Source organism: Centroberyx gerrardi, chromosome 12, assembly GCF_048128805.1.
Source record: "Centroberyx gerrardi isolate f3 chromosome 12, fCenGer3.hap1.cur.20231027, whole genome shotgun sequence".
Classification (NCBI taxonomy): domain Eukaryota; kingdom Metazoa; phylum Chordata; class Actinopteri; order Beryciformes; family Berycidae; genus Centroberyx; species Centroberyx gerrardi.
In genome coordinates this window covers 2,881,337-3,025,515 of record NC_136008.1, presented here as the reverse complement: position 1 = coordinate 3,025,515, position 144,179 = coordinate 2,881,337, and the positions used below count along the sequence as shown (strand labels likewise).

Below are 144,179 nucleotides of genomic sequence, written 5' to 3'. Positions count from 1 at the left end.
TTATTTTGGCATTAGAAAGAGACAGGAAAGACGTGACAAAGGTCCTGGGCCGGATTCAAACCCAGCAGGATGTCAGGTTTACATGGTGTGCGCCTTAGACCAGTGGTTCTCAACGTTGGGGTCCGGGGACCACCAGGGGTCCTTGAGGGGGTTCCATGGGGTCCCCCAGTAAACTGATGAATCATTAAACTTCATCATTATTTCATTTACAAGAAGTAGAGAATGTAGAAGAATGACTATTTTGATCATAATTTCTCTGTTACCTCTCTACCTACAATACAGATAGTCATGGAATTCTGGACAAAATCTTATCTAACAATAAAAATATTCTCAGATATTCTCAGAAATCTTATCAAATGAGGGTCCGTGGCCCAAACGTGGACTAAATTAGGGGTCCTTGATATGAAAAAGGTTGAGAATCATTGCCTTAGACCACTGATCCACCAGGACATCCCGTTGTCATCTTATTATGTCACAATTTTGATGTTGACTAACCTGTCGTTATTGATCAGATGGTCAGAGCTGAGGTCTAAGCTATCAACAGTAGTATTTGTAGGAAGCTCTCACCAGCCACCAGCCAAAAGCTGGTAACTTTGGAGTGTTTCTGGTTAGTTAGGCTACTCTAACTAACCAGTCTATTCTATTCTCAAAATCTAGTCGGCCGGTCCTGAAAGTGGATCCTGGCTTTTGGGATTCATCATCCACGGCGGTTTGTAGACAAACATGTTGGTTTCCTGCTCTGCTTCAATCCTTGTTGTCAGTTAAGAGGATCAGGAAACAAACGAACCCTCGCTTTGTCAATCCACCAGCAGCCGGGAAACGATGCTGCCGAGGTGATTATCGGCCTGAAGCTTCATCACGCAAGTTAATGCTGGAAGACATGAGACTAGGCCACAACAATTACAGCGTCATGGAAAGATAGTGAGCTATCGTGCCATATTTAAATAATTCTCTTTACTTGAGAGCTGTGTTCAAGTTTTACTGACTGAAATACTTTGGTGAAACTTTTCAGACTTTCAGCTCGGCCAGATATGAGCCAGAGCAAATCCAATCAAAGCTGTCACGGTTTGTAAGTTGAGTAAAATTGATGCAACGAGCGCCGGCTGTGATGCAACCACAGAAAATAACAACTTGTAGCAGAGAGAGGCTAAACTCAGTCTTGTGTTCGGCTACCAAAGTCTAAATAGAAATTTATCTTGCCTCAAATATATCTCCCTGAACAGGCTTGTATTTGCAATTATTAAAGCTTTTTTTATTCTCTTTTTTCATCACTGCTAGACACCAGACATTTGTTATAGTCACATAAACATTCATTTTACGGTTCTTCTGGTATTGATTTGAATGTCGCTCTTCTCCACCTCTGTCCTCTTCTCTTAATTTAATTCCTGTTTCACACTGTTCAATTGCTTTTTTTTTTATTGATTTCATTTTGAGTATTCTGCTTTTATTTTGACCGTCAAAGCACTTAGTAAACTCTGTTTTTAAAGGTTCTATATAAATAAAGTTATTATTATCATCATTATATGTCCTTCATAATTTACCAAGCAGCCTTAAAGGAGAACACCAGTGTCATTTAGAGTTAAAGCCCATTTACTTCTGTTTACATCTAGTTTTCATTTACCCCAATCATTTTGCAATACATTCTGTATGTAGGTAGATTTTTCCCACGGCGCAGCTGAGGGCGTCACAAGGCACATTCAGGTCAGTCAGTCAGTCAGTCAGTCAGTCAATCAGTCATTCAGTCAGGCAGTCAGTCAGTCAGGCCGTCAGTCATTCAGTCAGTCAGGCAGTCAGTCAGTCAGGCCGTCAGTCATTCAGTCAGTCAGGCAGTCAGTCAGTCAGGCCGTCAGTCATTCAGTCAGTCAGTCAGTCAGTCAGTCAGTCAGTCAGTCAGGCAGTCATTCAGTCAGTCAGTCAGGCAGTCAGTCAGTCAGGCAGTCAGTCAGTCAGTCAGTCAGGCAGTCAGTCAGTCAGTCATTCAGTCAGTCAGTCAGGCAGTCAGTCAGTCAGTCAGTCAGTCAGGCAGTCAGTCAGTCAGTCAGTCAGGCAGTCAGTCAGTCATTCAGTCAGTCAGTCAGTCATTCAGGCAGTCAGTCAGTCAGTCAGTCAGGCAGTCAGTCAGTCAGTCAGTCAGTCAGGCAGGCAGTCAGGCAGTCAGTCAGTCAGTCAGTCAGGCAGTCAGTCAGTCAGTCAGTCAGTCAGTCAGTCAGGCAGTCAGTCAGTCAGTCATTCAGTCAGTCATTCAGTCAGTCATTCAGGCAGTCAGTCAGTCAGTCAGTCAGTCAGTCAGTCAGTCAGGCAGTCAGTCAGTCAGTCAGGTAACACTTAGTGAGATGTCTCTTCGTCAGATGGCCTCTAGAGGGCGTCTCTGACTAACAGATGGCCTCTCTCCTGTGGGATAAACGCCACATTCAGTCTCATACTGATAAAGCCATATTGGATCTCACACAGAGCCACTCTTCACCGTCAATTTACAGACATCCACATCTTCTTCTGTCCTGCAAACCTTAACAGTAGGTAACGTTACTACCTGTGGTCTGTGACGTTGGTGGAACAGGTAATTTAACCGATAAACACGTCACGCTAGCCGAGCATCGCTCCCACACTGAGCCACTCTCTGCTGTTAATTTACATACATCCACGTCTTCCGTTGCCCTATAAACTTTAACATTAGGTAACGTTATTACCTGTGGTATTTACAGTAAATGACGTTAGTGGAATTATTTATCTGATAACCGTGTCGTAATGCTTCAGTGCAGTGAATTGAATTGAACACACGCGCTGTGGGTCTGTACCCAAACCTAGCTTGAAATGAACTGTTTCCCAGGATGTGACAGTAAAGTGTTTTGATGGATCATTTGTTCCTGTGTGTCAGCTGACTGAGAGCCAGCAGAGCGGAGCGCTGAGATGAAAACACTCGACTCAGCTCAATGTGATGAGGAGAAAATAGAAAGTTTGGCTTCATGTTTCCTGTGATGGATTCTCTCGCTCTGTGGAAGTTTTTATTTCTTTTTATTTTCTTTTTTTTTTTAAACTTTGTTTATTGGGTTTTGCAAGAACATACAATTGTGTCATCAGAGCATTTATAAAAAGTAAAAAGGTATATATTCCCTCTATAAAAAGACATTATAAAAAAATAAAAAAAAACATATTGCTGAACACCAAAACAGCTTACAAAGACTGAGAAAACTAAAATAACACAACCACAAACAAACACAAATAATAAAAAAAAAAACATCAGTCAGCTAGTAAACTGTGTCAGTAATAGACACTAACAGTCAGTACAGCAGCATATCACCCACGCCACAACAAACACATTATTGATATCCCTCCAGACCACAAAAGTTGCATCAATCAGGAATGCGTGGGAAATTTATCCTCTGAACAAATTGGAAGAATGGACCCCATATTTTTATTATTTATTTATTTTATTTTTCACCTTTATTTATTCAGGGGGAGTTTCACTGAGAGCAATGCTCTCTTTTTCAGAAATGCCCTGATCACATTCACACCTGGAAGCTGACCAGTACAGCCAGTCTGATCTGCTGGCCACTGAGCAGCTCCACTGGAGCGGTCGGGGTTAAGGTCTTGCTCAAGGGCACCTCAGTGGTGGTAATGAGGGAGGGGCAAGCGCTGCTTTTCACTTTCCCCACCCAGATTTATCCTGCCGGTCCGGGGGATTGAACCGACGACCTTCCGGTCACAAGCTCGCTTCTCTAACCTTTAGGCCACCACTGCCCCAAATTATTAAATATTATTATATTTTCCCAAATTTATTGGAGGAGCCACTTCATGAAAGTCTGATTTTTTCCAATCTAAGAAAATAAAGGATGTCTCTTATCCAGTGGGTATAAGAAGGAGAAACAGTTGATTTCCAATTGGTCAAGATTAATCTTCTAGCCAGTAGGGTGACAAAGGCTAAGACGTCTTTTTTGGATGCAGGGAGGGAAGGCAATGAGGGGAAGACCCCAAACAATGCACTGAGAGCATTTGGTTCTACTTTTTCCCCAATTATCCCTGATAGGGTATTAAAAATCTCTGTCCAATAATTATGTAGGGATGGGCAAAGCCAGAACATGTGTATGAGGTTTGCAGGAGATTGCTGACACCTATCACAGGCTAGTGATACACCGCCATAGATCTTAGACAACCGAGCCTTAGTGTAGTAGGTACGGTGTACCACTTTACATTGAATAAGACCATGTCTTGCACAAATAGAAGATCTGTGTACACGTTCTAAAATCTCCGCCCAAACTTCCTCCGGTATTACCTCCCCTAGATCCTCCTCCCAAAGGGTCTTTATAGAGTTTAATGACTCTGGACTTAAAAGATTAATTTGGTTGTAGAAATTGAGCCTTTCAGAGTTGGGATTGGTGTCAGGAAACCATCTAAAATGGAATCATTAGGTAGGTTGGGAAACATGGGGAACGTTTTATGGGCAAAGCTACAGACCTGTAAATATCTGAAAAAAAGTTGCCTGGGAAGTGAAAATCTGTCAGAGAGTTGCTGAAAGGATGCAAAAACATTATCAATATACAGGTCTTTAAAAGAATTGATACCAAGATTTGACCACATCGAGAAAACACAGTCTGCTAGGGAAGGAGGAAAAAACATGGTTAGCAGCTAGTGGGGCATAGGTAGAAAATGATTGTAAACCAAAATAGCGCTTAAACTGAACCCAGATCCTAAGAGAGGTTTTAACAATCACATTCTTAGTATAGGGGGAAGTGGAAGAATGAAAAGGAGAGTGTACTAGCCTTCAGTGACACAGGTTTGGTGGAGTTTGCCTCTATAACCAGCCACGTCGGGGGGGGGATCAAAGACCTCATATTGAAGCCAGTATTTAAAAATCCTAATATTGGCAGCCCAATAATAAAACCTGAGATTTGGTAAAGCCATCCCTCCAAGTGGCCTAGGCCTTTGTAAGTATTGTTTACGCAGCCTAGGAACCTTCTTATTCCAGATAAACTCCAAGATCAGGCTATCCACTTTACGGAAGAAGGTCTGAGGGAGGAAACGTGGTATGCACTGGAACAAGTAGGAGAACCGTGGAAAAATATTCATTTTAACAGAATTGACTTGTGCAACTAAAGATAGATTGAGCACAGACCAGCATTCACAGTCTTCTCGGATTCGGGTCAACAAGGGGGCAAAGTTAGCTTTGTAGAGGTCTTCAAATTTGTGTGTAACATGAACTCCAAGATATGTAAAGCTATGCTGGGCAATTTTAAAGGGTAGGTTGTGTAGAGGATCATTCTTAGCAGCTACATTAATAGGAAATATCTCACTTTTGTTTAAGTTCAATTTATATCCAGATATTTGACCAAATGATTGAAGAGTGGCAAGGGCAGCAGGGACAGAGATAGGCAGGTTGGAAACGTACAAAAGGAGGTCATCTGCGTAAAGGGAGACCTTCAACTCTATACCATTTCTAAGTATGCCTGTAATATGGGGGTTAGATCGAAGTGCTATTGAAAGGGGTTCAATGGCGATTGCAAATAATAATGGACTCAACGGACAGCCCTGTCTTGTAGAGCGATAAAGGCGAAAATACTCAGATTTAATATTATTTGTCCTGTCTGAGGCTTGCAGAGAAGAATAGAGCAGCTTAACCCAAGAAATAAAACTTTTCCCAAAAACAAATCTCTCTAAAGTATAAAAAAGGTAATTCCACTCCACTCTATCAAATGCCTTCTCAGCATCTAAAGATATCAAAGCCTCATGGGTATTAGAGGTGGAGATATTGTAGATTGTATTGAACAGACGTCTACGGTTGGAGAAGGAATGCCTGTTTCGAATAAACCCTGTTTGGTCCGAAGAGATAATAGATGGCAGAATGGATTCCAGGCATAGCGCCAACAAGAAGTTTGTTTTTCAAACCAGACAAGAATGAATGGAGGAAAACAAGCGCTGATATCTGAACTATGCTGACTGTGCAGAAACACAGAGGAAGCTGGACTGCTGGGACTTAAAAACACCAGGATTACAGGCCGTGTCTGATTGAAAGTGATTTTGGACCTACACTACCGGCAAAAGTTTGGACCCACCTGATTGAATGTACTATGTTTTTCATTCTCATTTTTCATTTGTTTCTTAGACAAATATAAATAGTGAAGTTGATCCTATGTATGAATTTCTTTCCAAAGCCTTTGCCTTTCCATCAAGGCAAAGGGCGGCTGCTTTAAAGAATCTAAAATATAAGATAGTTTCATCTGTACTGTTCATCTCGTGTGACTGAATAAATACGAGCGAAAGGCTCTAAAGTTCATCCACTCTCCGGTGTTTTATCGGCACTCCCACCAGACAGCAGGATCCATACAATCTACACATCACAAGCTGCCAATGTTTTATAGTTTGTTGGATAAAAACTAAAAGTTTATAGTTACCAATCCAACACCAGCTACATTGTTCCTGCTATGTAGGCTACATGAAACCAAACGCTACTTCTCTGGGAATTTACTGCCAGTTCTCAACGTTATTGCCAGAAAGGAAGAAGGAAGCAATTTCCCAGAAACATGAGCCGCACTGATTGTTTGGAAGGATGAATGATGTAATCCATATAACTTTGAATTTATAAGGAACTGTAGAGGAACGTTTGATGGGTGGAGGGCGGCCCAGCGGTTAGAAAGAGCAGCATCCACCAACAGGAAGGTCACAGGTTCAATCCCCGCAAGAGCAAATGTGTTCTGTTGAAATGTCTCGCTTTGAGTTAAAGAGTCAGCTAAATGCAAAATGAGTTTCTTACTGAATGGGGAATGCTGTCAGGTGTTTTTACTTGAATTAAAGCTTACCTGATCCTCATGGTCCTGTGTGTGCTCAGAAACCCTGATCCTTGGTTGTATGAAACAGATTATTTTTTTGTACTTCTTTCTTTATTTGGGGAAGTCAAGAATTTACATAATTTTATGAGGAGTATCACATAGTAAGCTGCTTCCTCCCCCTTTTTGTCCCGTATAGAAACCAAAATATTCAGACACATGGAGGGTTTTTCCCTGTCTACATCTTCCCCCTCCAGTTCCTGTAATGTAGTTCTCCCCTTTCCCCTCTACAGCCTTCTTGTCCCTTTAAGTAACAACGACTTGTACCAAAATATTGCTGCTCTGGATAAGATAAGAACAAAATTCTATAAACATAACTATGTACATTATCTGAAACAGTGGGGTACTATAGGCCTATTGAAATCAGCCAGTTAACCAACCTAGTCTCATACAAAATCTGGTCTCTGTGGTATGAACTCAATCCAGTTTGAGAAACCACTGGTTGAGTCTTGCTGGAGAGGAGGTTAATCTTTCCATTACAAATATTTAATGTACTACATCCACAAGTGCCTGATTATCAATGTGAGATTACCATGAAGGGTGTGGGAAGGCCAGAAGGCAAAATAGGCTACTTCAACATTGCATTTGTTTACACACACATTAATATCCTGTTTATATTTGGGATATCCAGTTTATGAGTTATTGGCGGCAGGTTGACGCATGTAAATGCCATATCCCATTTACAATAACTGTGATAAGCCGATATGTGAAACCTGAATATGTTAACGGGCATTGTAGAACTGATTGTGTGCAAATAAAGTGTAAATCTGCACCAAGCAGCTATAAACAGAAAGCAGCTGATCAGCTTGTTGTGGTGTGGCTGTAGATCCATTCAGTAACGTTCTCAGTAAAAGTGAATAGTGTGATAAGGTGGATTTGGTTACTGTGACACAGTAAACTGTCTTGTCTTTAGCCCTAGTCTCTACTCCAAAACACTCTGAGTTGTAGCTTGAGAAGAGTCAGCTCAGTTAACCTGAACAAACTGTTAGCTAGCTAACTAGCCGGCAAACACTGATGTTAATGTGAACATGCTAACGCTAGCTGCTACTAGATACGTTAGCTAGTGTGCTAATCAGATGTGTTAACAACAAGACAGTGATGTTAGCTGACCAGATACTATGGTTAGCTAGCTAACAAGCTGACATTATCTAAACACTAAATCAATCAGATGGATCAGTGATGAAATGATCAGTTCACAGCAGATGCGGGGACTCAAGTCACATGACTTGGACTCAAGTCAGACTCGAGTCACAATTTGAATAGCTTGAGACTTGACTTGATGCATGAAGAGAAGACTTGAGACTTGACTTGACTCTGGTTCTGCTGACTTGGGACTTGACTCTGACTTGTACTTTGATGACTTGAAAAGGTTTCTAAAGTCTTGACTTGAGATCTTGTGTTTGTGTAAATGACTTAGATTGAAAGTGATGAGATTTGTTCCAGCAGACGACTGAATTTAAATTCTGTTTTCTGAATTTGTATGGAATGATTGAATTTATTGAAGTTGAAACTGATTATAGAAATCAAACTCATGATGTTCTTACCAAGTTTTTATCCTATTAAAACCATATTGCATTGAAAAGTCCTAGATATTTAGTTTTCTTTAAGATATTAAATTGATACTGGACTCTTGATTTGTTCTGACTTGACTTGCTGTTCTACATTTAGACTTGAGATTAATGACATGGACTTGACTTGGACTTGACTTGGTGATCTACATTTAGACTTTAGACTTGACTTGAGACATCCCAAGACTTGAGACTGACTTGGGACTTGTGCAAAGCTGACTTGGTCAAAAACAACACAGAAATTGTCTGTTAAATTCTGTTGAGGCGGACGAGCTGCGGCTACATTTAGAAACACAGCCAACAGATGTGAGGCTGAAATGCAACAAGAAATATCACAGGAAGCACAGGAGGAAGTCTGCACAGCGGTTTCACCATGACAACATTGATATTCTGGTTGTGACCCAAACTCAGACCGGTCTGGGATGAGACAGGCATCAAGACCTGATGAGACGCTTCACGTTGACATCCTGCCCAGACCTAGGGCTTGTCCTGCTAGGACTGACACCAGAAGGATTAGTTTAGAATACAGATTAAGTATGGGGCCCTGCAGTGGGTTTATTAATGCAGGGAGGAGATCCTAAGTCCTTATTTCATGCTCCACCACCCACCTCTTTCTTTCTTTAAATTATTCTCTCTCTCTCCTTTGTTTAAAATTTACTTTACTATTCTGTCTGACCCTTCAGCGTCTACCAGAATTGACTCTTGTCTCTTGAATTGTCTCTCTCTCTCTCTCTCTCTCTCTCTCTCTCTCTCTCTCTCTCTCTCTCTCTCTCTCTCTCTCTCTCTCTCTCTCTCTCTCTCTCTCCTACCTTTGAAGATGAATGTAGAATGAATGATGAATTACATTTACATTGTTGCTGCACTGTGAAAGTCTGTATTGTGTGTGATACTACAGCTGAGAATAAATATTAAGTTCAAAAAACAAAAAAAGAAACACAACCAACCAGCTATTACCCAAAAGCTGTGGACCTTCAACATGGCCGCCAGACGGTGCGTTGCGTCACCTGACAGTCCTCCATCCTGTAGATATGACTGTACTGAACAGTCTGATGCAGCAGAGACATGATGGAGACAGACTGCCTCTCACAGCAGGTGATGCTCCTGCACTGTGGAGACTTTAATGGGAGGAGAGCTTCATTTTCCAGCCAGTCACCTCCTGCCAGGAGCTGTTAGGACACACAGCAGGGGTCCAGGAGAGGGTCACACACACACACACACACACACACACACACACACACACACACACACAAACACACACATTTAGAGAGATGAACAGGCAGACTGTAGTTACTGTCAGACTGTCAGCATCACTCTGTCTCATTACCACCGCCAAGGAGGTTATGTTTTCGGTGCCGTTTGTTTGTTTGTCTGTTTGTCTGTTAGCAGGATTACAGAAAAACTACTGGCCCGATTTTCGTGAAACTCTGTGGAAGGGTGTAGCATGGGCCAAGGAAGAACCCATTACATTTTGGAGCGGATCCGGATCTGACTCACGAACAAGCAATAATAGCACGAACCTTGGCGGAGGTCTGCGCTCTCCGAGTGCCCTTCTAGTTTATTTATTAATTTTGTTGCATTATGGTCCATCCTGCACTTCAGTATTGAATAGAGTCTGCAAATACTTTCTCTGGTTTGTTTTGGTGTGTTTAGGCTCAGAGGGGCGGGACCTGCCAGAGGACGGCACAACAAACAAGTGTCAGAAAGACAATCACAGGAAGGTGTGTGGAAGAAAATGTATTGCTCACCTCACACTGTGTGAACTGTCTCCACCTGCCCAAAACAAAACTATATTCATTTTATGGGAAAAAAAAATACCAAATGGTATTTGCTCCACAAACATCATAACATCCTGTAAAGTGTTATTAGTTTTAAGTAAAAGGTTCAAGATAGAGAAAAAAAAAAATTACACCACATTTAATAGTGAGTTTTGCTTTCTTTTTTTTCCTGGTATTTTTATTTACAATTTTTTAACAACAAAAATAACAATAGAAACAAGACAATTATTGTTAAAATAAAAACATTTTGTCAGAGAAAGTCTCACCTTTTCAAACGATAGATATCTCATCTTTGAACGAACTCTCAGCTGCTGTTTTGACCTGGTCTGGTATTTGAGGAAGCTCTGTGACCTTTGACCTTCGCTCCCTCTCTGAACCTGGACTGTTCATGGAGACTGACCGACCCGCTGTCCGCCTCCTCCCTGCTCTTCTTCTTCTTCTTCTTCTTCTCATCTGGTTGTCAGGGAAGCGACCGGCGCAGCGTCAGACCCTGCAGACCCATGATGCATCAGTGTAGCTGTCACTCAACCATGTTTGACTGACAGGCGGCTCCGTGTGCTGAGCGGGTAAATCGTTCCCCGGTTGGAGATGGAGTTTATTTCCGTGTCTATCTATTTATACATGCATTTATTTATCAACTTTTTGCTGAAGTGGAAAACTGATAACCTTTAAACAGAATTAAAAAAAAACAGTATGTGGTTAAGTCTGCTGTTGTTTCCATGGCAGCAAGATAACGAGCCAACCAATTACAATGATTCAGTGTTAATGAGAGAAACGGTATCTAACGAGGAGGTTGGAGTTAAATTAGGTTTTAGTTATTTGTTTCGTGACAGTATTACACTGCTCACCTGTATAAAATCAGTCATAAGATGATGACTTTCCATGTTGAAAGCGTGTGTGTGTGTGTGTGTGTGTGTGGGGGGGGGTGTAGGCGGAGTTCTTAGGTTCATTATTCAATTTATTTTAATTACATTAACATTTACATTCATGTCATTTAGCGACTTATAGTGAGAGCAACAGTAGAATAAGTTTGAATTCCTACATCACCAACAAAGGTCAGAGCATTTTTTACAAGACAGGAGGAAGACCATGTTGAAGAAGAGGCTTCTGAAGGCTGAAGTCCCTAACTGGAAAATGTGAAGGTGAAAGACTGAAGGGGAGTCAGAGTGAAACCGAGTGCAGAGCTGTGATTTATTTTATCTGTGATAAAAAGGAAATAGCTCCTCGGCCTGTTCAGGCGTCACGAACTGGACAGATAAGAGTCTGTAGAAGAACTGAAAGTGCAATTTCAAAGCAGTAAGAGTCTCTTATAGTAACCGCAGACCAAGTGTGAACACTGAGCTCTGAGCTCTGTCACAAGTCTTGTGGTTGTTGTTTCATTGGATGAGTTCTGGAGACAAACATCCAAGCAAATCCTCAGTTTGTTTAGTGTTGTTTATGGAGAACTATTTGTATTTTACAATTGCCTTCATTCATTTTGCCCAAATATAACCTACTTATAGAAAATTTAACCTTGATATTGTGCTTTACTCAAGCAAGCAAGCTAGCTACAGCTATTTGGATGTGATGGGCTAGTTAGGCTAGCAAGCTAACATCACTAGTTTATCCAACCAGAGCTAAAGTTAGCAGCTTCCAGGTAACGCTACACACATTGTCCAAATGTGATTGGTTCTGGCACAGTGACCACCATGCTCATTTGCATAATATTACACATTTTCAACTTTTCTTGTCATGTTGCCAGCCCGGTTCGCATCGCCACCAATCCCATCATGCCGTGCACAAACAGTTACTCACTTCTCATAGATAATGAATGGAGGCAAACTGTTCGCCATGTCTGGTCTGCAGCTACGGTTAGAATTCAGCAGAACCGCAGTAAACATAACAAATGCAGTTGTGTACATGCACACACACACACATTCAGACACATACATCTGAATGCACACACACACACACACTCATTTGGCAGGAAAATCTGAATTAAAAGAATTTCACTTTGGTCTTGATAAAGCTGGTTAAAGAGGCACCTCCATAAAAAGGGACTTTTTCATAAGATGTTGAAATATAAATCTGCCTCGCAGCATCAGGTCAGATGTTACGGCCCGGCTCTGTCTCTCTAATGATCTTACAACCTTTCCCACAAACCACTTCTCTCCCTTTCCTTTTCCGTCTTGTTTCCTCTCCCTACTTAAGACACGCACATCCCTCCGAAGTCTAAACAAAGATGACATCACCGCACAGTGAAACGTGACTCGGAGCGGCCGGCGCTTCGCACGCCGCCGATGGAACCAGTGTAGCATGAAGCTGAGCTGCTGCGGCTCTCCCATCTGTCGCTGGAAATCCACAGCAGCAACCACAACCACGCTGCTGCTGCTGCGTCCGCCCGCCGGGACTGACCCAGCGGGGGGCGGAGGGGGGGGGGGGGGGTTAGTGTATAGGGGGATGTTGAAGGCAGGATGAGGAGGAGGAGGAGGAGGAGGAAGAGGAGGGGGGATATAACGCTCATCTATCCCCGCAGACAAACGTGCACGTCACGGTCAGAGTGAATTAATCCGGCCCTCGGTGCTGCATGCTGCCTGCCGGGGGATTGGGCGGACTTGGCTTGTGAGATGCTGTGTCACCACCCCACACACACACACACACACACACACACACACACACACACACACACACCACCAACCCCCACCCACCCCCACCACATGGTGACCTCCATCTCTCTCTATTGTAACGGTTTGGGTCTTACACACAAGTTTCTCGGGTGCCAGTCAGGTCTCAACGCTCACAATGCTCTGTATATTCAGCTCCAACCCACAGAAAAGAGGCATAAAGAACACAATTAACAAGCTCACATTATACATAAATAGACAACAAGCAAATAACATATGTAATATATCCCAATAACAAAATAACCACGCCGAAGCAGAGACACGCTTCAGTTCAGCAGATTCAGAACAAAACAAAACAATCCAACAAAAAAACACTCTTCTTTCAGTTCCAGTCCGTTCAAAAATAAAAAAATCATTTATTTCAGTTGAGTTCAGTTCAACCAAAAATATTCTTTTCCAAAAAGGAAAACTTGAAGGTTGATCTACTCACTCAAACAGCGTTCAGTCAGATAGTCATAAGGTCTCTTCACTATGTACAGTCTAGTCACTGTATACACTAACTTACAGTAAATTAAAATACTATACCAGTGGTTCTCAACATGGGGTCCGGGGACCACCAGGGGTCCTTGAGGGGGTTCCAGGAGGTCCCCAGCAAATTAATGAATTGTTAAACTTCAGCATTATTTCATTTACAAGAGAATGTAGAAGAATGACTGTTCTGATCATAGTTTCTCTGTTATCTCTCTGGACAAAATCATATCAACAATAAAAATATTCTCAGATTTGGGTCCAAGAGACAGAATCTCATCCAATGGGGGTCTGTGGCTCTAATGTGGACTAAAGCAGGTGTCCTTGATATGAAAAAGGTTGAAAATCACTGTACTATACTACTGTATGACTGGATGATGTGTTTTTCCTCTCTCCTGCTCCGTGTCTCTGCTTCATCGTTTCATCGCCGCGCAAATCATTTGAAAGTGTTTGACAGCAGAGATCTGCAGTCGAGTCAGACCGGTTCAGTTCTGTGACGTTATGGACTCGAGTCTCGAGTCTATTTTCACTCAGACTTGTCTTGGTCTCAGCCGCTTATTGGACACCGACTCGCTTTTTCCCACCTCTCTGAAAAGTTTAAAAGATTCATTTTTTTCCACCTGGCCACTTCAGTTTCTTTTCTCCCCAGCACTACAAACCATTGAAAGGATTTCACCTGTGTACTCAAACTTCTAACTTCAAATGTCCTCAAACGTCCTGAATATTTCAATATTTATCTTACATATTCAAGATGAGTACACAAGACAGATGTTTCGGCTCTGCTGCCTCGGCTTTGTGTCAAAAAAATACAAATCCAGGAGCAGAGAATACATGTCATCAGCATCCACCACCTGTCACCAATTAACTTCAATTAACATCTCATCTCTCTGACCGGATCTGACTGGACCTGGTCAAACATCTGACTAAAGTACATCCATCATCACATAAATCCAATATGTTACCAGCTTTAGATTACAATTTAGAAACAATTCTAGAAACTACACTGATAGGTTTACAGAAAATTACAGAAATTGAAAAATATACTGTATATGTCCTACATTCACATTCAGTCAAGGTTTTTACCCCGTTCCTACCAATCCCTTTGATCCACAATAGATCATCTCTACAACCACAGAAAAAAACATTCTCATAAATAGCAAGATAAATCTATTTCTTCATTTAAACCATTTAGTGTCATGTTATTTAGTTCAAAAACCCATCTTCTTTCTTTTCTCAGAATGTGGAAGTGCCCCAAATCAGATTTTTTTGCCCACATGTGACACAGATCTGATTTTTTCAGAGCAGCGTGAACACCAAAAAACACCTAAATCAGATTTGGGCCGCATTCATATCTGGAGCTAGATCTGATGCATATCTGATACACAGTAATGTGACCTGATCGATTGGATTCATGTGGTTTTTACCTCACACTCCACATCAGATCGCTGTCTGTCACTCTGTGTCGGCGCACTTCAGAAAAAGATGGAGGACGGCAACAACATGGAAGTCATCTTCATCAGCAAACGAAGCCTCATCTGACCTCCACTGCAAATATTCCTTAAAGCTCTGTGTAACTCTGATAGTACCTTGGGTTGTGTCTCTTCCTCCATGATAAAACCCCCAAAATCAGTGATTCTGTGATCTGTCATTTGGCAGAGATCTGTGATCTCTGCCAAATGTAAATCTATGGGTGTTCCTTCCTTCCTTTTACATGTTTTACCAAACTGTTTGAATCTCTGTTTTTGCCCATTCTGACACGCGCTGCTGCTGTTTGGGGTTGCGGGGGCTACTCTTGTGCTGATGCTGTGTTTGACCGGGCATGCAGATTTTATTTGGGAGTCGGAGGGTGCACCCCGACCGCTGGTGCACCCCGACCGCTGCCCTGCACGGTGATACGGGTTGGAAGGCTCTGTGGCAGCGCCGGTGGTCAGGTGTTTTTGAGAATTGGCAGAGGCTTTGTAGCACGCCTGATAGTCGACTCTGTAAACTTTCTGTGGGCTTCCCAACTGACTAATGTAAAAAATTATATGTACGCTGTGAGAACTTTTTTTTAGCTCCTTGCATTATGTCCCACCCTTGCCTGCACAGATAGAGTCTATTCAAGAAATGACTTAAAGAATTTTGACATTGCAGTATCAGTAGTAAATAAACCTGAGGGCAACAAACTGCGCACTTATTGCCTATTTAAAAGTGCTTTTGATACAGAGCCATATGTACAAAGTGTCTTATCAAGGCAGCACAGGTTACAAGTTGTACCTTTATCTATAGAAACTGGTCGGTACACAAACAGCCGATAGACAGTTCTGTATGTTATAATGCTTCTATTGAATCAGAAGCCCATGTACTCTCACACTGTGAACTCTATACAGACATTCGTTCTGAATTATTTTTTCAACTTTCAAACCATGTTGCAAATTTTAATGAGTACTATGATTTAAATAAATTGTGTGTAGTTTTAGCTGGTAAATATTGTATCCACGAATGTGCCAAAGCTTGCCACCTCATCCTCAACAGAAGACGTTCATTCATGAGTGTCTAAATTTTATAATGTAATACTAAGATTGTTTTATGTTCTTTGTGTTTGTGTGTGTGTAATATGACTTCTATTTTTTCATGTGTGTGTGTGTATGTATGCATATGTGTATCAATGTATTTGTACGAATGTGTGTGTGTATATTTGTGTGTATGTATATATTACTGAACAAAAATATAAACGCAACACTTTTGGTTTTGCTCCCATTTTTCATGAGTTGAAATAAAAGATCTAAGACTTTTTCTATGCACACAAAAGGCTTATTTCTCTCAAATTTTGTTCACAAATTTGTTTAAATCCGTGTTAGTGAGCACTTCTCCTTTGCCAAGATAATCCATCCACCTGACAGGTGTGGCATATCAAGATGCTGATTAAACAGCAGGATTATTGCACAGGTGTGTCTTGGGCCGGTCACAATAAAAGACCACTCTAAAATGTGCAGTTTTTATCACACAACACAACGCCACAGATGTCGCAAGTTTTGAGGGAGCGTGCAGTTGGCAAAAATTATCTATTATCTATCTGTTGCTCCGGTAGAGGAGACTGGAGAATTGTGTTTTGTTCCTCTCTCCATTCACTGCCGTTGTCTGGAGGAACAGTCTGAAAATCACTTCTAGCACATAAAGGAACAAAGCAGATTCTGACAATATATAAAAAAACTAGTCAAGCTGCTGAATTGTTTTTAAGTGAATCTCTTTCTTTATGTTTATTAAACCTTTCAGTTTGAACAAGTGGAACACTGAAATCCAGTCAGAGGAAACTGATGGAACAAAGAAAATAAAACGTTTACCAATAATTGTAAATAGGCGAATAAAGGTGGAAGACAGGACTTTGACAAAGCAGATTCTGCCAATAATTGCCTTTTTTACTCTCTTACAATATGATGCGCGTCGCTTCATGGTAGAGTTCATACTGATGTTGGATATGGATCACTTTTCAAATATGAAGACAAAAAAAAAAATCAGATCTGAGCAAGAAATCGTAATTGTGAACAGAACCTATGAAATCCCAACCATGTGAACTCCTCACTCCGAAAAAAACACCGAAGCTCGTGTCGCTCTTCTCTCCGAGTCTGAACTGATACCTGTAGATCTGACATTTTACAGAGTTTCACATCCCGTTGGCCTTGAAAGAGCGAGTCGACTAGATACGCAGAGCGAGGGGGAGAAAGCATTTTGTGCGAGGACAAAAGACGGAGGCAAGAAATCCATCAAGGTCTTTTATTGATCGCTGGGAGACAGAGGGAGAGCTTCGGTTCAGCCAAAGAGACGTCATCCTTATAAACAGAGTCTAAATACGTCCTCACTTCATCCTAACCCATTCAGAGGAGTACAACTGAAGTGAGCTATTTACCACTCGTCACCATTTTACTATATATAAACTCTAGTAGTCATTTTCTACTACCAGAAAAACAGCCTGGAAATTTCAGGAAATGAGCTCAATGTATTAAAATGAAAATAAGGAGCTCCAAGCATGAAAAGTGAGAGAAATGTGTTTCCTCAGCAGGAACGGATTAGGAGGAGACAAGACTAGAAACAGGAAGTAGTTTGACCTTAAACTCTGACGACCCGGGTTCAGGTCCCAGGTCATGTGAAGAAATTATCTACTATGAGGGAAGTTTTCATTTGTTGTCATTTTCAGTTTTTGTCATTTAACCCTGACCAAAACCTTTCCCTAACTCTAACCAAGTAGTTTAGTTTAGTTTAGTCTCAACTTAACTGTTAGCTAACATTTTCACATGACAAACATGTGACAGTGGCGTGTCCAGATCATACTACTGTCACATAATCCTTTCATGGCAGAAGAACATAATCTCCACGTCTATTTAGATTCATTTCAGTCACCCAGGTAATAAGAATAAGACGTCCGTCCACTTCACCGCTCGTCTGAGAGGCTGAGGATGAGCGGTGAACCGTCTTCAACTCTTCATTTTGTTTTTGATTTTTTTTTAATCTTATTTTCTTCTAACCTGATCTTCAGACCAGTCCATCTGGTTCCACTCCATTATTCAGCTGAGATTTCCTCCTCGTTAGCCGTTTTCTGTGTGGGGGGGGGGTTGACTTTCCCCGAACCAATCACTAGTGACCGATCACCAGTGACTGACGTCTCTGAGCCAATCACTAGTGACTGATGCATCTGGCCGCTCTGACGTCACTTCAGTCACATGATGCTGCAGCCAGTCAGACTCTATGGTTATCAGGACCCACCCGGGAATGTCGGTTGAGTTTGACAAAAATATAATTTTTGCACTACTAATCTGTTGGTTAAGGAGGTGATTTCAACAAATCTACTCTGCTGAAACGCCAATGAAAAACTGTTGCATGAACGGTTCAAACTTTAGTCCCGCCCACAAAGGCTCTGATTGGCTCGATTGTTTCTCCGAGCGAGAACAAGCCGTTGACGAGGGAAACACCAGACTCTCCGAATCGCTCCACAAAATCTGAAGAGTGGAGGGACGAGATTCAGTTTAGTTGAGACTAAACTAAACTAAACAACTTGGTTTAGGGTTAGGGAAAGGTTTCAGGACTAGAAATCTTCGCAATCTTCACATAATTTCTTTCTGTGACACAAAATGTCAGCTGATGTTCATTTCACATCTGTCGGCATGGGAGAACTCCTGCATCTGAACCTGTGTAGTGTAGTCACGTTTTTTTTACATGGCGCTTTATCACAAGCATAAGGGCTTCACTTCACATACCATCATATACATGCAGAACTGTATACCCCCTCCCCCCCCCCCCCCCCCCCCCCCCCCCACACACACACACACACACACACACACACACACAAAAGGATGTAAAACTCGGTCGCTGCAGCCAGCAGTCAGCAGGTTGAATCCGTGACCAGCAGCATGGAGACTCGCAGCTCGCTAAGCTTGAAACCTGGAAATGACAAAAGACAATTTGTTTTCACAGCTTGTGCATGGAAGCAGCAGAGCAGCAGTACCAGGTATCGACGCTTCACAGCACACAGTCACATCGGCACACCGGCACCAGAGAGTCACCAAAATAACCCTACCAAAGAATAGAGCATCGAGTTATTGAAGCAGCTTGCTGAGCGACATGAAGCCGAAGAGTTTCTGCTGTGAGTCATGAGGGGCGTTCAGGGTCGCGTGTTATACTGAGCGCTTTACATGTGACGGCAGCTGTGTTGAGGTCAGCAGAGGAAAGTCCAAAGGTCTTAAATTCTGTGATTTTGAAGAGTTCGTACCATCAAGGTTCCCTTCAGCAACGAACTTAAAGGAAAAATCCACTCTAAACAGCTATTTGCAATGTACTTTACATTTCTAGGTCAATTTAGTAGTTTGGTGTATTTCTCTTATTGCGTTTGATATGAGAAAATGTTTCAGGATGTAAAACATCAGCGGTAAACGTCAGGTTTTGGTGTCAGTCCCTCAGAATCAAAGAGCGAGGGCTTCTTTCTAGAGCCGCCATTTTGCACCGAGAGACGTTCAACAATCATACAGGGAGAAATCCATCGTAGAAGAGGAGAGAGACCAGTTTCTCCACCACAGGAGCAGGAGAGAGACCAGAATGCACTGCAGGAGCAGGAGAGAGACCAGAATGCACTGCAGCAGAGAGACAGGCTGGAGTTTGAGGATGAGGCTGCTATCATAGACACATTTAACCCACAGCTGAATAATCAGACTTTCAAGCTATTCATCTGCCCACACAATGATTTTTGATTGAAAGAAACAAGTTCACGCTCTTTCTCTGGGGGTTGTTGAAAGGCATTCTGGGAAAAGTAGAAGTGGACGAGACAGATTGAGGGAAAGTGAGTTCACCAAAAAAGTGAAATCCCACTTCATCCCAAAATAACTCCTGAAATGGACTGAACATCACAGATTGATGATATATAAGAGTGTAAAAGCTGCGGTTCAGTATCTGAAGACAATACTGGGCATCAACCAGGTGTGTGTGTGTGTGTGTGTGTGTGTGGGTGTGTGTGTGTGTGTGTTTGAGTAACCCTGCCTCCCCCCGGGGTGTTGCCGTAAATAAGAGTGTGTTCTTAGTCATCCAGCCTGGTTAAGTAAGGCTTTATATAATAAATCTTCGGTCTGTTCAGGAAGTTCCAGCTGAGCTGAAGGTCGGTCTCTCTGACCTGAAGGTCAGCGAGCCGCCGCCGTGTGACGCCGTGATGTCATACGTGTCGTGTGAAGGGCAGGAAATTAAATCTATCCACTGGAAAGCAATTTCCTCTTCTCCTTGAAATAGATGAGTTCACTCTATTCTAAAAAGGGTTCAGTCTTGAGTCATGGCCGCCCCTCAGTCAGTCAGTCAGGCTGCAGTATTGCCTCTTGACTTTTTTTTGCCACGGCACCATTTGTTGCCAGAGATGTAAAGAAAATACTGAAAAAAAAATCAAGAATCAACAGCCTTACCACCGCCTCCGAGCTCTGCCCCTACTTGAAGGTAACGTATATAAAGGATGGACTGAAAAGACTGAATGTTGGGATTCAGGGGGCCCCATGCTTGACTTTGCCTAGGGCCCCCAAATCACTAAGTCCGCCCCTGCTTTCAGATGTCATCAGTCAGTCGCAGATGGTTTTGCAACGATGAACTCGAAGAAGAAGAAGAAGAAGAAGAAGAAGAAGAAGGTCCTGCTGTTCTCCTTCAGAGGAGAAGACGTAAAAAAAGAAGAAGAACTTGGGTGCAGGAAACCTTGTTGTCTCCGTCCGTCGTCTTGTCCGAGCCGCTTCTGGCTGCGTCACATTCAACTGTTTTCTCATTGGTTGAGCTTTGAAAGGTCACCGACAAACTGGGTCAAAGTTGAAATTGATTGAACTTTGAGCGCGGAAAATCCGAGCGCTGTGTGACGCGCAAAACTGCCGCAAAGTGATTTTGCCGGTGGACGTGTGTGAGTGCAGATGTACCTTCTCTAATTGCTCCTAAGGGGAGATTTAGAAGAAAGAATTCAGATATCAGTGATCCTACATTAATACAATATTGACATATTTCTCCAGAGATAAAGAAAGTGATGTTAAGCAACAGATCTTTCCTGGTTGGATGTGGCTGGTAAGTTGTCCACCAGCCACTCTGGCAGGTAACCAGCCATCGTTTGGCGGTTTTTCTATTCACAAAATCTAGTTGGCTGTAAAAATAGTGAAAGTGACAGGTGAATTTGGGATTTACCAGCAACTGTGGATCACACACACACAAGTTCAGTTTCCTGCCCTGGTTGGCTGCGTCTCCAATATGTTAACTCTGCTTTTACTGATAAATAAAGTATATTACTTACTGTCAAGATCTGAATGTACTGTACATATATATATGTTCACGGTGCTGAAGTCCCAGTCAGCTGTAACATGGACAAAACAGCAGGGGAAAGCAACAGATCTGAAGAAGACAGGGTCGTTTTGCAGCTTTTTCTTGTCAAATAAATTATTAAAGATGAAAGATTAGTCGTCTGCGCGTGCTTTCCCTGGCATTTTGCTGGTATATCAAGAAAAAGGTCAAACCACATCAGCAAATGCCTTCATCAAGGTAATTAGTGTATTTACAGAGAAAGAGAGATTTCTAGGTTCACAGACTATTATTACAGCGGTGCCTTCATGCCCTGTATCTACCACCAGCTACACTGATAAAGGCGACACCGAGAAGCATCAGGACTGGTGTGGTTTGACATTTTTGGAGGGAAATCAAACGCAGAAGACTAATCTTCAAGCTTAAATCATAATTTATTTACCAAAAAAGCTGCACAACACTCGATGTTTCGACCGCTTCTTCTTCAGCCCTCAGATGTGATTCCAGCGTCTCTGCTTTAGCTCTCATATAGTTATATTTGTCCTGCAGGTGAGCACCGCTACGTACAACCATGTCAGGTGTATTTTAGTGTCTTTAATCTCTTACTCAGGTTTCTGCTTTAGACAGATAAAACACACATCTTAGCTTTTCACAAGTCGTTCCTTGGACGCTCCAGAAAAGCCTCGCCGCTCCAGAGAGGCTCTTAACTTCTGAGTGAACTTTGGAACGAAATGTCGAATCCCACTTGTCCCTCCTGTGTGGCGGAGGAAGGTCATCTGAGGCCAAACCCAGCAGGGAGAGAAGCTTTTCACACAGGTAATTAGCAAAACATCTCTGGAGGCTTTTCTCACCTGGAAGCCTCTCACAGAGACAGACCGTCCCCTCTGTCTGAGAGGGATGAAAGGCTTCTGAAATGCCAAAGGTGTCTGAGGTGAAGGCAGGTGACTCACTACTGCCATCTAGTGACAGCAGCGCTCCACACACAGGTCGGAGCTGCGCTGGAGCTGCAGCGTCAGCAGCTGCACCGTGTTTCATACAGCTGCATGCTGCATGCTGCGTGCTGCGTGCTGTGTGCTGCGTGCTGCGTGCTGTGTGCTGCGTGCTGCGTGCTGCGTACAGCTGCATGCTGCATGCTGTGTGCTGCGTGCTGCATGCTGCGTGCTGCGTACAGCTGCATGCTGCATGCTGTGTGCTGCGTGCTGCGTGCTGCGTACAGCTGCATGCTGCATGCTGTGTGCTGCATGCTGTGTGCTGTGTGCTGCGTGCTGCGAACAGCTGCATGCTGCATGCTGTGTGCTGCATGCTGTGTGCTGTGTGCTGCGTGCTGCGAACAGCTGCATGCTGCATGCTACGTACAGCTGCATGCTGCACGCTGCATGTTGCATGTTGCATGTTGCATGTTGCACGCTGCGTGCTGCATGCTGCGAACAGCTGCATGCTGCGAACAGCTGCATGCTGCGTGCTGCGTGCAGCGTATGCTGTGCAGATGTAATGGAATGGATGTGTAGCACAAAAATATACATTGCTTACATTGGATTTTACTGTAAGTAGGGTTTGACTGGTATGGGTTTTTGAAGCCGATACTGATACCTATATTGAACTGAAACTGAGACCATATTCTGTGCTGTATGTTTAAATCTGACTGACTCATGTCATAAAATTACAAGGATTCAGTGTTTCTCCCAGTGTTTCTCCAAAAGAATAAAGATCTGGGAGACTCCCAGATCTTTATTCTATGCAAGGTGGAAAAGCCTCTAAAACAGCATCGAACACATGGAACAATAAAACTCCATTAAAACCCATACTGATGAAACACTAAAACTCCATTAAAACCCATACTGATGAAACACTAAAACTCCATTAAAACCCATACTGATGAAACACTAAAACTCCATTAAAACCCATACTGATGAAACACTAAAACTCCATTAAAACCCATACTGATGAAACACTAAAACTCCATTAAAACCCATACTGATGAAACACTAAAACTCCATTAAAACCCATACTGATGAAACACTAGAACTCTCAATTAAAACCCATACTAATACTACAACTCTGTTAAAACCCATATTCATGAAACACTACAACTCTCCATTAAAGCCCGTACTGACGACGCCTACTTGACTTTCCAGTCAGAAGCTCTACTCTCACACAGCAGCGTTCCTCTCTCTCCCAGCTGATTAGCAGGGTGGAGGAGCTGGCACCGACAAAAAGAAAACCATTTCTATTGATTTCAATGGGGAACTTCAGTGTCAAGCGGTCTGTCTGCTGTCCTCGAGGCCCTGCCATCCTGCCATGAACATTCACAGAAGAAGAAATGTCTAGAAACAGATGACATCAGCTTCAATTTTATACAGAAACAGAGACACCTAACTCAGTTTACACACTTTTTAATTTGCAGAATAGAGTTTACCACCTTTTCAGCCTGATATTAATCTTATGATGTGTGATTCTGGTATCAAACTGAGGTAAATTGTATGAGGAAAGGATCTTTTAAGGGAAAAAAGTGCATGAAATAATGCTTTTCTGCAAATGTAACTGATTTTGCTGATGTTTACACACTGGAAGGTAAACACACCAGACTCACTTAACACTCTCTTTTATCTGCAGAATAGAGTTTACCACCTTTTCAGGCTGATATTAATCTTTATGATACGGGATGCTGGTATCAATCTGATGGAAGTCACATGAAGATAGAGTCTCTTAATGAAAAAGAAAATGCATGATACTATGTTTTTCTGAAAATGTAATAGATTTTGTTAAAGTTTATACACATAAACAGGGATATAGAGGAAGGGAAACACACCTAACTCAGTTCACTCTGCTTTATTTGCAGAATAGAGTTTTTAGGCTTACAAAAAAGTCACATGTGAAAACCGACATGTGAATTCAAAGCCCATGTGCTTTTTGGACACATGTTGGTTTTCAGACTGCATGTGAACACGTTTGTTTCACGTTGTTTTCTGACATCACATGACAGTTTTTACTTCAGATGTGTACATTTCGAATTCATAGGTGAACTTCCACGTGTGAACTTTTTTTTTTTCACGTTTTCCCCTGCCATTACATGTGACAGTATTAGTTTCACATGTGAAAACCTAATTCCACACGCAAAGAGACAACTCCCAGGTGCAAGTGTCGTCTTCACATGGGAAATGGGAGAACACATGAAAACCAACATGTGTCCCATGTGCTTTGAGTTCACATGTGGGGATTTCACATGTGGGGATTTCACATGTGACGTGGATGGAAGTCATTTGAGGATCTTAATGAAAAACAAAATGCATGAAATTATGCTTTTCTGAAAGTGTAACTGGGTTTATTGATATTAGCGGTTGTTTACCTCACGATGAGTTCAGTTCACCCTCGTTTCTCTTCAGCCTCCACGTCTCTGCAGGGAAAACAGCCGGCAGGCGCTGCGGCCGACAGGTTTAATACAGTCTTAAGCTCCAGTTACAAACTCACCATACTGTGGCAGGAGGCATCGGACCCGAGCCGCCCGCTGTGACCCCGGGATTAAGGATTACCCACCGCACACACACAACAGCAGGGATTACGCTTTTGTTCTGCTGTGTCCACTGCTGGGTCCGGGAGCGCCGCCAGGTCCGCACTCTGCTGATGCTGTGACACAGGTGCTGTTGTTGTTGTTGTTGTTGTTGGCTTTTTAAACGCTTCAGGAAGGCTGGAAACTGCTGCTATTGGTGAAGTTTGTGAAGAAGAAGTGAGAGTTAGAAAAGATTAAAAAAAGAAGAAGCAAAGAAGAAGAGAAGAAGAGGAGGACGGTCATTCCTGGGTTTGGTGGGAGGAAATCTGGCTTCTCAACCGGGGTTCAAACTCTGTGTTATTGGTGTCAGGGGAGGATTGGCCTCGCACCGCACTGGGCCAAAGGGGATGGATGAAGTGTGTGTGTGTGTGTGTGTAAGCATAGCCTGCAGGGCATTAGTTCCCATAGTTCACTTGTGGTCAACCAAGCCCATATGAGGTCAGAAATTCCTGTAACACCCTGAAATCAATATCGAGAATCCAACTCTGGACAATCGTAAATCATCTGTGTAAATTTTGGGGACGAGACAGGAAGACATACTGACTTACTGACTCACTTATTTCTGCCTCAAACGCATATAATATTAATAACTTTATTTATAGAGCACTTTTCAAAACAAGGTTGCAAATTGCTTTACAAGAAAAGGTCAAATCTGTACAGCAGCTAAAGATAAAACATAAAAAGTTAACAGCAGAAGCACAAGACAGACAGTCATCATAAGTAGGTTAAAAACAAAGAAATTCATTAAAAGCAATCCTGAATAAGTGAGTTTTTTAAGAGTGATTTAAAAGAGGACACCGGCATATTCTGTATTTTTGACTCGTTTTGTGTTTTTAGAAGTCTGACTGAAGCAGTTTGTGATTGGCTTTGTTCACGAGCTCAAACAGCCTTCACCTTTAAAACAACGGAGCCGTTCTCCTGCCTGCCTGAATCTCCTCTTAATACCTTTAAAGGCGTTTCTACTTCAAAATATGACTGTCATGTTTCATGTTTTTATTAAAGTTTGCCCTTCATATCTGAGGTTCAAGTTCACTGCAATAGTTCTCCTCACTCTCTTTCATACAGACTTTTCTCATGTAAATTTATAGCTTTTCTTTCAATACTTCTAATAAAACAGAGTTGCATTTCGGCTAATGCTGCGTCCGTAGTAGAGATGGACGATCTGTTCATCTCACGATACGTTTCGATACCCGATGTGAGGTTCAGGAATCAATACAACCAAGATACGATGTAATAAATAAAAGTTCAGTGACAACAAAGTCTGACTGTGCAGAATCCTGTTTATTTCTGAGACCCAGATCATTCTAGCGATGCCATTGGCTGCTAGAATGTAAACAACAATTTAAAAAATGTCATTACAAAGTGACAATAATATAATTTGGATGGAGAGCTTGTGAAACTGTGATGGTCAAGAGTCTCATTAGTGATTACTACAGCAGAATAACATGGAGCTGATATCACCATTCATGTTCCTGACAGCAGAATAACATGGAGCTGATATCACCATTCATGTTCCTGACAGCAGAATAACATGGAGCTGATATCACCATTCATGTTCCTGACAGCAGAATAACATGGAGCTGATATCACCATTCATGTTCCTGACAGCAGAATAACATGGAGCTGATATCACCATTCATGTTCCTGACAGCAGAATAACATGGAGCTGATATCATCATTCATGTTCCTGACAGCAGAATAACATGGAGCTGATATCACCATTCATGTTCCTGATAGCAGAATAACATGGGGCTGATATCACCATTCATGTTCCTGACCCTCCAGACGGATTGTCATATTTTCGATACATCGTCCCGTCCCTGTCCTGGTCCACAGTATATCGGTGTGCTCCGCTGCCCAGATCTGGATCCAGAGTGTTGAAGTGAAACCTACTCCCTTGTCACAGACTGTTATGATTTCGGCTCTGTGCGTCTGACAGCTGACCTCTGACCTCTGCCTGCTCTCTGCACTTTAACACTGCAAATATGCAAATGTCCATCTGTTAATCTGTTAATCTGCTGACCTGCTGCTGTCCTGCCTGTCTGTCATGTCTTTGGATTTAATGATTGTTTGCATCTTAAATTGCATCCTTTTAAACGTGGGATAAATAAAGTTGCATTGAATGGAATTGAAAATCTGAAATAAATATCATACCGATTAGGCATCACACTGTTATATTTGCACATTGCCACGTGCACTTTTACTCTTTTACCTCTAATCTTATGTATGTTATGTCTGTTTATTTGTTTTTATGTGGTATGTCTTTTATGAGGCACTTCGAAGACAATTTTCTGTCATGCTTGTGAAAGACAATAAACCTTTCTGAATCTGAATCTTATCATATGACAATAAACTAAACTTGAACTTGACCTTGAACTTGATCTGAATGTGAAAATGAGGTTTAATTCATCAGAGGGAGAGAATCAGTGTGTTGTTAGCTGCTCAGTGACATGTCTGGACGAGGAAGGAAGGACTGGTAGTTTTTCTTTCCTTTGAAAATAATCAGATATTATTACAGTTATTTTGATTTAATGGGGCGTGTTTTGTAATTGGGACCAAACTTTCAGACCAGCAGCACTGACCCAGTAAAGGCTGGGAAAGGCTGCTGGCTTATAAGGAAAAAAAGAAAACTATGTCCATCTTAACATTATGCATCACTAATCTGATTAAACTGAATTTGCCTAGTTGGGACCCAGTTTTCATATCGGGGCTTCACATGTGACCCAGATCCAGAGGCTGGCAAACACTGCTGCTTTACTCAACTGAATAAAACCCAGAATTAAGAAGGAATCAAGGAAAATGAATGGTGGAGAGAAAAAAAAAAGAAATTATTAGAAAAGGAAAAGGGAATCTGGTTCAATGATGAAATTCTTCCAGCCAAGGGGAAGAAAAAACCGAACCAAAGCATTTCTTGTGCTGCTGTGGCAGGATTCACTGCTGCCAGCCGCGGGTAGCCAGGCGCTGCGTTAAGTAAGTAAGTTTCATATAGGCGGGGGACTCTCCTCTGTCATCAGCATCCTCAGCCAATGGAGAAACCAGTGGAGGAGACACTTAACCGGCTCTCCAGTCCAGACCGGACCAGTGCGCAGCGCACCGCCCGGCTCCTCCGCTCCGTCCCCGGCGTCAGCGTCTACCGTGCGCGGCGGAAAGTGAGTTTCATAGTTATGGACTTTTTTTTTTTTTTTTTTTTTTAATTACTTCATTTTCATCTTGAGGACTGGGGATGTTTGAACCGGAGTGAAAGCCTGCTGTGTGGAGATCCAGTGGAAAATGCCCGGCGACTGGCAGCTGCAGCTTGAAGGGAATTTAGAGCTGAAAGTGAGTAAAGGCTGGAAGTCTGTGTGACATCCAGTATTATTATCAAACACTGAATATGCCACTTTTGGAAGCTGTAAAATTGAATTACTGGCTAGTATAGGAAATATTAGGAAATTGATTTTTAAAGTGGGTTTTGCATACAGGAGTGTGGATATGACAACTGAAATATAGAAGTAAAACTGGCTGTGACTCTGTGTATTTGTCTATAAAAACCAATATTATCGCAACTGTGAATAGTTTGTGTTTAGAAATTGTAAAATGGAATGGGATGACAATAGGAAATACATCCCCAAAGCGCCTTCTCCTGATATAGATAGATACCAGGAGACGCACGGAGTCGGTCGGACTGTCCATCTCCGCGCCTGTAGCCTACAACGTGCACGAGCATGAAAGTGCATGAGGTTTTGTTGGTTATTTTTTTTGGTATGGATTTCCATTTGCATCCTGAGGATTAGTATATATGCTGGATGTTTCAGCTTGATATGCTGGATATGGATATGAGCTGGGGGGGAAAAAAAGCTTGAGGACTGTCATCTGAAATTAATTTAAAGGGAAAAGTGACCGCAGGATATTTGCGTCAGTATTTTCGACCCTGTTGTAATATTTGACTGTAAAATCAAAAATAGATGAAATTGAACTGTAAACTGGAATGACAGGCTGCTTTAAGAAATCGAGGAACCTGACTTTAAAGCGGGTCTTGTCTCTGTCCAGCATCTGGCTTTATTTACTACTGCTGCTGCCGTCCGGCTCCGCTGTGACGTCACCTCTCCTGCTGTAGTAGTAGCTGCGGCCGCCTGGCGCGTGACCAGCCGGGCTGCCGGGCTCACGTGAGCACAGCGGAGGGCGCGTGCCATGATGTGATGTGATGTGATGTGACGTCAGGGAGTGAGAGGGTTTGTTTACTCCAGCTGCTGCTGCTGGGGGCGTGACCTCAGCAGGCCGGATGTGGTGTAAAGGCTGGAAACTCAGAATACTCTGGCAGAAGTAGGCTGTTACTCTGCTGAAATATAACTTGCATAGAAGTAAAAGTAGCCTACTGCTGTAAAAAATAATCTGCATTATTAAATAAAATTATTAAATTCCAGGCTGAATGGAGTTTTTGCTGATTTCCTGCATCCCCTCACTGTTTTACATCACTAGATCGTTTTCCAGCTTTTATAAAATTAGGAGATACTTGCTATTTTTCTTTCATCTTTGCTGTTTTGCAAAGTAGATATTTTGAAATAAATGCTGTCTAAATATTAAAGCAGCAGCAGCAGAAATATTAAGCCTTAATTGTGTAAAACGCTTTATTTTCCATTTAATTTTACAGCGTGCAGAAGAGTCTGGCTTTGGTTTGTCTGTTGGTTTGCATGGGTTGTGATTGACAGGAGGCGGGGCCTAACGTAACCACAGAGAACCTCAGCTATTGGTTGAAAGTTTTATTTTGGAGAGGAAAATGCGGAAATCAGTAAGTTGTTTATTTATGAGCAGAAAATGGAAGTCTCGGCAGTAGAGACGAAACCTTCTGACTCGCCATTTCGGTTCACTGCTTTAGTTTCCTGTTATTTTACAGCGGGAATCATGTTCAGAAATTAATGCAAAATATAACTTGTGAGACATTTTGTAATGAAATATTGAAAGTGAACGATCAAGGCAACAGTAAACATGTCGTGCCCCATAAATGATGTGGTCTCCCTCTGGGCCAATCAGTAACAAACATGTCACATTGTTTTGACCTGGAATGCAATGGTGAGATGCATCATTCTGACAAATCAGTAGTGACTGAGATGTTGCACGTGATTGACAAACAAACAACAAACAAACAAAAGAATGGACCGACACATAGCACATAGCAGACCTATCAACGTACATGGAATGGTGGAAACCTCTTGACATCCTGTTCTGGTTGTTTTTATTTTAGGTCACAATGTGAACGCAGCGTCTCTTCATCCCGTGGTTTCGACCGGCGCAGCGACCATGTTGGACGGAACGGAGCCGGCGCACTGCACCGTGTGCTGCTGCACGCTGGCCAACAAGATCCTGATGGTGCTCTTCATGGTGCTGCTGATTTTCGCCATCCTGTTCGGTAACGCGGTGACCCTGGCCGTGGTGCTGGGCACCAAGCACTTCCACACTCCGCAGGGGTACCTGAAGGCGTCGCTGGCCGTGGCCGACCTGGCCGTGGGGATCTTCGTGGTGCCGCTGTCCGTCTACGCCGAGGTGTCTCTCATGGTGACCGACTCGGCGCCGGAGTGGACCTCCTACAACTCGCAAGCGGCGAGTTTCCACCCGTGCAACGTCATCGGCCCCATCTTCGCCGGCTGCACTTTGGTGTCCATCACCACCATTTTCCTGCTGACCATCGAGAGGAGCATCGCCGTCCTGAGGCCGCTGCACAAAGACTCAGTGATCACACGGAAAAGGACGACGACGCTCATCATCTTCTCCTGGGTGGGGAGTTTCTTCCTGGCTGTTTCCCCGATGGTCTTCAGCAGCGAGATCGCTCTGGAGTACAACTCCTGCAGCCGGATGTGTAACTACGCCCTGGGGACCATCAGCGAGTTCCCCAGCCAGGCCTGGAACATCCTCCTGCTCTTCCCCGCCTTCGACTTCACGCTCCTCGGCAGCACTGTGGTCATAAACATCATTTCTCTGTCGACCATCAGGCAGCACTCGAGGCGCAGGAAACACCTGGCGGAGAGCGAGTGCCAGAGCGCCACCAAACCCACGTTCTCCGACATCAAGGCGGCCAAGACCATCGGGACGCTGACGCTGGCCTTCACCGCCTCCTTCACGCCCATCGCCGTCTTCGTGGTTGGGAACGTCTTGGGAAACGAATGGTGCAATTTCTCCTTTTTCGCCTTTTGGATTTTGGCCACCAACAGTTGCTGGAATGTGATTATTTACAGCGTGAGGGATCAGAAGTTCAGGCTCCGAGCTCACAAGCTGTTCATCCCCTCGCTGAGGAAGGACGCCTCCAAAACCTAAGACACGGCGGCGGTGTTTTACTGAACATCAGGGACCAAAGACTAGACTGCGTCGTCTAGAAGTTTGTTTGATGCGCGGACTCTTCTTCGTTTGGCACTTTCTCCGTGCACGCACATATCGTCAGTCTCTCTGTGAGACTCGTCTGCATGTCTTGTGGATCGCTGTTGTGAATTTACATTTTTTTTTACATCGATAAAAGCATGAAATGTTTTCATGTCACAAATATTGGATGTTAAATGTCCCTCTGTGGGCATTTTGTCTAGTTCTGTATGATGTTGCTGATTTAGGCCTATTTCAATTTGTGGAATGGTTGTTTACATTTGCGAGCCCTATACATGTTACTTGGGTGTGCTACAATAATTAAAAAATGTTATTGACAAAATGTGTTTTTTTGATTTCGAAATAAACTTATTTTCTAACATTGTATGTTTTCTTTGGTCACCACAGCTTTCAATAAGGGAGATATTTCCAGATATTTCCATATCTAGAAGAATGGACAAGACTCTGTCCTCATTTCTCTGAAACAATGAATAGAGATGCTGAGCTGAATATAGAAATCTATGTAAATGAAGACTTATCTACATTTTACCTATGGGTAAGTGAGCACAATTATCTAGTTTTTCAATAAACAACTCAAGTCAAAACCTCAAGTTGTACCATGAGGAACATTAAAGGTCCATATTCTCCACTTTCCAGAGTTTTATTTTGTGTCAGCATCTCTCTGAGCCTTACCAAGAACAGGCTGTTTCTGTCGCCGTGTCTTTAAGGCTCATTAATATTAACGATGCCTCTGTTCCGATTGGCTAACCGTTTCGAGAGTGAAACGTGAGACGCCGCGGCCCGGCGGCTACAGGTAGGGAAAACTCTCCGGTAATAAACGACGACGACCGCTCGACCGCTTTGAAAAAAACACTTTGTTAGTCTATTATTTCTTACAGAAATGATAATGAGCGAACCTTTGTGACGCCACAAAGTTACGGAAGTCCAAACGGCTCGTTTAGAGGCTCGCTTTTCTAATATGGATTGTGTGGATTTAGTTTTGATACTTTCACCATGTTTAGATAGACCATCCAACTCCTTTATCATCACAGAGGCAAGGGGAGTCCTGCTTTACACCATGTGGGACCTTTAATGTACCATATAGGAATAGGCTAATTTCACTTTTTTTTTTAGCGTAAGCGTTCTGTTTCCAAAACCTCAGCGGCTCCATGTCCAACTTCATCTCCAACATTTATTGACCCTTCAGACACAAACGGACAGAACAGAAACACCCAGTGTAGCTGAGCCTGTCTCCCATGGTGTTATATACGCCACACAATGCAAATACAACCATATGTACATGCATTATTGAACACAAAAGAAAAGACGCTGCCTCTCCTCAGGCTTCCCACTGTATGGAACTGGGTCACTCCACCATAGATGAAGGATTCTGGGTAATAGAAACAGTCAAACCCCCCCGAAAGAGGAGGAGACTTTGATGGAAGCCAGGTGGATTTCTAACCTGGGAACAATCCCCCCGATGGTCTTAATGAAGAGCTTGATCTAACATGTTTCCTTTGAAATAGTTTGTCTATGTTGCTTGCCTTTTTTTGGTATGTCTTTTTAGTAAATATGTATATAGTCACTTAATCTTTTCTACCATCTGTTGTTAGTCTTTCAGTGTCTTTATTTTGTTCATTCTGGCCATTTTTGGAAGCTATTTCCCCCGCTGTTTTCTAAGTGGATACAATGGAAACGTCCGGCAGGAAATAGACGTTCAGGAACATGACAGTCAGTTCAGTCCAGATCTCAACCCAGTAGAGACCTTTAGGATGAGGTCTAACAGGACGTTCACAGCATGAATGTGCAGCCGGAAAACGTGTGGAACGTTTCAGCACCTTGCTGAATCCAGACCTGGAAGAGTTCAGGCTGTTCTGGAGGAAGAGGTGAGTTCTACCTGGTCCTACCATCTGTCCTCACGGGTAATAAGCAGGTAGGTGACTTTCACCACCAGCAGCCACCATGCTGCCCCCCCCCTCCCGCTTTTGTTTAATGCTGATTCACTACAACCTCAAGCTGTTTCATTAGATGTATTTGTGTGGCCTTGATTTTTACTCCCCTCGGAGCAGGAGGAGGGGCGGGGCGACCGGCTGACAGTCACGTTTCACTGCAGATGGGTTTTATCCTCGAGGTGTATGGTGTGTGTGTGTGTGTGTGTGTGTAATAATACTATACTATACTATAATATACTATACTACTACTATAATACTCCTACAATATTCCTGTAGGGACTTATAGTGTCTCTGAGTTTATGGTGATCTTACTGTACTTTTATTTATTACTTTTCAGTTCAGTGTGAGTTGGCCTAGTCAACACTGATTACCTGCTGAATTAAAGATGAAGTAAAGATTGACTCATCGACGTCCCTGAGGGATTCGGTCGAAAAAGGTAAAAGCGGCTGTTTAATAATCTAATCAGCCGACAAAATCAATCTAATCAGGGCATCAGTCTGTCTAATGGAGATGTAATTGCGTCTCAAAGCAGCCGCACCTGCGCCTTTTAAATCAGGTCAGACTGATTTATAAAGAGCTTTTACCAAAACTGCTTCCTGACTAAATGCGTCACCGAAAAACCAAAGAGGTAAATTCAGATTTAATAAAAAAAAATCCTAAAACAAGAGAGCAAACACATCACAACTTTTAATGTATGAGATGACAGCTGTGTGTGTGTGTGTGTGTGTGTGTGTGTGTGTGTGTGTGTGTGTGTGTGTGTGTGTGTGTGTGTGTGTGTGTTTACATTAACATTTTATGCATCTAGCTGAGACTCTCATCCACAGTGACTTACAAACAGTGATGTAGTGGTAAATAAAAGGAGGATAAACTGACCTCCAGTCAGTAATCATCACAAGACAAACAGTAACCACTATATAAACAGTGTTCAAATTTATGTATTTATTTGTTTGCCTTTATTAGACAAATCACAGTAGAGAGAGACAGGAAAAGACTGGGAGAGCGAGGGGGGCAAACATTAAACGTCATGTGACAAACGTCCCGGGTCGGATTCAAACCCAGGAGGTCGCAGTCACACAGCCAGCTGAGCCAAAAATCAACCTCATTTTCAGAAAAACATCAATTCACGCTTTTTCCCCCCTTTGAAAGACCCTATCTTTATGTAAATTACATCCATTTGATACCACTTAATATGGTAAATATATGAATTCATGCCATAAAGCTTTATGTCAAGCTGAATAAACTCCACTGTACCCTCCACTATATTCCTGTTTACAGCTGTGGAGCAGGAGGGTGTTCAGTGTGTTGCTCAAAGGCGCTTTGACAGGACGCCTACTGACGCCTACTGACGCCTACTGACTGCTGCTGGGATCGAACCTGCGACATTTTGATTACGGGTCGGCCATTCTCATCAGCAGCACCCACCTTCCACCGCTAAAAAATACAACCTGAAGCTGTTTCATAAGATGTTTTTGTGTGAAGACGTGTGTGTGTGTGTCTCTCTCCATATCCACAGTAGCAGCATAATCAATTTAGCAGGCGACTTTGGTGAAGAGCCTCAAAGCTGGGTGACGATATGGATCCACAGAGCTTCAGTCAGAAAGCTGCACTCTGGTCTGTTAAATATGAGAAAAGAGAGAGCAGAACCAGATCTAACTAGTCTGTCTAGCTCTGAAGCTTCAGCAGACAGTCTTCTTTTGTGTCTCGGGGACATGCAACCAAAAGCTTCATGGAAAATAGTACGATTGGCCTACGTATCCAGAAATATTTTTGAAATGTCATGGAAATCTCTTCATTATGTTTTGTGAAACCAGTCAAGTGTTAAATGTCAAGCCCGGCTGCTGGTAAGTGCAGCTGCTCTCTGTGAGATATCTGTGTTCCTTATGAAGATTACAGTCAGCCGCAGCCGGACCTGATGTGATCAAATCAGACGCGCAACAAGAAAATGCAACAACTGAACACAGGCGCTGACATTTATTCATCATGGAAATTCTCCTATCTGTCACGGGATAGTTATGGAAAAGCCGTGCGACTGATTATAATGTCTATACCAGCCAGTCCTGGACCGCTGACTGGACTTTTACTTCTACAAACATTTATCGGAGGCAGAAATAATCTCATTGGTTGAGTTAAACCTCAGTGGGCGGAGCCAAAGAACCACAGTAGTAACATTAGACTAACCTGACGCGTCAGAGGGTTTGTTACACAGAACCACCTGGGAAGTCGTCCTTGGAAACTGTTTGGAAAAGGGCAGGAACTTTGAAAAAATACTTGGCAGGTGATTGGATGAACCATCTGTCTATCACGGCCTAACTTCAACCAATCAGATCAACGAACCATATGACGGAGAAGAGCGAAAACATCTTTTCCATCCAGAAAAGCCTTCAGTGCCGTTCTTTGCTCTTCTTTCAATGAAGAAATACTGTCCAGTTCAGAAGTAACTGATGTTATAGCAGCATCTACGAGCCTCTTTAGGAGTCGCCACTGTTGTGAACGAACAGTCGCTTCTCGCTGTCAGCACACCTAAACCACGCCCATAGCTGCCCTCATAGGACGCTGATTGGTCCGAACCACTGTGGTTCGGCCACAAATGCATAACTTGAAGCCTGGCAAGAAGGATTCTCGCGTGATCGTGATCTCGCGAATCCAGCTGCCTCGCAAGGTAAACATTAGACTGAAGCCCAGTGAAAAAGACGGGGGGTAAGAGAGGAGAAAGCTAATATTATGAAGTTAGCTAGTTAGCTAGCTGACCTTCAAGTTCAGACTAGCCATACTAGCCTATAGCTATCTAGGTAAGCTAGTTAGCTAGCTGCTTACCTTCAACATCATGATGCCATGGTCATGAAGGAATGAAAACAAGTTATTGCCATTTATTTTATTTTGATCAGAGTTCCTTCGTCGCCGTTCAGGTTTGCCAGTTAGCTAACTTTGCTTCTTTGGCTCCGCCCACTGAGCTTTAACTCAACCAAGCTGTTTCACAAAGCAAGGAGAATAAGACCGGATCATTGGCTGAGCAGATGAACAGAGACGGTGCCACATGGCTAGTGCTACTGAAGAGTGTTAGCCCGCTGCTAGCTGCCTTGGAGGAGGAAGAGCCTTCCAGTCGACACTCAGGGATTAAAAATCTTTTGTGCCGATGTGTGTCTCAGGAATCTGAATCTGAATCTGGAAAACAGAATTTGAAATCATTATTAAAACTTAATTTCAATTATAATCACATTTAAGGTCAAGCCATTGCATTCCATTGAGTTTTTGAATTCATTTATTCAACAAATCCATTTTTTTAAATTCAAACGGTTCAACATGAGCGTGACAAATTCAAATTTATGCATAATAATATACAATTCAAATAATGTATAATTCAAATGTAATCTCTGCAGGCTCTAATCTCTTTCCACAGGCGCTGGTCCTCAGCCTTCAGTTTCAGAAAAAGGGTAAAAAAAAAAAGATCTCTTGTACCTCTGAGCATCCTTATCTGGAAAGCAGCATTGATTTGGCAGTGTGAGCCTCTGCTGGGCGGCTGCTGTACTTTTTGAAAGGGACTGAGAAAGTCCTGCAGGGAAGAGCAATCAGCAGCTCAGAGCCACGGATATCTTTGTCCTGCCTTTCTCAACTTCCTGCTGTCAAAGTTCAGCAAACGGTTGTCGTGCTGACTTGGTTTTAGCAGAGAGGTTTAATCTGCATCTCATTAAAGGATAAATTTGGTGATTTTGTTTTGATATATAACTCCTCTCTTCCTCCCTGTAGTTGTTGGACCCACAGACAGTATTGTCTCCAGTCAGCTGTCAGGTGAAGCTCCGCTGCCTCTTGCTGCAACGAGTCCAAACTGTTTGTCAAAATATCTCCAAAAAAGCCGTTTGTGAAAACAATACGGAGAGCGACCGACCACAGACTGTAAAATAGATGGAGGAGTGGGTGTGACGGCACCCACAGGTTTCTGAAAGGCCGTTTTGAAGGCAAAAGATCGGGTTTACGATCGCCAGGGTCGACACAGAGCTGCAGCGCCGCTTGCTATTGGCCAGTAATCGACGACCTGTCGATCACTGGACAGGCGACCTGTCAATAGGAAAACAATCCCGTTTTATGACCGTTATATCCCGTTAATGACACAATGATTTTGAAAATCTCCATAAGGACACACATTAGAAGAAGTGAAATTAGCTGCTGAGACCAAAACCTCTAGTGGAAAAAATGTATTGACTTTATATTTTGAGTGAGAAGTTTGGTTCCCATTGACTTCATGGAGTTGGACGGTTTGGAGTCTTTTTGGAGCCGGACACTTCCTTATCGGCTTCAAAATTCACTCAGCGGATCATCTTCTACTGAACTCTACTGTTTACACTCTGACCTGACTGTGCTGCGGCAGAGAAAAACAGTTCTGTGATTTCCTGATTAGTGAAAGTGTTTTAATGGAGGAACCGAGTCATGAAATCAGAGCTAATTTAAATGTATGTACTTTGCAACTTTTCCATTTACCCTCAACTCTCCTGTGGAGCTACAAATGGCTTGTTTGGAGATATTTTGACAAACAGTTTGGACTCATTGTTAGCAGCAAGTGACAGCTGACTCCTGTAGTGCAGCACAGAAGAGCTATGTCTCTTTCCCAGGCACACACACACACACACACACACACACACACACACTCACAGCAGCAGCAGTGTGAGGCTCCTGTTCTCCCCGGGACGCTGCCAAAGCCTTTTTACGGGTCAATCAATATTCTGTATTTCTTATTCCTTTTCCTCCAAAGTGGTGTCTTGAGTCTCCTTGACTGAACCGGCCTGGAAAATATGTTAATAGAAACTCGATGCCAAAAGGGACCGATGCACTTTCAGACTAGGCCACTGTATGAATTGTGCTGCATCATTATGTGGAGTTTACCGCATAAATAAAACAGTGAATTTATTCAGTGACGGTGCAGACTGGTTTCAGCAGGATGAATGGATTCTGTCCTGAAACCTTTCCATCCCTCACACTCTGTGTTTCTGTGTTTTTGGTACTACGACCCTCTGGCTCAGTTTCACCGCCGCAAAACATCAACCAGGAATAAGGATTTCTTTATCCCTAAAGCCTTAGACCTTCCACATGTTAGTAGAGGAGGGAGGAACGCTGTGATGATGTCATGATGTCATTATTGATGATGATAATTTGTCTGAAACTCTGCGTCAACATCTGGCTCATCGCTGTGGTGTTTCTGCACTGCTCTTCCCACAGATCACCTGTCAATCAAACAGTGTGGGGGCGGAGCTTGGATTTTCTGTTGCTGCAGTTTGAGTTTCTCTCTTCTCTCTGTCTGTTCAGCCATGGTGGCTATCGCTGCTCATGCTAACTACCCAGTTCTTCTTCTTCTGTTGATTCCAAACAAACCGGAAACGTAAAACGCATCACTTCCTGTGCGGCTGTTTAGAACAGACAGTGGAAAAGCTTTCATCAACTGGATATAGGTTGGATCACTGTTGAGTTAGAGCAGAGAGAGAGGAACAAAATGGATATTTATTCATATGAAAATGTTGTAGATTATTACTTTAAAGAGAGGGACTGGAATATGCAACCCTGTTCCATTCTCTAAGATGTTTCTATTGTTTATAAATGATGGTTTTAGGTAGAATATACTGTATGAGTATATTGTAAATCAAGATTTAACTTGTATGTTGTCTGACTAAAGGATCAACAAGATCCGCCATGGAAACAAGTCCTGGATTGACTGGAAAAAACCAGTACTAGAAGAGCTTTTCAGAGAGTGGTAATCTGTCACTGGCTCTACAAACAGCAGAGGCAATGGTTTGAAACTACCCAGTTCTTCTTCTTCTTCTGTTAATTCCAAACAAACCGGAAACGTAAAACGCATCACTTCCTGTGCGGCTGTTTAGAACAGACAGTGGAGAAGCTTTATGAAGTGGATACAGGTTGGATCACTGTTGAGTTAGAGCAGAGAGAGAGGAGCAGAAGATGAAAATACTTTAATACTTGCTGTGAAACCAATCGCTCCTTGGGATAAATATGTAAAAAGGTTGAAACTTGAATTTAAACGCAGCCTCAGCCACAGTGACTCTGGATCAGTTTGGGACTCATTATCTCACTCAAGCCAATTTGGCAGTTTGATGCTCAGTGTATTTTGTAAAAGCTGCTTCCCTTCAGCTGCCTTTTCACACATGGAAGACTCTGGAACCTGGTTGTCAGGTTTGTATATTCCAGCATTTGGTCGGCCTTTCTAATGTCAAAGCTAACTGCTGCTGTTCAGATATACTGGATATTTACGCTGGGTTCATGTCATGTCAGATTTACCTGAAGTAGAAGCTGCCGACTGGGAAAAAAACCTTCATGTCCGCCTCCTAGTGGTGATTACAAGTAGGGGGAGTTGGAAATATCGAAGCTGTTGACGCCGATATCTTCCACTTGTGTGTGTCAACAGCAGTCCAAGAAAGTAAAAAATATTACTTACATTCAAACTAATATAATCAACTCTCCTAATGAAAAGCGACCAATACCTGCTGCAGTTTGTTTATGGTTGATTTTAAATTCACAGATGAAGTTCAGTTTGGATGTTTGTATGCGTCCCAACAAGTTAAACACATTTAAGTTTCCAAGTTGTGGCTTCTTCCTTCTTTCCCCTCAGCCTGAAGTTTCACTCTTGAAGAAATGATGCAATAAAATATTCTCTGCCGTCTGCACTTTCTTACGAACTCGTTTGTTGGAAGAAGAACTTTGTAAATAAATGCGACTCCGCTCGAAATGATGAGGGCAGGGAAATAACTGGGATGTGTGAGTCTGACTCCTCTCAGTAAAGACAAGACCGGCCAGAAGACGAGGCAACAATCACTTTTCAATTTAATTTTCAGTTTGCTGCAGTTTGCTTTGTGGTTGTTTTATGAAGCGAGAGAAGACATGAAAGCACCAATCCACTTCTTTCTCCATGATGTAAACCAGGTCCGTGCTGCATGTTTATGCTCAATTTAGAAATAATAGCGGCTGGAGGAGCTGCAGAAACGGCCGTCAGTCTGGAAACATGACTGGGTTTGTTTTTATTAAGCATTAAGTTTCAGCTACACGGCTTTCATCAGCGAAGCAACAAACAGACCGGCTTTGTATTTGGAAAATAAGCTGTCAGTTCATCCCTTCATTCAGCAATCATAAAAGAAAACAAAGGTATAAAACATATTGATAGGTAAATTTATTTCTTTTTATTTATTAGTTTATTTGATAGGGACAATGCAAATGTGTCAACTCTTGTTCCTGGTTAGGCTTTTCTTAGGAAGAGAAGAAAAACAAAAAAGCAAGAAAATATCAAAGTTACATACAATTATGAAGTATAATTTAAAGGAGAAGAAATAGAAAGAAACAACAAACAACAATACAATAATTGCTTATTGTATTGTTTTTTGTTGGTCTTTCTATCATGAATAATGAGATGATTAAAAATGCATTCAGCTCTGATTTGTATTAAAAACCTTAACGTCTTGGATTCATTTCATTTCAGTTGGTATGTTTCAGTTGGTATATATTCATTTTAGTTTTTTTGATTTTCAATTGGTGTATTCCACATTTGAGAACGCTTTACATTTTTTTATTTATTGAGGTTTAAAAAAGTTGAAACACACACAGTGACACAGTCGCTGCCTTGCTCATGGGCCGGGCAGCAGCTGCTCTCTCTCTTTCCCCACATCACTTCCTAGAAAGCTAAACAGAATAAATATTTCTTGGTTTTGTAGCTGTGAATTCTACGATACTTAAGATTTGATTTATTTCATGATTGAATGAATAAATAGCAGCTGATGTTGATGGCTGGTATTTATTTTTGTTTTGTTTGAACCAAGCTCTGGCATATTTACCACCTTCTTTTTGTCGTAACAGTTGAATAAACACAGATAAATAAATGGAGATAAATGAGGATTGGCAGCAGCAACGTGAGAGGAGAGGAGCGTCTCCCTGGCAACGGATTACATCCAATTTAGTGGATTTCCTTTCATTATTTCATCATGTTTCATCAGCGAGAGTCACTGTGTGTGTGAGTGTCTCTCTGTGTGTGTGTGTGTGTGTGTGTGTGTGTGTGTCTCTCTGTGTGTGTGTGTGTGTGTGTGTTCTGTTTCTTCATTCATACAACACAGGAGTAAACACTAGACACGAGGCCAAAACTGCAGTCAGAATTTGAATGGTGGAATCGAAAAAATCTCGTCTTTCAAAGTGTGACTTTTCCTTGACCCAAAACTTCTGTACAAACCAGCAAGGCTCAGATTTTAAAAGCACCAGGAAATAAAAGCTTCTTACCATATTTCCCCTTCAGCTGATGACCTGCTGGCCTTCTTTCTTCTTTCAGAAAGTCTAAGAATTTATTTATTTATTCCTCTGATCTTGACCAGGTTAGTTGAACAAGACTGTAATCTGTGATGTCATCGTGCAACATATTGACTACACATGAATACATTTTTGTTTTTACATAGTTTTATATAGCTGGTGTGAGTATAATGTTTTACTTGCTATGTATTTGTATACTGTTTTTATTTATGCTCATACTATTTCATGTAAAGTGTCTTTGAGTATCTTGAAAAGTGCTATACAAATAAATTACATCATTACTATCATTGTTATTATTATTATAAATGATTAAATTAATGAATTCATATGATTGCGTGCTCTGCAAACTTTCCTGTATAAATAAAGGTTGAAAGACTGATGGTAGCGCAGGTCGTCATCGGCAACACTAACAGCTTATCACTCATAAAACAGGCAGCTGTGAATCATTTAAATCAGGATTTTAGCGTGATTTAAAGGAGAATCCTGCTGTTTCTTAAAGATGACTCGATGGAGGCGACGGCGTAGAGCTGCAACAGATAGAGAGGAGAGTCAGTTTGAGATTCAGAGACTAAATATGAATCTTTAAAGGAGAATCCTGGTGTTTTTAAGTCCGTCCCAGCGGTCCAGCCTCCTCTGTGTTTCTGCACAGTCAGCATAGTTACAGATACCAGCGCTCGGACAGCAGTTCAAGCTGTAGGTTTGACACTGTACAGTTTGTGTTGATCAGAGGAGGAACGCTTCACTGGAGTCTCTCACTGTAAATATGGACAGTCCATATGTAGAGGGGAAAAAGAAGAAAACATCCAAGGCGCTCTCCTCTGTATAAAGTGAAAAAGCCTTTATTTTTCATGGGTATTACTTTTCATTAGCCATCCTAACAGCCTATTTATGCTCCATCAGTCTGTCCTTTCACCTCCTTTTTGTTCTGCCCACATAAAAGCTCTCCAGCATGTAAATGACATTAATTAAGAGCTGTTGCAGTCGGCATAATGAAGAAAGGTTTGTCCTTGTGGCTGCTGCAGCCGCAGCCACAACATCAACAACTGTAAAGAGATCACAGACAGACAGTCGCTTCATTATGCCAACTGCAATAACATGCTAATGTAATTTGCATGCTGGAGAGTTGGAGAGCCCATGTGGCTGCTTTCATGTGGGCAGAACAACAAGGAGGTTAAAGGAGTTCACCCAAAAATGAAATTTTAGTCGTACAGCTCAGCAGCAGTTCTCCAGGCTCGTGAGTTCAGTCCTTCAGGTTTAAAAAGGGAAAAAAATGTCCACAAATGTCTCCATACAGCTGCAGCATAATCCAAATCTTTTTACACCATGCAATCGCTCTTTGAGTGGAAAATAACTAAATTTGATCAATTATTTAATGCAAATTGAGTCTTCCTCCATTGTATTCAGCTTCTGCGTTCCCAAACTACTATAATAAGAAAAATAAAGGCTTTTTAACTTTATACAAAGAGTGCCTTGGATTTTTCTTCTTTTTTTTTCTTCTTTTTTCCTCTACTGAGAAGTTTATATTAAAAAAAAAAAAGATTAAATATTAAAAAAAAAAAAATGTAATTACAGCATGCATTGCAAAACAATTGGGCTCAATGTAAGCCGGTTGTAGACAGAAGTAAATGGGCTGTAACTCTAAATGACACTGGTCTTCTCCTGTGAGGACGATAAATGGGAATTAATGCCGGGGGCACTGGTGCAGAGGAAGAAGTTCTGCTGAATAAATAAGATGCATGAAATAAACTGAGTATCAGACGGACCATGCAGTGAGCGCCGCCTCATCCAACCAATCCACTGACATCTGTGTCGATGTTCTGTTTGTTAAACCGGTAAAATCCCCGCTCCGCTATCAGGTGAGCGTTTCAGAGGGTCCAATTATAATCTTCGCCTTCATAAGCTACTTATCGGCGGCTAAAACCCAGAACATGACAAACCTAGAAAACAAGATGGCTGAAAGCTAGTTTAAGTTGTCACAATTCTGGAGAAACAGATCCAAGTTGGCACAGTAAGAAAGGAAAGGAGAGTCAGAGGGTCAAAACACAGGAAACTGGCAACAGTCTCACTAAATTTATTATATTATGTGACAACAACAGGAATTGGACTGGACATTTTCATGTGTAGCAGTTAAATTTAATAAAACACTTTCCAGTGTTTTATTTTGTGTCTTGAGCTCCATTCAAAGCTGTGTGTGTGGTGTCATGAACCAAAAACACTCTCAATCCATTTTCATTTTCCAGCATCTCTCTGAGCCTTACCAAGAACAGGCCGTTTCTGTCTCCGTGTCTTTAAGGCTCATTAATATTAACGACCCCTCTGTTCCGATTGGCTAACCGTTTCGAGAGTGAAACGTGAGACGCCGCGGCCCGGCGGCTACAGGTAGGGAAAACTCTCCGGTAATAAACGATGACGACCGCTCGACCGCTTTGAAAAAAACACTTTGTTAGTCTATTATTTCTTACAGAAATGATAATGAGCGAACCTTTGTGACGCCACAAAGTTACGGAAGTCCAAACGGCTCGTTTAGAGGCTCGCTTTTCTAATATGGATTGTGTGGATTTAGTTTTGATGCTTTCACCATGTTTAGATACACATCCAACTCCTTTATCATCACAGAGGAGAGGGGAGACCTGCTTTACACCATGTGGGACCTTTAAGATTGAGGTTAGGGTTCAGTTTAGCAGTTAAAACAGTTTGCTTCAGGTTAGCTTCAGGTTTTGCTCATGGTTCAATAACTGAAAAATTGTTGTCATGAGTTGGGAGTTGAACCCGGGTCGTCGCCCGTCTTCTCTCACTTTTTCTGCTCGGAGCACATTGTTTGCATTTTAAGACATCGTGCTCGTTTCATGAAATTTCATGAGACCAGACTGGAAACTGGAGACTGCAAAGAGAAAACAATTCGACCAGACTCAGCCTTCACGGCTGTCCTACAGTCAGTTCTTATACAGTAATGTCAGCTCTGTACTGGCTGTATATATTTCTTGCTGTTCCTTTTTGTTCTTGCGGTGTTAAAAAACACTCAGAACCCGGTGCAACATTCTCTGGATCGGCATATATTTCTGTTTATTCTTTTTGTTCTATTCTTTTCTGTTTATTCTACTATCAGTTCACTCAGACTCCAACAGAGACTATGTCCATATTGTATAGAAAAGAAGACAAACCTATTTCCTAAATTTCAATGTATTTTTAATATACGACTCACTTTGTATATACTTCTTCTAAAAGAGACTTATTTCTAGACTTTCGGCTGTTATTTTATTCATACTTTGTTGTGTTTTATTTAATGTAACAATCAAGCCGAGAGCTTTGGCAGCCGCTCCGCCACAGAGGCTCTGCATGCAGAATAATGTTTATTCCAGTGGTGCTGCTTCTGTTCTGAAACTGTGTTTGTCTTATTAATATTAAATACGCACCAAACAAACTGTGTTAAATTATAGAGCGCAGGCTGGACTGAAAGCAGCTGATCTGCTCTCTGCCATCAGGCGACCGGGCTGAGGAGCCTCAGCTGATGAATCATTTCCAAAAACTCACTTTGATGAAATTATCTTATTAATTTTCTGTGATTGTCTCACTTTTTTATATTTCTATTTTCTGTTTCTTGCTTTTCTTACATCGCTTTTTGCTTTAGATAGATAGATAGATAGATCGATAGATAGATAGATAAGAACTTTATTGATCTCAGAGGGAAATTCAAATTGTTACAGCATAAAGACACTTAAGACTCCACACAGACAGAACAAAGCACAAATCCAAGTACATAAGACAAATTAGAAGAATAAAGAATAAATACAGATACAAAAAATAAACTATGTATGAACAACATATATGTGCAAATGTAGCCTATATCAGAGAATATCAGTTGATTAGATTTTGGTGGTGATCCAGATCTGGGATAGGCAGTTTTCTTTTTTTTTTTTCCACAGCGCAGCCTCAGGCATCACAAGGCAAATTCAGGTCAGTCAGTCAGTCAGTCAGTCAGTCAGTCAGTCAGTCAGTCAGTAGGTCAGTCAGTCAGTCAGTCAGTCAGTCAGTCAGACAGACAGACAGACAGACAGACAGACAGTCAGTCAGTCGGTCAGTCAGTCGGTCAGTCAGTCGGTCAGGCAGTCGGTCAGGCAGTAGGTCAGTCAGTCAGTCAGTCAGTCAGTCAGTCAGTAGGTCAGTCAGTCGGTCAGGCAGTAGGTCAGTCAGTCAGTCAGTCAGTCGGTCAGGCAGTAGGTCAGTCAGTCAGTCAGTCAGTAGGTCAGTCAGTCAGTCAGTCAGTCGGACAGACAGACAGTCAGTCAGTCAGCCAGTCAGTCAGTCAGACAGGTAACACTTAGTGAGATGATGCACTTCGTCAGATGGCCTCTAGAGGGCGTTTTTGACAGTGAGCTGCAGTGTTTCCATACAGAGGCACAAAATCAAAAGTTGGTCAGTGTATAGAAATGGATCTAAATGGATCTCTAATGCACCTGATGTCACTTCACATCCTGTCTGTAATGTGGAGATGTTCAGACAGCAGACCAGCAGACTGAACTCAGTCCACAGAGTCTCCTGCTGTGAAAACAACAGTGAAATTTAACATTTGCAGACAGTAACAGGATCTGCAGACAGTAACTCGTCTTTCTGCCCTACAGACTTTAACGGTAGGTGACGTCATCTTGTGGTATTTAAGTAACGTTAGTGGAATTAGGTCATTTAACTGTCACAGTGCTTCAGTGCAGAGACTTGAACACACGCTGTGGGTCTGTACAGGATCTGTGCTTGTTTTTTTGTCATAACTACTATGCTGCATGTACAGTATGTGCTAATGGGGAAAGTCAGACACTCAGGACTTCAAAGCTGGCCGTCAAACCCAGAAGACAAACGATAAACAAACACAAAGCGTTACGGAGGCTGCAGCTTTGAAGTCGGAGGATTGTTCGGCGCTGGCGGAGCTTTGAGCTCCGCTGGGAGACTTCTTCTTCTTTTATTTACTTTCTTCTGAAGTACTGTGTGACTATGTTTTGAACAGTGCTATACACATAAACATTTACACTATCACCACATACCATGCACACTGTAAAAACTACACTCCTGAAACTAAAGGTTCCTCCAAGATCCAAAGGGAGCCGTGCAGCACCTCGGGGAGAAAATAAAATATGTCCCTAAAGGGTCACATGAAGAACCCTGTACTGCATGTTAGAGGTTTCTAAAAGTCACCATCAGCATTCATAAACCTTTCATGAAGAGGGTCTTTAAGGAACCCCTTAGGGTTACCATGAGGTTCCTTTTAGTCCTTTTACTTTCTAAAAACCAGGAGTCCTTTGGGAATTGTTCTAAGATCCCAAGGAAACAAATGAGCACCTTAGGGTGAGGCTGCACTGACCCGTCTGTCTGTCCGTCTCTGTTCATTTCTTTTCCACTGACAGCTGTCTGTTGATGATGCTCAAAACTAGCGGCGAACACAGAGCCGACGGTCCGAGCGAAACAAAGATAAAGCAGAGAAAGCCTGGTGGAGCGTTGGGATGACTGCAGGTTTTCCAGCTCAGTTTCTTATTTAATTTATAGTGTAGAGTCTGTTTCTTCTTCCTGTTCCTCTGCCTCGCCGCCATGTTGACGCTCAGAACAAACCAACACACACAAATCCATCATCAATAATTCTGCAAGTCTGTTTTCTGATGGATCAGTTTGGCCGCAGCCTGAGAATCCCTGACTAGGGATTCGGCCCTTTCCAAATAGAGGATTTGTGTTGTCAGAGAGTTTCTGTGATTCCTCTGGTTGAACATTTGAGGAACACAGACTCCACTCCCACTCATCAGTGTATTGCTCACACAGGCAAGCTGCTGCAATGAGAGCTGAACTGCTCCTGCTCAGGCTTTCAATGTGTGACAGTAAATGGATAAATGGTAAATGGACTGCATTTATATAGCGCTTTTCTAGTCTACCGACCACTCAAAGCGCTTTACAACAATGCCTACGTTCACCCATTCACACACACATTCATACACCGATGGTGGCGAGCTACCACGCAGGGTGCTGACGCAACCATCGGGAGCAATTTGGGGTTCAGTATCTTGCCCAATCGAACCACCGACCTTCTGATTAGTGGACGCCCCGCTCTACCTCCTGAGCCACAGACGCCCCACAGTGACAGTGACATTCATGTCAAGGTGACCATGTCAAGGTGACCAGTGTGCCTTTTTATATGAATGCTCTGATTCTCTTCTATTCAACAAAACCAATAGTTTTGTGTCATGAAGGCTCCTGAAGAGTTTTGGCCTTTTTTTTTTTTTGTCGCCCCCAGATTTCAAAACAGCTGGTTCCATATGGGTCCACTCATTCATTCGATTAGAGAGTTTACAATGCAAGAGTAATGGATAACGACATTGGATTTGCATGTTGAAATTTGAGAAAAACAAGAAAGAATTGGTACAAGAGTATCTTAGCTCGGGTTAACGACTACAATTTCCAAAGTGCTTGAAGCCACGGCGCCGCTTTCGATCGAGCGGCCGGCTCTGCCTGATAAAAACGGTTTTGTGCTGCATTATAACCAACTGTACATCTTTTTACAGATTAGAGTGAATGCTTGAAAGAACGGGGAATCAGACTTATACGCTAAGATTAAAGTTGTTAGAGCTGGCAGGGCTTGTGGGTATAATTGTCGGTGGCATGGAAACATACTGTACGTGTCTGACAGTAAAAAAAGCAGATTTTTCAACACAGAGGATTAAATATTCACAGTCACTGATCACAGAACGCTTCACCTGTGGAAGATAATAAGCCGACTTGATTCAGATCGGCTGTTATCAACAACAGAATGGAGGAAACCACTGAACCACAGCCGGCTCTACAGGTTGACTCACAGCAGACGTAACGGACTGACTCATCAGTGGGATCAAATAGCGACCTTCATAAGAGAGGTGTAGGTGTAGGATTAGCAGCCACTCAGAGCATGGTAGTGGTTCATTTCCTACAATTGGAAACAAATCCACCTTATCACACTATTCACTTTTACTGAGAACGTTACCGAATGGATCTACAGCCACACCACAACAAGCTGACTCAGCTGCTCTCCGTCAGTCCATGATACAGATCAGCTGTTTCCATCAAATCCTGTTCCTGACTGAACCTCTGACTCAGGTTCGGTCCCAGGAGGCTGCTGGTCCTCGAGCCTCTGGAGACGAAATGGCAGATCTCGTCTTTCCCTTTCTCACTTCATTTGCCGCCTCTTATTGGCTCTGTCTCATTCTGAAGGAAGCTTCTTTCTTCCTCGATACCTAAAGGAACTTTCTTAATAAGGTTCCTTGTTCGACTGTAGCAGAGAGATAACAGCCAGTAGGATCAAACTGCTTTTTAAAAAACAGATTAAAAGAAATTATAAAATATATGCTGGCTAGCTTTGTGTACTTGTTGGCTGTGAAAAATAAGCCATAACAATTTAAAATCATAAAATCATTTCAGAAACAAATGACTGCACTAAAATTAAGTAATATGATTCCTTATTGACAATTTTCACATAAAAAAATTAATTGAAAATGTTATATGTAGGCCTGTTTTACTTTTTACAATCATAGTCCCCACGTTGAGAAACGTTTTTCTCAAAGTGGGGACTTCTGCCTGCTATTTTAGTGCATGTTGAGGAAGTTTGGTTCTTCTTCGTTGATGTTGCAAGCTGTTGTGGCATTTAAGGTTATTTTGGGGCATTTTTGCCTTAATTAGATAGTTGGCAGTAGAAAGCGACAGGATGACGTGTGATAAAGGTTCCAGACTGGACTCGGAGCCAGGAGGTCGTGGTTTACATGGTAATGAGCCAGCTGAGCCCATACATGGGTTTTTAATCACCTTGCCTTGTTAGAGTCTTTTAACCAGGATATCCATCCTGCCAACGCAAACTCAGCAGGGATCTGACTTTATGCAGATCCTCACCCCAGGAGGATCTGTACTGGACTCGCACAGCACAGTCCTCATGCAACTTTTATGTTTACATTTACATTTCAGGCATATGACCGATGCTCTTATGCGGCGTGCTGCTCTCGGTCTTCTCGTGCTGCGGCCTCACGCTCGGTCAGCGGCGTTCCCGCACGCAGGCGGCTCACTGCTGAGAACAGAAAGTGACACCGGCATGAAGCATTTAGTAGGTCACATTTTGGAGAGTCGCTCCTCTGCTTTGCATCCGAGCCCCTCTTACATTTTTAATTGAAAAACTGTCATGAAGGAAAAGAGTAGAGGATCTGCCAAACACCCACTTTAGGTCAGTTTCACAACACCATTTCCATGAAGATTTGCTTTTTTTTTTATTAACCTTTATTTATCCAGTGGTTTGCCAAGCATACATGCTGTTTTTCTACTACCAGTCTACTGTTTCTCTCCACTGAAGGTTGGGGGTTAAGTGCTTTGCTCAATGGCACCTCGGCAGTAGCTGCAGAGCGAAGGGAGAGGAAAACGCTCCTGAGCTTTTACCTCTTCCTCCCTGCCGCCCCCGCCACTGGGTCCATCATTACAAACGCAGGTTACACGGCCAAGCTTTGTTCAAACCCACAGAACTTTATTTTAAATTCTAGTCAAGATAAGTTTACCAAAGACGCCAAATATGTCATGCTACATACAGGGAAACGTGTATAAAATGATGCCCACTGTCCTTTCTCTTTTCTCTTTAGACACGATTTTTTAGTCCATCAGATATTTACAATGCTTTGTTTTGATTTGCATTCCTAAAAGCCCTACTCACCGCTTTAAAAACTATAATCACCCAATGTTCGACCTCGGTGAAGCTTCATCTTTTCATGTTCAGTACATGAGTTGTACTGAACACTTCATGATGTTAAGTGTCTTCCACGAGGCTCAGCAGGGAGAATATGGAGTTCCCACACTGAAAATGTGTGCATTCATGTTAGTATATTTTGTTAAAAGCTTAAACCAAATGACATATGTGCAATTTAGTGAACCAGGTTACGTAAACGGCAATGACTGCCTTCTGTGAAGAGGTAATTGTATAGCGCTCCACTCCGCTGACAGTAATTGGTCATGATAGAGTAGATATAGCCTAATTAGTGCTTTCTCTTTCAGTTCCAATCACTTCAAAACATTAAGTTGGTGTATCAGGTCATGTAAACACTGAGGCTCCCTAGGTTGGAGGAGGTAATTATAAGTCTCTGCACTGACAGTGATAATTCACAGCAGAGGGGCTGTAGCCTAATTAATGCCAAATGAAGTACCTGTCTGTTCGGGAGGAGGATGCGAGGGGAGCGAACGACCCGTCCTCACCTCCAACTCCGCTCAAACTTTCCTCTAAAGTTTAGTTCTCTCGGTTTCTTTCCATTTGAAGTGAGATGTTTATCTCATCTGCACAAATTCGCAATTTGGGTAAATCTTTTATCATGGTATTTTATCACAGTTTATTACTTTGCTTCTGTTTTATCAGTGGGAAAATAAATGACTCTTCCATCTTCCCCCTCTCCTTCGATCAATATCTTGTGGTAAACTCTCCTCCGATCTTATTCCTGTTCCCTGCACTTCATCATCCTGATAGGAACAAATCTCTCCTCACATCTCTCATCAGGTGCCGAGCTCTTCGGAGGCAGTAATCTGACAGGTTAGCAGGCTAATGAGAACCCAGTGTGTTTTGGAAGCAGCCGGTTGTCATCGGCACTGTATAATTTTGGGGTATCTGCAAGAAAATAGTGAACACTTCTGTGCTCCTGCATTTGGAAGTGCCTGGTGCCGGCATGCTAATGGACCAAAATATAAATAACAGAGAGCTGGTGGAGGGTTGGTGAGGTGTGGTTTATTTATTTCTTTATGGGAATTAGGAGATAACTAAGCAGCCAAATCATAATGTGCATAATCTCTACAATGCTGGTAAAGAATCCTGTATTTTACTTTGTATTGTTTTGCTTACTTCTACTGTTGTTAGGTCAAATGCCATGTGCCAGGCGTTAGTGTTGATATGTTTATATGCATGTTGTATATGTTTGATAATTGTTGTAGTGCTGTTTGTTTTTTTCCATGTTAAATAAAAAAAAATAAAAATAAAAGGAGAACTGTCGAACATTTAATTTTTTATCCTTTATTTATCCAGGGAATGTTTGTGAGCATATCAACTCTTTTCAACATCGCCCTGCTTCAGATTCATACAGTTCAACACACATTCACACTGAGCTGACCAGTATAACCAGTCTCCTGCTGTTGGCCACAGAGCAACTCCACTGGAGTAAGTGGGGGTTAGGCACCATGACAGCACTTGTTGATGGAAGTGAGAGTGCATCTCACTCACTTTCCCCATCCAGATCTGTCCAGCTGGTCTGGGATTTGAACCGGCGACCTTCTGGTCACAAGAGCTCCACCACCTCACTTTATACCTGAACGTTGCCTTGACAACAGAGTCTGAGTGAGCATCAAAACTTATCAGATGACAAGAGAAGAAGATGTATGTATCACAGACATGACAACCAAAGAAGAAAAATGGCTTACTGATACTGTTGTGGCTTACTTCATTTAAAGATATTCTTTTATTCTTTTGAGGCTAAACCATTAGACATGTGATTTATTTCAGTCAGTGTAGTAAATACAGTAGTGTGTCAGTCTCAGTACTGTGGTTGGTTTTACCAACTATTGCCATTAATGTTTCTTAACCTCCTACAGCCTGCTGCACTGTCCAGGTGCCAGTGTTACATTTCCAGTCCTGGCACAGTACAGTATGTTTTTCCATTACGTTTGGGTCACAGTTTGGTTCGATACAGGTACAGACATGTGGGCCGGTTGGGTTCCTAGACATATCTGGTACTGATCCATTTTAAAGGGGTACTGGCTGGGTTACCAGCTGGTTTTCTGCTGCTCACCAATACTGTACCAGAACCACAGTGGGCGCAGTACAGACACAGAACCGTACTGATACTGTACAATACACACAGTAGGACCGATACAGGAACATCATGATACTTGTGCAGTCTCTACCAGTTCTACCAGTCTCCACTTGTGTTGTCACGATACCAGAATTTTCACTTGGATGCAAATAGTTGAATACCAACCAGTTCGATACCAGTATGATACCAGTATGATACCAGTATGATACCAGTATGATACCAGGGCAAACAGGAAAAACTGTCAAGTAATGTCACTGATCAATGTCTCCAAGATGCTTTGCTCAATAACTTGTGTTTCCACATCGACTCGTCAGCTTTGGAGCAACTTCTGCATGGCAGTTTTGTCAGTTTGGTGTTCGTCTTTGTCGGATCTTAAAGTGAACCAGTTCCATGTTCGGCTCCTGACACCGGGTTTGTCCACCAGTTTAGATGGACTGGGATCCAGTTTGAGACCTGGTGGACCTGTTTGACGCTGTTGAATATTCTCAGCTGTCTGACTCCGGCTGCTGCAGTCCACTGCCAAGAGCCAGACTGAGGCTCTGTCTATTACAATCCTTCTTCTTCTTCTACTTTTCCAATCTGCATGTTTACGCCCTCTGGAGGTGACGTCGAAATGGAATTTCAGCTTTTCCACATTTGGTGAAAGTACCGAACATTGCTAAAATTTAATATTGAATTCAATCTTTCATAATGGTATCGAAGGACTATTGAAATTTGGGTTATCATGACAACACCAGAAGTCTTTCGTCTCAGATAATCCCTCTACCATATCAGCACATCTTCAGGATCAGAGTTGGTCCGCTGGTCAGAGGTTGAGAAACGACAGTTTGTATCTGTGGTTCTTGGTGCCGATCTTCAGTGGCAGAGCGGTTCAGAACGAGTCTGGACTCCTTTAAAGATCTGCTGCTGCATCGACTGCAGGCAAAACCCAAAGACAGGCCGGCTCTCTGTAGCCTTCAGATCCGGTGGATGAATTGGAATATATAGAGAAGTTTGGGGTGGGGAAGGGGATGGGGGGTGGTTGGGGGTGGTTGGGGGGGCGGGGTCGAGGGTGGGGTGACATCAGTAGGTCTTCTTCCAGGAGCGGAGGTACAGCTGGATGGGGAGGAGGGGGTTTCTGTTCTGCAGGCTGGGGTGGAAAATGTCAAAATCTGCCCTCCTCACTCTCTGGAGGAAGTCCTCCAACACCACCTGCAGCAGACGACACCACAGAAGAAGAACTCAGTTTGCATCAGGTTAGATCGAAAGAGCTTCCTTCCTCCTCTCTGTGCTCTGAAAATGTTCCTGTCATTCAGATTTCCTCGTCTCCCTGCCTCGTATTTCCTTATCTAGGACTTCTCTATCATACATAACCTTTTAGGGATGAAGGAATATTTTTTTCATCTATCTTATCTCTTCTAAGCTCATCCTGCTGCACCTGTGGATAACAGCATCAGACAGAAGTCTATAAACTGAAGTTGCTCCAGATGTAGTGGCAGATGGGTTTTTTCTGCATTCATGTCATATCGGATGAAACAGAAAAACAAGATGACATCTCGTTGGTACAACTTGGAAGTGTTTACAAGTTCCTTTAAAATCAGAAAAACACAAATTGATTTTTATGACCTTGAACTGCCATGTTTAGAACTTGCTGACACACTTTTGTCACGCCAAGTAAGAAATATCGGAGGTGACAAAGACTTCCCACGTCCCACTTGTAATCACCACTAGGAGGCTGACGTGAACGTTTTTCCCATATTTACGGTAAATCCAATATGACATGAACGCAGCATTGATGAGGTGGTCAGGGTCAGCTACAGAACAGCAGCCTTAAACTCCACCCATCTGCTGCTTTAAGTAGGTTAAAACAAAAAATAAATTTCAAACTCCTTTGGTCAAAAAACCCCAGACCAAAACCTGGTAAGCCAACATGCCTTATCAACATATTCTGACTCATTATAGAGGTGAGAGCATGTTAGCAAAGCACAGTGTAACACAGAGAAGTGTAGGAATGAAGTACTAGGCATGCACCGATATATCAGCAGACGGTATCGGCCGATATCAGCTTTAAAAAGCAATACCAGTATCGGTCCGATATGATTTTTACTGCAGATATTTGGCCAATTGTGGAACTGGCATTTTTGTGACCTTTTTTTCTAGGGGTGTGTCACTGGATACAACTGTCAAATTAGCAACAAAATAAAACTAACACTTTTGGTTAAAAAACACTTTATCTTAAAGCTGCAATAAGCAAAATGTTTTGACCACTAGAGGGCGGCAACACATTTGTAAATAACACACAGCAAAGCCACTGCACTACGGAGGCCTACTAAGGACAAACATTGCAAAGCACCGTGCATAAAGGCTAACAGCTAAGCTAACCGAACCTACAGAGAAGTCTCACTGGTTACCAGTCTCACTTTGACAGATCCGGAGTCTGACAACAAGCTTTAGAAAAGAGGAGAAAACAGCAACTCAGCTGCTGCTGTGTGGATGTTGGTTTATATCATAATGTCTCAATGAAATCTCCACATAGCACACATTAGCTTCAGGATTGGTTAGAAGGTCTGAAATCGCTTATTGCAGGTTTAAGATAGGTATGTCTGAAAAGCTTTAATGCATTTGTACTAAGATTCTTACAAAAATGCATATTGGTATCGGCCGATATGGGTGGGAAAATATCGGATATTGTACAAAAAACCCACACATTTCGGTGCATCCCTACCAATTAATCAATTCAGATTGGCTTATTGAAATTGATCGTCATTTACAGTCAGTGTGAGTCACTTGTGAACATGGTTGGATGCTGTTCTGATGTTTGTCGTTAGTTTGATAAAGAGCTGCTGGAGCCGGCTGGTGTGTTTCAGTCCCTCAGGCAGCGAGCGGAGATGAGCCAGCGCCGCGTTTCAGATGACATCGCACGCTGCAGCAAAACCCAAGACTCATCTGAATTAAATTTGCAGGAGAGCGAGAAAGCATGTGTGGCCATGTGGGGCTTCTCACATGGATGAGCACACCGAGCAGGACGAGTATGACACACACACACACACACACACACACACACACACACACACAGGCCCCACTGCGCCCCAGACACACAAGGCCACCGCAGCGTGAACATCATAATTCCTTTTAACATGTGGAGACATACAGCTTCTCAGCTCTGTATTTATAGCATCTAACACAACATCACGTTTATGGACTGTGGCCAGAGCAGGTGGACCTCGCTCGCTCTCTCTCTCTCTCTCTCTCTCATATGTATATACTTATATAACAGTTGTTTTTTTAATAAAACTAACAGATGAAGAGGCTTGATTCTAAATCCTCAGTGGTGGAAAAAGCACTGAAATCCTTTACTAAAGTAAAAGTATCAATACCATCATGGAAAAATACTCACAGTAAAAGTAGAAATTCTGCGTTCAAAAGTTTACTTAAATAAAAGTATAGAAGTATTAGCAGTAAAATGAACTTAAGTATCAAAAGTAAAAGCCGTCATTCTGTCAGAGTGTTAAATTATTGAAGCATTAACCTGTAAGAAGTATTTTAATGTTGTCGGTCTAACTGCTCCATATACTGTTGGGGAGTTTAAACTCTAACAATGCAACATGTTTTATGAGCTTATCGTATGTTTTGCATGTAAAACCTTATTCTGCAAAGTAACTAGTAACTCCAGCCGACAGATACTCAAGGAAATACTCAAGTAAAGTGCCAGTACCTCAAAATTGTACTGAAGTACAGTACTTGAGTAAATGTACTTTGTTACTTTCCGCCTCTGCAGATCCTAGGAAGATGTTTGCAGGGTGAAGAAATCAATTTAACTTAAAATGTAAGTGATAGGAAGATGTGTGTGGGTGGGACAGAAAGTCGGAGAATTGGTCGGCGCTGGCGGAGGTTTAATCTCTCTTGGTCCAAAATGAGATCTCAACCTTTTGATACCTACTCTTACAAAAGTATTGCTGACAAATGCTTTTGCTATTTTTGAGACCAAAGTCGTCTAACAGAAGAAGTTGTATCCAGTGTTTCCATTCTCTGAAGCTCGTGTTGTGGATACTTCAGTTCATCTGGTATCTTTATAATTGGGAGATGAGCTGTCGTCCAGATGAACATATCTGAACCTCGGAAGAGGCAGAAGTATAAACTGGCTTCAGACCACTGATCCACCTGGGACACCTGGGACACCTGGTCTGATGCGGGGGGACGTACCGTCTGGAGGAAGGCGGGGTTGGCAGCTGCTGGGACGGTCTTGCTAAACGATCGAGCCTGAAGGAGAGAGCAGGACAAACAGGAACCAGATGAAGAAAAGATGTCGATAACTGTTCTTCCTGAAACTAACGATCCTCTGTCAGGGCCGCTCTCACTGATCCTGAGTCTGAACTCCAGACTAAAACTGATCCGGTCTTTACTATCTGGGCTCCAGACTGTGGAACGCTCTGCCTGAGGAGATTAAGCTGCTGATTCACTATCATCTTTAAATCACTCATTAAAACAGTTTTAGACTTGCTTTTATGTAACGTTTTTGCCTACTTTTTTTTTTTTTTGGACAATTTCATATTTTAACCACCTTTCCTTTTGAACATGTTTCCCAGTTTTATCTCTTATATACAGTTTATTTGACCTTTTTAGTTTTGCTTTTTGTAAAGCATTTTGTAAATTTCTGTAAAACTTTTCAGTAAAACTGCCAAACTTTTGTATAAAACTTGAGTTTTATATAAATAAAATACATTATTATTATTGATTACAATGTCTTATAATAACATAGGAGCCATTAGAGACTCCAGTAACTGGCATATAACATCATGTTAAACTACTGTTATAATAAGAATACTTATAATATAATACACTTAATCTGTATAGAAGTTTTCATAAGCAAAGTTCAGAGTGCCTCACAGTCAGGAAAGATACACAGGAAATACATTAGGGAAAGTAAATACGTTAATATACATCCTCACAGTACACAGCCAGAGTAATATACATGTGTGCTTTAACTGTGAGGAACAGTCTTAATTTATACTACGGAGATTAAAATGAAACACAAATGTTGATGAATGTTAATACACCAGCTAAATGTAAAGAAGCCTCCAAAGACACAAAAGTCAGTGATGCATGCTGGTGTTTGGCCAGTGAATCTCGACCAATTAGCTCAACGCTCCAACTCCATTAGTGCTGCTGAAGGAAATGCAAATGAACAAATTCCTCATTAGACTGGGTGTAATATGGCAAACGATGTGCCTCAAATTCATAAAAAATTCCACTAGCCGGGGTGACAGCACCCTCAACTCGTGGTAGTATAATTTTTCTAATTAATTTCTTAAAATATCCGAATTCTATTATGAGGAAATTGCCTAAGTTTGGTACGTACGTGCTGCAGGTGAACGTGGGCCTGACTGGCGATGTCGTACACGACGTCTCGTACGTTCTGCTGCCGGCTGCTGCGGATGAAGTCCTCTTGGGAAGCTCCGTGCTGGTGACACACACACACACACACACACACACACACACACACACACACACACACACACACACACACACACACACACAGACACACACTTAATTTGTGATGTTTATGTTTCAATTCAAATCAAAACCTATCTCTCCAGTTCAGCTGTATTTCATTTCAGTTCCACTTAACGTTTCTGAGAGCCGAGTCTCCTCTTTAATCTCATGAAGAAGAACCTTTAACTGCCCCGGGACGCCTGATGGGACGCCAGCACTGCAGTGTGACATCTCGCCACGGGGCGCATCGCCTCCGCACTGACCCAGGACCAGCCCACACTACCAGACTACAGGGGTGAGGCTTCAGTCTCAGACACAAAATCCTTTGATTTTAGGGTTGAATTAAAGCGGTAATCTGTGAGAACTGTTTTTAATTCAGTCTCCATCTTTGTCCCTCAGCCTCACTGTGGTGTTTCTGCACTGCACTTCCCACAGATCACCTGTCAATCAAACAGTGTGGGCGGAGCTTGGATTTTCTGCTGATGCAGTTTGAGTTTCTCTTTTCTTTGTCTGTTCAGTCATGGTGGCTATCACTGCTCATGCTAACTACCCAGTTCTTCTTCTGCTGTTGATTCCAAACAAACCGGAAAGGTAAAACGCATCACTTCCTGTGCAGCTGTTTAGAACAGACAGTGGAAAAACTTTCATCAGCTGGATATAGGTTGGATCACTGTTGAGTTAGAGCAGAGAGAGAGGAACAAAATGGACATTTATTCATATGAAAATGTTGTAGATTATTACTTTAAAGAGAGGGACTGGAATATGCAACCCTGTTCCATTCTCTAAGATGTTTCTATTGTTTGTAAATGATGGTTTTAGGTAGAATATACTGTATGAGTATATTGTAAATCAAGATTTTACTTGTATGTTGTCTGACTAAAGGATCAACAAGATCCACCATGGAAACAAGTCCTGGATTTGTCCCTGTTATCCTTGACAACTGTTCCTCACATGCATACATGTTGCAGGTTTTAAATTTGTCAACTAAAGAAAAAAAAAAAAGGAAAACCAGTGCTAGAAGAGCTTTTCAGAGAGTGGTAATCTGTCACTGGCTGTACAAACAGCAGAGGCAATGGTTTGAAACTGTATGCAATGAGAATACAAATGAGTCCGGAGGTCTGGAGGAGTCTGATACCACTTGAGGACTTTGTGTAATGTTGTTAAATGTCATCGTTTGTTCTTTTAACCTTTTATTCTTTTGTAAAGCACTTTGTAACCTAGGTTTTGAAAGGTGCTATATAAATAAAATTGTACTTACTTACTTACTTACTTGTGAAGAAAACTTACAAACTTTCTGAAAGTTGTTTATTGAAAGGGATTTTTCACACACAGAACACATCATTCCTTATCAGACTGATTCAAGAAGACCAGCTCATGGGTAAAAATATATGTGGAAGGCTTTAAAGAAATATTTCACCAAATAATATTTTCATTTTTCAGTCCAGACCACTGTAATTGTAAAAGGGCATAATACTAATAGTAATTGCAAACAGGCAAGATTGTGTGTTGGAAAGTATGATTTCAGGTACAAAATGAAGTAAAATTGTCATGTGTTAGAAGTATGATTTTTAAAGTACAGATTCAATTGTTATTATACATCATACATTATTACTATTCTTGTACAGGTATTGCACTGAAAACTGAAATGTTCCACCCAAATGAAATATCATGTTTATGTTGGCAATACTTGGTCTTTGGAATTGAAGGTCACAATGAGGATCCAATGACAGGACTGGTGCGCTTTTCCATTTTAAAAAAACTGACAGAACTTTTTGTCCAATTCCAAAACCTTTCAATTCAATTTCTATCCTGATATATTCTATAGCACACATTTCAGACCTGTACAGGACTATGATGACAACAGTGAGGTGAAGCAGAGGCTGCTGACCTCACCACCAACCCTCTTCTGCTTTGGGCCACAACTAAGAATTCACTTTAACCCGAGGAACCAAAATAATTGGCTAATTATTCTTAATTCCACGTAACAACAGGACAAAATGCCTGGAGGTTCATTAAGCTTGCTACAGGGAAGTGATCAGGACACAAAAGAAGTCGGTAATAATGGAGGAGAAGAAGAGAAATCTCCAGAGACGGTTTTGTAGTGAAGACAGACATGTTCCCCTGCTGGGCATCAAATCACACCAGAACAAACCAGAGAACCTAACACTAACCCTAACCCTAACCCATCCAACCAACCAACCAACCAACCAACCTACAAACCAACCAACCAACCAACCAACCAACCTACAAACTAACCAACCAACCAACCAACCAACCAACAAACCAATCAACTAACCTACAATCCAACCACCACCTAACCAACCAAACAACCAACAAACAAACCAACCAACCAACCAGCCAACCAACCTACAAACCAACCACCACCTAACCAACCTTCTAACCAACCAACCAACCAACCAACCAACCAACCAACCAACCAACCAACCAACCTACAAACCAACCAACCAATTAACCAACCAACCTACAAACCAACCAACCAATTAACCAACCAACCTACAAACCAACCTACAAACCAACCAACCAACCAACCAATTAACCAAGCAACCTACAAACCAACCAACCAACCAACCAACCAACCAACCATCCAACCAACCAAACAACCTACAAACCAACCACCTAACCAACCAACTGACCCACCTACCTACAAACCAACCAACCTACAAACCAACCAACCTACAAACCAACCAACCAATTAACCAACCAACCTACAAACCAACCAACCAATTAACCAACCAACCTACAAACCAACCAACCAACCAACCAACCTACAAACCAACCAACCAATTAACCAACCAACCAATTAACCAACCAACCTACAAACCACCCAACCAACCTACAAACCAACCAACCAACCAACCAACCAATTAGCCAACCAACCTACAAACCAACCAACCAACCAATTAACCAACCAACCTACAAACCACCCAACCAACCTACAAACCAACCAACCAACCAACCAATTAACCAACCAACCTACAAACCAACCAACCAACCAACCAACCAACCAACCATCCAACCTACAAACCAACCAACCAACCATCGATCCATCCAACCTACAAACCAACCAACCAACCATCCAACCAACCAAACAACCTACAAACCAACCACCTAACCAACCAACTGACCCACCTACCTACAAACCAACCAACCTACAAACCAACCAACCTACAAACCAACCTACAAACCAACCAACCAATTAACCAACCAACCTACAAACCAACCAACCAACCTACAAACCAACCAACCAATTAACCAACCAACCAACCAACCAACCATCCAACCTACAAACCAACCAACCAACCATCGATCCATCCAACCTACAAACCAACCAACCAACCATCCAACCAACCTACAAACCAACCACCTAACCAACCAACTGACCCACCTACCTACAAGCCAACCAACCAACCAACCAACCATCCTTCCATCAGACTGTCTCCCTGTTAGTCTGCCTTCTGTCTCATTAAAGACAAAATATTAAGCTGACTGGACAGCCACTCTCCTTTAAACAAGGAATGAGAATGGTGCAAAGTCCTATCAGAATGAATGTGGACTGGTGAGAAGGTTAAAATAAAATCATTTTTTCCCCTTTGCTCTCATTTCTTTCATCAGTCAAGGCTCACAGGAATATCTGATCCATCTGTTGTGTGGATGCAGTGGCTCTGACCTGCACACCTTACTACTGGTTGTTATACAGGCATTTCAGCTTATTCTACTGTTGCAGTGGTTTGTAAGTTGCTAAACGGCTGTAATATAAACCTGCTGGCCCCTGAACTCCTCTGTCAGCAGATCAGCAGCGCCCCCTTCAGGCAGCACAGTGAGGTGATGTGAGGTGAGCGGCTCAGGAGCCTGGAGCCTCTTCATATCCCCATCCGGTCGCAGAAGATTTTAAGGGCAAAGCTCGCCTGCTTGATGTAGCGGCCAAATACATCTGCATGATACCACCCCCCCCCCCCCCCCCCCCCCATCCAGCAGTAGATTGTTATTCTCTATGCGGGACAGATGGCCCAGACAAAGGTTGCAAATTGTTTGCGGCTCTTATCCACAGCAGTGTGTGTGTGTGTGTGTGTGTGTTTGAGGCAGGAGGTTTCACCATCGGGGCTCTCTGGTTTGCCGTATGGTGTTGTGTAACCGTCCTCGCTGGTTTGCTGTGCTAGATCACGATTCCATTACTGGCTCAACAAGAATATCATCTGACACCATGTCAAAACTAAGCCATGAATCATCACAGTGTGTGTGTGTGTGCGCATATCTACTTAAGTTTGAAAAAACATAAAGCCTATGAAGTTGAAAACCAAATATTAGGCCACACACAATTAACTGGGAATGTCCCATAAATTGTCTTCAGTGTTTTGGCTCTGACCCAGTTCTGTATCCCTTCCAGCGGGTGAAACTGTATTGTCTGAACCAACTGGAAAAACAAGGCAACAGTGAACATTGTCCTCCATGAATGATGCAGACCCCCTCTGGGCCGATCAGCAACAGTGTCTCCTTGTGTTGGTCTGTAACTGTAGCGCCCCCCCCCCTGGGCCAATCATTGTGATATTGAAAATACTGGAGCACAGTGATGAGATGCATTGTTCTGCCAAGTTTCATCGTTTTTTTTCCTGAACTGGTAATGTGAAGGGTCCTTCATATTTTAGCACTAATTTGTTTCTGTACCTATTCCAGCGGTTCTGCAGCTGTATTGTCTAGGCCAGTAATAAAAAGAGGAAAAAAACACCCTGAAACTGAAAGGCCGGGGTTCAAACCAGGGTCAGACTGATAAATCGGCCCGAAAATACTTTTTTAATTTAAAAAAATCAGGTATCAGTCTTTGTTATCCAACTGTGATATGATGGAGGTTGACCTGACCACAGCTAATCAATACATTTTACTATTATTCATTAGCCTGGGTTTGAAACTGTTGAAGAGTTTTAGTGTCACATGATGCTCTAAATGTTGTTTCAGAAGCTTTTCCACCCTGAAAAGAAGTAATATTCTAGGTGAAAACACTGAATACTTATTTTTTTTGGCTGAGCAAGCAGGTGGCAGTAGCAGATAGCAACCAGCCCAACAGGTTGCTTTGTCTCTGAGTTGAAGAAGTTGGACAATTGGAAGACGATGGAGAGTTTTAGTATCTCATGATGGTCTAAATGCTGTTTCAGAGGCTTTTCCACCCTGACAAGCATAAAATTCTGGAGGAAATACAGAATACTTGTAATATCTTGGATTTTTTTGCATAAATACGATCAAATTCAAAGATACTGAATGTCAGCACATAATATCAGGCTTCCATACAAAAATATGTTAGTGTATTGGCCTTAAAAACCCATACTGGTTGAAAGCTAGTTCAGACCCTGAAGTGTCCTCGAGCAAGACACTGAATCCCAGCTCCAGACCCTGACCTCTGACCTCCCGCTCCTTCGGGGATCAATAGCGTATGACGAAACAGATCAATAAAGCATGCAGGATGAGCTCACCAGCATGCAGATGTCCATGGGCAGGTAGACCTTCCGCCTGCTGCTGTGGTACGGGATCGCTCTCAGACTCGTCACGATTCCCTGAGCTTTACCGATGTGACTCGCTGCGTGGTCTGCATGGACGTCCTTCAGTCCTGCACACACACACGCACACACACACACACACACACACACACAGATGAAAGATTTATTTATGTCCACATAAATACAAGCATACAAAGGACATAAACACTATTAATGCAGTCAGATATTGAGTCAGTCAGTTACATAAGTGCCTAATTGGCAGCCACATTGTTGCAGACACACAGGATGAAAACAGTGGCAGGTGGAAAGATAACAGACAGGATCCACTTCAAGGGTATAAAAAGCAACGCCTTCTCCATATTGAGCGGCTACCAATGATAGCAGATACTGAACAAAACCTCGCTAACTGCTTGGCCCTTCTCTTAGGGAGACCGGCCATCTGAAGGCCCCTCACTACTAGCTGCACATGACCCAGGCCGCCAAATATGAAAACTAAAAGTTTACACTTGTAGCCCAGCTGTGAAATGTTCTGCTCCAGCTGTTGATATTTCAGTATCTTGGTTAGAAAGGCTTCCTCTAGGCTGTAGTCAAAAGTACAGCTGACCTCTAGAACGAACAACGTGAACACCTCTCTAAGATCTTCAGACAACAACAACATCGGGGGAGTTAGCTGTAATATTAGAGAACACGTCTGAATTATCACTACACAGACTGAACATGCTCGGCTTCACAGTAGAAGACACACACACACACACACACACACACACACACACACACACGTTTGTATTACTTGTGTTGAAAGGACACGTTTTAATCGCTTTGGGGTTCTACTTAGTGCTGAAACGATTGGTCGATTAATCGATTAGTCGATCAACAGAAAATTAGTCGATTATAATTTTGATGATCGATTAATTGTTTTAGTCACTTATCAAGTAAAAACACCAAACATTTGCTGGTTGCAGCTTCACAAACGCTGAGATTTGCTGCTTTTCTCTGTTTCATATCATTATAAAATAAATACTTTGGGTTTTTTGGCTTCTGGTCAGACTGAGGAAGAAATCTGAAGAATCACTTTGGAATCTGGGAACTGTGATGGACATTTGTCAATATCTTTGACATTTTACAGAGTAAATGATTGTTGATTAATTGAAAAAATAATCGATAATGAAAATAATCGTTATTTGCAGCCCCGGTTCTACTGTTGGAGATTGCTTTGGCACTTTCAGTATTGTATTTAAGAGCATTGTATTGTATTGCATTGGACATTGACCGTTACCCTAACCTATAATCAATCCTAATTCTAATCTTAAACCTAAACCCGCACTTTAACTCTAAACTAGACCCTTGAAGAAGTGAGGACTATCAAAACATCCTCACTTTGGAGGCTTTTCCTCATCTTTCTATCCTTGTGAGGAACTTTGGTCCTCATAAGTATAGAGATACAAGAACACAATGCAAAAAAAGACAATAATTTTACAAATTGACATGCCAAGTTTTGAAAGGTTTTGAAAAACCTTCTAAAATACTATATTAAAAACAGCAAATGTAAAAGCTTTCATCAACTGAATATAGGTTGAGTCACTATTGTGTCGTATCAACCAGCGATAAAGAGAAGCAAAACAAACATTTATTTATATGAAATGATCACAGATTATTACTGTAATCTCCACAATGATATAAAACGGCTGCAAACCTATCCTCAGAGAGAATCTGTATTTCATTTCCAAACAGCCAAGATCCCAGTCTCATAAATAATGTACGGGGAAAAAATTGATCCTGGCTTTGTGGAAAATAATGTTTATTTCAGCGTTTCATTCGCTGGATACGGCTCCAAGTTTGAAGGCAAAGGCAAACTTTATTTATATAGCACATCCCATACACTCAACTCAATGTGCTTCAGATAAAACACAAAAAATACATGAATCTAGTAAAATGACATTAAAAAAAGAAAGAAAGAAAGACAGGTAAGTAAAGATAATAAATAAATAAAAATCGTACTCCAGCATCCTCTATTTCTATATGACTTATCAATCGCTGTCTTGGAAGAGGAAGAAGCCAAACTAAGTATTTTAATATTATTCATTAAGAAGTTTTTCTACAAGGGGAATATGATTAGGAATATTGATTATTGGCACAGCAGTTGCTTACTGCTACCAGTACCCCCACCTCTCTCTCTCTCTCACTCACACACTCACACACACACTTGTCCTTACCTAAACACTCCAGCAGGAGGTATATTAAGGAGGACTGGGTGTTTTCTGAATATGCCTCCAGCTCCTGCAGGTTCCTGTACGCTCGGTCCTCCAGATCCTTCTCCTGGAGGGACAGAGAGCAAAACACACTGAATACACACTGAATACACACTGAATACACACTGAATACACACTGCTAACCTGTACACACTGAATACACACTGAATACACACTGAATACACACTGAATACACACTGCTAACCTGTACACACTGGATACACACCGCTGTAACACTACTAACCTGTACACACTGGATACACACTACTGTAACACATCTACTGTTACGTGTTAGCTGCAGACCAGATGTGATTTCACGAGGCGAACAGTTTGTCTCCATTCAGTGTCTCTGAGAAGTGAATAACCGTGTTTGCACAGCATGATGGGATAGGTGGTGACATCAACCAGGCACAAGACACAATGAAAAACGTTGTAAAAATGTAATATTATTCAAATGAGCATGTCGGTCGTGAAGACCGACAGAAACAGTGTTCTGTAGGCATTTGGCATTCTACCTTTAGAAACAGCCAATTGTATGTATGTATTGTATGTATTCATATATCATGCTACTGTAGTATCAGCTTATTGTTTATGTGATCATGCTGCCTTGGGGCAGACATGGTGTACTGTAGGCACTTATCATGCTTCCCAAGTATCAGTGTGCTGTATATGGAGAAATGGCGCTCTTGGGGAAGAAATAGTGTTCTGTATGCATTGATCTGGCTAAGCTTGTGTCAAGTCTATTTTATACAGGTTATACAATGCTGCTCTTGGGACGGGAATAGTGTACTGTATACATATATCATGTCACCCTAGTTTTACTCTGTTGTACACTTAGTTTAGCTGCTAACTTTAGCTCTGATAGGCAAAAGAAAAGTAATGTTAGCTTGCTAGCGTGATTATCCTAACACATCCAAACAGCTGTAGCCACTAAGCTAGCTAGCTTGCTAGAGTAAAGCATAATATCAAGATTATGTTTTCCATATGCAAGCTTATGGATGATGCTTACAGTGGCGCTGAGTCTGCATGTACCTTTATATCTACTGTCTGGATGTGACGCTCTGACCCTTGTACTCCTTAATATTTGTCGCTTGTAGTATTTGTAATCTTGGGTCACTAAAGGTGCTGGGATGGACAGCTGTTCTGGGATGAGACCCAAATCCCATCCCAATATGAAGTGACAGCGATGTTAAACAGACGAGCGTGGCCAAAGCAACAATAACAAAACCTGTCAAATCTGCTGTTGCTTCCAACACATTTCAGTCACAGCTTGTGCCTCCTTTGACTGAACTGAGGCGTCTCCTCAAAAACCAAATCAAGAAGCTGGCAGCTGGCTCAGCTGAGCCGCCGCAGAATCAAAATTATGATAATTGTCTCAAGTGAATAGCAGAAGATTTACTTATTGTCATGGCAATACTGAGACTGAGTGTTCAAATGCAGGTCACATGGAGGTCCCATGCCTCAGGATCTGATTTTGTGGCACATGTCCATGCGGCCCAGATGGAAATTGATAAAATGCGACTTTATGCAGATTTTTGCTGTTCCCACTGATTACAAAACATCCAGTCTGAGTCACATGGGAGAGAAAAAACTGAATTGGGAAACTTTGAGCTGCTTCAGAGAGAACTTTTCTGAAGTCTGAGCTGCCGGTAATTGAGGCAAAAAAAGGTGAGAAATGTCCAACTGAAAGGAGTTGTCTCTTACTCTCTCTGTTATGATCCTCAGCAGCCATCTCTTCGTCAGGTAATGTTTCCTTACCGCCTGCAAAACAACATTCAAACTGTCAAACTCAATGTTCCTCCGAATATGACGAGCAGCCAGGCCTTCACACAGAAATACAGAAAAGGTCTGAATCCAAAATGAGATATCCAACATTTGAAAAAACTGATGCCAACTCTGACTAGATCATTTCACCTCATGACAAGTAAAGAACATCATATTATTAAAAGAATGACACATTGTAACACCTTTGCTTACTAAAGAGTTATGTTTTAGATGTTTTAGAGTTATTATTATTATTATTATTATTATTATTATTATTATTATTATATTTACATTTAAAATATTTTCCTCAACTTTTACTCGAGTTAACAAATGGTCAATGTTCGCAGGACCCAAATCTGTTATGAAACTGTACATTTGCATGAAGCAGATAGACGCCTTCCCTCCATGATCTATATTCAAATTAAATCAATACCTAAACCAATACCTTTACTGACTCTAGTGTGCATACTGCAGCAGATTAGTGGCCATAATCTGAGAGCACAACGAGAATTACGTAGGCTCACCGTTTCATGATAGTGACGACTTGTAAAACATTTGCCATTCTCTTGTCTCCCATATTTCTACTTTCCTCCCAATAATCAGACTAGCTGACAGTTAAGGTAGACTACAACTGTAATTCAATTAAAATAGTAAAAAAGGGTGATGGAAAATTGTTTAAGTCCAAAAGATATAAAACAATGGCAACTGCTTTACTATAAAACAACTTGATTTCCCCCACTGAGATATCATGTGTAGCCCTATAAATTTAAACATAAGAAAACCAGCGTAATGTCTAGTATATTGCTGATAATATTTTCAAACCTATTACAAATTAGAACATGACACTGTGGACCGTAGCGCTTGATGTAGAACATCCAAACATCCAGGCAGAGCTTGTTCGCTTCATTTTCCCCAGTGTGGAAACTGTATTTGCTTTTTACTTTATTATTTATTTGGAACACACCGACATCCCCCTCAGTAAACTACAGGCCTCTGTCTCCATCTTTTGCCCATTTTAAATATAGCAGTTTCCCCTCAGTAAGGCTACAGACAAGTTTATTACCACACCATGTACTGATATGACAGTTTGTTCAATTCAACAAGCGTCATCGATGTGATTACACAATGATAAACATGTGTCAGAGGTGTGACCAAGTCAGCTTTGCTCAAGTCCCAAGTCAGTCTCAAGTCTTGAGGCACAAGTCTCAAGTCAAGTCCCAAGTCTAAATGTAGAACACCAAGTCAAGTCCATGTCATTAATGTCAAGTCTCAAGTCTAAATGTAGAACAGCAAGTCAAGTCAGAACAAATCAAGAGTCCAGTATCAATTTAATATCTTAAAGAAAACTAAATATCTAGGACTTTTCAATGCAATATGGTTTTAATAGGATAAAAACTTGGTAAGAGCATCATGAGTTTGATTTCTAGAATCAGTTTCAACTTCAATAAATTCAATCATTCCATACAAATTCAGAAAACAGAATTTAAATTCAGTCGTCCGCTGGAACAAATCTCATCACTTTCAATCTAAGTCATTTACACAAACACAAGATCTCAAGTCAAGACTTTAGAAACCTTTTCAAGTCATCAAAGTACAAGTCAGAGTCAAGTCCCAAGTCACCAGAACCCAAGTCAAGTCAAGTCTCAAGTCTTCTCTTCATGCATCAAGTCAAGTCTCAATCAATTCAAATGGTGACTTGAGTCCCCACGTCTGACATTTGAGTATCATGAACATCCCTCTTCCTAAACCAGTATGCAGTGTTTTGGGACCAAACCGGTCACATGACATCATGTCCTGGTACTTGCCCTCCAGAGCTCGGCGCTGACCGGCTGCAGCGGCGGGTCGTCTCTGTAGATCTCCTCTATCGCCGCCTTCCAGAACTGCATCCGCATCAGACCAATGGTCTTCTGGGAAACGGAGTCCTTCACCTTGTGGAGAAAGAAAGACGAGGCAAAAGTTTGACAAGCTACTCTGAAAAAGGTTTGTGTCAGAAAGGTGAAGGTGTGTTACACCATTACTTAACTTTTCATGATATCGACTTTTAATAAATATTTGTTATTGTCTGTAAAGCTCTATTTTGAAAGGTGATACAAATAAAGATGATTATTATTAGTATTAGTGGTAGTAACAGTACTGGTAGTAGCAGTAGTATTAGTAGCAGTAGCAGGAGTAGTATTAGCAGTAGTATTAGTACTAGTAGTAGTCGCAGTAGCAGTAGTAGTAGTAGTAGCAATAGTAGTAGTAGCAGTAGCAGTAGTAGTAGTAGTAGCAATAGTAGTAGTAGTAGTAGTAGTAGTAGTAGTAGTAGTAGCAGTAGTAGTAGTAGTAGCAATAGTAGCAGTAGCAGGAGTAGTATTAGTAGTAGTAGTAGTAGTAGTAGTAGTAGTAGTAGTAGTAGTAGCAGTAGTAGTAGTAGTAGTAGTAGTAGCAGTAGTATTAGTAGCAGTAGTAGTAGTATTAGTAGCAGTAGTAGTAGTAGTAGTAGTAGTAGTAGCAGTAGTAGTAGTAACAGTAGTAGTATTAGTACTAGTAGTACTCAGTCCTCTCTGGCTGCAGGAATACCTGCCTGAGCCAGCTCCACATTGAAGGCTCTCAGGGCCAGAGAGGAGCGCCGGGACTCTTCAGGCAGGAGGAGGGAGCAGACAAAACCATCATAGTCTCTGGACCTGTGGAGAGAGAGAGGAGAGGAGAGAGAGAGGGAGGAGAGGGAGAGAGAGAGGGAGGAGAGAAAGAGGAGAGAGGGAGGAGAGAAAGAGGAGAGAGGGAGGAGAGAGAGGGAGGAGAGAGGAGAGAGATGAGAGAGGGAGGGAGGAGAGAGAGGAGAGAGAGAGGGAGGAGAGAGAGGAGAGAGGGAGAGAGAGAGGGAGGAGAGAGAGGAGAGAGAGAGGGAGGAGAGAGGGAGGGAGAAGAGAGAGGAGAGAGAGGGAGGAGAGAGAGGAGAGAGAGAGGGAGGAGAGAGGGAGGGAGAAGAGAGAGAGAGAGGGAGGAGAGAGGGAGGGACAAGAGAGAGGAGAGAGAGGGAGGAGAGAGGAAAGAGGGAGCTAAATTGAGTTTTGTTTGTCCAAGTTCTCCAGTTGTCTAAATTCACATTTCCTCCACCAGCAGAGTTGGACAGCGGTTTTGTTTTCGCCCCGCTCTGTCTGTCTGTTAGCAGGATTTCTCATTAAGATATCAATGGATTATTATTGGTCCAATCAAACAACATGGAGGCTCTGGAGAGCTCATTTCCTATTAAGACATATCCAACCTGCTAATGTTCCCAAAACTTGGTCCAGTGGTAGAAGAAGAAGAAGAATGGAAACTGAACAGATAGAGAGCTGTGGAGTTGAGACAATTAGATCAAATGATTCAAAGTGTGTATATGTGAACAGGCAGATCTCATGTCCCATTCAGGTCCAGTCAGGAAAATGTGGAACAAGTTGGTAATGTGGCATGGAAGAAATTTTGGTGAAAATCTAATATGTGGAACTGGAATTACATAGTGTTGGCGGGGGAATGAGCTCTACTGTTTGAAGACTAGGCGTGACTCTCTCTCCCTAACTAACTTTATTTTTCTGTGCGGTTTTCCTACAAAAACATACAGGATTACTGAAGGTCTTTCTCTTCGGGACGGGACGCATCCGGACTTCTAGCAGTAAAGTAAGCTAGCGGGTTACATCATTTTGTCGTAGCTTGACGGCTTGGTGAAATCTAGTTACTTAAGTTCAGCTGAGCAGAGAGTGAACCCCCACCTGACCAGATCCATGCAGTACTTCTCGTTGTGCTGGCCTTCCGCCGAGCTGGTCGCCGCCCTCAGGAACTGGACTTCAGCGGCTCTTTGGATGCAGACCGTGTTTGGTAAAATCTTCCTCTGAACATCACGAAACAGCGACTTTCTGCTGGCTAATAATCCATGTCTGACTCTGATACCAGATGCCATGTTGACAACATACCCTTCAACTTTCACCTTTCTTCTTCTTCTTCTTGTTTTTTGGGCGACTTGCTCCCCTGCCGGAGCGTTACCGCCACCAACTGTTACAAAATAAAATAGTGTCCTTAAATTCTGCTTTGAAGCCATGTTTGTTGAAAGAATTGTAAAATATTCGTATGTATGGTATTCCCATAATTGTGCTATTCCTTTACGTCCAATGACTTATTTTAGTCTTTCTATTGCGTATTTTTAGAGTATGTATGTATAAAGACGATGAACATAGAAGTAATTATTTAAGTTGTGTATGATGGACACTGGGGTGGATAATTGGACTATAAACAGTAAGTTCATCGATTAAGCTTAGCAAAGGGGTAGGACCAAATAAGTATTTTACTTCTTCCTACTCCATTTCGGACATGTAATATTTATTTATTTATGTTGTTTATTGAGAATTTGTTGTATATGTTTACTGTTAATTTTATTGGTTATTCTTGTTTTGTTTTCTTATATATACATATATATATATATATATTTATTTATTTATTTATTTATTTTTTTAACATGTTCGAAATAAATCTATTCTATTCTATTCTATTTTGAGCTGAATGCCGGCGTTCATGATAAAAAATAAACACGAAGAAGAACCACTTCCGCTGTCGTGGTGACATAATTTCCTGTCAACGGTGGAGGCGCCTCTGATATGGAGGTCCGCCATGTTATCTGCAGCTCGCTACTATTGGGGCGTTTGAACGAATCCATTCAAATTCTGTTGAAGTTTGCCAAAAACGTGGATTTTTACAGAGGTAATATACAAAGTTTATTAAGAATAGTTTAAAAGTCCGTTGACTTTTCTAAGGTTTTATTCAATGTTTTCAATCAAACTTATATCATGTGTTTGTATGATATGGAGATGATTACTGGTACGTTAATTTGAAAATCACAGATGGCTCGTCTAAACATTTAACGTTAGCTAACGTTAACTTATTTTAGTCTCGTTGCAGGTCCTGTAAGCACTTTGTAAAATATCTGCATTGATTAATATGATGTTAGGCTATAGTTAATATCTATATATCTATATCGTCTCTATATATCATACTGTATATATACTGTATGTAATTTGCCATAGATTGAATATGAAATTCTGCTTAAATTGAGTGTAATGCTTGATCCATTTAAACGGCTTAAATGTTCCAACATCCTCTGGACTGTTATCACTAGTGCGACTGCGTGTGTCACCACAGTCTTTTACATATAGGGCTGGGATAAAGCCTAGTCCTAGGCTAAGGACAAAATTCAATGGAGATATCCATTGTAAAACATCCATAGTCCAGGTTTTCTTGGATGTTTTTCCTTGTATGCTCTGAGGCTCTCAGGCTGCTGGAGTCAGCTGGTGTCAGGCTGTGTAGGACAGGAAGGCTGTTATGTCTTGATAAAATCTGCTGTTGTGTGTCTTGTGCTCTTTTCCATGTTTGTCCCATATCATTCTGTTATATGATTGATTTTTGATCAGTTAGTTCTAGTTAGGCTCCTTCTCTGTTGTGATAAAGGGCTGTAGAGATAATCCCTGTCCTGGAAACCAGCCCATAATGTTTGTGTGTCTGTGTTATCGCTCAAAGCCACTTTCAAGTGACCATGTAGACCGACTCAAAGTGACAAAACAAACTAAACTGTTTTCCAGATGCATCCGTCCGTCATCGAGGCCGGGAGCCGGTTACAAAGCACAGCAAGTAATTTACTGTTCAGCTGCCCTCTGTGTCCCAAACTGAAGACGTCCCGCGTCAAGACGGCCCAGAGACACCTGGACACACACATCACAAACGCCGTGCATTTCCAAGGTAAGACGATGAGCATTTCTATGGTTACCTGCAGAGGTGTGACCAAGTCAGCTTTGCTCGAGTCCCAAGTCAGTCTCAAGTTTTGAGGCACAAGTCTCAAGTCAAGTCCCGAGTCTAAATGTAGATTCCCAAGTCAATTCCATGTCATTAATGTCAAGTCTCAAGTCTTCTCTTCATGCATCAAGTCAAGTCTCAAGCAATTAAAATTGTGACTCGAGTCTGGCTCGAGTCCCCACCTCTGGTTACATGAAATGTAAAGGTGCACAGTCTGTTATTTGGCTTTTTTAAGGCATTTTTATGTAATTAAACTTCATAAAAAGGTAGAATTGTTGAAAATTGTGTAGTTGATCTAAAAAGTAACTTTTTATGTTTTCCAGCTGTAAAGTCATAACATTTAAAATTAAATTGGGTTTTTCTCTTGCAGACAAAATCATTTGTAGATGCAACCTGTCCTGCAGATATACGGGTCATTATCACTGCCCTTACTGCGCAAAAACAATTATGCGGAGAGAAGATATGACAATTCACGTGACAGCATGCCAAAACACATCTCACCCGGTGCCCCGCCCATCGGTGCCCCACCCATTGGTGCCCTGCCTATCGGTGCCCCGCCCATCGGTGCCCCCATCGGTGCCCCGCCCATCACCGCTCTCAACTCCCTGTGTTTCCAAAAAGATTTCAACGCCTGCTTCTACACTTAAGACGTTGCCAGAACCTCCCTCGGAGCCTCGCTCCCCCCTGGCTGTCCTGGAGGGTTGTAATGCATCAGCAGTGACTGTGGACCATACCTACACACTCCGTCCCTCTGCTTCACACCGGTCCGCTGCAGGTCCACCGGCGTCCTGCGAGCCGCCCCCAGCTCCACCTGCAGAGGCGTCCGCACCGCAGGCCTTCTCCCCCGAGGCGGCGGTCAGTACCGCTGCAGTGACCGCCGACGCTACAGAGGTCCCATCTTCACGTGTCAAATATCTAAAGTCGGTGACGTGTCCTCACTGCTCACTTTATCTTTACAAAAAGAACTTGGCTGTCCACATACAAAGGAAACACTCCAGGTCAAAAGGTGTTACAGCTGCACCGCATATTAAAAACGAATGTGTGGATGAGTCAATACAAAACACCGGGCAGAGACCATCTGACTCAGTGTGAGTCGGAGGACTGCCGGCCCAACAGAGCCTCCTGAGTCTCAGTCTGTGTGAGAGTGTCCGCTCACTGGGTTACTGCAGACAGACTGCATCTGCAGCTAGTGAGGAATTTCTTAAACCTGAGGTCCTTGAGGAAATGTGTCATTAAAGTTTCTTTGGAGAATCCAAGATGGCAGAAAAAAGAGGCAAATAGCAGCAGAGGCAGCCCATGTGTCATTCTCTGTGTTGGTGGAATTTGGAGGTTCAACCAAAAAAAACGTGTCTGTCTGTCCATGAGCTGAAAATACACCGCTTCTGTTGCTTTGGCAGAGTTATGGCCACATGACTGCAAAAAAAAAAAAAAATGTAAGGAACTCTTCTTGACTGTATCATCTACGGAATAGTCACTCTGTCCGTCTGTTATCGCTCTACCAGCAGATGTGTTGCTGCTTGAAAATATTCCTTGAACAGGTAAAAATAAATTGAATTCAATAGAGCATAATTGATGCACTGGTCATTTTTCTGCTATTTCAAGAATTTGTATTTATATTTTTTGTTTAAAGGTTAAATGTGTAATATTTCTGCTTTCCTGAAGCATAACATGACCAGTAAATATCAGCAGGTTCCTGAATGGTACAGACTGAAACAAAGTGAACAGATTTCTGCAGTCAGAGACACAGCAGCCTCCTGCCACAATGTTGAGATCATGTGCAAAATTAAAGATAGATACCGGTATCCTTATTACTTAATAGTACTAACTAGTAGTAGTAATGTGTAGTAATAACTCCATTGTTCCATAGTATGGAATTATGAGTAGGGGAAATTGTGGGTAAATATCATTTTGTTAAAAAGCAATACTTGCTTATTTTTAGAGGAATTGTGGAAACAGCATTATCAAATTTTACCAATTCAATTCCTCCAATTTGCTTGAAAAGTTTGTTGGGTCTGTGGAATCTGCAGAAGAGGATTAGGGCCAGGTCTGTCTGTGGGATGGACTGGCCGGTCTGGTCTGTCCAGGCCAGGGTCTAAAGTTACCTGACTTCCGCCCAGTGCATGCTGGGAAGGGCTCCAGACCCCCAGTGACCCTGGGAAGTGAGAGGATTGGGGCCACATGAAAAATGTATTTGAGTTCTTTGATTAATCTCAGAATTCTGAGAAAAGGTCTGACTTAATTCATAATTCTGATTTAAACTCCGAATTCAGACTTTATTGTCAGAATCTCAGAATTCTGACCGTAATCTCAAAATTCTGACTTCATTCTCAAAATTCTGACATTAATCTCAGAACCCAACTAATTTTTCACGTGCCCTCCTCTCTCTTCCCAGAGTCACTGGGGGGTCTGGAGCCTATCCCAGCATGCACTGGGCGGAAGTCAGGTAGACCCTGGCCCCCGACAGACCAGACCGGCCAGTCCAAAACACAGACAGATAGATACTGACAGTCAAACCCGTGGAGTCAGTAAACCTGTCTGTGGAATGTGGGAGGAATCCGGAGCGGAGGAACCACGGCAGAACATGCAGAACATGCAGAACATGCAGAACGGGCAGCCTGCTCGCAGAGAGAACCGACTCATCGAACCCGGGTCCGTCTGGCTGTGAGAGGCTGCAGCGCTAACGGCCACCGGGCCGCCGTCACCATGGCAACAAGCTCAGGGAAACGTCAGTTAGTGCGGCTCGTGCTGTGGTTGTGGTTTTGGCGGTCGGAGACCAGAAACACACGGTAAGACTGGTTTCTATATTACCGGTAGCTAGGTTAGCCGTTAGCCAAACCACACTTTGATTATAAGTTATGTCATTTGCGTCTGTGCCAGTGTTGTCTCTTTGGCATATGAATTACAGGGTTTAGTTAACTGGCTGATATACGAGAGTAACTTTTACTAATATTTAGTGTTAGTTAAAAAGGCTGATCGTGTCTTCAGGCCAGCATACCAAGCATGTTATTCATGGGAACTTGGCAGCAGTTACAGCATTCAAATTCTCAGCAGGGGTTCTTGAATGCAAAGGCCACAAATATGACTAACACACACACACACACACACATACAGCCATGCATACATACATACATACATACATGCAACTTAAAGCAGTACTCCACTTAGTTTTATCATGGGGGCTATTCGGCAGTTAACCACCATGAAAACCAGAATATATACTCACCAAGATCAGATGCAGCTGGACGAGTTTGTAGAGTTTGGATTTTACTTCCCATTCATTTGAATGAGGCCACGAAAATATCCTGACCCCAGTCATATCTCATATTCTGATATTTGTTGACGTGAAGAATAATCTGTGTGGCATAGTTAGTGGGGGAAAGATGACTATCTGCGTAAATCATACTGAACAGCAACCAACATGTTTTAAAGAAATCAAAAGAAATTTAGCCTAGTTTGGAAAAAGTATAGAAATTTGAAATTTAAACTGTGTTGGAACCCTATAACGAACACACACACACACACACACACGCAAGGAAATCGCACTGTGACTTGTCTAGGTTTTTTTTATTTCTTATTGCAACAATATTCAGTTCACTTTAGCTGTGCTGTGGCTGACCAGAACAAAGGTAAGGGTAGCAAACATTTATCCAGTTTCATTCTTTTTGCTTTGAATTAATGTCATCAAAATCAGGCATATAATATGTCCTGTCTTAACAATGTGCCAGAGAAACTACCAGTTTCTATAAAGAGGTTGTTAGTGTGGCCAAAAGGCGGGGGTACCTGCAGTTTTCATCATTTTCCACAGTTTCTATAACCAGTGTTCTATAAACAGTCACTCTTCTCTAACCAGCAACATCACTTTGCATTTCTCACATACTTTTAAATGTCACGGACAGTTTGGAAAATTCCATTTAACTGTTACACAACCAGGTAGTTGCAGAAACAATCTTTTCCAAGGGAGACCTTGCCAAGAAAGCAGCATCATCACAAATATATCAGTTGTGGACAAACAGCATCCAACGTGGTACATGAAAAAAATACCGCTGCTGTTGTGTGTTTGGAGGGAGATCTTGGCGTGGCGGTCCTGAGATCGCATAACAGCACTTTGTGACAAACCTGTCTGTTAAAAGCACTTTGTAAACACGTTTGTCTGGACTTGTCTTCCTCTCTGTAGAGTCTCTCTGGACGATGACCTGCTGCTGCCGTACGCCCGCGGCCACGGCCCCTCCCACTCCCACCGCCACGTCAGGGACTGCCAGCCCGTCGTCCACGGCAGCGTCACCTATGAGACCTGGCCTTCCAGCAACCATACTGGGCTGCCGGTGGCCGAGTCCTCCATCTTCATAACGGACGTCCCGGACAGCTCCCGATTGGTCTACGGTCAGTTTATTCCTCAAGTACAATAAGCACACAGGAGTTTGTCTAGGTGACATTGGAGACTCATTGACAACTAATACAGTAATACAACAGGACCTCACATACTCATTGCATGTTTACCATGCAATGTTAATATTTGGGCAGCACACCAAGTACATTTTGTTTTGAATTAATTTCGGGTGCCATAATGCATAAAGCTGGCGATTCCGCCGATGTCGTTTTCAAACAATCAAGTGCCGAAAGTGTGTTCGTGAACTACAATGACCATAATTCATTGCACCTACGATGCAGTGCATCTGTGCTCCTTGGAGTCGCAGTGTGTCTGTGCCGACACAAACTGACTGGAGAGACAGTTTGAAACAGCCTCGATGATCAGATGGAAGTATAATAGTCAGCTACTGTTGCAGTGCCATCAGCTTAAACTAGATGGAGACTCTAGTGCCTGAAAAAATATAAGTTACTGGGCTGAAACGTCATCAATAACTAACAAGTCGTCAATAACTAACCCCTCTTTCCCCCCTAATGCCACCTAAGTAAACTGACAACCTGTGGGAAACACTGCATACTCATATTTGCAATATCTCCATTTACTCAGTAGTGGGTTTGTGTAGATCCAGTTGTTGATGTTTGACATCAACTCTGCTGCTGCAACGGTTCAATTTCCCCTCTGGGAATATTTAACTTTCCTCTCATCCTGGTGCGTCTCCCTGTCCCAGGTCACATGACGGTGGTCCACGACCCTCTGAGGACGGTGTCGGTGTTGGAGCCGGGCGGGCCGGGCGGCTGTGGGAGAAAACAGCGGGCGCCGGTGGAGGAGACGGCCGAGGCCGCCGGGTGTCTGTACGCCCAGAATGCCGGCTTCTTCAACACCAAGAAAGGCCAGTGTCTGGGCAACGTGGTGAGCGACGGCAGGCTGGTGAGGGACAGCGGGGGGGTGCAGAACGCCCAGTTTGGCATCAGGAGGGACGGCACCCTGGTGTTTGGGTAAGAGGAACACTGACAAAAAATCATATTTGATCACAAAGAGGAAAAGATACCAGAAGCACTTCAGGTATCCTCAAACAACCGTCCAGACACTCATGTGAGTTTGTAAGTTGGCCCATTGGTCTCCTTACCCAACATGTGAGGCGAGGACTGGCACCAAAATCATCTCTGTGTCTCTGGTAGATCGCTCTGTCCGGTGCGCATGCTAACATTTAACATACAGTATGTTAAGTAATTGTAGGTGATTAGCACTGGACTTGGATTTTCACGTGTGGTCATAATATTTCCTTGTCTTTCTTTCATTTTGTGATTAACTTGACTTAACTTGTGATTGTGGTATGAACCGTGATACATGTGGACATATTTTTTTTATATATTTGCATTTCTAAATACTTAAAACTGGCGGCCACAGTGATCCATCAGAAAACAGACAGAATTGTTGGCAGACAGATTTTCACTCTCTTTCACCTGCCTCCTCTCAGTGAAAGTCATGTTTTTGATCTGAAGTAAACCACATTTGTAGTGGACTGACTTTGTTGGCACACACCAGTAACTTGTAACTGGTCATCAGCTCCCATTGTTTTCAAAAATACATTTAATTTTGGTGTAAAATTCTTTGCTGAGTCTTGCATTGTTTCCATCTGTTTTGCTGTCTTCTGTGTAGTGTATCAATGATATCAGAAGATAAATAAATACTTTTGCTGTACCTCTAGTTTCTTTATGCTAGCTAAAGCTAGCAAGCTCCGCTAATTGTACCGTTCAATAAAAGACTGCTATCTGACACAGATAATACCATATTACTGGTTTACCCTATATGACCCATAAACTGACGGATGAGTGTTTCAAAATGCTAAACTTGTTCAACTTGTCCAACTTGTTCATCTCAGAGACAGATCAACCTTCTGGGCTGGTTTCCAGCTCCTCTGGCCCAGCCAAAAACAGTAGTCTCGCAATGTCAGAGCCAAATCCACCATTTTACCCAAATCTCACTTTGGGTCAGGGAAATATCTACCCCCTTTTCTTGCATTAAACTTCCCAGTGGGGAGAAGAACATTCCAGTTGAGTTTGTTATTAAAATGCAGATGTCGGTTTTAGACTCTGTCATGCCTCAGGTTTGTGCTGACATCATATTACAGAGATGAAGCCTTTGTAGAAGCTGTTTACAGCAGTTAGATGTGTTAGCATGTCCGCTAACAGGCTACGGAAAAAAAGCGTCTTTGCTTGATTCTGATTGGTGTAAGAAATGAAATGAATATTGTGCTTTTTATATGAATATCACACTTTGTTCTTTGTTCTCAGAGTAGAGTGTCTTTTCTTCTCTTCGTACCATAATGATGTAATCAGTGCATGTATGCGTGTACGTGTACTATATATGGTTATGTGTGGTTTTGAGTGATTCTATAGGTGGATACGCAGTTAAAAGTTTTGAGCCAAGTAGGTTTGGCTATGGGCCAAGATTTATAGTTTTGTTTACTTTAACCTATATAAGTGGATCCTCAACTCCGTTCTTGGTCACTTCTTTGTTGCTTAGCTGGAAATTGGTCATCCGTTTCCTTTGCTTTCTCTGCCCCTTTTGTGTGAAATGGGTAGGGATATTTAACAAGGGAGTTGATGAAAATGCTGATATGTGAGTAGATGTAGTAGTGATGACATGCGATGAAAGTACATACCCAAATATATGCTTCCACAGTATGTGGGGATGAAGTATTTTTAAACTGTACTGTAGTTTTTTCAGAGCTAGTTTCTGCTGACTGGTTTAGTCACATGCGATGTGTACACACAGTTACAGTTGTGTACACTTCCTCTTTCTACTGTGCTGCAAACACTCTGTTCCCATGCTCACACTGTGTTCTTCCTCTATCTTATCTTTCTCTTTCCCTCACCACCCAGCTATTTGTCATAAGTCATCGAAAATTAAGCGCTGGTTGATTTCGTCCATTAGTTACAATGTGGACACAGTTTGTCTCTCTTCTGTCTACCATGCACTGTCTGTACCTCTTGTTTCCCTAAAGGGATCTAAAAACCGTCACATTATTATAATATTATCTGCCTGTTCCCTCAGATATCTGTCGCAGGAGGACGTTCTGGAGCGGTCCAACCCGTTCGTCCAGCTCATCAGTGGTGTGGTGTGGCTGCTGAGGGACGGCCAGATCTACATCAACCAGAGCATGGAGGCCGAGTGTGACAAGACAAACGAGATGGGTATATTATCCACAAGGAAAACACACAAGGGATTATAGGCTCAGTGACAAACATTTTGCTCACATTTACTTTTTTTTTTTTTGAGTTTTACATAGAAACACTGAATCCATAAAAGAGCACATTTGGACACGTGGACAAGACAAAGTACAAAGAAACTTTAAAGATTTAAAGGAATTAAAAGATCAACAGAATAGAATTTGAAAAAGGTACATATAAAAAACACAGGCCTACTTGGACCACTAGTGCTAATACACTGGATACATGTACTGCTTCTCAAATTTTGTCATGTGCAGGACAACAAAACAAAAAAGGCCAGGGATTCCCATTTGACACAGATTTTTTGTTTAGATTTTAACATAAGCCCTGCTGAGATCTTTTAATGTTGAACGTAAATCACTCGTTTCATGCTCTGACAGAGACGTTCCGCTACTTTGTGGATATACTGTCGGCCCGGACGGTGGTGGGACACGACGCAGAGGGGAACCTGATCCTGTTCCATATCGATGGACAGACCAAAGAGAGGGGGTGAGAGACAGACAGGAGAACACAAGCATTTTACATTTTAGGCATTTACCTGATGCCCTTATATTCAGATTAACTAACAGTGAACGAGCAGGTGAGCGTTCAGCACTTTGTCTACACATGGCTGTTGAGGGACGTATCGGCTGTCGCAGGGATTGGACCTGTGACCTACTCTTTATGGGAGGGTCTCCGTTTCAGGGTGGGAAGTTTCTATCAGCTGAATGCTCATGGTTTGCCTGAGGTTGGTAAGTTACTCTACCAGTCACTTTGGCAGGTAACCAGACTTCATTTGGAGCAACTATTCTCATGTAAATATGTAGTTGTAGTTGACCCTAACCCTAGTGAAAATGTTTGGTGAATTTTGAGATTCAACAGCTAGTGCTTCTTCAGAGGAGAGAGAGAGAGAGAGAGAGACAGAGGTGTGGGTGTGGGAAAACGATATGATAATTTATGCCATTAATCTGAAGTGGCTCAGATATCTGAACACTATGTTGCTGCAGTGGGAATTACCTATCTAGGGTTTGATGTTACACTACTGACATGGAATTCACACAATGGTGTGAAGAGTAGTGTGTGCAGTTTATTTAAAGCCCTCATCCCAAATGTATTTTTTCATATGAATAAAGACAAATTGTCACAGATTCTTGAAGTGTTTGACTTTATCATGTAAAATAAGCTTTGTGCAAATTTCATAACCAACACAGAACACATGCCAGTTTTATGTCACTGTTTACAAGTATTACCAGTGTAAACAAGCTTTTTACAACCTCAGAATCCATCCTCAGCCAAACTCGTGTTAGGTTGACACATATAGTAAGTCCTTAAATCAAAAATCTCAGACAATCATTTTGAGAACAGAAACATGTTGTCAAACCAGTAAATCAAAAAGCTAGTTTAAAGACAGTGTTTCAACAGAGGGCGCTATTTTGCAATTTCAGCTTTGGGCTTTAAAAGTGAAATGAAAGAGAATAAAGACAGATAGAGATTGTGGGGCCTTTAATAGATAAGAAGATTTAGAGAGATGGATAGATGGAAAGCTTCACAGGAAGAGAGAGCAGCATCGTGAGATAATGGCGTGATGCTGTTGGAGGTAAAGATGGGAAGATAAAAGAGATGTAGGTGCAAGAGAAAGATGTATAGAAATGGAATGGGGGGAGAGAAAAACAACAGTGATCGCAAAAGTGATGAATAGTGATGTGGTGAAAGGGGGAAGTGCCATTTTAGCTTCTGAAAGGGGAAGTGGGTGAGCTGCACTGACACTATTAGGCTCACCCCACCTTCACCAATCAATTCTATTGATCTGACTCTCCTTACACCCCAATGCAGTGACCCTACAGACCTGGAGGTGAATGTGTTTGTGTTAGGCAGGGGCCACAATCATCCATCAGAAAATATAATTATTGACTAATAGATTTCTGTCCACTGGGCTATTTTGGAAAATCAACATGGCGGCGAGGCAGAAGAACAGGAAGCTTTGCTCATAACGGAGCTACTTGATAGAAAAATGAAGAAACAGACTCTACAGTATAAATTCAATAAGAAACTGAGCTGGAAAACCTCCAGTCAGCCCAACGTTACCAGGCTTTCTCTGTTTTATCTTTGTTTTGGTCGTCGTCTCTGTGTTCACGTCCAGATATTATTTAGATTTGTTTAACTGGTTTACTGTTTTTTCCACTCCTCTTGTTTTGTCTGTCTGAACAGTATGAATCTTTGGGAGGTGGCAGAGTTCCTGAAGAAGTATGGAGTGGTCAATGCTATCAATCTGGACGGAGGCGGGTCCTCCACATTTGTGATTAAAGGCTCATTGGCCAGCTACCCTCCTGATCTTTGGTGAGCCAATTAAACACAAGTTAGTGTGATTCCATCATACGTGTTGATTAATATCTTAACCACTCTTGGCTGTCTGTAGTCCTTCACTATATGTGAGGCCTTGTTGTGTGTCTGTATATGTACTGTGTTAGTGACGTCACCAAGACAACTTCCTCTATACATAATGAAAATGATTGATCTGATTGCCTTGGTTGTATTGCCTGTTAGTCGGTCAGTTAGTCAGTTAGTCAGTTAGTCTGTTAGTTATCTAGTTAGTCAGGTAGTTAGATTGGTAGTCAGTTAGTCAGTCAGTTAGTTATCTAATGTGAGGTAACATTAGTTAGTTAGTCAGTCAGTAGTTAGTTAGCTAGGTAGTCAGTTAGCTAGGTAGTCAATTAGTCAGTTAGCTACTTAGTTAGCTAGGTAGGTAGTTAGTCAGTTAGTTACTTAGTTACTTAGTCAGTTAGCTAGGTAGTTAGTCAGTTAGTTAGCTAGGTAGTCAGTCAGTTAGCTAACATTAGGTAACGTTAGTCAGTTAGTTAGTCAGTCATTAGTTAGTTAGCTAGTTAGTCAGTTAGCTAGGTATTTAGTCAGTTAGTTAGCTAGGTAGTTAGTCAATTAGTTAGCTAATTAGTCAGTTAGTTAGCTAGGTAGTTAGTCAGTTGGCTAGTTAGTTAGCCAGTTATCGCTAGGTAGTTAGTCAGTTAGTTAGCTAGGTAGTTAGTTACTTCCTATGTTAGTTTCCCCCCACGACAAACTCCTTCCATTAGTTGGGGGGTTGGTTCATTTGTTTGTTTACCTGTTTGACATGCAATATTTCAGACACCGCTGATCAGATTTTGATGAAACTTGGCAAAATGATGCATCCCACCGCTGCATTCCAACTTTTTCAAGAATGACACTGATTGGCCAAGGGGGGCGCTACAGTTACAGCATTTGTTTAAGGGTTAAGGGTTGTGCTACTTGTGCGGGCAACACTATCAACAAGCCACCAGAAGTCCATTAATTTCCTGCAGAGCTGAGCGACCAGGGAAACGTGTCGCCACAGCTGAACTTTTCGCCGTCAACAGCCAATCAGATTTCTGCACTTCCTCGTTTCCTTACTGATGTGATTGTGTTTCATGAACAGTAGTTCAAGATTGAGAACTTGAGAAGCTGATTCCAGCCGTTCAAAACTTCCCAGTTCTCTACAACGTTTATTTGAAAGAGACTGGATTGTTTGCAGACATGTTTATTTGTGGACATGTACTGTAATCAAATCATGACGTTAGCCTTGCAGGAGTGATGTTGCCCATAGCAGGAGTAACTTACCAACACATTGATGGTTGCTATGTTACAGTATATGAATGGCCCAGTTATGGGTCTGTTGTTTTTGATGCTGCTCTTTTTGCTGGGTTATTTCTTTTTAAATGTGGTGGAAATATTGATCATGTGATGGGACAGTAAGGTGATGGGATGGACCCACCGCCTGCCGTCTCTTCTTTGGGTCAAAACTCCCGTCTCTCCGCTGGCTGGACCGCAGACAGGACGGGAGTGAGACAATGTGCTGGGCTTATCCCGTAAGTGACAAACATCTAGTTTTCTTCAAACAATAAATCGATAAAAGCGATTTACACTAACAGACACCTGACCTCTCTTCTATGGTTCTTACCTTGCTTTATATTTCTTGTCTTGCTATTATTGCTTTTGCTCTTGATTAGATTTTGTTTTACTCCTTTGTAAAGCATTTTGGAACTGTGTTTTGAAAAGTGCTATATAGTTAAATATTGTTATTATTGCTATTATGCGATTCTGACTGATCTCATCTCCCTTTTGTCCTTCCACCCCTCTTTCCTCTCTTTCCTCTCCTTCCTCCCTTCTCAGTGTCCCGGACAGTAGGTGGCGCTGTGCCCGGCCCGTCTCCACCATCCTGTGCGTCCACCAGCGGCGCTGCCGGCCGGCGGACTGCAGCGGGAACGGGGACTGTGTGGACGGACGCTGTCGGTGCCAGGAGGGCTGGCAGGGTGCTGCCTGTGACACCCTGCTGTGCCGACCGCCAGCCTGCGGCACCCATGGAGTCTGTACTGCCAGTGAGTGTTGAGCTGGAGAACCAGGACTCAGTTGGACAAGAGGGATTGTGTTGGGGATTAGAGTTTGACCTGTATGGGTTTTTGAAGGCCAATATTTTTGTGATTGAAGTCGCCAGTAGCCAATGTTTTGTGGTGATATTCAACATCTTTAAAGCTGCATTAAGTAATCTATGACTTTATCATCACTTGTCGGTGATCAGAAACAGAGTACCGGCCGGAATGTGAGTTTTGAAAGTCAGAAATCTCAGCACCTGGCCAAGTTATCGTTGACTTCTGCAGACATATTATGGTCATTTTGTGCAGTAAAAATCAGACTTATTGTCTTATTAAATTTGACCATTTTCATGGCAAAAAATCCAAAATCACAAGGATTCAGTGTTTCCCCCAGATTTTTATTCTTGCCAGGTTGGAAAAGACTGAAACAGCATTTAATCCATGGAACACTAAAACTCTCTAAGTGTAATTTCTCCATAACAATATATCTGGTCAGCTAACCATCACTGTCTTGTTGTTAACACATCTGATTAGCACACTAGCTAACATATTTAGTAGCAGCTAGCGTTTGTTCAGGTTAACTGAGCTGACTCTTCTCAAGCTACAACTCAGAGTGTTTTGGAGTAGAGACTAGGGCTAAAGACAAGACAGTTTACTGTGTCACAGTAACCAAATCCACCTTATCACACTATTCACTTTTACTGAGAACGTTACTGAATGGATCTACTGCCACAAAGTCAAAAAAACGTCTGTTGCAGATGGCTGTGTGTGTGATCCTGGATGGAGAGGAAAGAGCTGCGGCCAAGGTAATAAGTAGCCTCATCTGGTCACACACACACAAACACACACACTGTTCACACACAGAATCCTCTGTTACCAAAGCAATGTAATATGTTAGTTGAAGTCATATTATAAATTCAATTCAACAAGTCAATTCTCTCTCTCTCTCTCTCTCTGTCTGTCTCTCTCTCTCTCTCTCTGTCTGTCTGTCTCTCTCTCTCTCTCTCTCTCTGTCTGTCTCTCTCTCTATCTCTCTCTCTGTCTGTCTGTCTCTCTCCCTCTCTCTGTCTGTCTCTCTCTCTATCTCTCTCTCTCTGTCTGTCTGTCTCTCTCTCTCTCTCTGTCTCTCTCTCTCTCTCTGTCTGTCTCTCTCTCTATCTCTCTCTCTCTGTCTGTCTGTCTCTCTCCCTCTCTCTGTCTGTCTCTCTCTGTCTCTCTCTCTCTCTCTCTCTCTCTCTCTCTCTCTCTCTCTCTCCCTCAGTGTGTCCTCTGGGTTTCTATGGTCGGTCCTGTGCTGAGGAGTGTCAGTGTGACGGTCAGTGTCCATGTGACCCGGTGACAGGAAGCTGCACCACCAAGACCTATACATTAAACAGAGGTAAACACACACACACACACACACACGCACATGTTGTTACTGGGAAAAAGTAATAAATCACACATTACTTGTTACTTTTCTTAAAATTAATGAATTACTTTACTTATTACTCCCTGAGAAAAGTAATTAGTTACTCTACTCTTTACATTACTTTTGCGTTCCCCCCTAAAACGATTGTGCCAGTCTTCCTTGCGTTCAATGGGTTGATAAATATTACAGCAGAAGAATCTAAATAATGACAGACACTAAATCTGTCTTTAAGGTTTTTAATACAGACAGAGCTGCAGCATTAAATTCAGACTTTCTGAGTCATATTTCCACTTTGTCGCTCTGCTGTGATTCTGATATTTCTGACAGACTTGAAGGCAGCAGAAGACGATGGGAATATGTCATAGATATTACACCAATAAAGAGTTAAAGAGGCTGAAGAATGAAATGCAAATAACGGCTGATCAGTTAGTTCAGTGACTGTAATGTGATTCCTGAAACTGGAGCAGTAATGTCTTACTTTACTCTGTTACAGGAAAAAGTAATGTGATTACAGTAACTCATTACTTTGTAATGCGTTACCTCCAACACTGGTTGTCATGACAGTATGTTGTGTTGCTCTTCTCTCCACAGCTGGACACTGTCTGGCCAGACAGATGTTTACAGCATGGAGAGCGGAGGAGACTCACAGAAACAAGCCTTATCTAGATGAGTAAGTGTCAGTTTTAATTGCTTGACTTGACTGGTGTTCTGGTTCTGGTGACTTGGGACTTGACTTTGACTTGAAAAGGTTTCTAAAGTCTTGACTTGAGATCTTGTGTTTGTGTAAATGACTTAGATTGAAAGTGATGAGATTTGTTCCAGCAGACGACTGAATTTAAATTCTGTTTTCTGAATTTGTATGGAATGACTGAATTTATTGAAGTTGAAACTGATTATAGAAATCAAACTCATGATGCTCTTACCAAGTTTTTATCCTATTAAAACCATATTGCATTGAAAAGTTTAGTTTTCTTTAAGATATTAAATTGATACTGGACTCTTGATTTGTTCTGACTTGACTTGCTGTTCTACATTTAGACTTGAGACTTGACATTAATGACATGGACTTGACTTGGACTTGACTTGGTAATCTACATTTAGACTTGGGACTTGACTTGAGACTTGTGCCTCAAGACTTGCGACTGCCTTGGGACTCGAGCAAAGCTGACTTGGTCACACACCTTGGCCTTGCTATCTTTACATCATAAGAGCCACAACTGACATCAGTCTGTTGGCTTTACTGTGATGTCCTCATGACTTTAGTTATTCTTAACGGATTGTAAACTCATCAAACAAATCAAGTCTAAGCTCCTCCCCCTCTCTCCAGGCGGACATGGCTGATAATCACCGTCTCCCTCGCCTCTCTGCTGTTGGTCAGAGTGGTGGGTCACTTCATGCGGGCGTGTCGGAGGTCGGTGTCGGGCCGCCTCTCTGTGCGCCGCGACTACTGCTATGTTCCACAGATCGACATCAACAGACACGCGTCGCACGCCAGGGTCGACGTCGAGGGGTCGTGACCCGGGAAAGGCGAGTCGGAATTGGACGACTCCAACTCTCAGCCGCGCTCCGGCTGGGGGTCGCAGCTGTCGGCGGGACCGAGGAGCCTTACTGGTTTATTGATCCCCCAAGGAGGAAACGAGGAAACTAAAACTGCATCAACAGAAAATCCAAGTTCCGCCCACACTGTTTGATTGACAGGTGATTTCTGGGAAGTGCAATTTTGATTGAAAATCCTGCTGAAATGTACAATACAACATTACTGTGATATTAGTCTTTTGATAGGGCATCACCGACCTCTACGAACCAGTAATCCCTTAAAATAACCTTACATTTACATGAATTCACATGAATTTAATTAAAATCATTGAGGATAACACAAAACTTTCCAAAACTTATTTCCAATGTGATCCTCTTTTAAATCACTAAGGCTAAGAAAACATGTCACTGGCTGGCTGAGAGTTCATACCAGAAAACAAATCCAATAAATAATTATATAAAAATCAGACATCTAAAATGAACTTTCTAATTACAATTTTCAAACAAAAGCTAGAAATGTGAATATTTCCCATGAGGGATGTTAAATGAGTGGTTCACCCTCAACACTACTCAACATACGCCTCTTTACCTTCATCTAAAAGACCTTAAACTGAGTCTTTGAATCTCTTGATGAAAGGAAGAAAGCAAACAGAGAAGACCTTGATGTTTCCATTCCAGCTCCACCGATACCAGACGGGCAGGATGAGGTTTTCAGCTTGTTGCCATGACGAACTTTGAACCCTAACCAGGAGGATCCTGGCTTTCAGAACAACCAAACCCTCCTGTGGTTACGAAGCTTTTATCAGATGACTTGATGTGAACACGCAGGTTTTTAGACGCTGTTTTCTGATTATGCACTGAGCTTCATGTTATTATTATCTGAATGTGAAATGACTATGAGGTTAAGGTGCAGACTAAGTGAATGTGGGAGACAGGAACTTTCCATTAATTTCCACTCTAGTGTCTGTGAATCAACCCATGAATAAATCCCTTATAAACCCATGATACTAACCTTACTTTTTTAAAGCTATATTATGATTAATGCATAATTAATGTTAATGTAATGGAGAAATTAAGAACATCTCAGGGATAAAATTAAGGGGTTTGGTTTCGCAGTGTATAGCATCACACAACATTTTTTTATGATTTTTTTTAATTATTTTTTTTATTGCTTTTGTTTTTCTTTTTTGTTGCCTTTATTGTTTTACTGTTTATATTCTACTTTTATGTTTCTATCCTGTTTTTCTTTGCTGTATCTTACTACTTTTGCTGCTGCCACCATCCAGTTTCCCCACAGGGATCAATACAGTTTTATCTTATTTGAGATTTAAATCAGATTTAATTTTGGGAGGATTTTCAACCATAGCAGATAAACAGAGAACTGCAGCCCGTTTTCTGATGCCAAGATTATCAGGATGGATTCAAATTCACTCCAAAGTTTATTGTATGTCAAGAATTCTTACTGTGCAAAACGAAAATTGTGCAATTTGTAGAAGCAAGAAATTCTAATTTATATAGTTGTGGGTCATGAGTGCATGTATATTTGTATTATTATTATAATTTTATGTTCTGATTGTATAGGGAATGTACATTGTATTGATTTCAAAAGATTTAATTAATACAAAAACACTAACAAAGTGAAAATATAATATATGAATTTATGTAAGGAGGAACATCTGCCAAATTATTTTTTTTTTGTTTGTGTTTTTTCAAATGTTCTTTTCACAGCATGTGTTCATATTGATAACCATATTGATCTATGCCATTTGTCTGATGTCATGCTACATTTCCTTGAGTTCATGCTGAGGCGAAGTGAACACGTCATGAGTCAGGAGGTCCAGTCATATGACAGTCCTCGCTGCGTCGAGCTCCCCACAGTTAGCAAGAACAAGACCGGAAATGCCGAATGTTGCCTTCAAAATAAAAGTGTAAACTCAATAGCATGTACAGAATATTGTATCTCGCATGGGCCTAAAGGGATACGACTAAATGCTATGAAAATCACATATTGGGGAAAACACAGTATATTCACAACAAATGTTAATTCACTGTGGATTCCTCCCTCATTAAATAAGTTAAATTCTTCAATTCCTCTTTGGCAGTGGCATCAGTTCACCAAACCCTAAACCAGTTTATATCCATTACATTTCTGGAGACAAGGTAGAGCATTGACTGATGATGGAAAAGATATTATTATTTGGTTAATATGATAAAAATTTGCAGATGTCAGCCACAATCTTGCTAGTCAAGTCAACTTTATTGATATAGCACCTTAAACACAAAACACTTTGTTACAAAGCACTTCACAAGGTAAAAAAAAAAGTCAACATAACACTTAACAATGTAAACGATCAAAAAAAGGCCAAACACATTTCAAAAAGCAGACATATACACAATTACATAAAAACTTGTTCATCGATAGAAGTTTTATTTTTGAAAGCACAACCGGAAGTTAAATGTTTCGTTCTGTTAGCTTAACAGTGCGACGTTAGCTTGATGATGTGGGAGACAGCGGGGGGAAAGGGGAGTGTGGCAGGCCCACACTTTCATTTTGGTCTCTAATCATTATCCTCATATGGCAACAGTCTCAGAGAAATGTCAGTTAGTGTGGCTCCTGCTGTGGCTCTGGGTTTGGCTGTCGGACACCAAAAACACCCGGTAAGGTCGGTTTATATTTTAGCTTGGCTAGCCGTTAGCGAGACAAACTTTGCTAGCAAGAGATTTTGAGAAGTCTGTAACTTACCAGTGTTGTTCCTCTTTCGTATAACGAACAGGGTTTAATTAGCTTGCTAATACATGAAAATAAATATTGGTCATATTTGGTTGTAGTGTAGTAAGGCTGGACTGTCTCCTAGCACACCAAACACACCAGTTCATGCTAACTTGCCAGCTGTTAGAGTATTCAAATTGTTATCAGGGGTCTGGAGTGCAAAGTCCAGTTGACTGATCTCTTCCACACTGTTCCAGTTCACTCCCCTCATCTGACTGATCTCAGACAGAAAAAACAATATTCTGTCCATTGCACTGACTTGTTTAAGCTTTTTAAAATCCATTACAGCAACAGCATTCAGTTCATTTAATCTGTGCTGTGGCAAAATCATGATAACCGTCGCTGTTGCTGCTCCGGTTAGCTTTCCATTCTTTGTGCTCTGACTTAGTGATATCAGACTCAGTCCTGTCTTCACTATTTGCCACTGATCTTCACAGAAACTGCCAGTTTCTGTGAAGAGGTCGTTGCAGTGACACACCTCGGCCAGCAGGTGGAGGTGTTGAGCCGGGCTGGTCCTCTAATGGACCCGCCAGGTTTTGTTGCTTCTCTACCAAAGCTTAAAAAATCCTCTTTCACTTCTGTCCCACTGAGGTTATTCTTTACCTAACTGTGTTTAACCTGGTAGTCGCATAGAGATTAAAAACCTTTCTCAAGAGGGATGTCCTATGTGATTTACCTCAGGTGTGGGAGTTCAGAAATAATAAACAAAAAACATCCAGGAATAACTGACACACTGATTAACAAAATGCACAAATCCAAAAGATGCCAACAGATGCAGAAAGGACTGACTTTTATTTACATCAGGTGCAAAAGTGACAAAAAAGTGCAGAAACCAAAAACTTACAGCAGAAAGTGTTTCAGGAGAGACTTGGCTGAGCGCAGCAACATGTCAAACATAAAAGCTGCAGACAACCAACAAATAACAACAACTGTGAGCAAAAACACAATCAAAAATCACATAAAGGTGATGAAGTGCAAAGCTTATACACGTTATACACAACCCTGTAACTGGTATAGGCCTCTAAGGCAAGCTGTTGTGTGTTTTCAGTGGATTCTTGGCATGCTGTCATGTTACATACGTGTTCCTGAGATTACATAACAGTTGCATAAACTTGACCCTTGTGGTGACCCCGGCCTCCAGAAGCAGGTTTCTGTCAGACCGAGTACAAGTAAACTTATTTTTTCCCCCACTTTATTTATGATTTTTACAGCATCAATAACAACACGAGAGTCAACATATTCCCGTATGTGAGAAAAGAAAAATAAATAAATAAAAAGATACAACAATACGTACACTTTTAAACTAAAACAAATACATAAAAAATAATAATAAAAGAATAAAATAATAGGGGTGTAGAATAACCCAAAAATACACAACACTAACAGCAGTTGTGAGTACAGAGTCATATTTTTTTTTAGCAGAATTGACAGGAGATAGGTACATTTACAGATAGTTAACCAAGTATGTATTAAAAGGCTGACATATACTACATATTAAAAATCTGTCATTAGATCCATGTTAAGCAAATCTCATCTTCTCTTGGTTCAAGAAGCTCGGAGTTTCCCTGATCAGTGTTTGAATGTTGACAGGTAATTTATTTTCAGTAGGCTACTCACTGATACTGAGTACTGATCTGAGTACTGATACTGAGTACTGAGACTGAGTACTGATACTGAGTACTGATCTGAGTACTGATACTGGGTACTGATCTGAGTACTTCACTTTATATCTACCAACCATGCAGCCTCTTCAGCAAGACAATATTTAATAACCAGATCACTACACAAGCCGCCTTTTTAGAAAAACATTTTGGATGCATTTTTCATTAAATGGAACAATATCTGTGGTTTTCATCAAATAGAAAACATTTATTCTCATTTTCCCATCTTTGTTTATGGTAAAATGTTCCCATGCTGACATTTTGTTATTTTGAACAGTTGAAACCGACTCCAGGCTTCAGTATGGGATCTGTTGGCATCGGCTGACTTCACCTGTAGTGTATTGAACAGAATACATTATTGGTTTAATTCAGTTAGAAATTGATTGGTTGTGTGATCTAATCATTTGATGATGTCATGGTTGTGTGTGTGTGTGTGTATCCTGCGCTCAGAAGTTCAGTAAAAGACAACTAGGCTAAACGATGTCTACTGACTCTTCGCTTTATTTGTGTTTAATGAAGATACTTTAGAACACTATACTATAATACTATACTGAATACTGTATTTTAGCCTGGTACCAGCCCCGATACTGGTATCAGTGCAATTTCATGTCAAATAGAGACACATTAGGCCATGGACCAATTTGGTAGTCTCTCCAGTTGAAACAAGCATTCCTAGAACATTCTCTCCCTGTCCTAACTTCACATGATATAACAGTGAAATTAGACTATTCCTCAGTTTGCGTGGGGACCCTCTGGAACCTCCCCAAGGACCGCTGGGTGTCCCCGCACCCCACTTTGGGAACCACTGGCCTAGTTGAACAGCCACTTTGGCAGCTAAATGACATCATGTGGAGATCCTGTTCTGATCTAAAGATAGTGAGGGTGGCTGGTGAATTTTGGAATATAAAAAAAAAAAATCCTTGTCCTGCACAAGTTCAGTCTCTGGCTGACTTGTTTACAAATGACTTTGACACACAGATTTTGTGCTGAAGACCAAATCCAAGTCAAACATCAGATCTATAGAAAATTGATCTCCTAGGATCAATAGGTCACATGGGTTTTCTCCAGTTTTCCCATTATATAGTGAAAGATAAAACTAGTTTCTATCATTTCTCAAGGTATAAATGGTGTGATACTAATTTGTTTTCCCCATATTCTTTGAGATCCTGGTACGATGGAAGCAAAGATAAAGCAGGGAATGTTTTTATAAAGTGGTTTTATCTGTGAAACTGCGGCTCTGTTCTGTGGAAAACACATTCCTTCACGTGACGCAATTTGACAAAGTGACCTGCAGAGAGTGTGTGTGTGTGTGTGTGTGTGTGTGTGTGTGTGTGTTGAAATCAAGTCAACACAGCAAGTCCGACCTTGTTCAGGATTTATTTATGGCCTCAAGTGTTGAAAACATATTTAGCTTGTCTTGAATGCCCTTCAGTGGATTTGAGTCAAGTTTTTAATGCTGTTTGAGAGGAATGGATCAGGGTTTTTCTTACATTTTTCTTACACCTGCCGGCGTTCAGTGTCACTTTGGTTGTTGTGGGGATCGAACCTGTGACATTTAAGTTACAGGACAGTCTGCCCCAATAACATCCATCTACAACAGACGTAATAAGGAGTGAAGTGACTTGTGTGAATACATGTTAAACGATATACAATTCAGAAATGTGTTAATAATAATACATTTTATTTGCATAGCCCCTTTCATGTAAAATTGCAGCCCAAAGTGTTTCACATAATAATAAATAAAAACAGGAAATTAAACATAAATACTTGACAAGCAGTAAAATAGTTGATGCAAAATAAAAGAATAAAACAAAAGAGTATGAACATTAAAATCTATGTACATAGAATAACCTTAATTAAAAGCCAGAATAAAAAGATGTCTAACTTTTTCTTAAAAATACCAGCAGAGCTCGCCGTTACAAGATCTGAGATTCTGAGATGTAATAATATTTGGAGTCACACACACACACACACACACCAGCATTTGCATTTATGTCGATCAACCTGTCTGTTAAAAGCACTTTGTGAACACGTTTGTCTCGACTCGTCTTCCTCTCTGTAGAGTCTCTCTGGACGATGACCTGCTGCTGCCGTACGCCCGCGGCCACGGCCCCTCCCACTCCCACCGCCACGTCAGGGACTGCCAGCCCGTCGTCCACGGCAACGTCACCTACGAGACCTGGCCTTCCAGCAACCATACTGGGCTGCCGGTGGCCGAGTCCTCCGTCTTCGTGTCGGACGTCCCGGGAAGCTCCAGATGGGTCTACGGTCAGTGAGGGAGCTGGAAAAACAGAATCACGATCACTTTATTCACCAAGTACAGTAAATTAGGGATTCGCCGATCTTAGACCAAGTATTGAAATTGGATCCGATCCTGACAGGTTTGATGTTATGGTATCGGCTACAGGTTGTTTGATCAACCTCTGATCCATTTATTCAAATTGGCGTAAAAATGTATTTGCCCTAAACAAGCGTCATCCTCCACTTTGAGAATCCACTGTGACATTAAGGGTTATTGTGTGCAGATCAGTGACAAAAATCCTAATCCAATTCTTTTTGAGTTCAGGCTGTAACACCACAAAATCTGGAAAAAGTGAAGAGGGTTGAATACTTTATGAAGACACTGTATATCCTACTGTTTGATTTGTTTGGTTTTTGATTTCCCCACAGGGACCAACATAATATCATAAACATGAAAATGTGTAAATACCTTTGAGGCATAGCAGAGCAATATCCTGAATGTTATTTTAAACCTCCTATTCAAGAAACCAACAGTGGAAAAAATCACCAAAGAAGTGGAGCCAACTCATAGTCTTCATTTGATTTCCCTTTTTTAATTCTTGAATTGAAATCGACGCACCAGAGAAGCCTTGTCATGTACATTTTCTTCCCCAGCATGTGGACTTTCTCAGTCATTTCCCACAGGGATCATTAAAGTCTCGTCTCCTCTCCTCGCCGCGTGTCCCCAGGTCACATGACGGTGGTCCACGACCCTCTGAGGACGGTGTCGGTGTCGGAGCCGGGCGGGCCGGGCGGCTGCGGGATAAACCACCGGGCGCCGGCGGAGGAGACGGCCGAGGCCGCCGGGTGTCTGTACGCCCAGAACGCCGGCTTCTTCAACACCAAGAAAGGCCAGTGTCTGGGCAACGTGGTGAGCGACGGCAGGCTGGTGAGGGACAGCGGGGGGGTGCAGAACGCCCAGTTTGGCATCAGGAGGGACGGCACCCTGGTGTTTGGGTAAGAGGTTCAACTACGGCTTCATGATACTGATCTTCAGACTGAACGTCCATCTGGTTCCTCTCCATTATTCAGCTGAGAGTTCCTCCTCGTTAGCTTTTTTCTGTGTGGGGGGGGTTGATTTTCCCCGAACCAATCACTAGCGACTGTCGTATCTGAACCGATCACTAGTGACTGTCGTATCTGAACCGATCACTAGCGACTGTCGTATCTGAACCGATCACTAGCGACTGTCGTATCTGAACCGATCACTAGTGACTGACGTATCTGGCCGCTCTGACGTTATTTTCAGTCACATGATGCTGCAGCCAGTCAGCCTCTACATCCATGGTTAGCCAGACATTTACCAACTGACCAAGAATGACGGTTGATTTTGACAAAAAATGTTGTTTTTGGAAAGACAGTATGTTGGTTAAATAGATTTAACCAACATACTAGAGAATAGATTTCAACAAATCTATTCTGCCGAAACGCCAATGAAAAACCATCACCAACTTTTGTCCCGCCCTCAAAGGCTCTGATTGGCTCGATTGTTTCTCCGAGCGAGAACAAGCCGTTGACGAGGGAAACGCCAGACTCTCTGAATCGCTCGACAAAAGCTGAAGAGTGGAGGGACCAGGATAGGACATTGTGATTGTGACATGAACTGTAATACATGCGACCGCAGTTTTTTCTACGCTTTTTCAGCGCTAAAAAATGTCAGAAAATTAGATGGCAGCGCTTCAGATTTGCTCAGTTTGGATGAAATGAAAAGGATTTCTCTCACATGTAACTTGATTTGTTGGCCGGGGATTCTGCGCAGCACCAGAGCGTCTTGTTTAGGAAAGGCTGGGTCTGAAACAGCTTTTCCTCTGAGAAAAAATGTCAGCCTTGTTTGGTTTCAGAGTTGCAGGCAGTATTGTGATTTCTGCAAGTGTCAGTTGCTTGTGCAGCTTTGCATAGAACCATGCTGGTCTGTTGTACCTCTGATTGGCTGGAATAGTGCTTTTCTTGACATGTTTCATCCCTCTTGCAACACTGATTATTTTATCAATAATAGTGAGAGGATTTTCTTTTTACGTGATTATGGGTGCTGTCCTGATGCAGCTAGGTATAAGGTGAGGACAGGTACAGCCTCATCACCAAAGTACCCATAATCACAGTAAATAACATTCTCTTTTTTACTTTTTCCTCAAAGTAGTGTACATATATGAGGATAAAAGTAAGAGGGGAAAGCAAGAGCAGTTACTAACCAGCTGCCTGGTGACAAGAGTCAGAATACCAACCGATTATATTTTTGAGCCAGCCGTTCTTGATGGGAATTATGAGCAGGGCTGGATTGTCAGGTTGTGCGTCTGAAGCTTCATGTTGTATAAACACAAACCTCTATCACTCCTCTGTCTCTGCTTCCCTGCACCTGAAGTTTCTGTTGTGTCAACTCTCTTCACGTTTCCCTCTCGTTCCCCTGCCTCCTCGTCCTCGCACTGGAAAACATGTTTACGATAGACTGCAGCACACTGGCAACAGACTGACTTCTTGTTGGCGCGCACCAGTAACTTATAATCTCTGGTTTAGTTTGATGGACGGCTCAAAACATTCCTCAGGCTTCCTGTCAGGACGACATCGCTCACTGCAGCAGTCCAGCTGCAGCAGCATGACTGAACCACAGTGGAAATACACATATTGGTTGTCAGGTTATCTATAAATAACAAAGGAAGCTCCTTCACAGGCGACTTATTGAAGAGGGCATGAAGATTCACCCAACACTGTAAATATAGATCATTTGAAAATATACTTGTTGATTACTGCCGCATATGAAATTGGAAGCAGAATATTATTTCACCCCTGTCTGTCTGTTTGTCTGTTTGTTAACAAGATATCGCAAAAGGTTACGAACGGATTTGGCTGAAGTTTGGTGACAGTTAGCTCCCGGCTCAAGGATCAGTTGATTAGATTTTGGTGGTGATCCGGGATTTCAACGATTTAGACGATTATCGTTTTTTAAGCTATAACTATTATGCTGCGTTCAAGTGCCGGTGGCAAAGTCCGATGTCCAGGACTTCAACGTTGGCCGCTAAAAAGCATTGCATTCACGTGCTATTTTGTCGGAAAAATCAAACCAGAAGAGAAACGATAAACAAACGTAAACTGTTATGGAGGCTGCAGCTTTGAGAGTTGGAGAATTTTGGAGATACAATCACTGTCCGACAACAGTGATTTGTTTCCTGCTCAAGATAATCATTTAAAGGGATTGCCTTTTAAAACACCCTTGTCACCAGTCAGTCTGTAGTAACAGCTACACTTCACTGCCCCCCCAAAAAAAATCCCCTCCGCTCTATGTCCAGGAATAGTACTCACCCAAGAAAAACGGCACATACACACATTAACACACTGACACACATACACACACTCCTACATGCACTCAGGCAGATAGCTTCTTGCATAACATCACAAATAGTAAGTTGTGAAAAACATTACATACAGACAGGTGCACACACACACACACACTTACTCATACATATAGTCAAGGACAGAACTACTTGTGTAACACCAGTGCATACCTACCCCCTACCCACCACACACACACACACACACACACACACACTGGAAAAACACATCAATTTAATTTGTTTGATATCTGAGTTTAGGAATACCAGGAATTTTACATGAAGCAACGTGCATTGGGTGTGTTTTCTAAACTCATGTGGGCCAAACACCCCGAGTGTGTGACGCTTCAATAAAAAAAAATATCATTTGCAATACAACTCATACACACATCACACCACAAAACGAACCAGTTACAGCCAGTTGTTGAACTGCTTGGTCCTCCTGTGTTAAACGTTTGCCTTGAGCCTGACAGTCAGACTCAGAATATAAACAGAATATCGCTGCTGTCCGGTGAAAGCCTCGTATCTCCAAAACATCAGCTTTTGGTCACAGGGTGGCTCAACAGTTGGAGAGACTGTCCTGTAACTGAACACTTTCTCCATCTTTGTTGTTGTGGTGGAAAAAGGCCGGTCTCTCCTTCATCATGATTGGTTGGCTGAGAAAAAAGCGGTTCATGTCACCAGGCGCTTTTTCTGATAAGTTGAATCTTTCTCAACTTATGAAAGTGCTCTGCCAAAAAAGACGCTGGGTGCAGGGCTTTTTTTTATAGACAGTGGCCACTCTGCATATGTTTTGATGTTAAAAAAAAAAAAAAAAGGTGGTGGCAGTTCTGAAAAAAATGTGAACACAGCCTTGGTCAAGCTGACAAAATGTTGACAGTTGTCTGAGGTGAATGATGTAAGATTCAAGATTCAAATTCCTATTTTCGGATTGGATTTTTCTAGCACATATCCATGTTTCTCAGATGGGAAGTGAAAAAGTGCAACTCCATGCAGCTTTTTGCTGTTGATACGGATTAGAAAACATCAAATCTGAGTCACATGTTAGGGAAAAAATCTGAATTGGGAAACTTTCAGCTGCAGCGTGAACAAAGCCTTTGTCTTTGACTTCTCACTCATCATAAATCGCTCTGGATAAGAGCTAAATGGGGAAAATGTAAATTGAGAAAATCGGCTTTCGTTTTAGATTGACACCGTGTATTTGTGAAATTATGCAATCAGGTATAATCTCACACACACACACACACACACACACACACAGAATGCATATGCAGAGTGGTTCGACAAAAAAATGTCTTCATTTGAAATTTTCATTTGATTGTCAGAGGAGGCCAAGAGGAAACCATTCAGCATTTCACAAGAAAAAAGCAAAAATTAGAGGAAAGGTAGGCATGATAATAAATTTGTGTAGTCGATATATGTTTTTTTTTGTCCTATCCTATGAGTTATCTTGTGACCCCCTGGGAGGTCCCGACCCCCAGGTTGAGAACCACTGCTATAGAGGACCGTGTAATTCTTCAGTTCAAGCAGAAACAACAAAATCAACAAGTTTTTTGCCTCTGTACCACAGAGATAAGAGTGTTTGGGGTGAGGGGGGGGGGGTGGATGGGGGTGAGGCGGGGTGTCAGTTAGGGTGAGTCAGTCATACTGGGGTGGAGGAGGGGGGGTGTTGGGGTAGTTGGGGGCTGGTCAGTTGGGGTGAGTCAGTCATACAGGGATAAACCCTCAGCCACCTGAACACATGAGGGTTTGGTTGCTATGTAGAAGTCTAATGTCAGGCCAGGAAACTAATTAAACTCACTGGTCATACTGGCTGGTAGATTGCAAAATTCACCACTATTTTGAGTGGTTAATCTACTGAAGTATCTGGTAGAGAAGACAGACATGTGGCTGGTGGCTGAAGGTGAGTTAAGGTAAGGAAGCTTCCCCCCCCCCCCGGCCTGAGGTAATGTTATAAATAAGCAGAGCGGTCAGTGGGTCCGGTGTTGTTGTGTAACTGCATGTGTGGCACCGTGCCAACTGCCAACAGATCACCAGGAACAACTGGAGCTGTCAACAACAGAGCGGGCATGTGGAGGTGAGGCAGAAACGTGCAAAGTATAGGATGAGCTGGAGGAAAACTCTCTGCCCCGGCTCCCTTATCACTCAGTCTGCTGCTCTTTCCCCTGTTTCCATTTTAATGCGTTTATTATGTTTCTGTGTGTTATGTTGTTTTATGAGTGTGTGTTGTGTGTCGTATCCCTTCCTGCAAGACAAGTCATTCTCCATCAGGCACAATAAAGACTTGAACTTTGAACTGAACTACCCAAACATCAGCACAAACATATTGTTGCTAAGGGAGGTTGCAGGTTCATTTTTTTCAGAGGTTGATTATGCTGACTGGTTCAGTCACATGTAATATGGACACACAGTTTGTTTTTCTTCATTTTACCATAGACAGTCTCTTCCCAAGCTCACGCCACACTCTCACTCTTCTCTCCTTTCACTACCCCTCGTCACCCAGTTATTTGTCATAGGTCATAGAAAATCAATGGATTTGGATGACTTGTTGGCTGAGTCACTTGCAGTGTGGACACTAGAAAGTAGAAGTGTATATAAAGTATAAGTACAAACCGGTATATTAGTATGTACAAGTATAAAATATGATTAAAACAACTTAAAGGTCCCATTTTATAGGAATTCAGATGTTCCTGTATATACATATATGATGAAAGAGGGTTAATGTAGATATTTTGAAAATTTGATTTTGAGTGTTTAAATGTTAAAGTTATTGTATTTTCAGAAATCCATCCTTTTTTCCGGTCAGTTTCAGATTAACTCGAGGAAACGCATCACAGCTGGACTCGGTCCTGATTGGCTCCCTCACTAAAGACTGAAATCTGTCCAATCAGGCCAGTTTGCAGCGTTTGAACTGGAAAGCGTCGCGTTCTCTATCTCTCTGTCTTTTGGCAGTCGGGTTGCACAGTCACTGGAGGACTGAATTTCCCTACAGAGATCAGTAAAGCGTCACATCATCATAACATCATGTGTCTGTTCCCCCAGGTATCTGTCGCAGGACGACGTCCTGGAGCGGTCCAACCCGTTCGTCCAGCTGGTCAGCGGTGTGGTGTGGCTGCTGAGGAACGGACAGATCTACATCAACCAGAGTCTGGAGGCCGAGTGTGACAAGACACAGGAGACCGGTACGGTATCTCACCAGGGTGGACAGAGACAGAGACAGAGGGTTACATGTCCACTGATACACTGATCACAGTCCAACTAAGACACTTCCCCGATGATTCCAGTGTTCATGCAAACAGCAGAGTGTGATTTCCTTAATCAGATAAAGGCTGTTATCGCATTATGAGAAACCCGAATAATACAACTAGATTTTTATCCAATCTTTTGAATTATTTGGCGCATGTTTACCCTCAGTCTGATTTCTTTAGGTTTTTTACATCTGTAGATGTAAAAAACAAACCCATTCATCATCAGATTCTCATGCATGCTGACGTACTGACGTTGTTGATCGCTGAACTCAATGAAAGTTATGATATGGTTGGACAGTCAGATTGGGGCAAACAAAAATTTGTGTAGGGCCCCGAAAAAGGTAGAAACCCCCTGCATGAGCGCAAACGTAGACCAGATAGAAGTAAGTACCGTAAGCAGTGCAAAGTAATGAGACAGAAACCTGACCAGATGAAAATAAGCTCAGTGCGGCGCCATGTTCAAAATCCAAAACAACCGTCAAGAAGTTTGAGTTTTACATCACCTCCTTAAGGAGAGAAATCCAGCTGGGACTGAATCATGTAAACCAGGGTTTTCCCTGTTATCATATTACTAGAGTGCATGGAAACATGTCAATTTAATTTTTGACATAACCTGATTATTCCCAGTTACCGGATTATTAGTTTCCTCTAAACCAGTGGTGTCCCGTTCTGTTCAGTTCTTCTCTTCAGACCAAAGACACTTTGATGAAAATTAAGCGGAGTGTTGAATAAATATATCCAAAGTATTAGGATGCATTGCAGGCATTTTATTCCTTCTTCATTGAAAAATAACACAGAAAATCAAATAGTACTTTGAAAATTTAGGAAAGGCAAGGTTTCCCAAAACTTTTGACGTGCAGTGTTTATATAGTCTGTTAACAAGGTTACAAACTGTAACCTGTAAGTAAAGTACCAAAGGAAATGAATGGCACATGGTTCAGGCACACTGGGTTTGTAACGGGACGTTGTTACACAACTAACAACCGCTATTAATCAAGGAAGACATCAGCGTCAGGAACAGATCCAGGATCAGTTAACCTAACCACAGCCAGGTTGGTGGAGCAGCCTTACATCAGCAGTAATTAAGAGAAACCATATCCCAGAGTCCTGCTGCACATGATGCATAATGTATAATGCAGAAAGCTGACATTGACCTGACATGACTCCAAAACACAAAGCTGCCATGTTTGATCGGCAGTGAGAAGAATGAAACTCGCTGCTCTATCTGACACTCAATTTTTTTTTCCACTGATACACACATACTGCTGGATGGGAACACACACACACTATCAGATAAATGAGGAGAGAGGTTTCCCAGTACTGCTGTGTCATTATTTGCATAATGCAGAACTCAACCTTGACTTTGCATGAACACCAGGCCGTAATATAAAACTCTGTGCAGTCATCCTCCTGCTGTAGACAGCGTTCGATAACGGTCGCTCCCCTCTTCTGGCACGCTGTTTGTTCGTTTTTGGAACTTGTGGCTGATAATTATAGGGACTTGATTTTGAGGAGTGCAGATGTGCTCCGCTAGTTCTCAAAACCTAATGTTTACATGTCTACGAATCAGTAAAGACTTTAATTAAAATAGCTGTATTTGCCAGTTATGGAAGAAAACTCAGGAGAGAGAGAGAGAGAGAGAGAGAGAGGCAGTTTGACAGTTTATTCAATCTGTAGTTTGGGAGAAAGGAACTTCAAATCTGGACGATTACACAGAGTTTTATAGTGTTGAATATTCATGATTGTGTTAATACAGATAGAATCTAATAAAGCTATTGGTCAAAAAGTGTAAGGTCATATGAACAAGACTGAATAACCAATGATATTATAATTGTAGCACTTTAAGGAGACTTTAATAAGAGGTGAACAGCTTCTAGAAGACAACAAGTTATTCTTTTGACAGTGTTTTCTATGAGATTTGGGCATTTGCACATTCCAGGCAGGTGAGAAACACACAAGATGTTACTTTAGAGTTTAATCTTATAACGGTGAAGCAGATTCAGTATTCTGGAGTTTCAGGCACTTAAGGTATAAATATGGGTCAAAGGTTACATATTAACTGAGCATATGCAGTAGTATAGGTACTTTTCCATTGCTTCCTCAACACAGTAAAGACACAATGCAACCTGAAGCGAACCACACCTCGCTGTTTACTGAACCGTATGATACATGCAGCTGTGGTTCAAATCCCCAGAGTTAGGAAGCTCCGGGTGTGGATGGGAACGGGCGTGACATTTTTTTTAAACCTTTATTTATCCAGGCAAAGTCAACTGAGGTCACTTTCTCTTCCAGCACACCCTGCTGCTTCACATTCATACAGTTCCACATATTCACACCTGTGTCCAGTTCAACCGCAGTTCAACCAGTCCTGCCATGTGCTGCTGGAAAAGAGCAAGCACTTCCCTGGAAATAAAAACACAGAACTACTAGATCTGATATACTAGATACTAGGACTGGGCTGTAGTTCAATATTATGGTTTATAATCTTTCAGTGGAATCATATGGTGATGATATGGTGATTTTTGGGATATCGTGACACACAATTCTGATGATAACAAACACATTTTATTTAAAAACTGACAAAATTAGTTATTGTAGGAATATTATTTGAAAATTTCAGTTTTGTTTGACATCACACCTAACATTACCATTTGGTTCAATGGGATGAAGATTAATTCGTTTATTTAACATGTGATTTTGCATACGTGAGCCGTATTGTGATATATATCTATCAAGGTCCCCACGGGTCCTTGAAATCCTTGAAAGTTTGTGAATTTGAAGGAAAAAAATCAAGGCCTTGAAAGTTTTTAAAAATAGACATAAATAGACATGGGTCATTGAAAGTGCTTGAATTTAGAGAAGTTGTTGACAAGTGTTCACACATTCAAGCCTCTCTCTCTTTTTAATTGTTGTCTGAGAGCTTCTGTAAAGCTGCTAGTTCTCATTATAAAAATTCTCAGTGTTGTAACAGTAATTAACCTTGATCCGTGACTCAAACTATGCCATGTTGGGTCCTTGAATTTGAGGGAATTGGGCCTGGAAAGTCCTTGAAAAGTCCTTGAATTTGATGTTTAAGAAGGTGTGGGAACCCTGATCTATAACGAAAAAATATCTGTATGATTATTGTGATATTGATTTGAACCATATCGCCCAGCTCCACTAGATACACACTAGTAGAGCTGTAGGTCTTCTTAAGTCTTTCCATTAAGGACCATAAAATACACGTTCCCATTTGAGACAGATATATTTAGTTTGATGGAAGAAGCCTTGCACGGATCTTTTACTGTACTGAACTTTTAACACAAAATGTGTTTCCTCTTCTCTGACAGGAGTGTTCCGCCATTTTGTGGACGTGGTGTCGGGCCGGACGGCGGTGGGCCACGACGCCGAGGGGAAAGTCATCCTGTTCCATATCGACGGACAGACCGAACAGAGGGGGTGAGAGACCGACAGAGACGAGACATTTTAGAGTTTAGGCATTTAGCTAAATGCTGTTATCCAGAGTCAGAGTCTTGCTCATGGGCACTTCGACAGGCTGTTGAGGGACACAATGACTAAGTTTACACCAATAATCCAATTATAATGCGATTAAGGCAGTAATGTGAGTAAGGTGCAGCCATGTAAATACCACACTGATTATGTTAATGTGATTCTGCTCATAGAGTAACCATAATCAGTAATCGCATTATAAAGGCATGTTTACACCTTAATCGCATTTCTTCCACTCTGACCAAGTTGCACATGAACCAAAGAAGACGTCACATGTCACGCATATCGATAAACATCATGCAGGCTTTCCAAAAGACTCCCGAAAATGTCAAGAGGACAAGAGGCGTTTTGCAGCTGGAATAGGCTGATTAAAAAATGGCAGCAGCAGATCTGAAATGGCAGAACAGCAGAGTTGTGGCTTGTTGTGGTCGAATTTGCTGATGGAGCGACAACAGAAGTATAAAGTGACGGGACGGATTTAGAAACTACCCACAACTCTGCAAACCGAATAACCACAAGTAGCATGTGAACGGGATTTAAAGGAATTGCCGAGTCATGTAAACATCTTAATCGGAGTAATCTCATACTCTGATTATTGGCCATAATCACGTTACTAGTGTGCATGTAAACATAGTCACTGGCTGTTGCAGGGATTGAACTTGTGATCTGTCCTTAAGATGGGAAATTTCCACCAGCCAAAATGCTGATACTTTGATGAGGCTGGTCAGGTCTTTTCCTTGAGCGGTAACCAACCATCATTTGGAGTCCTATTCTCTTCTGAACATCTGGTTTCTGGTAAAATAATGAAAATGTCTGGTGGTTCTTCTAAACCTCTAAATGGCTGCAGCCACTGGATGAGAAAGTTAGTTTCCCTCTGCGGGGGTAAGAGAGGGAGAGAGACAGAGGTTCAGATGAGGGGAAACAATATGATAATTTATGCCATTAATCTAAAGTGACTCACAGGCCTTTGACTGAATACAAAGCCCCCCCAGAGGGAATTAAATATGCAGGGTTTGAGGTTACATGCCTGAGCAATTTAACCACTGACTCAGAAGACGAGGAGAAAGGCGTGTGCGGTTTATTTTACTCAGAAGTTATTTGTTCATGTAAATGAAGATGCTGTAAATTCATGCAAATCATTTGACCTGATGATGTAAAGTAAGTGTTTTGTAACCTTCATAGCCCATTATATCTCAACACACATGCCTGTTTTTCATCACTGTTAATACGTTTTACCCATGCAGACAAGTTTGTTAAAACCTCAAAATCCTTGCCAAGCTCATGTTAGGTTCACACAGACTGAGAATCCTTGGTTCAGAAACTCAGACGATTGTATTGTACTGCATCGTACTGTATTGGAATTTCAGATTTAAAAGTGAAATGGGAGAGAATAAACATGGCTGTAGAGGTAGAGAAGTGATTGTGGATTAATAGATAAGAAGATTTAGAGAGGTGGATAGATGGAAAGCTGCACAGAAGGAGAGAGAGAGCAGTATACAGTGAGATAATGGAGTGATGCTGTTGGATGGGAAGATAAAAAAGATGGAGGGAAGAGGTGTGAAAGAGACAAAGATATATAGAAATGGAATACGAGGGAGAGAAAAACAACAGAGTGATCGTAAAAGTGACGAATAGGGCTGCGGCGAAAGGGGGAAGCGCTATTTTAGCCTCAGAAAGGGGAAGTGGGTGAGCTGCACCGACACCATCAGGCTCACCCCACCTTCACCGATCAATTGTATTGATCTGACTCTCCCTGCACCCCGATGCAGTGACCCTGCAGACCTGGAGGAGAGTGTGTTTGTGTTAAAGATCTGGCTGTGGCAACACAACAAGCTGACATGTCTGGCCGTGTCTGCTGCCTCCCTGTGTATCTCAGCTCAATATCAGGCCAACAGCGGATCAATAAATCCGCTACAGGTCAGCCCGTCCGACACTATCGGACCGAGCGGAGACTGACCTTCTGTCCTGCATGAATAACAGCAGTGAGTAGCAGCTTTCCCCCCGGGGTTCATTTAGCACGAAGCTGTAGGAGGCTGCTGGAAGAGATTCAGATTCAGATACAGATTTATTATTATCACCAAATACATTATGCACATACAAGGAATTTAGCTTGGTAAGTTGGTGTGATGCAAATAGCAGACAGACAAAAACAAAACAATAACAGTAAAGTTGCATATAGTGCAATATTCAGACATAAGCAATAGACAATAGGCAATAAGCATAATATTCAAGCAGTATAATTAGCAGTTAAAATCGATAACAGCACTAGAAAATATGAATGCAAATATAAAAATATAAAAATGTACAAAACGATAAACTATATACATTTCACACCATTATTACCATCATTATTATTATTATAGTATTTATTAAGAGGCTTTCTCTTGCTGAATGGTAGCTGTTGTCCTTTCCTGTCAGCTCAGTCATGCACCAAGTCTCTTAGCGTTTTGTCACAATGAAAAATCGAATTCATTATTGCATTTTAATTAATTTTATTTAATTTTACGTTCAATACTTCCATCAAATATGTTCTGCAAGCTGAAAGCAAGTGGAATAGTCGGGGTGCGTTCAACAGCCAGCATGTTCTGATCGGTTTCTCTGAACTCTGCAGTGTTTCCTCCTTCAGTTCAGCTGGTTTGTCCAGGTGAGAGCGATGACCTTTGAACTCTGGTGGCACCAAATAACGGCACCGAGAGTCTCAGTCCTCTAACAAGAGAACTGCGGTGCGGTTTGTTAGGAGTGAGAATGTAATCTACAGCAACTACAGGAAACAGCTTCGAAATGCAAGAGTTCATGGGTAGAAAGAGACGGATGTTGACATGTGACAGGCAGCAGTTCCTCCTGCGTGGAAAGTCTAGCATGACAAAATGAACTGAGGGCAAACCGCAGTCTAGACTGATGCTCATGTTCAGCTGTTTCTTCATGTGTTCTTGACTGATATGAACACCACAGAAGAAGAGACAGACAAGTCCATCATGCTGAGATAAAGGTAAAGGAGCTAGAATCAGATTTGATTTGACTCCAAAATCTCTAACCTGCAGGCTGACAGGTTAAAACTCTGTCCAGTAAACAAGCTGCTTGTGCATCATGTGACTTTTGTTTACAAGCCCTGGTTGGCTTGTAACTGGACAGTGTGAACCCAAATTATCCAAATGCAAAAATGCAACAAAGTCAACTATTTATAGACCAAAGAAAATGAACCGTAGCTGTGATCACACCCTTAAAAGAAGAAGAAGAAGGAGGTTTGGAATATACAAAGTCACATTCTGGACTGCTGTTTGTCTGTGATACTGCTTGTTTTTCTCGTTTGCCGTACCATAGTAGTGTTGAATTTTTAGATATGAACATAGTTGGTATCACAACACTAAAGTCTCTGTTACAGTACTGTACTGTAATACCTGAAGGTTTGTCGTCTACATTACATTTGCAATTTAGTTATTTAGCTGACACTCTTAATCTACTGTGTCTTATAATGAAGTCGGCAGTAGAATTAGCTTCAGTTCCTAGATCACCAACATAACAAGCAACCAATAGTAAAGAGGTCAAGGGTCAGAGGTCACAGCACCCTGACAGTATTCCTGTGACCCTGAAATAATCATGTGAGTGAAAAGTGCTATGAAAAGAAATCTTAAAAATAAGGGATGAAAGAGGAAGAAAGGAAGGGACAGCCTAACAAAAAAAGAAAATTCATATTTAGATTTTACTGAGTATCTAGAATATGTGGTTTGGATGGGAATCTGCTGCCTGCCTGTTTTTTTACCCACTTCTCCATGTTTATCTATATTTGACTGTGTTGTTTTGAACAGTATGAATCTTTGGGAGGTGGCAGAGTTCCTGAAGAAGTATGGAGTGGTGAACGCTATCAATCTGGACGGAGGCGGGTCTTCCACCTATGTGAGGAACGGCTCATTGGCCAGCTACCCCTCTGACCACTGGTGAGCCAATTAACCTCAAATAAAGTGATTCTGATTTCATCACACACGTTGGCTGAAGTCTTTAGTTAGTTAGTTCATTTATACACCACCAGTCAACAGTCTGGACCCACCTGACTGAATGTTCTGTGTTTCATTCTCTTAAAGCCATTTTGATCTAAAGGCTTCTGCTTAAATGCTTGAAATGAGTTTCTTAGACAAATATAAATAATGAAGTTGATCCTATGTATGAATTTCTTTCCAAAGCCTTTGCCTTTCCATCAAGGCAAAGGGCGGCTGCTTTAAAGAATCTAAAATATAAGATAGTTTTGATTTGTTTGACACTTTTTTGGTCGCTGCATAATTCCATTTGTGTTATTTCATAGTTTTGATGTCTTAACTATTATTCTAAAATGTGGAAAATAGTGAAAATAAAGAAAAATGTGGTGACTTTTGACTGGTAGTGTATGTTAGTTTCCACCCACAACAGTCTCCTTCTGTTAGTTGGGTGGTTGGTTCATTTGTTTGTTTGTCTGTCACATGCAATATTTCAGATATTTCAGATCAGATTTTGATGAAACCATAGACTAGAAAAAGTTATGGCTGTAGTGAGTGTGATGTCACCCACTGGCTTCTGAAGGGCTGTTTTGAAGCCTGCAGATTGTGTTTACGGTCGCCGCCATGTTGACATTTATTGGAGCCGGAGCAGCCAAGTAGGAGAAACAGAGGAAGAGAGAGAAACAGACACACTGCCAGTGATGATACGCGACACATGGAATTCATTTTGGCAAAGACGACGAATCTTCAAGGTCTCGGTTAGCGGGGATGGGACGCTCTTCTCTGCTGCAGCCGTACTGATTTATACTGAGAGGACGTCTGATGCTGCTTTAAGTGATTCTGATTCATCTTCACCTGAATGTCCTTCTCCCACTCTCCTCCTCCCCTCCCCTCCTCTCCTCTCCTCTCCCTCTCCTCTCCTCTCCTCTCCTCTCCTCTCCTCTCCTCTCCTCTCCCTCTCCTCTCCTCTCCTCTCCTCTCCTCTCCTCTCCCTCTCCTCTCCTCTCCTCTCCTCTCCTCTCCTCTCCTCTCCTCTCCCCTCCTCTCCTCTCCTTCCCCCACTCTCCTCCTCCCCTCCCCTCCTCTCCTCTCCTCTCCTCTCCCTCTCCTCTCCTCTCCTCTCCTCTCCTCTCCCCTCCCCTCCTTCCCCCACTCTCCTCTCCTCTCCTCTCTCCTCTCCTCCTCTCTCCTCCTCTCTCCTCTCCTCTCCTCTCCTCTCCTCCTCTCCTCCTCTCCTCTCCTCTCCTCCTCTCCTCCCCTCCTCTCCTCTCCTCCCCTCTCCCCTCCCCACCTCTCCTCTTCTCTCCTCTCCTCTCCTTTCTCCTCTCCTCTCCTTCCCCCACTCTCCTCTCCTCTCCTCTCCTCTCCTTCCCCCACTCTCCTCTCCTCTCCTCTCCTCTCCTTCCCCCACTCTCCTCTCCTCTCCTCTGCTCCCCTCCTCTCCTCTCATCTCCTCTCCTCTCCTCCTCCTCCTCCTCTCTCCTCCTCTCCTCTCCTCTCCTCTCCCTCTCCACTCCTCTCCCCTCCTCTCCACTCCTCTCCCCTCCTCTCCTCTCCCCTCCTCCTCTCCTCTCATCTCCTCTCATTTCCTCTCCTCTCCTCTCCTCCTCCTCCTCTCTCCTCCTCTCCTCTCCTCTCCCTCTCCACTCCTCTCCCCTCCTCTCCACTCCTCTCCCCTCCTCTCCCCTCCTCCTCTCCTCTCATCTCCCCTCCTCTCCCCTCCTCTCCTCTCATCTCCTCTCATCTCCCCTCCTCTCCCCTCCTCTCCTCTCATCTCCTCTCATCTCCTCTCCTCTCCTCCTCCTCTCTCCTCCTCTCCTCTCCTCTCCCTCTCCACTCCTCTCCCTTCCTCTCCACTCCTCTCCCCTCCTCTCCCTTCCTCTCCTCTCGCATCTACTCTCCTCTCTCCCCTCCTCTCCTCCTCTCCTCTCCTCTCCCTCTCCTCCTCTCTCCTCTCCTCTCTCCCCTCCTCTCCTCCTCTCCTCTCCTCTCCCCTCCTCTCCCCTCCTCCTCTCTCCTCTTCCTCCCTTCTCAGTGTCCCGGACAGTAGGTGGCGCTGTGCCCGGCCCGTCTCCACCATCCTGTGCGTCCACCAGCGGCGCTGCCGGCCGGCGGACTGCAGCGGGAACGGGGACTGTGTGGACGGACGCTGTCGGTGCCAGGAGGGCTGGCAGGGTGCTGCCTGTGACACCCTGCGGTGCCGACCGCCAGCCTGCGGCACCCATGGAGTCTGTACTGCCAGTGAGTGTTGAGCCGGAGAACCAGGACTCAGGTGTTTGGGACAGGGATCGGACAATAACCGGTATTACTATATATCACCGTAAAAAACAACGGTTATGACATCGGCACCAGTATTTATTACCGTGATCACCGTGATAACCGGCTCTCGTCTGTCATCACTGATGTTTAATTTTCCATAAACGGAGAAGCGCTCCAATAAATTGTTATATTCATGTTGCTGACTGAGTTAGAGTGGATGCAGGCCAGCAGCGCTTTATTTGAGGCTCATTTAACTTTATTTATTTTAGATGCTGTCATTTGGATTTTTATTTGTGTTGTTTAAAACTCTCCTAACAGTTTCTATAAGCTTCTATAATTTTGTTTTTTAAAGAAAAAGGCCAAAATATCTTGTGATTGATATGATAAATTCGTTTTTAAGTAATTGAAGCATATTACAGTACTATTTTTAAAGTTTTCATCTTTTTAGTAACTATCATGTCGTGTATCGAGATAATTTTGGTCAAGATAATTGCACTATAAAATTTTCATCTTGGCACAGGACTAGTCAGACAGCACAGTGGTAATATCCTGTTTTCTAAGAGATGTTTAAAAATTGAGGTTACAGACGTTTGGAAATTGATTCCAGGGATACAGGAATATTTGTTCTGTCCTTTATCTGGGTGCTGTGACTGTGACCCTTGTTCTTAGTGTTGGTTGCTTGTGATGTTGGTGATTTTACTTTTGAAGCGTGTTCTACTGTTGCACGTGTTGCGTGTCTGCAATGTTTTGTGGTTTTCAGCACATTTAGAAAACCACGTCTTTATGCGTCTGTCCGTCTGTGCTGCAGATGGCTGTGTGTGTGATGCTGGATGGAGAGGGGAGAACTGCAGCCAAGGTAATCAGTAGCCTCATCTGGACACACACACACTTCTGACTTTAAGGTGCTTCTGTTAGCTTATAAATCGTTACATGGGCTTGCACCATCATATCTATCCGACCTCATCATCCCTTATATTCCATCTCGTGCCCTCCGTTCGCAGGACGCTGGCTACCTTATTGTCCCTAGAATCAAGAAAAAATCAGCAGACAGTAGAGCTTTCTCCTACCGAGCTCCCTATCTCTGGAACCAGCTACCTCTTACAGTCAGGGAAGCTAATTCTGTCGAAATCCTCAAATCTAGACTCAAAACCTATCTTTTCTCGCAATCTTACGACCTACCTTAGCACCGCTGGCCTGGGCTCGTCACAGTCTTCTCTCTTACCCTAGCCTAGATAGTATTTATATAGAAATTTGCCGTTGGGAACATAAGCATAGGGATGCCCTCTGGCTACACTGTGTCTAATCACTTCCTATCTGCTGTCTGTATGAGCGTGTCTGTGCCCAAATACGTCTGGGTCTTGTGCTGCTTCTGCACAGCTCTGTGTGTGTGTGTGTGTGTGTGCGCGGCTGGTTTTCTCCTCCCTTTCTCAGATTCCTCTGACCCTGATGGTCTTCGGTGCTGGCCTTAGTCCCATCCCTAACGCTGCTCCCACCTGGATCTCTCTCCGTGTGTTCGCTGTCTTTGTGTGTACCTGTCTCCTCCCCCTTTCTCAGACTCCGGTGCAGTGCAGTGGTCGCCAGTGCATGCCATAGTCCCATCCCTGCTGCCGCTCCCACCCGATGTGCTCTGACTCCGTGTGTTCTGTGTGCAGCTGTCTTCTCTCCCCTTCCTCAGACTCCGGTCCAGTGCTCCACCTGCCAGTGGACAGGTGTCGCTCCCGCCGGTCGTTGGCGCCGGCCTTGGTCCTGCTCCCACCCAACGTGCCTGTCTTGTGTTCTGCTGCTGCTGCTTCTCCCCTTACTCTCTCCCCCCTTCAGACTCCGGTGCAGTCCAGTGGTCGTCAGCGCCGGCCTCGGTCCCTTCCACATCCCTGATGCTGCTGCCCCCCGTGTGTCTCTGACCCTGTGTGTTCTGTTTGCAGCTGTTTCCCCCCTTCTTCTTTACGTGTGTGTGTGTGTCTGGGTGTGTTGTGTGTGTGTACGCGGCTTCCTCTCTCTCCTCCTCTCTGACTCCAGGTCAGTGTTCTACCTGGCAGTGACGGGTGCTGCCCTGGCTCTTCGTCGTCAGTGCTGCCTTGCCCTTCCTTTCCGCTGCTCCCTCCTGGACGCTGCTGCCCTCGCTCCTTTACTGCTGGCCTCAGCCCCCCCCCCCACCGCCGCATGCTCCTCCCCTTCTTTTGTCTCTCTCTGTTTTCTCTTGTCATCATTGTTGCCCATGACTCTGTCAATGTTTTGCCCGGCACCTATTGCACGTTAAGCCGTCCCGGGGGGGGATCCCTATCTGCCTCAGCCCACCCAAGGTTTCTTCCAAATTTTTTCTTGGGAGTTTTTCCTTGTGTGCATTTAGGGTCTAAGGCTGGGGTGCCGGGTAGGTTAGGCTGTATAGAATAGGTAGATTGTTTGTCTCGCTAAATCTGCTCCTACCTACCTTGTGTTTTTCATCATGCTGTCCTACAAAATTTTGTTTACCACTGATTGTGTTTAGTTAGACCTAGCTAGACACACTCTCTGTAAAGCCCTCTGAGACATGCTTGTGATAAAGGGCTATATAAATAAATAAAATAAATAAATAAATAAACACACACACACACACACACACACACACACACACACACATCCTGTCTGTCTGTCTGTCTTTCTGTCCTCTCTATCTCTCTTTAGTTTGAAACAGTCACCAGCTGTGAGGAGCCTGTAATTTGTTGCAGAATGCGTTTGCAGAACATGTTCAGCAGTTATAATCGTAGTTCTTACAGGTCAAAGTTTACAGACTCTGAACTCGTTCTGAGGTGAAAGATAAAAACCTGTTCCTGCCCTCGTTCACCTCTGTAACCCTTTAATGCCCTTCCAGCTCTCACAATACACAATACTCAATGTTGTTGTCTAAATAAACAACACAAAGCATTACTGAGTCAGATTTCTCCCAGAATGATTTGTGAAATCCTTGAGAACGCCAGCTGAAAATGACCCAGATGTTCCAGTTTGACTTCCCATTACCATGCAGTCCAATGGGATAAACATCAACTACACAATTTAACACGTGATTTTTCACACCTAAACAAATATTGTGATATATATTGATATTGGAAGAAGTTCTTAAGGTTATCATGACATTTATTGCCCAGTCCTAATGCAAGTTCTGTATTAGAAGATTCATTTGCCCACACTTTGTCCAAATAAATACATTGCAGGCCATGTTTACCTGTGTAGATTCTGTTTTACATGTAAAAACAAAAAGTTATAACGTTGATATCCTTCCTCCTTTGCAGAGTGCATGCCCGGTTTCTACGGCGACGGCTGCAATCAGACCTGCGCCTGCGTTAACGGAGGATCCTGCGAACCCGTCCACGGACGCTGCTCCTGCCCCCCCGGTTTCCACGGAAACTCTTGTGAACAAGGTAGAGCTGCATGATACTGAGGAAAAATATAAAATATAACTATATTTTTTTCTGAATATTACAAGTTTCCACATCAAAAAACAGTGGGGAGAATAAAGCCTATATATGTTCCTGCTCATTATGAGCTTACATTGCACAAGTAAGGTGCTTCCCTTTATCCCTTTATTTTGATTATATTCTGAATATTGCAGTCACAATATGAATAGTGAGAATTTGGGAACAGATTTTGCTCTGTAATGTCTCTTTCAACACTTGAAAAATGAGACACTAATGTTTAAGATTTGCTCAAAAAAAGGAGAAAGAAAATTACAGCCTTTTGCGATTTGGACATTGCAATAGTATTGCAATTTTTATATATTTTTTGATTAATTATGAACAAGGTGTGTGTGTGTGGGTGGGGGTTGAGATTATTATTATTATTTAATGATTGATCATTTAATGACCACTAAACAATTATATCAAGCATTTCTGCTACATTGCATTTAGCTATTTAGAGTGTGTAGAGAAAGTGTGTTGTGTAGAATCTCCTTTCAGTCCCAACAAGATTTTACTTTGCTTAACGATTCTTTACTTTACACACTAAGTGTGAGGAAAACTTAAAGCAGCTAAACCGAAGACAGAAACTGACCACAAGGTGTTAAGACCAGTCTGCACACAGAGCCTCTCGTCAGTCTACTTAGCAGACAAAACCAACTTAAACTGGATGAGTGGAACACTTAAGAAGAATAAAGACTGAGAATAATCCTCCAGTCCAGCTGACAGAACCTGAGTTAATTCTCAAAATCTCTGCAGCTTACCCTGCTCTGTTTGTGTGTGTATGCAGATACAGTTTTGTTGATTTGTACCTGCTGTCTGCTCACTCTCCCATCTTTATTCATGTCCTCTAGCACTGAAATATAGTCAGTTCAGTGTTTTTCTCCTTAAAGGGGAATTCCACCAATATATACAGTTAGGTTTTTACTCTATGCCATAGAATCACATAGCCTGAGATCATAGAAAGAATATTGTGAGAAGTCTTATTACTGGTCCTAAATTAAACTGCTTTATTTCTTTGTATAATTCCAATTTATAACTATTTGAATAATTTTACAAACCCCTGATGATGATTTAGAGTCTGAGTTACCTGAAGAAATACCGAGTGCTGTGCTGGCTAATTAACGTTTTCGACTAATTGTTAGAAGTTTCTGTTTTGAGTGTGTGCTTTCCCCCTGTGGCATTCACTAATATAGGTATGAGAAAATGAATTCCTCTGTAATATTACATGCCGGTGTGTTTTAGGTGTTGGGTTGACCCCTAAAAGAGTGCTTCAGGGCGTCTTGTTCCTCTCTGAGAACTGACTTGGAGTTTGTCCCAGGTTGTGAAAAGTCAACATTAATTCCTCCCAGCCTGCAGGACGCTGTGGCTCGGACATTTTCTTTACCCTTAAAACTGTGTGAATGAAGGTGGGGAACGTTAGCCTTAATACACTAAGCTGTGTTACATCACTTTCCTGTCTACTTCCTCGGACTTCATTAAACAGCCTGAATCCTGAGCTGGACAAATGTCTTAACAGCATTCAGGTTTCACTGGAGAGTTTTATTGTCTGTGGCAGGAATGTGGTGTGTCGGGTGGAGAGGCTTTAGAAATGACATTTATACTATGTGAAACTAACACTAAACTAAAACTCATTGAAACTAAGACTAATGAAATGATCTTAATCAGCTTTTCGGCTATGACATGAAAACTCTTCATTGAAACAAATCCTAATGAAATTCTCTAAATCAGCATTTAGACCTGATATTCAGACTGAATCTCCATCTGGTTCCACTCCATCATTCAGCTGAGATTTCCTCCTCGTTAGCCGTTTCCTGTGTGGGGGGGGGGTTGATTTTCCTCCGAACCAATCACTAGTGACTGATGTATGAAATTCTCTAAATTACCAGTTGAACCTCGTGGCACTAAAAGCTAAAACTACTGAAACTGATCTTAATTCTCAGAAACAGCATTTAAACCACAGGACACTTAAACTCCCCATTGAAACCCAAACTGATGAAATTCTCTCTTTTTTTTTAAGTGTTTTTGTGCAATTAAAATAAAAGTTCAGTCAGTTCAGTTCCATTCAGAACAATCTAGTCCAATTCAAATATGTTTTATTGGCATGACAAGAATCTTATGTTGCCAAAGCAAAGTAATGTGTCAACAACTCTCTCTCTCTCTCTCTCTCTCTCTCTCTCTCTCTCTCTCTGTCTGTCTCTTTCTCTCTCTCTCTCTCTGTCTCTCTCTCTCTCTCTCTCTTCCTCTCTCTGTCTGTCTCTCTCTCTGTCTCTGTCTCTCTCTCTCTCTCTCTCCCTCTCTCTCTCTCTCTCTCTCTCCTCTCTCTCTCTCTGTCTCGCTCTCTCTCTCTCTGTCTCTCTCTCTCTCTCTCCCTCTATCTCTCTCTCTCTGTCTGTCTGTCTCTCTCCCTCTCTCTGTCTCTCTCTCTCTCTCTCTCTCTCTCTCTCTCTCTCCCTCCCTCAGTGTGTCCTCTGGGTTTCTATGGTCGGTCCTGTGCTGAGGAGTGTCAGTGTGACGGTCAGTGTCCATGTGACCCGGTGACAGGAAACTGCACCGCCTCGTTCCAGGGAGAGGTCAACTATACCTTACACAGAGGTATTACACACACACACACACACACACACACACACACACCTTCAATCAGAGGACTTCAAGACATGGGGTTCAAGTCGGGAAGCATCTGCCCTGCTGTCCTTGACAGAGGTGGGGACTCGAGTCACAGTCTCAACTGCTTGAGACTTGACTTGATGCATGAAGAGAAGACTTGAGACTTGACTTGACTTGGGTTCTGGTGACTTGGGACTTGACTCTGACTTGTACTTTGATGACTTGAAAAGGTTTCTAAAGTCTTGACTTGAGATCTTGTGTTTGTGTAAATGACTTAGATTGAAAGTGATGAGATTTGTTCCAGCAGACGACTGAATTTAAATTCTGTTTTCTGAATTTGTAAGGAATGATTGAATTTATTGAAGTTGAAACAGATTCTAGAAATCAAACTCATGATGCTCTTACCAAGTTTTTATCCTATTAAAACCATATTGCATTGAAAAGTCCTAGATATTTAGTTTTCTTTAAGATATTAAATTGATACTGGACTCTTGATTTGTTCTGACTTGACTTGCTGTTCTACATTTAGACTTGAGACTTGACATTAATGACATGGGCTTGACTTCTTAATCTACATTTAGACTTGAGACTTGACTTGAGACTTGTGTGACGCTAAACCCCTATCAGCTCCAGGGCTGCTGCTCTGTAGCTGACCTTTGACCTCTCACTCATATGTAGGCACTTGCATATGCACACACACAAACATCATACACGTACCGGCTGATAAGGGCAAGAACGAGGCAGCAGAGTAGACTTAAAGCCTTAAAGCCCCAGTAAACTCCATTTTACTGAGTTTACTGTACATTGTTCATGTTAACACACACACACACACACACACGTCAGAGTCTAATGAGATCCAATAGCCATACACTGCCCGTCAAAAGTTTGGACACACCACATTTTTCTTTATTTTTACTATTTTCCACATTTTAGAATAATAGTAAAGACATCAAAATTATGAAATAACACAAATGGAATTATGCAGCGACTAAAAAAGTGTTAAACAAATCAAAACTATCTTATATTTTAGATTCTTTGCCTTGATGGAAAGACAAAGGCTTTGGAAAGAAATTCATACACAGGATCAACTTCACTATTTATATTTGTCTAAGAAACTAATTTGAAGCATTTAAGAGAATGAATAACAGAACATTCAGTCAGGTGGGTCCAGACTGGTGACTGGTAGTGTGTGTGTTTATAAAGTCTGTTGTCTTATAAAGTTTTATAAAGTGGTAAACGCGATTGTGAGGATTGCTGCTGAGTCTGCATGTCAAATATTACAAGGGCTGAACGAGTAAAAACGGCTAAAATTATGGTGCCAATTAATTTAGTAGATAATGTGATCACAGTTAATCACAATTATTAGTCTTGATTTTACGTTTTTGTCATCGTATATCAACACATTGTTCTGTCTGACCGGGCTGCTTTCTCTTTCTGTCTGGACCGCTGCTCTGTTGCATTTACATGACATGATTCTGTGTGTGTGTGTGTGTGTGTGTGTGTGTGTGTGTGTGTTAGGGATGTACCAATCCAATATCCAGCATCTTAATCGGGTCTGATCCTTGTGAGTTTTGATCTATCAGTATCAGCTACAGGCTGTTCGATCAACCTCCGGTCCATATACTTATTTATTCATGTAAGTTTCTGACCTCCGATCCATTTATGCAAATTGACAGAAAGTATTTGTGTCGTTCACCACTTACAGCAGTGCAGTGCCTGGTTTAAAAGCAGCTGGTCAGCAGTCCTGTCTGCAGTCTGGAGTAACTTTAAACTGGAGAGTCAAAGCTTTCAAACAGCTAATTATACTGTTATAGTGTTTGGGGGCAGCAGAGCTAATTATAATACTGCTCATTTAACCAGACACTAAGGAAACACAACGAGTTCTCACACACAGAGGATCAGCAGAAACCAACCAATAGAGAATACACTGTTTAATTATTTTAAAAAATAACCATTGTTACTTTGTATCAGCAGACATTCAATATTTAAGAACTTGGATAGAACGAAAGAAATATTAGATTGGGAAACCCATAGTGTGTGTGTGTGTGTGTGTGTGTGTGTGTGTGTGTGTGTGTGTGTGTCTGTGTGTGTCCATTTCACCCTCCTCCTCTCCCCCAGTCAGCTGCTCATGTACAGTATGTGTGTGTGTGTGTGTGTGTGTGTGTGTGTGTGTGTGTGTTACCATATTTAGGACATGTCTGTAGTGTGTTTACAACCACTAGCAGCATGTCAGGCATGTCATTCCCCCCCCCCCCCCCCCCCCCCCCCACACACACACACACACACACACTCTAATGTGATTACTGAAATTGGAACAGAAATGCCTTTCATTACTCTGTTGCAGGAGAAAGTTATGTGATTACACTAACGCTCTAATTTGTAACCTGTGAACTACTTGTGAACGTCTGAACAGAAACTTAGTAGTGCCCCCCACCACACACACACACACACACACACACACACACACACACACACACGAAAAACAGAAACAGAGATAGGACAGTCAGTGATAACTCATGACAACGTCTGACTGTCCTATCTCTGTTTCTGTTTTTCATCACTGGCCTTCTTCAAGCTTGACCACACACACACACACACACACACACACACACACACACACACCCCTCCCCCCCACACACACACACACACAGTCAGTCAACTGGTTGGCTGGTTGACTGACTGAGTCCTTGTGTGTTAACATCAGTGTTGTGTAAAGCTGGAGGAGTTTCTCTGTTTGTGCGTCTGTTGATACCAACTTCTCTGTCAGCTGCACAGAAATAGGAACCTGCTGGTCTCACTGGTCTAAGTGTGTGTGTGTGTGTGTGTGTGTGTGTGTGTGTCAGACTGTGAGAGACACAGAGAGAGTGTGTGTGTGTGTGCATGTGGGTCAGACTGTGTGAAACTGTGGGTGAGAGAGTGTGTGTGTGTGTGTGTATCAGATTGTGTGTTAGACTGTGAGTGTTTGCATGTGAGAAACAGTGTGTGTGTGTGTCAGAGTGGTTTAGAGTGTGTGTGTGTGTGTTTCAGATTGTGTGTCAGCCTCTGTTTATGTGAGAGAAAGACAGTGTGTGTGTGTGTTTGTCAGCGTATGTGTCACGCTATGACAGAGTGTGTGCATGAGTGTGTGTGTGTTGAGACAGAGACGGAGTGTGTGTGCATTCAGCAAATGCTTCAGTATTTGCATGGAGCAGAAGTGAACACACAGCCTGGTCTTTGTTGCTGCCTGGTCAAACAGTTCAGCGCCGGATCGACCCGACTGGGAACTTGCACATCAGTTCTCAACCCAGCAACACGCACCGGTCATGAGCTGGTCCAATACTTTTAATAGTGTGTGTAGAGGTGAGTGCAGCTTGTCGGAGCACAGGTGTTCACTCACTGTCCAAAATATCTGAAGCTGCAGGTTTTGCTTAACGAACATGTGACGGCTCTTTTTTGTTTTATGGGAAAAAAACTGGAGTTCCAATTATTTTGGCCAGTGAGTGTGTACAGCAGGTGTCAGTGAGTGTGTTTATTCTAGCAATAAAACCTGGGGGGGGGGATCTATACTGCGACGGTGGTTACCATGGTGATGAGGCTCGGTACCAGGTACAGCAGAGTACCACCAGCAGCACTCCATTCAAAGCTGTGTGTGTGGTGTTAGCAAAAACACTCTCAATCCATTTTCATTTCCCAGCATCTCTCTGAGCCTTACCAAGAACAGGCCGTTTCTGTCGCCGTGTCTTTAAGGCTCATTAATATTAACGACCCCTCTGTTCCGATTGGCTAACCGTTTCGAGAGTGAAACGTGAGACGCCGCGGCCCGGCGGCTACAGGTAGGGAAAACTCTCCGGTAATAAACGATGACGACCGCTCGACCGCTTTGAAAAAAACACTTTGTTAGTCTATTATTTCTTACAGAAATGATAATGAGCGAACCTTTGTGACGCCACAAAGTTACGGAAGTCCAAACGGCTCGTTTAGAGGCTCGCTTTTCTAATATGGATTGTGTGGATTTAGTTTTGATACTTTCACCATGTTTAGATAGACCATCCAACTCCTTTATCATCACAGAGGAGAGGGAGTCCTGCTTTACACCATGTGGGACCTTTAATCATAGGAAACAACATCCTCAAAGGTATTAATGGCTTTTATACAACAGTTACCAACATGTATGTACTGACTGAAAGGTTTTCTTCAAAATACTGTAAGTACATAAGAATAAAAAAACAAGAAAAATCATGAAGTAGCTAGCCGGGCTTTATGGGAATCATCAGCACATCTTTGACCAGTCAGAGTCTTTTTATAAATGAATGGGCCTAAATACTCAGGTTTTTGTTTGGGAACTTGCACTTGTAAACATCTTGCCCTGTTTACAATAATCTTCATAAGCTCTTTTCACCATTATAAGAAAATCCAATAAGCCTGGGATGTACCGATGTTAGCCAGGATACTGAGGCATGTAAACAAAACATGTTCTGTTTATCCGTGTCATTATGTATATTTGTGATCAGAATATGAAGACGCTTATAAAGAGCTTATCCTGAGGCAGAGCTTAAACCAGGATGAGCTGTTTGTAATACTTTGTGCATGTATGATGCTTTTCTGTCAGTATTAAACAGATACTAGTGGGAAGAGCTGGTGTGGCTCCTGCTGTTATGAGACTATTGTAAACCTGATTCATATGGAGCCTCTACTGTGCCAACCTAAATATTGTAAATGTACAGCCTAAATGTAACATATATATTGAAGTGAGGTGCTATTTTGCTAAAAGTTGAGTTCTTATTATTATTAATTTATAGCACTTGGAGCTACATCTGCACAATTAATCGGAAAAATACGAAAATCCCAATATGAACTATCTCAATTTACAAATCTTCTGTTGATGAGCCCAGTTTCTGGCCCTAAATCTGGCCTTAAATTGCACATTGAAAAAAAATAAATAAATAAATCATTGTATTCGGACAGAACAAATCTTAAGCAACATCTCAACTTTTTATTAAAAATGTTTATTTGCTAAAAAAAAATCAAAAATATTGAAAAATCTGTCATATCGTATGTTATATTACAATTGCACTGTTCTGCAAAATAATCGCAATATGATTATTTGTCAGTATTGTGCAGCCTTACTTGGAGCTCTGAGCACTAAAAACATGTAAAGATCTCAGTAACATCCCACAGACCCTCCTGCTCTGAAAATATCCGGATAAAGAAGAGACACACAGTCTAAATAATTTTTCAGTGTTGGTTGGTTTATCTGTGTTTTGGGACAGCACCACTATCCTGTCAGTTTCAGCTCAAAGTCTTTTTCTGATGATGATGACGATGATGATGATGATGATAATAGAGGTCTTCTGTTCTTCTCTCCACAGCTGGACACTGTCTGGCCAACCAGATGTTTACAGTATGGAGACAAGAGGAGGAGACTCACAGAGTGGAGCCTCATCTAGCAGAGTAAGTGTCAAAGGTGGAGTCAGGTGACCCCTTCACCTCTGACCCTCGACCTCCACCGTCCAGCTCTCATGTCTTCTCTTTAAAGAGTCTCACACAAAAATGTTCACATTTTACAACTGAGGCATTTAGCAGAACATCATAACAGAATGTAAAGCTCTGTGTAGCTCTGGTAGTGTCTTGGGTTGTGTCTCTTCCTCCATGATAAAACCCCCAAATCAGTGATTCTGTGATCTGTTGCTCCGGTAGAGCAGACTGGAGAATTGTGTTTTTTTTCTCTCTCCATTCACTGCCGTTGTCTGGAGGAACAGTCTGAAAATCACTTCTAGCACATAAAGGAACGCTGACAAAGCAGATAATATATAAAAATGACAATATATAAAAAACTAGTCAAGCTGCTGAATTGTTTTCAGGTGAATCTCTTGTGTAACACTGAAATCCGGTCAGAGGAAACATGCTGATTTGAACAAAGAAAATAATACGTTTATCAATAATTGTAAATAGGTGGAAAAAAAGTGAGAAACTCATTTTTTATATATTGGCAGAATCTGCTTTGTCAAAGTCCTGTCTCCCATCTTTTTTCACCTATTTACAATTATTGATAAATGCTACACAACCCAATGTACAACCAAAGTTCATCACCAACATTACACACAACCAATATTATGTAGATGAAGGGTCAGAGGTCACAGCACCCGGACAACAGGTGGAACAAATATTCCTATTCAAATAAGGACGAGCATGTGTGATAGTGAGAAAACAAGAGCCAAGGAGTAAAAGGTAGAAAGGATTATTTTGTTTCTCGTGTCTCCAGTTCTGCCATTTAGTAATTTACAGCTGACCTTCACATGTAGAAAATGTGCCGTGACCCGAGGTCCGACCCGAGTGGGCTGCAACCCACTAATTCATTAAAAAATCAATTCTTAAATATGTAAAATTCATTGATATATATATAGGTTGGGGTTCAAAAGCATTTTACTGAATCTGAATCCGGTGTCGAATCTGCTTATCGAATCCAAATCCTTTTGAATCCCTTATCGAACCTTTTTACATCATTTGCTGAAAGGGACAAAGAAAATCTCATAAACACAGAACTTTTACTGACTTTTACGCTAAAAGCTTTTCCTTCACACTTGTGCCTTCTCCCTTCAGTCGACAGGACCGGGCCACAAATATTAGATTTCGCCGTTTTCTCATGTAATTTTAAGAAGTGTGCCCACGCTTTTCAACGCTTGTGTCGATCCGCCATGATGACAAACACACTGGGAATTGGGGAATCGATAAGAGGATTCGTTCGAGATTTACAAATCGGGGTATTTTGCTAACTTGGAACCAGGGGAACGGAAACCCAACCCCTAGAGGTACAGGGGTCTCGGCGGGATGCTGCCAAACCTCAAACACACAACTTTACGAAGACACAGCCATGCCGCATTTCACAGTTTGATGTTAAAAATCGAACAAGGTGTAATCGTATCTCCATGTTGCAGCTCCGTCCTCTGCTCTGTTTAACGGGCTCCAATTAATGTCCGCGACAACAACAACAAAACAACCACAGCCAGCGTTTGGCAGCCAGCTCAGATCCTCCTTCACATGTAAACAAGGCTGAGACTCTGAGGACTGGGTGCATTCATTAGCCTCCTTACCTTTCACATGCAAGTTAGGGATTGTTGGCTGTTGCTATGGTTTCTGGCAAGCGCTTTGTGAAGAGGCTCTCCGGCCACAGATGGAGGAAAGTACAGTTTTTTTTTTTGCTTCTTCTCTCTTCACCTCATCTTTTTTAACCCGTTATTTAACCGGGCAAGTCGGGTAGGAACAGGTTTATTTACAGCAGCGTCCAGCGGGAGCGGCTGTGAGGGAAGGGAGGGTTTCACATTCAGACGCTCATTCCTAGGAGCTGCTTGGGATTTTGGCTTTTGGCTCTGTGCTTTGCTCACAGGCTGTTTTACCCCATCCTGACATTCCCAGCTGGTCTGGGGATTCAAACTCACGCCCCCCCCCCCAGTCACAATCTGGCTTCTCTAACCTCTCATCTGCAGCCAGACCCTTTCTCATCTTGCTTATCTTTCTCTTCTACAATACTGGACCCGTCTGTTTTTATCCTGTAAGCTCTCCTTTATCTCCTTCACCGTGTTCTTCCTCATTTCATCTGTTTCTTTTCTTCTCTGTCCAGCATCTTCTTCATCTATCTGTCGTACGTCGTATTCGGATGGGGTTCGTTTTCAGGACGGTGGGTCTTGTTTGTAAATTTGTGAGTAAATTTGCACATAAAAAACATTCAGACTAAAAACGCAGGTCAGATTCATCAAACATTCAGAAGCATCTGTTTTCAGTCGTATTCACGTGCGTATGTTGATGAATCCCAATCACTTGTAAATGTGAAGCGGGTTGATGGGGCCCTAATTATCATGAATTAACATAATGGCGCCGCCTCAGCAACGCCACATTAGGCAGCACAGTAGGAACACCCACATTCATAATCTTCTGGACCAAAATAGCATTGAAGAAAGTGAAAAAGAAGAACTTCAGCGATGCAGAAATTGAGATAATACTCAGCACCGTTGGAAAAAAACCCAAATACTCTTCTGCAGCAGAAGCAGTGGCATTAGGGCCCCATACAAAGATGACAGATAGAAGAAAATCACAGAGCAGGTGAACACTGTTACTCCAAAACAACTGAAGTCAGTGGGGACCGGTTCTTTACAGCTCCAAAAAGGACAAAAAATGAGCATAAAGTTCCTCTATACAGCTCTTGCAGCATAAAACAAGTCTTCTGAAGCCAAGCAATCACACTGAGAGTCAAAAAGACCGATATTTACACCATTATTTAGTGCCGTTGTTTTTGAAAACGTTCACACCTAGATTCAATTTCTATAAAAACTGCTTGTTAGCATGGTTAGCGCTCCTTATTGAAACCAAGGAACTCGGCTAGCGTCAGATGTCAAGGTTTCCCTGTTATCGGACCTGCTGTCTCCTTACCTTCTCCCTACATCAGTCTGTCCTCCCATTTATTTCTTCCTCTCATCCGTGTCTCAGCATCACAGTGATAACTCACCTGCCTTGATATCTTTACACCATGAGAACCACAACTGACATCAGACTCCGGGCTTCACTGTGACGTCCTCCATGACTTCAGCTATGCTTTATAGGATTGTAAAGTAGTGATGGGATGATACACGATACGATTTGATATGCGATATGAGGTTCAGGATTCAATACAGTCACGATACGATGTAATAAATAAAAGTTCAGTGACAACAAAGTCTGACTGTGCAGAATTTCTGAGACACAAATCTTTCTAGTGATGCCATTGGCTGCTAGAATGTAAACAACAATTTAAAGATGTCATTACAAAGTGACAATAATATAATTTGGATGGAGAGCTTGTGAAACTGTGACGGTCAAGAGTCTCATTAGTGATTACTACAGCAGAATAACATGGAGCTGATATGACCATTCATGTTCCTGACAGCAGAATAACATGGAGCTGATATCACCATTCATGTTCCTGACAGCAGAATAACATGGAGCTGATATCACCATTCATGTTCCTGACAGCAGAATAACATGGAGCTGATATCACCATTCATGTTCCTGACAGCAGAATAACATGGAGCTGATATCACCATTCATGTTCCTGACCCTCCAGACGGATTGTCACATGTTTGCATCCCCATTGTGAAGTCATCAAATACTAAAATCCAAACTCCTCCCCCTCTCTCTGCAGGCGGAGCTGGCTGATCCTCACCGTCACCCTGGCCTGTCTGCTGGCGCTCAGCGTGGCGGCTCACCTCCTGCGGGCGTGTCGCGGCTGGCGGGCGGCGGCGGCGGCTCACTTCTCCGAGCGCCGCGACTACTCCTACGTTCCGCTGAGCGACATCAACGGAGACGCCGGAGCCGACGCTCAGAGGTCACGACGGAGCGGGAAAGGGGATTTCGAACGGGACGACTCGGACTCTCAGGACGAGATCTGGTCTCCGGCGCGCTGAGGGAGGAACCGGCGGGCGGGACGCGATTCTTATCTTCTAATCTTGAGAAATTTGGATTGAAAAACCTGCTGAAATAGGAAGAATAAGAAGGAGGTTTTTGTTACACCCTTTATACTGTGCTGTCAGTCTTTTGATAGAGCATCACCGACTGTCCGCAAGGTGTTTTCATAAGAAGCTTTTGGCAGCTAGTCGGGCGTCGGCTCACAGGAGCGGCGGACAGTTTTGTTTACAGGCCTTTGAGTCTCCTGATGAAAGGAAGTCCTTTTAAGGCGAACGCAAACAGAGGAGAGGCGTCCGAGCTTTATTGTGTCTGCGGCCTTGATGTTTCCATTCCAGCTCCACCGATACCAGACGGGCAGGATGAGGTTTTCAGCTTGTTGCCATGTAAACAGATGAGGGACGAACTTTGAACCCTAACCAGGAGGATCCTGGCTTTCAGAACAACCAAACCCTCCTGTGGTTACGGAGCTTTTTATCAGATGATTTGATGTGAACACGCAGGTTTTTAGACGCTGTTTTCTGATTATGCACTGAGCTTCATGTTATTATTTGAATGTAAAATGACTGTGAGGTTAAGGTGCAGACTATCAGCTTTAATCTGGGCGGAGAGGTCGTTTTCAGCCATGTCAGATAAACAGTTAAAGAAGTACACATCTTTTTCTTCATGGTTCCTTCATTTCAGGACGCCACGATTATTTGGACAGATTAAAATTTAAATCAAAATCTGTAGAAAGTTTCCATTTTTGTATGTAGTCAAGAATTCTTCTTACTGTGCAATTTGTAAAGATCTGCAGCTGATAAACGGCACCAGATATCAAGAGTCTTTCATCCAGTTTTTATACACATCAGTTGTATCTTAAATGACTCTGAATCACAGTCCCAGTTATCAAACCAGCCTCGAATCTTCATCCTCCTGCTACAGAACTTAAAGGATAAGGCCGGTGTTTTTTAATGCATTTCTTACCGTCAACAAATCCTATGGAAATAACAAAATCAACAATGCGTTTGCTCTCCTCCCGTTACTTTCTGACTTCCCACGTTCCGTTTTTAGCCGTCAACCAGGAAGTCATTGGCTCCAATTGGAAGCTAAAAACCTTTAAATACAGCTCACAAAGACATAGTTTACATTTTAAAAATCGCTAACTGTTACCATGAAAAGTCAGGCTGTTGTAGTTATTACCAAATCAAATTCAAATGGGAACAAATTCTTCATTACGCCGGGGACTATTTTCTGTGCTACGGAACTACTTTCCTGAGATGGAAAACGTGTTTACGGTCGGCTTATTAAGTCGTTTGAGGAAAAAGTCGGCCGGCCCGGTGCATCGTGATGATGAAATATATATATATTTTAATCGTTTTTTTAATACAGTGGAGTTCTATGGCTGCTGGGACATGAGGCTGCACTGGGCACCGGCTACATGGACGTGACTTGTCAGCAAAACAAATTCATTGCTGATTTTGTTATTTTCATAGGATTTGTTGACAGTAAGAAATGCATTAAAAACACCGGCCTTATCCTTTAAAGAGGTTGATGGTAGTTTCTCTCAAATAATTTCCCTGTTGAACTCTTTGGACATTTACCAGGATCTGATTTGACTGTCCCTTTTGTTATTATTATTATTATTATTATTATTGTTATTATTATCAGGATTAGGGATGCACCAATTCCACTTTTTCAACGCCGATACCGATTACAAGTATAAAAGTTTAAGTATCGGCCGATACTGAGTACTGAGTTCCGATCCATTACTTTTACTGAACAGTGCAGGCTTACTTCCTTAGTTTGGGGTCAATGGACAAAATTATTGAGATAAAATCCTTGTTTTTCCCACTGTTTGAGAAATACAGGCTTCTATGTGCCACAAACGCATAAAATCAAGACAGTTTGCTTTTATTTCTTACATGTTACTCATGGGTTTCGGTATGAGATTTTAGTCTTGGGTAAAATCTCCGATACCGATATTCCATTTTAGCCTGGTATCGGCATCGGTGCATCCCTAATCAGGATAGTGTTTGTTCAGCTTTACATCTTATGATATTGGAACAGTACAGGCAAAGGAAACGGTACATTCCCTAAAGTTGTGTAGTGCCAAAATATTTTCTTTTAACAGCTTTAATAGCTTTCAGTGAAGCTTTCTGCAACCTTATCTCCTCTTCAGAAAACAGCAGCCAGTGTTCATCATGTCTTTGTCTCCCACTTTGTTCTAGTTTGCCCTCATGTGTTCCACAGTAAAGCATCAGTCGTTAGTCAGTGGTAATGTGTGTCGTACAGAACAGGTTGGAGATATCTTGATGTGTTTGTGTCTCACTTATCTCACTTCCCAGAAGAAGTGGAGGAAATGTCGGGCCTTCCTTTGCACTTTCATCGAGTCTGAAGTTCATCGGTTGTGTGACTGGATGACTGGAGTGTTTAAAGGGTTGTGCATAAGGTGTTGGGGTAGTTTGTGGGTTGTTTGTTTACGTACATTTGTGACCAATGGGATGCGTTTCGTACCAGTTTACATTCGGTTCATTCCACAACTGGCATTCACTCTCAAACACGACGTAGAATTCAATCATTGGATCACTTTTTTGTCATAATGTTTGTTTGGTACTGTTTCCTGCAGTTGGGTAAAAAAAAAAAACACGTAACTGCAACTTTGGTGTTTTTCTATTTCATATGTGAAAGTTTCCATGTTCACTTTTGTACTGGGTGAGTTTCACGACTCTTGGGCTTTGTTAAAACTCCTTGTATGATTGCAGAAATACATGGCTGTCTGTAAAATGAAAATACGCATTCTTTTCTCCCTCAGTGAAAAACTTAATTTGGCAGATACATGTTTTTTTCTTACATGTGTTTTTTAGCTTTATATTACCGCCTTGCAGTGTCCACCCCTCTCTCAGTTCAGTGCAGCAGTTATTTGTGTCTGCTGTGATATCGTCGCTCTCCTCGGAGACTCGGGCCGCTCTGACACCCGGGTCGGGTCGGGTCGGCTGAGGTTGAGGTTTCACCCTCCGCTCGCCGCGCCTGGTGGTTTATTTCTGTCCCCCGGCAGTTCGGCGGAGCGCTCTGCTGACCTCTGACCTCTGACCTCTGACCTCAGCCACGGACTGTGAACCGTTCGCTCTTGATGGCTGGATGTGAAAACCACACACTCAACTGAATTTTCCTCTTTGATAGTTTCCGTGACATTTTCTGTTATTTGAATGTTCGGTGGGTGAGACTGCGGACGGCTGATGTGTGAATGTTTTCTTCTTGTTGTGGCTCATTGGGACCGACTGGATGCTGGATTCAAGCCAGAAGCGGGGCAGGATAGCCTTGATTTCTGTAGATAAACAGAGAATGATGTTAGAGCTAATATAAGAACCTTTATTGTGTGTTTACTTTTTACTTTTATTGTTACTGAAGCGTACGTCAAGGTGATTTTCTGGGCAACAAAAGAGTGAGAGCAGAGAGGAGGGAACACACTGCATGGAGCTCTACACACACAATGTAGACTAAATTTCAATTAAATTTAAATTTAATGAACGGAATAAACTTCTCCAATCTGCAGCTGGTTAATCCCTCCATCTATACATTGTTTATTTCTGTTTGAACTTTGTCTCAATAAATCTGAGAAGACACGAGTCTGGAAAATTACCCGGCTGCCTGAATCTTTCTTTTCTTCTTTTTTTCAGTTTGGCGGATCAGTTTCAGGTTGTTTGTCCTGTGTGTATGTAAATGGGTCGGACGGGTTCGGTTGGGACGTGTTTGTGTGTCAGATCCTGCGTGTCACCGGTGTGCCGGCTGTTTTCCAGAAGAGCGGCGAGCGGCTGATGCAATATTTGTAAACGTTGAAGTATTTTACTGGTCTGTGGTAAAGAAATGTCTCCCAGCAGGTTCTGTCAGAGAAGAAGAAGAAGAAGAAGAAGGATCCTTATCAGTCTGAAGTGAACGATGTAGTATTTCTTACCTTAAGGGCAAACCAGCCGGCTGAATGTGTCCAGTGTTGTTTCTCTGGGTGTGTTTACATGTTCACTAATAATTCAGCTCACAAGCAGCTCGTTTATTGGACAGTTTTGGTCACCTGTCATCCTGCCAGCTTGGAGAGTTTAGAGTCAAAACAAATTCCACTTCCTTTAGCTAACATGATGTTCTTGTCTGTCTCTTCTTCTGTGGTGTTCATACCAGTTCAGAACACATGAAGAAACAGCTGAATATGAGCATCAGTCCAGACTTCATTTTGTTCTGCTGGGCTTTCCGAGCATGAGGAACCGCAACCGTCTCCTTCTACCCATAATCCCTTGCGTTTCGGGGTGGTTTCCTGTAGTTGGAGTTGCAGTTCTCTGGTTAGAGGACTGAGACTCTCGGTGCCGTTATTTGGTGCCACCAGAGTTCAAAGGTCATCGCTCTCACCTGGACAAACCAACTGAACTGAGGGAGGAAACACTGCAGAGTTCAGAGAAACCGATCAGCCCGACCGTCTCCTTCTACCCATAATCCCTTGCGTTTTGGGGTTTGTTTCCTATCTTGCCTGGTGTGCAGCCCCCATGAGTCTCAGTCTTTTAGTTTACTCTTAAACTAACCCAACTGTCAGATAAATCCGAGTTACTGGGGGAAATCACATCACTTTGAATCATTTAAAGGCCTTAATCTGATTCATCACAGTAAGTGGAGTATTGTGAGCTGCTGCTGCCAGGAGGAGAGCTGTGGAGCTCGGTAACATGCAGGCAGAAAGACGCTGAGGTCGTTTCTTCATCTCTACTGAACAAAAACATCAACTTTCAACTTTATTGTCCTGAGGGAAATTTGGTTTGCAGGCTATTTAAAATACCAAGATAAGATTAAAATCATAAGAACACATAAAACAACATGTAGGAAAGACATCACATGAATAAAAGACGTTGAAATCAACAAATAACCAAAATAAACAACAGATCAAGTCCAAAATAAAGCGCCTTTAGTCCCATGTTTCACAAGTGAAAACAAAACATCCCATAATTTGTCCATGCTAAATCTTATTTCTCTCAAATCTGGTGCTGGACTTTGTTTACCTCTCTGTTAGTGAGCGTTTTCTACTTTGCCCAGAATTTCTCTCAGCTGAATGATTTTCTCATATGAAGTGTAACCGAGTCAAAATCTTTCAAATTGTTGCGTTTGTATTTTTGTTCAGTATCAAAACCCTGATGTGGGATTTTCTGTCAGCGGAGAAGAAGAGAATCTTTCTGTCTCTCTCTCTTTTTCATAAATAAAGCCTATTGGGTCTGCTGGTCGGCTGTTTGGAGGTGAAGGGAGGCTGGGTGACTGGATGACTGGATGACTGGGTGAATTATGGCGGTCATTAAGCTCTTATCTCAGCAGCCATTGACTGGCGCTCTGCAGAGGACAGAGTGTTCGATAATCCTGTTTGCATCGACCATCTGTGGACATGAACAAGGTCTTCAAGGTGATTCTCCACTTTGTTTTTCCTCTCTCTCTCTCTCTCTCTCTCTCTCTCTCTCTCCCCCTCCTCCCATCCGCTCCTCTCCTGTTTCACTTTAGCCACCTTTTCCATTATAAAGATTCATCAATAATCCTGTTTGCATCGACCATCTGTGAACATGGAAGTCTTCTAAGGCTGTGAATGGAAGTCAATTTTTACACATATTTAAGGTGCGATCAAACCTATATAGTTTGTTTTCTTTGGTCCGAACCAGAGTGGAAAAGTTGCATTTTTTAATTTGGTTCATTTAGGTTCACACTGACCCAATTACAAGTGGACCAAGGCTTGTAAACAACAGTCACATGACTCACAAGCAGCTTGTTTATTGGACAGAGTTTTGGTGACGTCATCCTGCAGGTTAGAGATTCAAAACAAATCTGACTCTGAGTTCCTGTAACTTTATCTAACATGATGTTCTTGTCTGTCTCTTCTTCTGTGGTGTTCATACCAGTTCAGAACACATGAAGAAACAGCTGAATATGAGCATCAGTCCAGACTTCATTTTGTTGAACCGCTTCCGTCTCCTTCTACCCATAATCCCTTGTGTTTCGGGGTGGTTTCCTGTAGTTGGAGTTGCAGTTCTCTTGTTAGGAGGACTGAGACTCTCGGTGCCGTTATTTGGTGCCACCGGAGTTCAAAGGTCATCGCTCTCACCTGGACAAACCAACTGAACTGAAGGAGGAAACACTGCAGAGTTCAGAGAAACCGATCAGAACCTGCTGGCTGTTGAACGCAGCCTCAATCTTTCTCAAAACTTCTGTGTTAGAGCGTTGACACTGAGAACTTTCTGCTCAACTCTGACAGGCAACAGAGCGCAGGAAGTTGCCTCAGCGTTGTTGCTCTTGTTTTCAGGGAATATTTGAGTCGATTTTTGTCCATCTGTCTCTGGACGAATGTGTTGCTCAGATCTAAATCGTCCCAAACCTTGCTCGGCGTGTCATCATCCTGACTTCAGACACCTTTTCCAACGCAGTGATTCACAAAGACAGAAGTTAGAGGAGCCACGGGGTCAGAGCCAGGCTTTCCACCAGGAAGACATTTGTTTTTTATTCCGAAGTCTAAATATGAAGAGGTCATTTCCATAAAGCTGTCTGTCCCTTTTTAAAATGAAAAGAAATCATCATTCAGTATCTAACATACGGAGGATCCAGTCTGCAGAAGTTCTATCATTTTGTGAACGATGGATCAAAATGTTCCATCATCTGTTTACATTTCTCTTTTCTGTCCCGCTGGCTGTTGAAAACGCTCACATGCAGTCAGAGTGTTTTTTCCGAGCCGTGAGTCACATTCCTCCTGCGCCTGCCAGGAGTTATTTTGACGGAGAAAGGAAGTGGGCCGCGCTGGATGACCTCACCACTATTATTAACTCACTTTATGAGGTGAGGCTGGAGCGCGGCCAGCCGAAATCTAGGCCAGGAGGTGAGCGACGGGACGGGGCGGCCAATGGCTGGCTGCCTCACCAGGGTTAGCCCCGCCCCCCCCCGCTCCTCCCCGCTCCTCCCCGCTCAGCTGATGCAACTCAGCAGGAGGATGTCACTTTCCTCCAGACGGTCGGAGTAAGTTTGGAGAGTTTGGGTTTTAAGAGCACAAAATGAAAACAAATTATTCTTTTTTCAGTAGGTAACTTAAGTCATTGGTTTTATATTTCATATTTAGTAATCCATAATCAATAGAGAGTAAAATCTGTGGTTAACAACTCCACAGAACTGTAGGAATCAATATATAGAAGTAATCCATATTCTTTCCCATAGCTCCCACCCACACAGTCTAATACACTACCAGTCAACTATGTTATTTACAACCATTTTTACTATTTTCCACATTTTAGAATAACAGTAAAGACATCAAAACTATGAAATAACACAAATGGAATTATGCAGCGACCAAAAAAGTGTTAAACAAATCAAAACTATCTTATATTTTAGATTCTTTAAAGCAGCCGCCCTTTGCCTTGATGGAAAGACAAAGGCTTTGGAAAGAAATTCATACATAGGATCAACTTCACTATTTATATTTGACTAAGAAACTCATTTCAAGGATTTAAGCAGAAGCCTTTAGATCAAAATGGCTTTAAGAGAATGGGTTTAATTATTAATTTAATGGTTTACAAAGTGCTTTACAGACCAGCATGAAATAAAACAAAACGATACAGCCGTAATTTAACAGTGATGAATAAAAGCAATGAAAACTGTAACTGTATAATGATAATGATGATACTAATAATCTTTATTCATGCAGCGCTTTTCAAAACAAACTTGTAAATTCTTCACAAGCGAGGAAAACAAATGACCCAGAGCAATAAAACAGAGCAATTAAATAAAACAGTAGAAACGGTCCCGGCCTTATGGACGAGACAACAGAGCAGATAACAGGCAGCACATGTTCATATAACATGTTCACCATTCTTTATTTTCTATTTCTTCTGCTTTTTTATTGTTTTTGATTGATTATTTGCATTCCTTCCCCTGTGACTTCTCTGACAGTTTCTGCACAGGATTAAAGTTTCATCTCTTTTCCAGACTCTTCCTTTTAAATGAACTTCATACGGTGAGATTTTGTCCCAAAATGGATGTAATGGATAACATGATATTTTGGAAATGGACTCTTCTTTTCCAGACTCTCTCTCTCTCTCTCTGTCTCTCTCTCTCACTCTCTCTTTTCTCTGTATCTCTTTATCTCCGTTTTTTGTTTGTCTCTGTCTCTCTCTCTCTCTCTGGACAGATATCACCTTTCACACACACACACCTCATAAAACCATCTACCATTCACACTGCATTTTTCTTTTAGGTGTTCTCGTGTGTGTGTGTGTGTGTGTGTGTGTTGTATGTCTGTCCTTTTGAAGACCAAATGTCCTCACAAGGATAGAAAGATGAGGAAAATCTTCCAAAGTGAGTCACATTTTGCCGGTCTTCACTTCTTTTAGGGGCTAGTTAAGGATTAGGATTTGGGTTTAAAGTAGAATTAGGATTAGGTTTAAGATTAGGGTAAACGTTAAGGTTAAAGGAAAAAATCCTCTGTTAGATCCACAGAACTTGAACAGATAGAACAGCTCTTCCACTGTTTGTCATGGTAATTTGTCTAATTCAGCATAAAATGGTGACTATGGAACTTAAAGTGTTAGTTGCTATGGCGACAACACAAGTCTGGACATTAAAGTCGAGATGAAACGGCATTTCGAGAGCATCTAACTTCCGTATCGTGACGTATTTCCGAGTGAAACAGGAAAGACAGGCAGGACGTAACGTTGGGAGGAATTTGATTTGAATGTTGAAAAGTGGGCGTGTCATAACACCCGAAGACACACCGAAGTACCATGCTGCTGCTAGCTAGCTAACTAATGAATCTTAGCTCTGTGCGCTAAAAGTTGAAGATTGATTGATGGGTGGATGTCATGATATTATTGGTTGAAATTGGTTATGGGCATGCTTACGTAAGCATACGGCATATTTTGTTTTACAGGAAGAAAACATGATTGAATTTTGATATAAGAAATACAAAGAAATTGATTTTTTGTATTTTTTTTGGCATATTTTGTTAAATAGGTGCACAATATGACCGGGGATGTGATCTAAAAGGGTTAAAAAGGCATTTTTCATTTCATCTCGACTTTAAGGCTGTAAAGTCTGTCACACTGTCTTGAGAACTGAGCAGATGAGTCTGTTAGCAAACTGTCAGAACTCAACTGGAAGCTAACGTTAGCGACGAGGCTAACGTAGCTTCATCACAGACTGTACTTCTCTCTCTAGCTCTTCTAGTCAACATTAGCATGTTAGCAATCCATGGCAGCAAGGAGACAGAGAAGCTGCTTTGGTTCTTGCTGTAAAACCTCTCAGCTCAGTGACTTGCTGTGAGTCTCTTTATACAGAAGCTAGTCCGACGGGTCACAGCAAGATGGCCGCCGCTCCGACCGTCCAGGAGCGTTGATTTGAATGGGAATGACCGATCTATCTGTTCAGGTTCTGTGGTTTGATCTCATCAGTCTGTGTGTTCAGTTTATTCAGGAGTTACTTAGTAATGAAGTGTAATTTACTTTGTTGGTGAACCCACTTTCCCTCAACCTTGTCTACTGCAGTTAGTGGTTCTCCTACATTTCCCAGAATCCCTTTCGACAACCCCCAGAGAGAAGATGATAGATTTTAGTTCGTCTCGCCTGTTAGCCAGCTAGCCAAGATCTCATGATGTTTTAGATCGCTGAAACACTTTCTGCAATCACACTCCAGTGTAGCTGCTGGAAATATCTGGAAGTGAAGAAGAAAAATAGACTACATCACCAGGAGCTGTTTTTAAACCGTGTTAAAGTGGTTTAGGGAGGATTTTTCATGTAAGGTTAGGGAATGGATGTAGTCAGCGGAAGGTCCTCACCAGTACAGCAATAAAACTGTGTGTGTGTGTGTGTGTGTGTGTGTGTGTGTGTGTGTGTGTGTGTGTGTGAGCGGTTGTTAAACAGTGAACTCAGCAGCAGCAGGGTCAGTGTCTCACAGCCTGTCTGTCCCACATTCCACCTTTCATGTTCACTCTCATGTCCTCGCTGCTGCCGGAGGGACAGAGCTTCCTGTAAAGGTTTAACATCACAGATGAAGTTTGGTGCCAAAATCAAATCTCTACTATTTGATGAAAATGATCGACGGCACCAAATGAAGACACATTATGCTGCTGGAAAACTTCCTAGCTTCTGATGTTAAAGGTAGCAGGTTCAGTCCTCCAGTCAGGAGGAAAAGACATCTGAGTCTCCAAAACAGCTTAAAAAGCATTTAATCTATTTGGCTCTTGATAATGAAAAGTTTAAAAATTGTGCCTGACTGTGCCTCAGTTTTTAAACTTTTCATAATGAACTCTGCATCATGTTGGAGAGCCTCGGGTACTTTTTGGAGCTGTTGGTTGACAGAATCTCAGCACTTTTACAGACCAGATTCTGTGTATTTAAGATGCTGAATAATGAGCTTCAGGTCATGATTTTGTTCCAAATTTTGATATATAGCATTTTGAAAACAAACTCTTGGTGTAAACAGTTTTCCCGTGCAGGTCTGGGAAGTGTGAAGAAGTATGGAATACAGTTCAGGCCTGATCCTGACATGCTGCACTGTCACTTCCCACAGTGTGATGTTTGTCCTACTATAAAATGAGGAAAACTCCTTCCATCTGTCTGTCTGTTTGCATCCATTTTGCTCCTCGACGGGTCGGCCGATCAATCTCAAACTGCACATGGGCATTGAGCATTGGCATAGGCAGGGACTGACGAAGCTCATTTTTCCATTTTCCCAAATTTACGCTGTTTATGCGCATTTTTGGCAAGTCTGCACATAGTTGTGGCGCGCGCATCCCCGGGTATGGACTAGTAGTTATGAAAAATAATGTTCATAACTACTAGTATATGGTGTAGTTGACGGTGTAGAATAACGACATAACACCGATAATGGACGACACTCTGGACGGATAACTTTCAATTCCAATTAAGAAATGTAAGGTAAATGTAAACTGACACATTATACTGTGTCAGTTCTGCTTTATTAGATGATACATGGTGGAGAGTGACAGGAGCTGTTGGAGAGAAGGGGGCGGGTCTTGGGGTGTGTGTGTGTGTGTGTGTGTATGGGGGGGGGGTTACTGACAAAGATCGTGAGTCAGAGTTTCTCCACGTTTCATAACACATTTCATCATTTGAACCATTGCCACACACACTTTGTTTTGTTTTTTTTTACTTTGATTTTATTTTATTTATGTCTCAATTTCTTGTCTCTCTCTTTCTTTATTCTTTGTTCTTGACGGCCTGATGGTGTTAATGTTTTCCCGTGTCTACTTTAGTTATTTATTCCATCTGATCGTTATTTTCCCCACAGATTCTGCTCGGTTTTGTTTCAACCGGAAAGTGAAAATCAATAAAAACATGACTGCAACGTGGCTTCACACTACACGACTTCAGGCCCGATCTAGCTATTCCAGACGAGTTTGGGAGATCTGAGACAAAATGATTCTCTGCTGATCAAACCTGAGCCAGAGAGCAGAAACCATCAGGCCTGTATTTACATTTTTGGCTTTTAGCTGATGTTTTTTGTGATTTGCAACAAGCACAAAAGTAGAAAAAGCTTCAGTTCCTGGATCAGCCGGCCGGTAGTGAGCGCAGTCAGCTGATGATAAAACGGATCAGCAGCTTCAGAGCGAGAGAGGTTTCATCTCTGAAGCTGCTCTGGATGTGGATCTGAACGTGGATCTGAGTGTTTTCACAGCCACGGCAGACTAAACTCTTTCTCAGGACCTTTGACTCCACTTTCCTTTTGTTGCTTTTTCTCTTGTTTTTTTTTGCAGCGTCTCTCCAAAACCAACCAGCCTCGTTTTCACAGGACTCAAATTGTTGGATGTGAACTGAATTTAGCAAAACACGTAGAAGTGAATGAAGTATATGATGAGGTGAATCCAGGTAAAAAAAATTAAAAAAAAGCCTTTATCCCTTATTGAGTTCCCTCATTAAATCTGCACCAATCACAAAGGAGGAGAAGCAGACGAGTTGGAGAAGGATTTGAATGAGAGTTATATTCAGCTTTTATTTTGAAATAATGCTTTCATCTGAACTGAATTTAGTTTGAATTCATTTGTTTCCGTTACCTTTTGTCATTGCTGTTGTTATTTTAAGCATTCTCTCATCTTATTGATTATTAGTATTGTATTGCTTCCTTGTGAGGAGCCCAGGAAGCTAATGGATCCTAAAAAAAACAAAAGTGGATTGTGCAGAAGGAGGCTATACTGTCCAGCCCTCTGTCCATATCATGTCCTTTGTACTTTATGTAAGATCCTGTTTTCTGTCCAGTGAGTGTGTGTTGTGAAATCTTGTTGATATCTCTCTCTCTATTTCTGCAAGGCAAACTCCTGTTTTCATTTACTATACTTACAAAATGAATCAGATTCTGGAAGATATTACCACATTTAGAAGGTGCATCAGTCTAATGTGACACTACAGACCTACATGATTCATGACACATATAGATTAGATGACAACAACACTGGGTGACTGACCTGCAGTCTGCTGGAGGACGGAGGTCTTGTGCAACGACAGTAAACATGAGCCAGATTATGTAAGAATCCAGCACTGCAGAGGAGGGGGGGGTATTGTTGTCACGCTTGAATGTGATATGTCATGACGATCGCCTATTATGTTGGCAAACAGGACATTTTGTCCAGTACACACCCACACACCCACACACACACACACACACACACAGTGCTGAACACCTTGTGCTTCATTATCTCATATTCACATTCTGTATTGTAAATATCTCTTTTTGTTTTTTTTATATATTTATATTCTTGACTTTGACTTACAGTACTTGTTGTGCTTTTTTACTTCTACTTCCTATTTTTCTCCATGTTTATTGTATGCACCTACATACCAAGGCAAATTCCTTGTATTGTGAACTTTACTTGGCAATAAACCTGATTCTGATTCTGATTCTGATTAAATCCTCTTCCCAGCTTGATATTATTCCCTCTAAACTTTTAAAAGACGTTTTGCTTACCGTCAGTCCCTCCCTGCATTTTATCAATTATTAATTCCTTGCTCCTTGGCCACTGGTATTTTTCCTTCTTCCCTTAAACATGCAATTGTGCAACCCATGTTAAAGAAACCTAATCTTGACTCGCTCACTCTAAGCAATTACCGACCTATTTCTAAAATGTATTTTTTTATCTAAGGTGTTGGAGAAAGTTATTGCCTCTCAACTAATTGATTATATGAATGTTAACAGTATTTTCGATAACTATCAGTCTGGTTTTAGAGCTCTACACAGTACTGAGACAGCCCTAGTCAAGGTGACAAATGACTTACTCCTTGCTGCAGATAAAGGTGAAAGCTCCATTCTGGTCCTGCCAGACCTGAATGTGGCTTTTGATCAGTAGACCCCTCTATCCTTCTACAGCGCCTTGAAACTTGGGTTGGTCTAAAAGGGTTTGCTCTCAACTTATCACCCTCCCATCTGTCCAATAGAACCTTTTCTGTTGTTGTTGGAAATTCCTCATCTTCTGTTTCCCAGTTCACTCATGGCGTTCCTCAAGGGTCAATTACTGTTCTCCATGTATACACTGCTCTTGGGTCAGGTCATTAATAAGCACAATGTACAGTAGCATTGTTATGCTGACGACACCCAGTCATATGTCCCGTTACAACCCACTCATCACAGCAGCCTGACCCAACTCACCGCCTGCCTTTCTGATATCAACTGCAGGACTTCTCAGAATTTCCTCAAACTTTAATGATGACAAAACAGAAATGATCTTGTTTGCCACACCCAGGTCCTTCAGTCAGACAGCCTGCAGTCTTGGAGCTCTATCACATAACATGAAGCCAACCGCAAGAAATTTGGGTGTTTTATTTGATTCTGGCCTTTGTTTTGATGACCAAGTTAAGAAGGTTGTTCAATCATGTTTCTTTCAACTTAAGTTCAAAAATGAGATCCTTCTTATCCTTTGAGGTTGTCCATGCCTTTTATTTTTTCTCGTCTAGATGTCTGTAACGCCCTCTACACAGGTGTTACTCAGGCTTCCCTCTTTCACCTTCAACTGGTTCAAAATGCTGCTGCTAGGATTATTACTGCTTCAAGAAGACGAGATCATTTAACTCCAATTCTGGCCTCCCTGCGTTGGCTTCCCGTTCATTTTCGCATTGATTTTAAAATTGTACTGTTGACCTTCAAGGCTTTACATGACCAGGCCCCTAATTATATCAAAGATCTACTAACCCCTTCTGTGCCTGGGCGCCCTCTGAGACCGGCTGATAGCTGATTGGCTTCCTGGTCGTTACCTGCTGAGATTAGGTTTGCTAAATCTGTCACTGCTTTTAAATCTCTTCCTAAAACATTCTTTTTTAGAAAAGCTTTTATTATTTTTTGTATTATTTCATTTTATTCACTTATATTGTATTATTCTTGTTTTATTGTATTTTATCTTTTTGTGAAGCACTTTGTAACATTGTTAAGAAAAGTGTTTATTATTATTATTATTATTATTATTATTATTATTATTATTATTATTTATTACTGCTGTAATACAGTTAACATGGCAGCTGATGAGTCCAATTATTCTGTTGCACAAGCTGAATATTAATTAGACTCCACTGTCCATAATCACTCTCTCTCTGTCAATTCAATTCAATGAGCTTTTACTGACATGACATACCTCACCAAAACTACAAATACAACAAATGTAGGACAAGATGATAACACACACACACACACACACACACACACACACATATACACACAGATAGGGCACACATAGACATACATAAGATGCAGAAGACATGCACAGGGGAAGCTACCAGAAGCAGCAAATATGGAGAAAAAAAACAACACAAAACAAGGTATGAATTGAAAGAAAGTTAAGATAAATGGATTAGTATTGAAGTTAGGAGTCAGATTAAGACATCTGCTTATAAAATAGTTTCTTTTTAGAGGAGAGAATCATTTATGTGTTTTTCATATATTGCTTGGTGAATTTCAAGTAGGATTTATTTCCAACAAAATGCATATATAGGGTTTTGGAATGAAACCCTAAAAGTATTGGTATACAGTATATTTTGACAGATGGTTGTAAAGCATCAAAAAGCTTCAAAATGTTGATCTGATAGTGAGAACTTGAGTTTTAAGTTTTTTAAGTAAAGGATTTGAGGACTTTCCACCACTTCCTGTTTCCAGGCCTTTCCCAGCAGCTGTCAGTAGGTCAGGAAAACAACAGAAATATAGAAAAGTGACATTTTGACTGTGTCTGTACAGAATAATCTCATTTCCCAGCGTCCAGCAGCTGTCAGTAGGTCAGGAAAACAGCACTGGCGGCGAGGCGGTGATGTAACTCTGTCAGAGGGGCGGGAGGTGAAGGACGTCTTATCAGCTGGTGTCAACACTCTGCAGGTGTGACCTTGTTGTTCAGGAATGGAAAATTTCCTGTGTGTGTTTTACATGACGGTTTGTCTGAGTCACAGTTTTTGCTGTTGAAGAAGAAGAAGAAGAAGAAGAGAGGCGGCGGCAAAACACTCGGCTTCCAGGAAGTGTGTTTCCTCGCTGCAAACATGGAGCTGAAGGTCCTGAGGGGCGGAGCCGAGCGGCGAGGGGCGGGGCCGGGCAGCGAGGGGCGGAGCCGGGCAGCGAGGGGCGGAGCCAGGCACCAACTCAGTTCAGTTCAAGTTTATTGTCACATACATTTAAAAAGTACAATGTACATTCAAATGCAATGAAATGCATCTGCCCTGGCTCTATCTCAGCCCTTAAAAACTATATATAAATAAGAATAAATAAAAAAACAAAAACAATAAATAAGAAATCCCACAAATAATAATCACTATGAGTTATGTAAAGTGCTACTGTTCAGTAATCTAACCGCCTGAGGTTTGGGGTTTAATTCCCTGAGAGGCTCCATGGGCAGAGAAGACACCGACTGTCCAAAATATTAGGGACGTCTTCTGATGTCGAGCTGTAGCAGTTTTTAGCTCAATCCACATCAAAACTCCTTCTCTAACTCGCTTCTCTTTACCTCCATCTCTGTCACAGTGTTGGGCGGTAACATTACAGTAATGTGATTACTTTTTTCAGTAACAATAGTGTAAGGGATTACAATTTCAAAATCAGTAATTCCATTCCAGTTACTAATCCCAGTAACGCTCCGTTTCTGCGTTACTCAAACCTGAACCTCCTTCAACCTTTTCTGTTCTCTCCTTTGACGTTTTCAGGTTGTTTTTTTGTCCAAATCCCCGTGTCTGTTTTCCTCATCTGTCTCTTCAGGACCTGCAGCAGGTTTTCGGCGGCTGTTCGCTAAAGAATCAAAACAGAAGCTGGAGGCTGAGGGAGAGACGCAGACTCTCAGCAGCTGGAAGTTTTCCTCATCACTTTGAATCGATCTCAGTCGAGGATCAGAGAACATTCTGGACCGTTGTGAACTCTTTCCACAGAGAAAAACACAACATCCAGTTTATCAAAGCATCTTGATACAGAAACACAGAGATGAGAAACTCAGAGAGAAACAAAGGAACTAATTACTGCTGCTGCTGAGGAATCAGTAAAGTAATGGGATTACTTTTGAAATGAGTAATAAGTGATGAGTAATTGATTGCATTTTCCGAGTGACTTGCACAACACAGCTCCTTTGTGATTGGTGTAGATTTAATAAGGGAAATCAATATATCGATAAAGGCTTTTAGCTGAACTTCATGAAAAGAGGCTTCCTTAATATTTTACACATTCAGTTTACTTTTTTACTTTTTTTTTTTTTCAATCAGCTCAATAGAAATAGTTAGAGCAGAGCAGCAACTCTGCAGGTTACAGGTTCACATCCCTCTGGGGCCGTTTAATTTAAGCCAATTTGCATAAAAGCATCGACCAAATGGCAGATATGAATTTCCCATCTTATTAAAAGCATCACCTTTCCCCTCCTGTCCGTTTATCAAGTCAGATTTTATTGATAAAGCACATTTCATACAACAGTGTAACCCAAAGTGCTTTACAAAAAAAAAGAAAGATAACCCACATAAAAGGACAAGAACAGGAGAAGTAATGTTTAAAAAGTGCATCTATATTTAAAAAGAATGGTTAAAAAAAAGTCTAGATTCTGATCCTTTAACTTCTGGTTTCTTCATGTTTGGTTGATGGTAAAACTGCTTCACTCAAAACAAATATTGTGACAAAATAACATCAATCAACAAGAAAAAAAATCAAACAGGCTGAAAACTCCTGTCTGTAGTTCTGTTACTTTACTGATATTTTACTGAAGTAGAAGTAAAAGTACTGGTGCGATAATCTCCTTCAGTAAAAGTACAAAGTGTGTGATTTAAAATGTCCTCAGAGTAAAAGTTCCTGAGTTCCTCTTTAGAACAGAGAACGTTGTTAGCTGTGATCTTTTCCATGTGATTCTAACAGGAGAGAGGTCAGAGTTCAAACTAGATTCTTTTCACTGGAAACATTAGAAACGACAAAATAAAGTGCAGAAACAAAGTAAAGTCAGATTCCTCTTCTCACTGTGAATGGATCCACAGTTTGTCAGTTTCTGTTGATCCAGTTTCTGTTGATCCAGTTTCTGTTGATCCAGTTTCTGTTGATCCAGTTTCTGTTGATCCAGTTTCTGTTGCTGATGGAGAGACACAGTCTGTTCTGTGATGGATGGATTTAAAATGGACTGAAGGACAAAACTGCAGGAAGCGTAAAATGACTGACATTAGAAAATACTCAAAAAAAAGTACAAGTACACAACAAAGCTACTCAATTACAGTACAATAACATGAGTAAATGTAATTAGACAGCGGATCAGACAGCTGTAGTTCAGATCTCACATCATGAAGACGCAAACCTAAAATGGTTCCATATATGGAACCATACATGGTTCTTTGGGATATTAAAAAGTTCTTAAGTGTTAGTTATTGGATGTTGGGTGATAGCATAAATGTGGAAAATAACCAAACCCCTCCATAGTTTATATTGTGCAGTTGCAAATGAGGCGATAGGAGGACAGATGAACAAAAACACGATGCAGGAGTCTAAGCAAAGGAGAGCAGAAAAGGTTCTTTAAAGAACCATCTTTGTGGAACCAGAAATGCTTCTTCTACGGCGTCACTCAGCAGAAAGA

The 144,179-nt window shown here is 42.1% G+C and overlaps 4 protein-coding genes across 7 annotated transcripts; 3 read left to right on the top strand and 1 right to left on the bottom strand.

Moving 5' to 3' along the window:
* The first annotated feature begins 20,380 nt into the window (after window positions 1–20,380).
* LOC139923226 (olfactory receptor 4D9) lies at window positions 20,381–30,903 on the top strand. The gene is made up of 5 exons (XM_078287063.1): window positions 20,381–20,452; window positions 27,630–27,764; window positions 27,880–27,933; window positions 28,247–28,325; window positions 29,837–30,903. Exons 1-5 carry the CDS (start codon window positions 20,381–20,383, stop codon window positions 30,901–30,903), a joined length of 1,407 nt encoding a protein of 468 aa, XP_078143189.1.
* A 20,309-nt stretch (window positions 30,904–51,212) lies between these two features.
* ndufaf6 (NADH:ubiquinone oxidoreductase complex assembly factor 6) lies at window positions 51,213–70,923 on the bottom strand. Of its 2 annotated transcripts, XM_071913970.2 has the most exons (9): window positions 70,730–70,923; window positions 69,565–69,664; window positions 68,804–68,926; window positions 66,939–66,995; window positions 65,199–65,301; window positions 62,962–63,095; window positions 57,345–57,446; window positions 56,189–56,245; window positions 51,213–53,197 (listed from the first exon to the last, which is right to left on the bottom strand). In XM_071913970.2, exons 1-9 carry the CDS (start codon window positions 70,915–70,917, stop codon window positions 53,069–53,071), a joined length of 993 nt encoding a protein of 330 aa, XP_071770071.1. In that variant the 5' UTR covers window positions 70,918–70,923; the 3' UTR covers window positions 51,213–53,068. The 2 variants fall into 2 exon arrangements, with proteins under 2 accessions (XP_071770071.1, XP_071770072.1); XM_071913971.2 differs by lacking the exon at window positions 70,730–70,923 and having other exon boundaries at window positions 69,561–69,612.
* Window positions 70,924–75,443: 4,520 nt separating this feature from the next.
* On the top strand, window positions 75,444–89,786 carry LOC139923227 (N-acetylglucosamine-1-phosphodiester alpha-N-acetylglucosaminidase-like). Of its 3 annotated transcripts, none has more exons than XR_013506943.1 (12): window positions 75,444–75,583; window positions 76,972–77,177; window positions 77,891–78,158; window positions 80,221–80,360; window positions 80,777–80,885; window positions 82,584–82,712; window positions 84,555–84,760; window positions 85,513–85,560; window positions 86,016–86,132; window positions 86,754–86,832; window positions 87,490–87,860; window positions 88,340–89,786. XR_013506943.1 is itself a non-coding variant. In XM_071913951.2 (11 exons), exons 1-11 carry the CDS (start codon window positions 75,501–75,503, stop codon window positions 87,677–87,679), a joined length of 1,575 nt encoding a protein of 524 aa, XP_071770052.2. In that variant the 5' UTR covers window positions 75,444–75,500; the 3' UTR covers window positions 87,680–89,786. The 3 variants fall into 3 exon arrangements, 1 of the variants encoding a protein (XP_071770052.2); XR_013506944.1 differs by having other exon boundaries at window positions 88,336–89,786; XM_071913951.2 differs by having other exon boundaries at window positions 87,490–89,786.
* A 428-nt stretch (window positions 89,787–90,214) lies between these two features.
* Window positions 90,215–127,191, top strand: LOC139923229 (N-acetylglucosamine-1-phosphodiester alpha-N-acetylglucosaminidase-like). The gene is made up of 12 exons (XM_071913953.2): window positions 90,215–90,356; window positions 94,192–94,397; window positions 95,099–95,366; window positions 100,775–100,914; window positions 104,310–104,418; window positions 108,276–108,404; window positions 110,473–110,678; window positions 111,505–111,552; window positions 113,963–114,091; window positions 116,588–116,719; window positions 122,080–122,161; window positions 125,883–127,191. The coding sequence occupies exons 1-12, from the start codon at window positions 90,274–90,276 to the stop codon at window positions 126,142–126,144; spliced, it is 1,794 nt and encodes a 597-aa protein (XP_071770054.2). The 5' UTR covers window positions 90,215–90,273; the 3' UTR covers window positions 126,145–127,191.
* The last annotated feature ends 16,988 nt before the right edge of the window (window positions 127,192–144,179 follow it).

Bases quoted from the DNA above. Each gene is read 5' to 3' on its own strand.
- LOC139923226 (XM_078287063.1), top strand. From the start codon at position 20,381: ATGAACTCGAAGAAGAAGAAGAAGAAGAAGAAGAAGAAGAAGGTCCTG. The intron at 27,934-28,246 runs GTGAGTAAAGGC...CTCCTGATATAG, and splicing joins AAGGGAATTTAGAGCTGAAA to ATAGATACCAGGAGACGCAC. The intron at 28,326-29,836 runs GTGCATGAGGTT...TTTTTATTTTAG, and splicing joins CAACGTGCACGAGCATGAAA to GTCACAATGTGAACGCAGCG.
- LOC139923227 (XM_071913951.2), top strand. From the start codon at position 75,501: ATGGCAACAAGCTCAGGGAAACGTCAGTTAGTGCGGCTCGTGCTGTGG. The intron at 82,713-84,554 runs GTGAGCCAATTA...CTCCCTTCTCAG, and splicing joins AGCTACCCTCCTGATCTTTG to TGTCCCGGACAGTAGGTGGC. The intron at 84,761-85,512 runs GTGAGTGTTGAG...CGTCTGTTGCAG, and splicing joins CCATGGAGTCTGTACTGCCA to ATGGCTGTGTGTGTGATCCT.
- LOC139923229 (XM_071913953.2), top strand. From the start codon at position 90,274: ATGGCAACAGTCTCAGAGAAATGTCAGTTAGTGTGGCTCCTGCTGTGG. The intron at 90,357-94,191 runs GTAAGGTCGGTT...TCCTCTCTGTAG, and splicing joins TCGGACACCAAAAACACCCG to AGTCTCTCTGGACGATGACC. The intron at 95,367-100,774 runs GTAAGAGGTTCA...CTGTTCCCCCAG, and splicing joins GACGGCACCCTGGTGTTTGG to GTATCTGTCGCAGGACGACG.
- ndufaf6 (XM_071913970.2), bottom strand. From the start codon at position 70,917: ATGGCATCTGGTATCAGAGTCAGACATGGATTATTAGCCAGCAGAAAG. The intron at 68,927-69,564 runs GCAGGTATTCCT...TTTCTCCACAAG, and splicing joins TCAATGTGGAGCTGGCTCAG to GTGAAGGACTCCGTTTCCCA. The intron at 56,246-57,344 runs GTACGTACCAAA...TCTCTCCTTCAG, and splicing joins CCCACGTTCACCTGCAGCAC to GCTCGATCGTTTAGCAAGAC.